The following is a 144,179-nucleotide window of genomic DNA, read 5'->3' on the forward strand; positions in this document are numbered from 1 at the left end:
GCAACCCCGGATTAATAAAGGGAGTTAGTCGACAAGAAAATGATGAATATTACAATTGTCATATCTTTTAAAGCAAAAGCTAAATAAAATTTAATTAATTCAAGATATATATTTTTCTTCAATCCAACTTGGAACATTAAAGCTCATGTAGAACCCTCAAGTAATCATTTAGTACATCACAAAAAAAGAAAATGAGTATGTGGGAATTTCTTGGCGAATACTAAAAATACCTTTATCGCTACATCTCTTTTTCTGTTCTTCTTATAATATTTCATCCTTGAGATATAATAGTACCTGTCCTGAGGATCCTTCATGTGTGGGTGTTCATTTTCCTTCTTTATAATTCACTGAAGATTTCCTCCATCTCTCCTGTCAGTCACCAGTCTGAGTTCAGTGTGCCTTCTTGAGACTGTAATCAAAGGTATCATCATCTTAACATTCTTTTTTTTTTCTCTGTCCCTCCCATTATATAACTTGTAGTTCGTTATAATTATGACACACAACATATGCATGTATGAGAATGTCTTCAATAAGTTTACAGAGTGGTATAGAGCAGCTCTGTTTATAAGGAGTTTCACCAAAATATAATTCAGTTTTTGTTAAGCCTACTCATCCTTGACTTGTTTTAAATTAATAGAGTTTCTTCTATTAAAAGCAAACAAAAATATATTTATATTGAAGTATTTTTGCAAACTGATAACCACTGACTTTTAATTTTCCTTCCTAGATGTCAATGGCCTTCTTAAAAATGTTCTTTTGTATTCTTTGCTGGGAAAAAAAGAAACTCTTAATTGTTCAGAACTTAAATGCCCAGGCATCATTTGTTAATAAGCTAAAGTTTAATATGTTTGTAAAAAAGTGTCATTGATTTGATACGAAGCAGTTTTCCGGAAAGTTGTGCATTACAATATTGATACAAATAAAACAGGTCTTTATGGTCGGTGCAATAGCCTAGTGGTTAGCGCGCCGACATATGGTGCAATAGCACGTCAGGGCATCGCGAGTTCGAATCCTGGCTCGATGACATTTCCCTACCCTCTCTCTCTCTCCCACTTTGCTTCCTGTCTCAATACTGTCCTATCTAATAATAAAGGCAAAAAAAGGCCAAAAATAAATCATTAAAAAAAAAAGGTCTTTATGGATATTTTATGGACAGTGCACCAAAGGCTGCTGATATTTCCATTGTTTTTTTGTTTGTTTTTTTGCTCGAGAAATTAAAAATCTCCCCAACAAGAATTTATTTTTATTCTATTTGATGTTATTTTCTGTTAAAAAATATTATTAATCCAATTATTATTTTTCACAAATTTTCTCTGCATTGTTTACAGCTAGAGGACTGTAAGACCTCATGAATAAGTTCACAAAAATAAAGTCTGTTGTGAGAAAATTACTTGAATACTATAATTTATTGTGAAGAAAGTTATTGTATATAAAGATAATATTCATTCCCTCAACTCAATACAAAACAGTGATTAATCCTTAATGATAAAAAAAAACAATAAATGACCGAAAATATTAAAGTATCTGAACAATACTGCATCACCGCTTCATCCTTATAACTGTTACCACCAATAAAAAAAAAAATCAAACATACGATTTTGTTGCACTAATCATAGAATAATCATGTATTTGTAGTAAAGATGTGTTCATACAAATGGTGAACAATGTATAGATGTGCTAATAATGGTAAATGTTCATAATGGGAACAGAGATCCAAAATGTAAACCACAGTTCACATTCAAATGAATGTGTTTTATTTCTCAGTATAATCATTAAAAATTTCTAGAGGATTTTGATTTCATTAGGCTGCTCATAACTGTGCAAATATTAATAATCTCTTGGGATACATTTTCTTTTTGTTCACTTTTATAGGTCTCCAGAGGTTTAGCTCTTTTTCTGGACCTTCTGAGTGAACGCCACCATTGAGTGTGATGTGCCTCACTGATCACAACCACCCTCTGTATCCAGATTGTGTCCATTTGACCCCGTCGGACCCTCTCTCTCTCCCAGGAGCACCCCCACCCACTGGGATAAGCCTATGAAATGTGATCGAAGGGATTGTGTGGAGCAGAGACGTGAGGTGTACCTGAGAGCCTTCCGTGCCCATGCAGGGAAAGATTATCCTGAAGGAATGAGCGAAGCTGCCCACAGCCTATAATCCCTTACCTGAGCAGGTGCCATATTATTCACTGCACATGCATAGAGAATCACTCAAGTCTTTGTGCTTATTTGGTTAAGAGCAACAAACAAGGACATGGTGTTTAATTTTAAATGGCGTTGCTTCATTTTAAATCAAAAATTGTAGATTTAAAACTTCTGCTTTATAATGTTGTTTATTTTTTACTTATGAATGTATTTCACACTACACCTGCCATATTTTTACCATCTTGTGACCAGTGATGGGAATAAATAAATAAATGCTGTTACTATCAGAGTTACTTTTTATCAGTATGCCAGGGTGTCTGCAGGGTCTTACAGTTTTTTACAGACACTGTATAGGACAAATTTCTCAACACTTAGGTCACAAAACTGTTCACACAATTCTCCTAACCGATTTTCAGCTTGGCAAAGCAGTTCATTTCACATTCAAAATGCACTACAACTACCAAAACACTTCATTCAGGTCTCAAATAAATTCATTCTTCCAGAACACTAGCAAAGGTTGACAGCTGACAAACACACTGTCACCCACAAAACAATGACCTAAAAAAACACTAACATGTAGCATTACACAGTGTTGTCTTGTGTAAAACAAGGACACATCTCTGTTTATAATTGCAATATATATTGTTTATAACTGAAATATGTTACTGGAATGAATCAGACATGATGCAGAATTCATCAATATTTTAAGTTGTTTATTTATTTTTATTTTTTGCACTAAGTAATTCCAAAATACATGAATTTGTATACACACCATCGACTGATACAGAAACAATAGTAATGCTAATCTGGCTGGTTAAACTACATTTTTAGATTTAAAATATGTTTCAATAAAATATTGCTATAGAATTTTGCTGTCTTATTCAGTTTTGCATTATCCCTAGTAGCAAAGAATTCTGGCCCAGATTTGGCATTAAGCTGGGACAGCAGGCATTTATCCGGCACTGGCATACAGCATGTGGGCCAACCATGGTTTGGGTTTGGCAGAGGTGGCACCGTCTATAATGCGGCACACAAGATTTGGGCCAGATGTAAAACGTAGTATTTGGCCAAGATTTAAAAAATTGATTGTGGGCCATGTGAGTTTGGCCAGTCTTGACCCACATTTAAAATACATTAAAATAATTTTTGATTAAATAAATCAATTCTACCAATCAGGTCACTGAGAAAAAACAAGGCCCATAGTGTGCCTAAAGCGCAATGCTTCATGGGTTTATCAATTTCATTGCAATCGTGACACACCAACCTTACTGGCCCAGTTCAGGCCCAGTTATGAGTTATTAACTTGAATGAGACTTGGCCCAGATATGGTCTGTGTTTGGCCCTTGTCTAGAAGCCAGATTTGGTCCAGTCATGTACCGTAATTCACTGCGGCATGTGGGCCAAGCAAAACCTGATTGTGTGGGCCAGAGCTGGGCCAGAGAAATTTTGCTATGTGGGATGTTATTGTTTTGAACATAAGTTTAACTGTTTTGAAAACAGTATGTAAGCACGTGCAAAATGTCCTGTACGTACAAAGACTTTTGACAGTTGTTGTGTCTAAGTAAGAAAAGGACTCAAGAAATTTGAGAGATGTAGTCATTGAATGCATTTTGTGCCAAAACAATGAAAGTTGATCCTCAGTTTAGCCCACATAGACTACTGTTGTGCTCACTGTGTGAAGAGTTTTGCAAAAGTGACCTATGTATTCAGAAATGTGTCCTAGTATAAAACTGTAAAAAGTCTTTAAAAATTTTAAAAAACAGAATTTTAGGCCTTAAAAAGTCTTAAATTTACTGATATATTGTATTGTAGGTCTTAAATCGTTTTAAACAGGTCTTAATTTGCCTATGTCCAAGTAAAGTTACCAATTCTGGCTGACACCCAATCATCTATTGTCCATCTCCAAACTTATTTATTTTATGAAGTCAAGTTTTTTATTGCAAAGAGATACAATTTACAACAGCTGTTACAACAGCTATTCCTTTACATCAGTGTTTCTCAACCACATTTGTGGAGGACCACCAGCTCTGCACATTATCTATGTCTCCAAACACAGCGTTATCAGGTCATTTACAAATACTGAAAGACCTGTAATGTGTGAGACAGACAAAGGAGACGTCCAGAACATACAGTTTCTTTGATCCTATATAGGAACATGGTTGGCAAACATTGCTTTACATGAAATTCATTTACTCCAAAAAACTATTTACGGGCCATTAGAAAAAAAAATCCTTAGTGTTTAGCCCTAAGTCTAAAATTTTATTCACAATGGTCTTAACAAGTCTTAAATTTGATTTGAAGAAAAATGCAGAAATGATGTAATTACTGTAATTACAGCACCATTACTGCTACTGACAATAAAATGCAGCACTATATAATAAATTATATATTATTTAATATACTGTATAAATTGTTGACTGATGCAGTTTTGAGGTTAACTAGGCAGGTTAGGGTAATTAGGCAAGTCATTGTATAACGATGGTTTATTCTGTAGACTATCGAAAAAATCTAGTTTAAAGGGGCTAATATTACTGACCTTAAAATGGTGTTTTAAAATTAATAACTGCTTTTATTCTAGCCGAAATAAAACAAATAAGACTTTCTCTAGAAGAAAAAAATATTATCTGACATACTGTGAAAATGTCCTTGCTCTGTTACACATCATTTATAAAAAAATAAATAAATATATAAATAAAAAAGTCAAATGGGGTTATTAATCTGACTTCAACTGTATATAGTGCCTTTCTGAGCACTCAAAGAGCTTTACAGATTTACTTATTTTTTTGAAGGTGGTGGTGGTTTATATACCAAATATTTATTTAAATATAGCACATTTTATAAGAATTCATTTTTAATGATTTTGTATGTCACAAACGTTTGAGCTTATCAAGTGCTAATGATAATACAATCTCTAACTGCCCTGACCATAAGGTAAAGTAGCAGCAACTCGCACTAAATACTAGGCTTATGCTAGTTTTGTGGAATAAAATAAGCAAAGAATGTAATTTAAATGTGACAAGATGTTGCGATGCTAGAAACTTTATTCTAGTTTCTAGAATTTATTCACAAACGAATCGCTCCCTCTGTTAGACTGAGAAGTCAAAGCAAGAGAGGGGGTGTGCTTCAGTACATGGATTAGATCCAATTTAACAGGGAGGGAGGATAATACGTTTCCATGCACACAAACACACTCTATCTGTCAAATATGGCCACACAGTCACTTATCCATCAATGTAGAAAAGTGATGTAAAATGATCATTTTTATAATTTAAAAAAATATTTGCACACTGGCCACCGGGGGAACCGCCGATCATAGACATACACTGTAAAAAAAATCTGTAATTTTACGGTTTATTTTCGGCAGCTGGGGCTGTTATAACAGCTGCTAAATTACAGAAATTTACTGTAAAATAACAGAGGTTGAATTACAGAAATTTACCAGAAATTTAAATTGGAGGAAATTTCTGTCATTTTTTTTGTCCGTTATTTTATGGTAAATTTCTGTAATTTAACGGCTGTTATTTTTACGTTTTTTTTCCCGGCAACCCAGCTGCTGGAAATAAACCGTAAAACTACACATTTTTTTACAGTTTATCTATGTATGTATATATATCTCTGGCTCTGGATGGACAGTCCTCTGCACCTTGATCCCACATTCATTTCAAAGGAGTGCTACCCTGTACAAAAATGGCAGCTCTATTGCCGCGTTCCATCCAATAGGCAACAATAGCATAGGCATCATCTAATGTAAATATCTATAGGGAAAAATAAGCAACTCCCTTTAAAAATAGGAGTTATGTCAGTGTAAATGTTTTAGCAGTTGTGAATGATTTAGCCTGAATGATTCAATTTTACTGTATTTCTAAACTGTTTTGTATTTATGTCTTTTTTGTGCAAAGAATTAAGTTTTAAAGGTGCTATATAAGTATAAACAATTATTATTATTATTAAATGCCCATTTAGGCCAAGATTTCCCAGCCTTGTTCTTGGAGGCACACCAACAGTATATATTTTAAATGTCTTCCTCATCTGACCATTCATTTCAGGTTTAAGAGTCTCCTCTAATGTTGTAATGAGTTGATTCAGCCGTTTCTGATTAGGGCGAGTATGAATATGTGCATGTTGTTGTGCCTTCAGAAAACACTGCTTTAGGCTTCATCGAGTCATTGACAGTAAGCAAAGTTCTGACACAAGTATTGAAAGTCTGTGGTGATGTATAGAGGACGTACACTTGCAGAAAGCAGCACAGAAACGGATTAAAGGGCTTCAGACTTCATTAACTTGTGTCTGTGTTAATGACACACGCTGCAGTCCCAGCAGTGTAGACTGGTTCATCTCGCCGTCTACATCCAGATTAATGAAGCCTGTGTTTATAAACAGACACTCAGTGTTGGAGCCATCTGGTACCAACTTCCTATTCTGAAGCATACAAACACTTTCCCTCTGAATAGTTTCATCGCTCTATAATTGTTTTCTTATGCGTGACGAAAGAAAACAGCTCACGTCAGTTTTCCACCTGGACGTTTTTACGGATGTACTAATGACTAAATCGAAGGCTCTGTATTGCTGGAGAAAATGAGAGAGAAGGATACTTCAACTTGGATTTAGCATAAATAAATGATAAGACACCCACTGAAAATGCAGGCAATAACGTTAGAAAAAAAAAAACACTTTTCTAATGAACACTTTCAAGGACACATGGCACAAAATCCTCAATTAACCAGCAATTAACATTATCTATGTTCATTAGTGATGTCAGGATGTCATAGACGGCTCATTATGAATTCATACGAGGCGTTATTGTCATTAATAATACATTAGCATTCACACACTAGTGTATACGCATCTAGCTGAATCAAATAAAAGAGGATTGCAAATGTTTGTCAACATTGATTTTTATTAGTAAGAGAAGGGTCTATAAATCTAAAAAGGATGTCACTATTTACATAGTAGTTCAAGTTGGTATTTGTTATCCTGAACGGTCAGGAAACAGCACCTTTAAAGCACCTGTTATGTAACAATCATAAGTCTGTCTGCCTTTAAATTTTTATTGCTTTGTTACTTTGATTATTCGTGTGTGTTATTGAGTTAATTGTATCCTCCCGTTTAAACGTTTATCAAGCTTTAGTCAAAAACATGCTATGCACAAGTACGCAAACTCAGATGTGAATGTATTAATACACTGACAATTTTTTTTCTAATGTTGCAACAGAAAACTGTGAGATTTAAGTGTGTAAATTACAAGATAGAAGCTCAAAACTTTTTCCCCTCAAAATTGTGATTAATGTTTTGAGAAAAGGGGTCAGAATTGCAAGAAAGCAAGCAGCTGAGACGAATGAAGTTGTGATTCTGAGAAAAGAAAATACAGAAGTGCAATATTTTAACCCTTATGTGCTGTTGGGGATGTTTTCATCCATTCGGAGGTGATTTTGAGTCTTAATTTGGCCACAACTTGTTCTCTCTTTCAGCTAGCAGAAGGAATTTTGGTCACAAATCTTAATTTTGACACAAATTTTAGGAGATTTTTTAAAAACTCAATAACACACTCAGGCAAATTTACTACCCTTTCATTATGTTCAGGATGAAAATATCCACTAAATTAACCTGCTGTAAAAAATGCATCAGATAAATGTAATTTTGCATAAATATGTTAATTGTGCACAAAACATTGTCTTTGTTTTTATTTACTCCATGTAGTTCTGAGAGCTGAGAAACAAATTTCAATTTTCTCAGATGCATCAAGGTAAGTGCGCCAAGGTCACTATCACATTCTCACACACTTACAGACACAAATACACACTTTAATTTGCTATTATACGCCATATAAAATCCAGAAACTACGCTTTTTTTTTTTTTGCACAGGTCTATCTAAAGGGTTAATGGTGCCAACTGATGATCAACAATAAAAATGACAAATTTTACCTCATCCCAACAGGGAAAACCACCAACAATTAAAAAATGCATGATCATATGGTGTCATGGTTTTGTAATCAAAAACATTTGGTTATAATGGAAGTCAATGGGGCAAATACAGTTACCAACAGTAAATTAGTCTAAAAATCTAAAACAAAAATCTAACAATGCATAAAAGGCATTGTTGTTACTAATCATTCACATATCCAAGACTGTGATAAAAGGGGGGAAAAATCCAGTCCACAACTAGTTTTTATATTGAAAATATCATTTTGTGTGTTCCTTTAACTAAATCAATGAAATAACTTGTGAACTTAATTAATTAAAAAGTTAAATCCTGTAATTTTAAAAAACATTTAGCAGTTTTGCTTGATTAACAGAATAATGCAAAAAAAAATTTATATATATATATATATATATACATATATATATATATATATATATATATATATATATATATATATATATATATATATATATATATATATATATATATAAAATGTAATAATAAAATTATAATATAATAATATTATAATAATAATTTTATTTATAATAAATTGTAAATAAAATGATGAATTTTTACAGCTGTTTAATTTAGTGGATGTTTTCATCCCGGACATAACGAAAGGGTAGTAAATTTAAACAGTGCACAAGGGTTAAATTCAGAACTTTTGACATAAAATCTGCTTTTTATTTCACATTAAAAGTCTGAATTCTGTTTCACATTTCTGATCCATTTTTAAGAATCATGACCTAATACATTACTATAAAAAGCTTGAGCCAATCCCAAGTTTTTTTGTTTTTTTTTAATAACTAAATGGAATATATTCAATGGAAATAAAGATAAAGTTGCAAGAAAGCTTGCAACAGCAAGTATGAAAATTATAAAATACAAATTCAGAAGTCCTGGGTTAAAAAGCCTGATTCAAACTCAGAATTTAAACATACACTGTAAAACCCAACAGTCAACTTTATCAAAAGAAATGAGTGTAGTTGACTCAAAATTGACAAAGTTAATTCTACTCATTTGAATAGAGATTTGAACTCACTGTTGAAGGTAATGAGTTATTTTATCTTGCATGGAGTACGTTTACAATACTCGTATAGATTAGTTTTAGCTCAAATGGTTAGCTGCAATCGGTTTCCTCAAATGGTTTGAGTTACCTTAACTTATTGAGTTTTACAGTACTCAGTTGGTTTGTGTTCTCTTCATTTATTTGGTTTTACTGTGCTCAAATTGCTTCGTTTACTCAAATGGATTAAGTTCACAGTACACATTAGGATTCATTTTTGAACTTAAATGATTTGTTGCAATCGGTTTCCTAAAATGGTTTGAGTTACCTTAACTTTTTGGGTTTTACAGTGTATGAAATTGGAATAAATTAAAAGAAGTTGTGAAATCCTGACCTTTTTTCTTAAAGTGTTCAATTAACATTTTGCAATTAAGACTTTTGTTTTTATTTAGCTAAAAATGAATCTGAATTGTGAGAAATACACTCAGTCAGTAGTACTATAAAATGTTAGCATGACCTCTTTTTTATTTTTAATCATGTGGCAGAAATGAATTATGTACAATAATAAATGATTTGAAAGAACAAACTATCTGTAAAATATGCTATTTTCAGCTATGTGTTGAAAAAACAACACAGTTTTTGTCTGACATACTTATAATAGTCTACGACAAATAACACAAAATAAATCTATTTTAACTGTAAAAAGCATTTGCGTTCATGTACTTGTATAAAGTATGCTTTGTGCCTTAAAGCAGGTCAAAACAAGAACTGCTGTTTGTGCCCAGAAACATTTACATCCCTTGAATGAACTGTAATGAATTGGCAACAAAGTCAAGGCAGAATCCTTTCATGGTTTGTGGTGTGTTCCCCTGCAGTGCTTTTCTGCATAGAAGTTTCCATCTTTTTGCATTTATTTTGTATTTTTTTTTACATGACAGGAACTTGGCTTTAGCGGCAGAGACCAGAGAAGTGAAGTAAATGAGATATATGAAGCCATACAAAGACTGTGAAAACAGAAGAGTAATAGCAGTACTATAAAGCACAGGCGAGAGGTGGTGTTCAGCCCATATACGAGAGTAACACACTGCACACAGAGTGCTTTAGGGTCTGTGTGAGAGCGATGGAGGCCAGGTCTATAGTTTCCCCTTTCCTCATCAGATCAACACAAACCTGTAATGAATAGGAGACAGAGAGAAGACATTTTTATAATAATATTGGTTGGAAATATTAGGGAAACAAAAAAAAAAAACTTTTTAAAATGATAACTTGCTTGCAATAACTTTTAGTATTTAATTAATTGAAGTATGTATTGTAAAAACATCCAATCTTTTTTTTTAGTATTATTTTTTTTCAGTGTTTTCAATACATCCATATTTATACTACAAATATGTGCTTCAAAATGTTCCCACATAATGGGTGGGGTAATGATGGCAATAATGATGTAAGAATGGGTCACACTTTAATTTGATGGTCCATTTGTTGAATTTAGTTAGATTGCATCAACATGCCAACTAATTCTCTTTAGATTATAAGTTGACTGTTAGGTTGGGGTTGAGGTTAGGGTTAGTGTAAGTTGACATTTACTTGTTTCTTATAGTCCGTTAAATGTCTGTTGAAAGAGACAGTCTATTAATACTCAAATGGACCATCAAAATAAAGTGTTACCTAAAGTTATTCTGTCTCTTGCAATTCCTTAACTTCATAATACTTCGATGTATCCTTAGTAGCCAAAGACAATAGGTTTGTTTTGAAACTACACGTTTTTGTTTTGTTTTTTCTGAATCTGAGGCTATGTTTACACTACAATGATGGAATTAAAAACAGAAATGTTTTCCCCTTGTATTTCTTTTAGTTTTCATATTCACACATCAACGTTTTCGAAACCATCTGTGTTTACACATATCGATAAAATGTGCAAAAAAATATGAATTATATAGTCTGGGGTCCAAGAACATAAAGCCAGATAAGCTGGCTAGCCAGTTAAGTTTTCACAAATTCTGGGATTTAGGTATCATGAAAGTAGCTCAGCTCAGCTGCTCTATAATACCATGGCAATAAATAGTGATTAAAGTTGAGCTGCCATCATGTTGCCCAAAACGCAAGATTAGTGCAAACTAAACTGAAACTTAACTGGCTAGCCAGCTAATCCAGCTTCATGATACAGGGCATAGGTTAAGATTGGTGATTTCACCTTGTTAATAAACAAAACCTGTAAAAAAAAAGTGACGACATAACTGTAGCAGCATAGTGCCGCTGATGTTTATTTATAATTTGTTGTGTGTGTATGATGTTTCATTGCTGTTAAAAATCCACACTTTACTAACAAAGAGTTTGCAAACACTATAGCAACAACAACAGATCGACACATCCCTAACACGTACTATACACACGCATGATCTCACTGTTTTTAAAGATTCAAAAATTTGACAAGAGAGGCGTTCTAAAGACTGAGGCTACGTCTACACTAATCCAGGAAAAATTCATGTACTCCGCATGCACACAGTAGGACGCTTTAACCTCATATCCGCCTTCTCTTCATTTACTTTCTGTTTCTTTGAAATGTCGCACTAAACTGTCAAAGAAAATCACAGATTTCTTTAAATGAACTGACACTGAAATGGAGTTGTTGTTGAGAGCAAGAACATAAAGTTGCAAAGGAATGTCGATTGCAAGATGTGCCAAAACAAATGCGCTGAAATATCGGACTGCTTCAAAGATCAGTACCCTGCTGACGATGACGCTTACCCTTACAGTATGGATGAGCTCAAAGAGTTAAGTAAACATTCCCTGTCCATTGAAGAGAGGCAATATAAAGCATGTACAAACTGACATTAATCTTTTATAAAGCTGTCAAAATGGACAGATTTTAAAACATCTGCTTTACAATGTTGTCACATGACTAAAATGCTTCATAGTTTTTGAAAGCCTCCAGTTTCACAGTTCATTCTGCAACTTAAAAACAGGGTTTTCAAATTTATCCACTTTAGACAGCGTTTTCAAAAAGATATGTTTTTATGACCTTAAAACGCTGTCTCAGTGTGAACAAAAGCCTGAAAAACGTATTAGTGTGGACATGGTGTGTAAAAAAAGTGTTTACGATTCCTAAAATACTTCTGTCATGTACACTAATAGGCAAAACACACACACAAAAACTGTGTTTTGGATAAAAACAATGTGTAAATGGCCCCTGAAAGTGATGGTAGCCATCAACTTGCATTTTTTCAATGTAAAAAAGACCACGGTTTCAGCTAATAATCAAATATACTGAAGGGGTAAATTTCACCCCATTTTGGAAGATGAATAAATTAACAGCATATCTTTTTTTTTAAGTGAACTATCCCTTGATTCCACAATTGAAAGATAAATATAATACATGCAATTACAGCCATGCTCCCTCCACTTTACCTTCACACTCAAAAGCCCTCAGTATGGTGGTATAACTGGGTCCCAGCCAGGAAGTGTAGGTCCCCATGACGCGGAGCAACTTTTTGGTGGAATCGCTGAACAGCACATCAGGCTGCCCATAATTCACTGAGCTGAACAGAGAAAATCCTTCAGTGGTGTTACCAAATGCGTTCTAGAGAAACGAGAACAAGCAAAATAAGAAAAAGAGAAAGTGCAATCAAGCAGAATTTCTCAAATCCTTGTAGAAAAGCAAACAAAAGAGAGAGTGGGTGTAAGTTTGACATATAAATATGCATATTTTGTTTCATTTGCAAATACTGGAGCTTCTCTACACTCTTTGCTCACATCTTGCACTGTGCTTTGTTCGGTATGTGTGCTAGTTCTTCTCTGTAGTGTCATCCTCCCTTAATGACACACTGTAATGTAAGACGGTGTCTTGTGAAAATCAATGATCACCACAGGGCTCAGGCTGGATGTATTGAACGCATAAGTCAGCCCGATGTAATCTGTGTAATACCCGAGATGTTCAGAGATACCATTGTTAATATAGGTTTAGCCAGGGTTCGTTTAATCATAGCGTTGGCCGCTAATGTGCAGGAACAACACTTCCAATGAGGATTTCATGCTCTGCATTCTACAAAAGGGATTTCTCTTTTTTAACCTTTTACTCCTTTTATATTATTTCACGGATAATGCAATAAAAAAATGAATCAAACCTGATATCCTGAGACTGTGTGACCGCCCGGCACTATAAATGTCATTATGTAATCCGTGGCATTTCTGTGTGTGTGTGTGTGTGTGTGTGTAGTGCTATACAGTCCAAAAGTCTAAGAAGACTGAGAAAACATTATGTATATCCTTCAATTTCCATATTTTGTGTTGAATTTAGATTATTTGATATAAGTTCAAAGGCGCAGCATTATTTATTTGAAATAGAAATAGTTTGTAACAATGTATGTATTTATATTTTTTAATGCGGAAATTTAATGTGTGCTTACTGGCCCAAAAACAAATACATTTTATTTAAAATCTGAATTTGAAATAAATATATATTAACCTAGAAATAATGTTATTTATACTGGTTTTGTTGGTACCTTTTAGACAGTCTGTCAAATGTAATTAGACTAGTATAAGTTAGCAACTGCATGTTATCTAATTCCTATCAGTGTTATTGCTACCATGTCAACTAACTTATAGTATTAGTACACTAGAAAAAAAATCATTGGATGAACTCAATTTAATTGGGGGCAGGATTTCCATCCAATAAATTTGTTTAGCACCAACTAAAAAAAAACTATTTACGCAATTATATGCAATTGAGTTGGTTCAACGTAATTTTATTAAATAAAAGTTTAAATACTTTTGTACTTTTATTTAACTTAAACTCAAAGGTCTCATAATTTCATGTATGTCTATTATGTGTTGTACATTTCGAAATCTCTTACTTTTATTTGAAGTTATCCTAAGATTATCCTAAAAACTTATTTTAGGACCATTATTGCTCACTGAGCAAAGCAACACACTGCATTTTTTCTAATTCAGCTGCCAACACCTAAAGCATAGGTGCTTCTGCAAGGTGGTAATCTCTAAACTCAAAGCATTACATACAAATTTTCTAAATCCTGAAGATTAAACTCTAACAAGTCTTTAACTTTAAACACCTAAGATTACTTTTATTGTCAACATTTCCCCCTCTTAATTCAATCCCAAAAAAAAAGCAAGCTGGGAACTACAAATCCCCTAACCAGGTAGTTGGACCAGCACAATTCCTTCATGTTGTCTCAACACAAAACGCTTAAGTTAATTTAATGGTTTACAAATTTAAGTGAACTGAACATAAAACATGCAAATATCCTAAAGAAATGACAAGAATTGTGTCGTTTCAGCTCATTTTAAAATGGTAGTTTGAAAAAGCAGCAGTAATATTTTTTGTGTGTGTAACATGTCAGTTACATCAACTAATCTCAAGTGTAACATAACACTGCAACATCAACTAGCTCTTTTTATAGAATTTGAAACTTTTCAAAAACATCAACCGTCTCAGTGTTAGTTACTTTTGACTGCCAACTAAATCTTACTAAAGTAGGGCTAAAGTATTGCTATGTGCGCACCTACAATAGTCGCATCGCAAGATCTGTAATGTTGAATTATAGTTGACAAGGAGCTACAGATCACGTGATTTGTAGAGTCACTGCAGTTTAACAATAATAGAGTAAAGGTTTAGCATATGCATGTGTTTTTGAGGCCTGTGACTGAGCATTTCAAAAGTTTAAAACATTTGGTCATAAAAAATTATGATGTTTGGAGGTTTAATAATGATTAATTGTATTTAATTATTTATACAAAATGTATACAATTTATGCAAAAACAAAAAAGTTTGATATATTTACATTTAAAGCAAAAACAAGATTATTTTATGTATCATAATGGCAGATCATTTGGCTTGTTTTAATGAAAAACTCCTAGTTTTGAGTTATTTCTTCTATAGAAGAATACAATATTTATAAAAAATACAATTTTGCATAAAAATATTTTTACTTGATCTAAGAATTTATCAATAATTGGACAAGAAACGAGACAATGCAGTATAACACAATGCAAAGTAAGAATATATTTTTTTGCATTGTTATTACTGTACCTAAATAACGTCATGGTAAATAAAGCTGGCCATCTTATGAAATTCATACGGTAATATTTATCACAGAAAAATAAAACATCGCAATATCAGGTTTTTCCAATATCGTGCAGTAACACCTAGACTAACAAATTAGTATCTTTGCATTTATACCATGTCTAGTGTGCTAGAGAGATGTGATTTTGCCTAGTATAATGCCATCCTGCATTAACATTTACGTTGATTCTGGAATGTCATTTTTGCTCGAAAATGTAATCCATACCTATTCCCTACCCCTAAACCCAACAACAACAGTAAATTATTCCCAAAATCAGAGGGGAATAACAGTTAGATAACAATCATGTTTAAAACATCACATAACCCTAACCGTAAGCCTAAACTTAACAGAAGCTGTATGTATCCCTTAATTCTGATTGGCTGTCTGGAATGTTGTTTCAGGATCAACATAGATGTTGATGCAAGAACATGTCCTACTTAGTGAAATCACGCTAACCAGCATGCTAGATGCCCTTACAGTGTTGGTACTATGTCAATTAACTCTCATTTTAGTATTACTTCAATTCACATTAAATAGTGCTACGTTTTCCAAAGTGTATGACTAAGACTGCAACTTTCACCTAACTCTCTGGGTATTATTTACTTTGCCTCTTTGTAAACTAATCCAAAAAATAATTTCTTTCACAACAGAATTAGTAAGGTATTATTAGTGTGTTTTTTGGTTAGTAGAATAAGTACCTTATCTGTAGTTACTTATAGTCACTATAAGACACAATGAAATAAAGTAGCATAATGGAGTGTTTCTTAACTTATATCGCAATTTAGTCAGTTATGCACATATACACGGCCATTACGGAGTTGCTCAGATGTAAAAAAAAAAAAAAAAAAAAAAAAAACAGCATGGATTAAATGACAATTTACAACTAAATAAGTTGTTCTGGTTTTTTTGCTGTCTAAACCATGGAAAAACGGGCTGGTTCAAGACCTGGCTGGGTCAGTTGGCATTTCTGTGTGTTATAAAAGACCAACACGGTGTGGCCAAATAACAACTTTAATATAAACAGCCCTGGGAGTAAGTAAACTATAGAAAACCTCGTGTAAGCTGCTAAATCATATAGAGAGGGACTATGTAAACAGGAAAAGCTGTTATCTTTTGACCAATAAATTTAATAGGCTCTCTTCTGCTTGATTTGTTATAGCTTTTGGTCTGTAGTACTGAAAATGTTTTTTACCAGTTCGAACAATTAGTATTTTTCAAAAAATGACAATGAGTGATCAATTTTAAATGCAGTAATCTGCACAAAATAAGAATTTCCTTTGGTTAAGTGGCATTGTTTATGCTCTGCACTCCAATATGGGCAACTGATGATGCACTATATTAAATGGTTAGTTCACCCAAAAATGTAAATTAAATCATCATTTATTCTCCCTCATGTGGTTTTAAGCTTTTATAAGTTCCTTTCTTCTGTTGAACACAAAACAAAATATGTTTTAAAAATGCTGGTTGCTTGGACCCATCGACCTCCACAGCATGAAAAAAATTACAGAGGAAGTCACAAGCATTTTTCAGAAATATCTTCTTTTGTGTTTTACAGAAGAAAGAAACTCAAAAAGCTTTGAACGAATAAAGGGTTGAGTGAATAATGGCAGAACTTTCATATTTGGTTTTAAGCATTTTTGGGTTTATATATATATATATATAGAAAATATATATAAATATAAATTTTATATATATATATATATATATATATATATATATATATATATATATATATATATATATTTTTTTTTTTTTTTTTTTTTTTTCCCCATAGTTTCCATATTTTGTGATTGTCTGTGTTTTCCGTTTTTATTATGTCATGTTGATCCCAACTCTGTCGACTTTTGATGTTGAAAATTCAACTCTACAGTTTAACAAAGTGACTTTTTTTTATATTTTAGTAGTTTCAAATAGGAAATGTACTTGCAGTTTATTAAAAGGTTTTTGTACCTTAATATACAACTAAGACCCAGATAATATATCACTTTACACATTTAAATATGTTAATAAAAGTCACCTTTTCCAACATTTCAAGATTTAAAGTTGTTGGAAGAAAGATCAAGGTCCCATTTATATTCAAAATCCTAAATAAACAGGGGAAAATGTTAAGGAAAACTGTGGAATACCACTAAAAACAGGCCTACTTCTTTTCTATAGTAGGTGTAAGTGTAAAAGAGCCCAGTATTTTCTAAGTGTTCTCAGATTTTTTGGACTGTAATGTGTGACTGTGTGGCTGTCTCTCCTGACCTGCACACGTTCCAAGAACTTGTAAACGCGGCATTTGTCCTCCAAACGCACTACCACGGCATTGGTTGGCACTACAGCCAGGTGGCAGCTCTCATGCTGGAACAGGTTCGCTTCACTCCCGTCAGGACACAAGAGCTTCAAGTCTTCCAGCTCCAAGTCCAGCGCCCAAGACTCCTGGTTCTTACCTTACATCAATAAAAAAGGTTGTTTGCATGCAGTGAAAATTTCGGCGTGATATGTAACATTTGCATTCTTTTTGTAAAGTTTAAAAGCTTGAAAGTTGTGCAGGCTTTGGTAAACAAATCTATATCTCTATAAAACTAGAATCTATAATCCCTGAACTTGGCTAACGGGGTTTACTGATTCTAAATACAAGGGTTTCACAGATCCCAGCAGGCACACAAAGAGACGCATTGTTGTGAAATACTGCCCTCCTGTGTCTGTCAGCCAGTGAAACATGATCCAGATCATCAAGTGAAGGCTACAATTGTCCTCCTTCAGTCCCTTAAAAATTCCATTTAATAAGAAACCAACTTGAAAAATCTTACTGCATCGGGACGTTTTTGACCTCTCATGTTCTTATAGCCTGCACTACTTACCCTGCATGTTGTCAAAGACTGTAGTGTGCTTAACAAAAGCAACATCGCCAAGATTCTCTGCCACACACCTGCATTTTAAAAATAATAATGCATATAAATCATACTTATAAAATATAAGCACTGTTTTTACATATTTTGTTTTTCAAAGATACAAGAAATGGAGCATAAAGGACAGTAATGACCAGGGGCGGACTGGGACAAAAATTCAGCCCTGGCACTGTTGCCACACCAGCCCACATTACCACACCGACACAGCCCCACCCACGGACACGCACATTAACTATTTATTTTGGTGTAAAGATGGTGAAATAATATGACATTCTTGCCAGATTTTGATTATGTCCGGGTAACCTTGGATTGGGTCGGCCCATCTTGAAACCAGGTGGCAGTTGCCGATTGGGCCAAATGATAAACATTTATTATTATTATTTTTATTATCATCATCATAATATCACATCTAGCAAGAGATAAAAGCTGTCTGCACTTAAAAACAATACATACCAAAAAAAAAAAAAAAAAACTGACCGGCCCACATTTAAAAATTGGTCCGGCCCTTCTGGCATTTGCCAGAATTGCCAGATGGCCAGTCCGCCCCTGGTAATGACAATTATATTACAGAATTCTTTTAATAAGGCTATGTTCATTATGCAGCCAAACTGCTGTCAAAAATTACAATGCTTTCTGAAGGATTATGTGATCTTTGAAATGTAATTAATATTAAAATACGTTTGATGATCTATTTTTATTGCTAAAATCAGAAAACAAAAATAATTGGTAAGAGGTAATATTGACTCAACGCGAACTTTTCAAAAACATTTTATTTTATTTCCCTTTTTTACTTTTTTATTGTAAACTTGCTCAATTACTGTTTTTTAAACTATTACTATTTTTATTTATTATTATTATTATTATTTTCTCTCAGAGAATATGTTTAAAGATTTGAGCCGAAATTTATACATTTGAAAGAAAGAAATCCCTTTAAAGTGAATTTCTGTGCTCTGCATTTGAGTTTAATAGCTATGTTTTAAGTAAATGATATGTTTGTGTTTATGTCTTCAACATTTCATATAAGAATATTATAATTTTGAGCATTCATTGCAGTAAACATGTCTGATTAATAGGTCAATATAAATATTTCCTTGACCTTAAATAATGTAAGACATATTTCCACAATATCTAAGAAGAACATGGGTTATTTAATTTACTTTATTTAATATAATTAATTTTAAATGCCCTAAATCATAGGTCTCAAACTGGATTCCAGGAGGGCCGCAGCTCTGCACATTTTTGCTTCAACCCTAATCAAACACAGCTGATCCAACTAATCAAGGTGTTCAAGACTACTAGAGACTATTAAGCAGGTGTGATGGGGTGGTGGGAACTGAGCTGTGGCCCTCCAGGAGTTGAGTTTGAGACCATTGCCCTAAATGATAATCATCTTATTTTGAAGTAACAATAATTAGCCACAACTAAGCATTTTACTCAAAACATGTACATATTAATAGCAAATCCAGAGAAAATGGTATTTTAATTAATTTCAAAAGTTTCATATACACATCAACATTTAGATTAACAAGCCCATCAAGCATTTCAATATTCTTGGCCACACACAAAAATCCTATTTTAAATAATGATTCCACTAGGAAACATGCATTATTTCACATCTTTACTGCACCTCAGAGCTCCAGCCTCTCCAAAGTGCCGTTCTCGAGGGTTGTTGGCACAAATGTGGCGGTCATTCTCGTCCCCGATGCAGGCCTCACACAGGTTCCTTGGGTTGTTTCCTTTGGGATCGTGTTCTGGGTCCTTCACGCCAGGGACGCAGCTGTAGCCAAAGAAATCTCCGACCGCTATGAATCACAAGGAGAAGCAGATGACTATTTAAGCGGCTTCCAAAAGTTGCAATTACAATCTCGATTTGCATTTCAGCCAGGTGTAAGCACTGCAAATATTATATCTGAGAGCATTACTTTGTGTGCATATGCAGCTCACCAGACGTTAAACCAGATGTTAGGTGCTTTTGTAAAACAACAGCTGTTCTATCTAATGACAATACCTTTAAGATACAAGCCAAAAAAGGAATGTAAATAAATTATGGTAATATAACATGGGAACACTTGGAGGAATCATATTTTTCACCTTTGTTTTAATTTCAACAGGAGTAAAATGGAAAGTTATAAAATGATAGTTCCTAAAATTGCAATTGTAAAAGTTTTAAAACTACATACATCAATAATAATTATAAATTAAGATTAATTGTAAAAAAAAAATCCAAGCTTTAAATTTAGACATACAGTATGTTTTGTTTATAAAACTCAACTGTATTTCAAGATATGTATGTTTGTTGCAAAGCACCAGCCAAAGGTAGCTTACACTAATGTTTTATACACTGTATAATTAAAGTAAAGCTACTTGAAAAGTATAAGAACCACAGCCTACACAATGCAAAAAATACCAAAAAATAAATTAACTTTAAAAAAATAAATAATCAAATAGTATTATATATTAAGAGGTAAATATTAGCTATAATAAATAAATATATTAGCAAAAGTGTAAAATTAAATAAAAAACTAAAAACATGATTAGAATAAAAGTATGTTAGTATATTTTAATCTTTATATCCAATCATCTCGATCATTATTATTCAGAAACAGTTCTTGAGCACCAAATTAGCATATTACTATGATTCAATCTTGATTTGCATTTTAACCAGGTGAAACACAGTTAATCAGGGGTGTCAAACTCACAGTCAAACCGCACAGTTTAGTTCCAACCCTGCTCCAACAAACTTACCTGTAGGATTCAAACAAGCCTGAAGGACTTAATTAGTTTGGTTTGGATTAATTAGTATGGTTGGAACTAAACTGTACAGAGCTGTGGCCCTCCAGAAACAAAAGAGTTTGGCCCCTGTGCTGTAAGTATTATATTTAAGAGCATTCATTTTGTGCATCTGCAACTCAGGCTTAGTTAAACCAGATGTAAAAAATGGAAATAAAATATAGAGCTCTTAAAATTGCAATTCTATAAACTGTACAACAGAATAATTGTATATTAAACGTTATGTATAGAAATGTTTTACACATATATAAAATGTTAAATTGCAAATTGTTTTAATTAAAATAAAAAAAGCATTAACATGAAGCATTAAAAACATTAAAAAGGAGCTCAGAATACTTCAAATGGAAAATAAAATGGAAAATGGAACAAAGTAATGTAAAATTCATCAGAAATAAATGCTAAAATTAAATGAAAGTAAAATTCAGACAAAACAGCATCTCACCGTGGGGAAAGTTGCATTGCACATCCACACTAATCTGTGATGTGTTGACCAGGAAGCCGATGGGGACGGTCCAGCCCACTGTAGTCCTCATCCCTGGGTGACAAGAGCTGCGCTCGTGCATCTCCAGCAGTGACAGATCACTGGATGACGTCCGTGCCAGAGCAACTACATAATAATTAATGCCGTCTGCGGCAGACACATAAACACATGCTGACGTCAGGCTCTTTTATTCCAGTCTAAAACATCTTTAGTCATTGTTTTGAATGTTCGAACATACTCACCCACACCGTTATAAGATTCTCCAACCGCCACATCTAAGCCATAGCAAAATCCAGCTGTGTAGATTTCATCGGCATACATAGTAGAGGCATCTGCAGTGCCATTCTGTGCCATTTTTTGCCATTTAACCAGTTGAGAATTTTATTGAGTGCAAGAAAATCAAAAAGGAGGAGCAAAAATTAGTACAATAGTGTTATTTTAAATCAGAAAGCCTTGCAATATTACAATGATTTTAATCTAATTAAAGAGACAGTTCACCCAAAAATCTAAATATACTTAATATTTACAAGTGGGGTTTTTTTTGTTCAAAATAAGTTACTTTGAAAAACCTGTAACCACTAAATTACATAGTGGAAAACAAATACTATAAAAAGTCAATGGTTAGAGTTTTTTTAGTATTTTTCAAAATGTTTTTTTTTTTTTGTGTTTAATGAATGAAAAGAAACTAAAACAAGTTTGTGATAAGTAAATGATGAGTAAATAGCTGAATTTTTAGGTTTGGGTGAACTACACCTTTAAATATGCTTCTTGGTAAGTACATTTTTTACAACCTTAATTTGCTTCATGCAGTCGGTGGGACTTTGGCCCCTCACACACACTAGTTGTCCGCGAAGGTTCCTGGCTGTGGCATTTCCAGCTAAATCCAAACACTTCTGATCTTCAGCATCAGACACTGTGCACCACCTGACTGCAAAAAGGAAACACTTTGTATATTTTTCAAAGAATGGCAAGTATCAACTGTTATTCAAGATATGCATGTTCACTGCAAAGCTACCAGCCAAAAGTAACTCATAACACACTAATATTTTACAAAATGTTTTATAAAAGTGAAGCTTTTTGGAAAAAGTATGGGAAAGTAGGGACCACAAAACTGTATACATTTAAAAAAAAAAATAATAATAACAAATAAAAAATTATTACATTTGTATTTGATTATATTTATTAATTTTAATTATATATTTATATATACACACACAGTTGAAATCAGAATTATTAAACCCAATTTGTATTTTTTTCTTTTTTAAATATTTCTCAAATGATCTTAAAAAGAGCAAGGGAATTTACACAGAATGTCTGATAATATTTTTTCTTCTGGAGAAAGACTTATTTGTTTTATTTCAGCTAGAAAAAAAGTAGTTTTTAATTAAAAATAAAAATATTTTCTGGTTCAAGTTATCAAATTATTTTCCATTTTCTACAGAACAAACCATCATTATACAATAACTTGCCTAATTACCCTAACCTGCCTAGTTAACCTAATTAACCTAGTTAAGCCTTTAAATGTCACTTTAAGCTGAATAGAAGTGTCTTGAAAAATATCTAGTCAAATATTATTTACTGTCATCATGGCAAAAATGAAATAAATCAGTTATTAAAAAATTGTTATTAAACTATTATGTTTAGAAATGTGTTGAAAAACACGTCTCTCCGTTAAAAAGAAATAAGGGGAAAATAATAAGCGGGGATAATAATTCTGACTTCAACTGTATATATGTAAGCATCTTTAAAGCATATGTATTTAGAAACAAAATTAAATATTCAAAATAAAATTAAATAAAATTAATTGATTAGATTGAATTTTGAAACCATTTGAATATTTTTTATTTGCAACATTATAAATGTATTTGCACTTTTAATAATTCCCATTAATAATAATCAAAAATGTTTCTTGAGCACCAAATATACATATTAGTATGATTTCTGAAAGGTTATGTGCTAACAAAAACTGCAATAATTATTCCAAAAAAAAAAAAACAGATCAAAATCAAATCAAGAGAAAAATATTTATATTTTAAAACATATTTACATAGAATTAATAAACATCTATTTTTATTGAAAACACTATTTTAGAATATTAATTTTTTTACTGACGTTTTTAGCAAATAAATGCACCACCTACAAGAATAAGAGACTTTTTTTAAAAGCATGAATGCTCCCAAACTAATGACTAACATTTAAAGTCATTTTATATTTACCTTCTTTTTTACTAGTTCAAAAACTAATTACTACATGAAGCAACCCAAGCAATGTGCATCCAGTATTCATTCAGATCCCAGATGGCTCAAATACAAAAAGCAAAAGAAAAATGTTTCATGTCACATATCATAAAACATTTATAAAACTGAGAACATGTAAACACAATACTTACTAATGTTGTTTTCAGTGGACATGGAAACCAGAACAAACAGGAACAGCACCACAGCAAGATGTCCTCCTGGAAGATCCATGTTGTCTTTGAACAGTAACCTTTCAAATGGGCTCAAACTCACAGAGGAGGTGTGGGAAGTAATGATGAAAAAAAGAGGTCTGGGGCTCATATTGCTCCCTTTTTAGGGTACCCATCAGTCTCAGAAACCAAAATGGGAGGGAACAACTTTCCATTAGTTCTTTAGCAAAGTTAGCTTTTTTTCAGATCTAACATTGTTAGGTTATTTTCCACTTATCCGATCACGATGGCCATCTAGTGTTTCTTTCCTTATCCAATGGGACCTCATGGCATGTAAGCTTTTGCACACTTCACTGCACCTGGCACCGGCCAGGTCAGATCATTTCTGAGGTTATAATTAAGTAAAATACAATAGCTTTTTGTGGACAGCTTCTAAAGCTCCCCGAGATTAAACCGAAGGTCCGAATAAAGCCAAGTTTGATTGGAGATCTGGACGGAGGGGCAACAGGAGGTTCTTTTGTGCCCCTACGTAGCCGAGGAAGCATATAGGCCACTTGATACCTCACCTGCATCCTAATTCTCATGTCAATATCCCCATAATCAATGCTTTATTCAAAGAGACAAGAGTCAACTATGAGATACAACACAGCATTTCAGAGCCAAAAACAAGCCTATAAGAGTAAACTGATGTCTAAATGTGGCCAAAAAAAATTACATAATTCTTAACTTTTGAGTACTATTCAAATTTTTTACCTTTTTATTATGTTTGAGGCTGTTTTTGCCCCATTGACTTCCATTGTATTGACATTTTATAATTGCAAAGCCATGACATCATGCATTCTTGATTGTTGGTGGCTTTCCCCATTGGGAAGAGGTAAAATTTCTTCTTTTTACTGTTGATCATCAGTTGTCATCACTAACCCTTCAGATAGGCCTCTGCAAAAAAAAAAATGTTTCTGGCTTTATATGGAGTGCTATGGTATAAAACAGCAAATTATACTATGCACGCATAATCACACTTACCATGTTTACTATGTTCTAAGAGCTGAGGTACTTTTTTTGATCTTCTTGTTGATCAACAGTAAAAATTGCTTATTTTATTTCTTCTCAACAGGAAAAACCATCAACAATGAAGAATGCATGATAATATGGAGTCATGGCTTTGCAATCAAAAAATGTTGCTTTAATGAAAGTCAATGGGGGAAAAAAACAGCCACAAACATAACAAAAGGATAGTAAATTTGCCCAGAGTGTATGGTTGAGTTTTTGAAAACTTTCAAAGAAAAATGTGTCAAAATAAGATTTGTCACCAAAAATTAGTCCATTTGCTGAAACAGAGAAAGTTGTGGCCAAATTAAGACTTAAAATCAGCCCAGAGTGGATGAAAATACTTATCAGTGAAGAGCGCTAAATCGTTAGAGCCAATCCCAGCCCTGTCTGTTGAACGCGTGACCAATCGTAGGTGTGTAAGAACTTGATAGACAATGCTCTAAAAGCAAGCAAGATATTTACATTTCTTTATTTGCTATGAATGCTCATGTCGTTCTGCGCATGTACTTGAGTTTTTAAAGGTACAGTTCATTTATCTGACTGTTTGCATTAAAGTTACATTAAAATTGTATTACAAATAATACATATTTATAAATTTTAATACAAAAATTGTTGCGTTGTTAAAATTGTGTGTGGAAAGCATCGTTAATGCATCGTGATATCAAAGTGAACTCAATCGATAGCATGATAATTGTAACCGATCTGAACCATGAGACCAGTTTAGGTTCACACCTCTATCGAAAAAACTAAGCTAGCTAAAAAAATAAAATAAATAAATAAAAGATAACAATAATAAAAAAAAAACAAGGGGAAATTCTTATTTTTTTCTCAGGAATTAGTGGATTAAAAATGGCAATTGGTTCAATAATTTAACAGTAAAGTAATTTTTTAAAGTGCTTTAAATTTCCTCCATTTGATTTTCCATGTGGCTGCAAACAAAAGAAGACAAAAAGCAAAGAATGTATTTCCCTGAGTTGCAATTGCTTTCACACAACGCTGACCCCAGTGCCATAAACGCCCACAAATATTGCACTGCATTGATTATACATGAAAAATCTATGATATTGAGTGGAGCAGAATTGTGGCTAGTCACTTGAGGGCCATCAGACGGCTTATCTCTCTGCCCTTCAGTGCCCCTGACTCCCTATCCTTTTTTCCCCATATAGAAAATGACATGGCCATTAATCAACAAGCTATTTTAGAACAAAAAAAACTGTCAGGCCACTGGCTCCTTGACTCCTATCATGGCAAGGACATTTTGCTTTCTTTAAGCACCTATATGTCCATGTAAACGGTGAAGTAAATGATCAGATTCATTTAAAGAACTACATTCAGATGTAAAACAGCCTATAGGAATTTAGAAAATCACAAAATTGCAGGAAACATTGCAACATTACAAACTTTTATTGAAAGCAATGAAGAAGTTAAAAGGTTAGTTCGTCCCAAACAAATATTTGCTCACATTCAAGTGGTTCTAACTGGTTTTCATGAATATTTTCTTCTGCTGAACACAAAACAAGAGATTCTTAAGAATGTTGGAGAAAAGTAGCTACAGACGTCCACAATAGTGACCATGGGCCCTATTATACACCCGGCGCAGCGTGGCGCAAGGCGTGGCGCAATAGTCTTTAGGTAGTTTCAGCTTGACGCAAGAGTTGTTTTGAGGCGTTGCGCTACGGTGTTTAAATAGCAAATGCATTAGCGCTCATTTGTGCGCCCATAGGCGTTCTGGTCTAAAAAAGAAGGCGTTCTGAGGCGGACCACTGGCGCGTCGCTATTTTGAGGAACTACAATAGCTTTTTCATTAGACCAAAACTAACCCGGTCTAAACTCCAGCGCAGAGTTGCGCCTCGCTTACGCACTGCTTAAAACGCACAAGAGAGCAATAGGCAAATATCTTTACATATGAAAAAATGTTAATATTAAGGATATATAAAGGATATAATAAGAATAGATATAGGATATAAATATAAAGGATTAAAATATTACAAAACATATTATTTTCTAGCCTACATAAATATGAAAAACCACTGCTTTTATGTCTTCTTAATCTCGGGAGGCTTTTTCAGTTCATTCATAACAATTTGCTTTTGTATAATGTTATTATTATTAGCAGTATTATTTATTATTTCCTTATTTATATTTGTTTTATTAAAAACAAGCTTAGATTTGCCCACCTGTCAGGTTTTAGACCATAAGGGCCACGTCATGTGTTTTAGGATATAACTTAGGTTTTTGAGCATACTTTGTTAATATTATTCATTTATTCGTTTGTTGGAAATTAGAACTGAATTTAGAAATAGTTTTGAAACGAATATTTGCGCTTAACAAACAAAAGTGTTTATTTATAGACTAATTAATGTCTGTGCGTAAAGGTTTCCCTATCCAAGAGCGAAAGTGAAAGTAGTTTCATTATCTCTCATTCTCACGCAGTAGATGCTCTGTTTAACAGTTTTCTGTTAAAAAACTGTTAACTGTTTGCTTGTGAAATGCTCATTTTTTCCACTTAGACTTACTTTGCGTCCTGTAAATAGCGAATGCGCTCTTGGCGCGACGCAGCTGACTTTTAAAGGGAATGGGAGATGAGACTCTAATTGGTTTATTCTCAAAACACACCTATAACTCATTAAGAAAATAAACTCAACCCTTTTAGAACATGCGCCACGGCGCAAGGCAGATTTCCCGTCCTTAAATTAGCTAAAACGCGTCCTGACACGCCCTGAAAACGTTTGCGCCCTGCGTTCTATGCATGGACCGTCAAAATAGAGCCCCATAGGAGTGTAGGTGTAGGAGGAGAGTGGATCGCAAGCTCACAAATGCATTCAAATCCATAAACAAAGGGGCACGTGCCATGTTTTCAACATGGTTTTAGAATATAGAGTAAACCAGATTCAGTACAAGTGGTAACAAGTAACAAAACACAATTAAATACATAATTTGCAAGCTAGAGATAACAAGGAGGCAACCTACTGCACTTACTTAACTTACACTTGTGAAATGGAGGAAGAAACTGATCCATGAACTGTGTACTGAAAGGTTCCTGTCTATAGTCTTTTCTGATCCTTCCTTTAACAAACAGCTGATGAATCATGTGTTGTAAGCATGTAGATTGCTGAAGCACTCATCAGAAAAATGACGGGAACACAGCACAAGGCTGGTGCTTTAATGCTGAGGTATTTTTGCACAACTAAAATTCAACCACTGACTCTTCACAGTCTCATCTTTGGGTAGGGAAAATAACACTAACTTTCCCTCACACTTTAGAGCACAGCGTCTATGCGACTTGATTCAACCGGGATCTGCTACAGTGTTTGTCTTTTTCTTTTTCTTTCTAAAGTATGTGTGGACTTGACCGGGGGGTTTCAATTTTCCCGGGTCTGCGCATTCTACAATTGTACGGGCTTGAGTTTCATATCGACGTCACGCCGACACGGCAAAAGACTCGCTACAGCGGCAGTTCATTCGAACCAAGATGAGCCGACTCTTTTATAGATGAATCAATAGTTTTAAACATGGTGCACTTTCAGATTTAAGCCTTAGCAGGATATTTCACTTCACTTAGAGCTGTGTTACCCACTGTATGAAAGGTCATTTTCAAAAACAATCTTTAACATTAATTATGAAATATGGATATTTATATGAACATATATGGGAGCTAATGATAGGTGGGTTCAACTTGAGGATGCAAGTGTTGGGTAGATTACTTAGAAATTGCATAATGTAATCTAGATTACACATTTAAAGTAATGCAATCTGACTACATTTGTATTCCTTATCACATCAATTTTATTATTGTGTGCCAAACTGATTTAAAACTAACAAAGAAACAGCCCATTAGCCTGAGCTTTCGTGTCTGCATTCCTGTTTTATTACAACAAAGGCATGAAAAAAGACTAAATATATTCACAAAACAATAAACAAACAGCCAGATAAATAATAACCATGCAGTGGGTGAGTGTTTTAGAGTTATGGGCAGGTATGCACTGATAAATGTGTCGGCTACTGGCAGTTCAGTCTGCATGAGGTTAGGTGGTCACAACTGCACAAATGATAAATGATGACAGTGGCCATTTCGGGTATGCTTTGGCTTCAATTTCTACACAGCAATAAAATTGAGATCTTTTTTATTGCCAAACCTTTTGAAAATGAACCATGGTTTAATTGTAATGAAAGTTCATCAACCTTTTTTGTGTGCATTTGATCATAACTTGTATAACCACTTTATATAATCACATTCTAAAAATACCATTATAAAATGATGGTTAGTTATTTTTTATTGTAGTAAAACCATGGATAACAAATTATGGATTATGGATAACAAAATTTCGTTGCATAATTCAATTATTAATTTGTGATATTATTTGAAATTATATTTACCATCACAATCCTTTAAAAACTCTTTTAGAAAAAAATAATTTTCTGTAAATATATAAATGTAATATGTAAATATTGTAATTAAAGTCTAGACCTAAGATGCAGTAGCTCAAAGTCAAATCAATGGGGCTCCATAACTGCATTTTTTCAAATAAATTGTCACTCTGAACACTAAATATGATACTAGTGTATCGTGCAGTATCTTGTAATGTTAAATTCTAACATATTTCTAAAAGTAAACTCATTTGTGTATAATTAGTCTAAATTTACTAATTATCTTTCACTCTAATCTCAAAGTGACTGTGGCAGCTAAAGTTAGCTATGGCTAGTGAGTCTAAAGTAGCAGATTTTGTCTACAAAACGTGCTTGTATACAGATATTTTCGTGCTTCTTGTAACTGAAGCCAAAGGTATTTGTTTATGTAGGTTGACTAAAGACGAAATGTTCCGTAAAATAATCCAGCAGGTACTCACTTTCGGCGGACCGTGGTATCCCACAATGCTCTCGCGCGTCACTTGTTTATGGTGACGTCACGGCGCAGTCTTTTCAGTCTCTCTGGGTGGCGGCAGACAGTCTGTCAGCGCTGAAAACACGACTTCGAATAAAAGAGTGATATTACGGAAATTGAACACAAACATGAATCTGCATTGCAGCTAAAGGTAAACGCGATCTCCGTTTTGACTTTGATTGCTGGAAGTGTATGCGGCGAGTAAAGTATGGTCGTTGTTAGCACTGTTAGCACAGCTGCTGCAAACAGGCCGATTATTAAATAGTTATATTGCAAACATTACCCTGGTATTTCCACTGCGTCGATTTTTGCGAGTTATTTTGTGTTTCTGATGTTGTTTTGTGATGTTTGCGCATGGATCGAGCTTGCTAAGAGATCTGCTATGTAACGTAACTAGTGGCTTGTGTTTGTTGAAGCTGATCATCTGTAACGTTAGTGTTATTGTCGTCCACCTACTTGAATACAAGAGCCCCGTGTTAATAATCTGCAGCTTTAAAATGTTTACACTTACAATTCATCAATGTAATTTCATTACATCTCAGTTATCTTGATTGTTTTGTTGACTGTGTGACTCATTTAGATCGTGACGATAAGAGCTTTCTTTTATCTGTGCCCAGTCTCCCACAGTCACACACATACTGGAAATTAATGTCGGCGGATTTTATAAATTATTATTGGCAGTTCACAAAAGCGTTTTTTTCTGTTATTTAAATTATTAATTAAATCCTTTTTAATTACCATTTATATTATCATTGGTATGCAGTTCAAAGCTATTTTACTGGCTAAATCACATCTTGTATATGTATCTTACGATTGAGTTAAAGTTGGTTTTATATTCGCACATTCAAACTTTCTCTTTAATAATATCATTTCAGAAAAAGTATTATTTACAAATTCTAAACAGGGAAATCATATTAGCAGCCAATGGCTATCAAAGTACATTATTGTTGAAGTCATACATAATTGCGATTTCAGACTAAATATTTAAAGTAACGTTACCATGGTACAAAAAATAAAGGGAGCATATCAGAAATTGTCGCTAAACGAATGTACGAATATAAAACTAACTATACTTCATTCACTATGATTGGCAGTTCTGGAATAGTCACAAAAGCGTTTTTCTGTTAATAAAGTTATTAAATGAACCCCATTTAATTACGCTTTATATTATTATTGGTATGCAGTTCAACGCTAACCTTATTTCATTGGCTAAAGCGTATCTTGTACATGTATCTTACGATTGAGGTAAGGTGGTAATATATTTGCACATTCAGACTTTCTTCTTAATAACATTTCAGAAAAGTATTATTTACAAATTCAAAACAAGGAAATTATGTTAGCAGTAAATGACTATCAAAGTACAATATTGTTGAAGTCAATTAAAAAGTGCTAATGTTGTTTTGAAGTCATACTTAAATGTGATTTCAGACCCAATATTTAAAGTACCATTTTACAAAAAATAAAGATGTCAGAAGTTGTCTCTGAAAGAATCTACGAATATAAAACCAACTTAACCTCAATAAACTTGCGATATGTAATGTGTCTAATACTTCTGAAAAATGTTTAGTTTCTAATAAGTTTTATTCTTTCATTCATTTCCTTTTTCGGCTTAGTCCCTTTATTAATCCGGGGTCGCCATAGCAGAATGAACCGCCAACTTATCTAGCATATGTTTAATGCAGCGGATGCCCTTCCAGCTGCAAGCCTTCACTGGGAAACATCCATACACTCTCATTTACACACAGTCACTATGGGCAATTTAACTTACCCAATTCACCTGTACCACTTGTCTTTGGACTGCGGGTGAAGCCTACTTGAACAGAAAAAGTACATGCAAACTCCACACAGAAATGCCAGCTGACCCAGCCGAGGCTCGAACCAGCGACCTTCTTGCTGTGAGGAGATTGTGCTATCCACTGCGCTATCGTGAAGCCCTTATTTTTATTTGATAATTATTATTATTCAGTGCATTTATTGCATTTTTGAGTTTTTTTTAATGCTTTTTGTAAGAACATTTCTGTGGGGCCCCTGGAGATTGAAAACCACTGCTGATTGTAATTGCATCCAGACTATGTTTATCAAATTCTTATTTCTCAAATTCTAATGTATTATTATTTATTAATGTTGATACTATTTATTTATTATGGGATGTAAGTGGTATTTATGAAACATAATTAAACCTTGACAATGGGGAAACATTTAAAATAAATGTTACTATATAAAGTTTGTTTATTTGTTTTCTTGTTCAGATGTCATTTATTCATTTTTATGAATTTTATTTATTTCAGTGTTAAGTTTTTACATTTCTCATGCCAACTATTTTGTACAGTCAGATGTTCTTAATTCCACAAGCACAAGATGCTGCTCTCATTAAAGCAAAGACAAGCGAGTTAGATCATCTGAATTTCTGAAAATAAAAAATAAAGCACAACCATAATTTGTGGGACTTTTTTGTGTTTCTATAACCCTAACTTTAATATAAAGAGCAGCAGAACGGAATAAAGGCGTTAAGTCTGTCCAGCTCTCAGACTATCAGTGTTTAGAGACTTCCAGGCACCATTCTTATCCTGTCACTCGCTGTCCTGAAGAAATGACCATGAGGAAAGCGTGTCTGTGGAAACGGCTTAAGATGCATCTTTGCTTCTGGACTTTTTAGGATCCAATGGGAAGACAGAGTCTGGCTGTGCGAATACTGAAAGGCAGTGCTGAGAGTCACTTGAGGAGTTGTACAAGTAAGACTGTTAACTTTATTGTTTTTCGGATAAAATAATGCCACACATTTTCGAGAATTTAATCTACAATTAGTCATAGTGTCCTCCTGAGTTGTGTTCTTGAATTTTACACCACAATGGTGAGTTTGACACTCCCAAAATGTGTTTCTTTCTGCCTCTCCGAAAGTGCTCCTCTCCTTGTGTTTGATGTTGCTCCATAATGGGCATCTCTCTCTCTCCTCGGTTGCCACAGAAACGGCCCCCTCTCAAACACACACACACACAGACACACTCATGCTGTGTGTGCGGAAGTATTTGTGGCAGGAGTGAGAAAGAAAGAGGCAGAGCACAGCTGCACTCTCTAAAAATGTAATTAAGTTGTCATTTTTGCTGTCCTGTTTTTTTTCTTCGGGGGATTGATCCTGTCCTACTGTTTTGCACAACTTTTATGTAATCTAGGCAGGTGATGCGTGTATCTTGGCTAAAATTTGAGTTTTGTAACACCTCAATTTCTTTTCAGTGCATTGAACCAAATGGGGCATTGCAGCACCCAAATCATCATCCTGTTCCTGCTTCAGTTCTTACAGACATCAGCTAAAGGTAAAGATTTTATTATTATTAATTAAGGCTATTTATTTTTATTTCATATTACATATGTAATGTTATACACGTATTTCAAATGAATTCTGTTATTTAGAACTTATCAAAGCATCTTGAAAATAAAATCTACAAACTACCACGTTTAGAAAAATTGACATTGATAATAAAAATATTTCCTGAGCACCAAACGACTTCTTAATTCCTGAAATGTAATGAATCAGAAGGCTCTTGATTGAAATTCAGATTTATATATATAGTTTATTTATTTATTTATTTTTTGAACATGATTTTTCCTAAAATAATTGTAGCTTTGATGAACATAAAAAATTGTTTTGTCAGCAGTTCTCAATCCTTGAACCATTAAACATTATTTATTTAGCATCACTCATGTTTAACACACCTGATATATATATTCAGCTGCAAGAAGTTTTCCAATCAACATGTTCATAAATAGTGTTCACTACTCTCTACACCCTGCACAGGGGAAGCAAGAGTAAACTTGAAGTTTAATAATTAAGTATATTTGTGCTACGCTGTTTGCAGTTAATAAAGAATGTGGGAGGTTTTTTAAAGGTGCAGCATGTAAGTTTGACACCCAGTGGTTAAACTAGGTATTGCACTTCTGGATCAAAACGAACGGAAGTGCAGGTTGCTAGATTGAGGACAGGAGCGAGTGATTTAAACCGTTTTCTAAATAAAAGCAACAGCACCTAAATGATGGAATATTTTCCGTATTAAAATGAGTTTTTCTCTTTACCAACACCTCGAATTGATATATTAGAAACAGCTTTAATTTCTCACAGGTGAACAACAGAACCTAAAAATGATCACCTCAGGTAAACCTCACATGCTTTATTCAGTGTTAAATGCTACCAATGTGAGTTTGAATGCCGATTTGCATGACATTTATTGCCATACAACTGAAATCAGCAGTAGATAGTTCACCTCAGATCTTAAAAATAAAATAAACGGTTAGAAATTCATTGTTAGAACTAAACACACATCAGTGATTCAGAAACTACATTTAATAATGTTAAAGAGGTTTAATATGTATTAATTAGATTATAAACCTTACCATTTCGTGAGTGACTGCATATTCTGTGCTTCTGAATGGCTGTATTTAAATTCCTGTGTGTTTAGTCTGGTGCAAACAGCCAAGTTGTTTATTACTGCAAATCTTGTCACATAGCGTGTTGTTTGGACATGAGGTTACAATGTACACCCAATGTTGATGTTCATAATATTTATGTTATTTGCTAATTAATAACCTCATGTGGAATCTGCATTTCGGAGTCTGCTACTGTCCACCTGAGGTCACATTTCGGTTACGGGAGCATTCTTTCAGAGCCTTTCTGGACGAGCGAATGAATGAATGAAATACAAGGTTTTCCACCAAGGCAACCCGAGGTGCTGAAATATAGTTTGCTAAACTGGCATTGGGCAGGTTAAAATTACCAAAACAAACACATTTTCAAAGCAGAATATCTTGTTACTAAATTTCTCAAACTGAGCTTGTGCTTTAAAGATGTACTATCTTGTTAACCTTGGTTCATTAAAGTTACACTGTATTTTTTTTAAAAGTAGACTTATTTTGCAACTCTTCCCTGGAATTAAACCGATGAGTTTTAACATTTTTCAATCTATTCAGCTGATCTTTGGTTTGGCAGAGCGTTTTTAACTTAGCTTAGCGTTGTTCATTGAATCAAATTCGACCATGTGTTTATCAGTCAAAAAATACTTGTGATATTATGCAGCACTTGAAAATTGTTTCAAGCGAGGTAACTGGCAAGCAGATGGTCACGTTGGTTATATTGAAAGAATTCAGCAGATTTCCTTTGTAATATTATTGTGCTTACTGACGCCATGGTACGGCAGCTAAGTTCCTTGGTTATTATGCAGGAAAGAGTGTATAGTTCCTAGCCACATCAGTCCAAAAAATGGCAACTTTTTCGTTTTAAGTCGGTCTTTCAAGGCAAGGCAAGTTTATTTATATTTAGCATATTTAATACACAATTGGCAATTCAAGTCTTAGCACATAATATAACTACAGAAGAGTCAAGCCTTAAATTGGAGAACTATCGAATTTCTTTTTGAGCGAGATGCTAATGGTCGAATCCGATTCAGGGAATGATGCTAAGCTAAAAGTGCTCCCGTCGAACTGGAAGATGGGCTAAATGGATTTTTTTTTTAAATGGTAAAAATCAACCGTTCAGGAGAGATGTAAAAAAAAAATTAGAGCAAAAAAAAAAAAGTACCCCGTAACATTTAAACACTGCATAGTTCACAAACTTCCCACATTTGGTTCCTTAATATTTTACTCATCTTTTGGACAAAATTCCTTTATTACTGAACTGTTAATTGTTTGTGCACATTGGTGCCAATGTAAATGCCTATTCTATGCAGGCCAGCCACTAAGATGCAGCTAAAAAAACTTTCAGTGCAGTAGGATTGGTGTAGCTAGTTTTGGTTGTGCTTTTCTCTCAGGCTCTGTTAGCGTGTCTCATAGAGAGCATAAAACATGAATGCCGGGTTAATTGATCTGTGTCACTGATGCTCCCTGGCTCTTATCCTGTGTAGTCAATTTGTAAAGCTGACAGAGTTCAGTGTCACAGGAAATGAAGGCAGGGAGAAGGGAAGAAAACAGCCTGAGTTATCAGGCTTAGAAAGAGTCTCGTCTGCAAGGACTGGCGTCACGCTGGTCTTCCTTAATTAATTTCATTGTTCCCAGAGATTTTTTAGCTGGTGACAACTGACAAATGGCTACAGACGAGTTCCTCTTTCTTTAATTCATGATTTAACTCTCTGGTTTTCTGTCTCTCTCCAGATGTCTCCATTGACTGCATGTGTGTCGGCAGTGACTGTAATGAGCAGCAGTGTACTGGTGACCAGTGTTACACCTCCGTTATCATTAGCAATGATGTGACGACGTTCAAGCGGGGCTGCTTGATCGGGCCGGCGAGCAAGCGCATGACCTGCTCCGCAACAGCTTCTGCTAGTCATGTGGTAGAATGCTGTTCTCAACACATGTGCAACGCCAACGTCTCCAAAGAGACCCTACTTCGACTGCTGCTCACAAGTAAGACTTTTAATCTGTAACTGGCAGGAGAATCGACATCTGGAGCTTTCCAGAAGTACTGTTGTGTAAACGGAGATCAAGATTAAGGATATCCAGACAAAATTCTTTCCAAAAAAAAGTCTTTGCAGCTTTTCAAATTGATATTGATTTTAAATATTATTGTTCATTGCAGATGTGATTTTTCAAACATTTAACATTTACAAGACTTGATACATTTAAAAAAATAATAATTATAATATTTTTTATTAATTTATCTGCTTTAATGTCAGGTTTTTTATTTATATTTCTTTTATCTATATAATTTCAAAAAAACTTACCAGTTGAATAAAAGTAACTTTAATTCAGAGGGAATTAATAATTTTAAGCTTGACCATGTGTATTTGTATATAAGTTTTTGTATAGTAATTTGTATTTTTGTATGGTAAATGTTTTGTAAAGTTAAAACAATAATTTAAACAATACTTAAACTTAAAACCATAATTTCAAACCATTGTTTTTTCTTTTTATTATTTATATTGGTTGCATTTTATTTTACAGTATGTGTATTTAGAGCTTATATTGTACTTGATTTGGAGTTCTGGGCTATATTAGGTAATTACCTTTAGGTTCAGGACTAGGTTTAGAGAGATTACCTTATTATAACCAAAGTCCCTTTAAAGCCTGGTTTATACTTCTGCGTCAAGTGACCGGCGTAACTCACGGCGCAGGCAACGCGCGCAGCTGTGCATTTATACTTCTACGCGCTGTCTCTGTAGGTCTGCAATAACTCTTCCGAAACGCTAGTTGGCAGTGATGTGTAAATGTTCCTCTGTGTCGAGTTTCTTCGCTTCTGTTTTGCGTTTCCTGAACACTTCCTGGTTATACAAGTGACTCAAACTCGCTCATTTTGAGGCAGGAACCGGCGGATGTGCAACAACTTTAACTATGAGGTTAACACAAAACAAAACTTTCTATCCAGAGCTCCTTCACGGGACTCCACACTTGTAAACAATCGCTCGCGCCATTCGCGCGGCTCTCGGTCCCGCCCAGACTCGTCAGCGCTACCAAGCCGACCAATCACAGAGCTTACGCTACGCGTCTTTGCGACGTGTAGTTACAATTTTTGAGAGGTGCATGTCAGTGACGGCGATGGCCACGGCGAAGGGCTATGCATCAGCGCCGTAGCATACGCCGGTGTTTGACGCAGAAGTATAAATCAGCCTGAAGACAAGTCATTTCACTCGACGGCCATCTTTGAAACGCCAGAGCATTCTGTCTGACTGGGGAAACATCAAATTCTCCAAAACAAGCTTACGAATGAGATTACATATTTGGAATCACCAATAAAATTAAATGACTCTCATAAGTTTCAAAATCAGTTTTTTTTTTTTTTGTTGATATAATGTGCAAGTGCACCCCAAAGCAACGAGATCACAACAGCAACTTCATTTATGGTCGTGTTACACATTATCATCCTCTGAATAATGCTTCATCAGATCACTCTGGTCTTCAGCAGTAATTCACAACTTGGTCCTTATGGTGAATGTTCTCCAGAAATGACAGCGTTTTTTTTTTTTGTTTTTTTTTTGGGTATTTGAGTAGTTGCTGTCGTGTGATGTATGCTTGAAAGGACAAAACCAGAAAACTTTTGTTTTCAAGTGCAGTTGATTCATTAAAAGGTACAGATTTCAAGCTCTATGGGAATATACTTATGTCTGTGAAGCAAGTATTCACTGAGATTCCAGTGTTTGTTTCCTGTCATAAAAGCACAGGTCTGGTTCGAGGTTATCCCCTGGAGGATTGTCAGTCTATAGCTAACGATAATTGGCTGCTGTACTAGTAGGCGAGGTTCATTGGCCAAATTGACCATTACACTTTTCCCCATTCAAACTATACGAGTGACATGTCTTGTGTATTCTACAGTCTTCGTTATTACCCTGTTTATGCAATGACCATAATAATAAGTACATGCTATACATGTGAAACTGTTTCTAAAATGCTGTGCTACCATTATAGAATTATCAGTTATGTCTTTTATATTTTTTGCTTTTTGTTTGGTTACATTTAGAATTCTAAAACACAAATTATTTATACCCCTTTTTGTCTGTTGCTATCATTTTGTGAATGTTTTTGATTTGTACTGTGTTTCTGAAAAGGTCCAGAAGAAAAGAAGACTGTTCATTACCGCGTGGAAATGTTGGTTCTGTTTGTGTTGGGGCCGTTTGTGGTTCTGGGTCTGCTGTCTTTTCTGGCTTTGCTGGTGTGCCGTCGACTCCATCATGGGCGTCTGGAGAGACTGCACGAGTTTGACACTGAACAGGGGGCCATCGATGGGCTTATCGCGTCTAATGTCGGAGACAGCACACTTGCGGTATTGTATTTCTATAGACTACATGAATTGTTTAGTATTTCATAATTTCATTTTATAATCTTTTGTTTTGTATGTTTTATCACTTTTATATATTATTATTATTATTATTATATGAACTTATTTTTTTAGCTCAAGTTATTCATTTATTGACGGTAGATTTCTATAAACTACATAATTTCTTTTATAATACAAATATCAGGTCTTATGGATGTTTTATCACATTTATATTATAATTAATATATGAAGTTATGGGGGGGTTGTTATTTTAGCTGAAGTTAGTCATTCATTGATGCTAAATTTCTATAGACTATGTTACATTAATTGTTTTTTATAATACTAATAATTGGGTATTTTGTGGACGTTTTACCACTTTTTGTGGTATAAATAACATTTTAAAAATGTTCTCCAGTGTCACCCATATATACAATTATTTGACAAAATATAATTCAAAATTGTAAAATTGTGAAATATCATTAAAATACATTTTTACATTTTATTACATTTTTTATGTGATTTTTTTTTTCATTAAATGGTAAATCTGTTTTTTTCAACGTCTTTTCTCCAGTCTTCAGTGTTATCATGATCTTTCAGAAATCATCTAAACCAGTGGTCCCCAACCGCAGAGTAATCAATTGGTGCAGGGCCTCACAAGAAATCTTTAATTATTTGCATCTGAACGATCTTTTATTTTGAAAAATCTTTTATTTTGAAAAATAATCTTATTCTCTTGCTTACATCTCGATCATTTGAGCGCCCAAATTGAACCCACAAGCTAGCAAAATGAGTAAGAAACAGACATCTTTGGAAAGTTTCTTTGCCAAGGGGAAAAGGCCAAGTGAAGGATCCACGAACTGCCAAGGATTAGATCCACAACTCGTTTGTCAACAAATCAGGCGAATTTACCATGACAATGCAAGAAGATCAACTGCTGAAGATCACAAATTATGGCGGCCTTTAAGGGGTCGTTCACATATTGCATTTTTTCCCGTCAAGATTTGTTATTTCCAGTGGCGGGACGCACTCATGCCTTCCATACGCACCCAGTTGAATGCAAACTGCGAGCACACCGCAAGTCACATAACAAGAACTGACCAATCAGCTTCAGCTTGTAGGGAATATACACATTTCGGTAGACTAATTGTCTAAGACAAACACAGAACACTGCAGTGTTTTTTAATTATCTCCATGAATAAAACTTGTATCAGAGTTACCTCTAAGAAAGTTTAGCAATATACGTAACCAGCCCCACACCAATTCTTTTTTTAACTGAAGTTATTTATTCATTGATGTTAGATGGTAACTAATATGTATGGTTTCCTAGGATCTGATGGATCACTCCTGCACTTCAGGCAGTGGTTCAGGACTGCCCTTCCTGGTTCAGAGAACGGTTGCGCGGCAGATCAGCCTGGTGGAGTGTGTTGGTAAGACAAACCGTAGGATTTACACGGAAGACTACACAAAACATGTCACTAGAGATATTTTAGGGTCTCATGGAACACTGCCTTGTTTCCGTTTAAAACATTTATGGGCACTATTTGTTCATATTACACATTTAAGCTAAACTTTTAAAAACTAGTGGTGTACACTTCATTCTTCATGTTCACAGCATCCTCCTGAGCACCAATATTTTCAGAATACCTAAAATATTAATCACCGTCTGGCTATCTGAGATTTTGGCATTGGAAGTACGTCAGACTCGACAAGTGGATAAACGGAAACCCTTTTTTTAGACCTTATGTAAGTGATGTCGACAAAAAATGTCTTTTTTGTATGTGTTCTCAGGTAAAGGACGGTACGGTGAAGTGTGGAGAGGTCAATGGCAAGGAGAAAATGTAGCCGTGAAGATCTTTTCCTCTAGAGATGAGAAGTCATGGTTTCGAGAAACAGAAATTTACAACACTGTTCTGCTACGACATGAAAATATATTAGGTAAATAAGCATCTTATTGGTTTCCACATCATAACAATAAAATGACATCTTAAAAGGATTATCCCACACCAAAATGCACATTTTGTTATTTTGTTTTGTATATATAAATATGTATATAATTACTCACTCTCATGTCGTTTCCAACCACTAAGACATTAATTCATCTTCAGAACAAACAATATTTTAGATTAAGGAAGCACTCTATATTAAGAAAATATTGTTATCGCGATATTAGCATATGCAGTATCTATATCACAGAAAAGTGCAATATTTAAAATGAATTTTATGTGCTTAGCATTTGTGTGCTGCATGCATATGTTGTTTATTTAAATCTAACCAATCAGATGGGACTTTTACTATCTTTATCCCTGCCTCTTCTGGTAGGTGAACCTAGAGCTGAAAATAAATGCTAATGCCAGAAGAAGAAAAAGACAACAGCCAATAAGAATCAGAATTTCCACCAAGGTTTTCTGTCATTCATAGTGTTTAATTAGCTCAGAAAAATATCTATTGCTTGTGTATTTTAGTATGATCCTTGCATAAATTATTTTTTTAACTGCTAATAAAATAGCCTTTTTAAAAAGTTACCTATTTTATAAGAATTATTGTTATCGAAAACCTCAACAATATCGGATTTCATATATTTCAAGTATCATGCAGCCCTTTTTAGATGAAATCCTAACGCTCTCTGACCCTTCATAGGAAGCAAGGGTTACGAGACAATCAAAGTCTAGAAGGGAACCACAAATATTAGCAATTTTCACACATACAGACCTTTACAGAAAATTACCCGCAATTTTCCGGAAAGGGATCACCTGTGAACAGGCCCTTTTTGAAAATACCGGTAAATTCGTCCCGGCAATTTTCCGGAAAGAGAAGTTGTAACATTATCGGTAATTTCACAGAATGCTCTCTGTTGGAACTCAGAAGGAAAATTGCCGGAAAGAGCGCGTTTACGATTAGAGCGCTGACGTGAGACGTCTACTCCAACCAATGAGAACATTTATATCATTCACATCCACGTGGTTTATGAAAATAAAAGCCTTTGAATATTTTTCCAGACACATTTAGCTGCTAGACGTTAGTCAGATTATGTTACTATGTTCCTTCTTCTTGCCAACTGTGAAAAAAATAATCGATAAAATGCTTATGATGAACCGCTGTTTGTTTACCTCTGATACTTGACGCGTGTGCACGTGAAGCAGCCGGTGAGCACCAACACACACACATATTATGTACTACAAAAGCCAAAACAAAAGCCCTTCTAGGTTTACAAATGAAAGTGCAGCCGTTTAGAGCTCATTTCTGGTTAATGATGTCAGAATGAACCGGTATTTTGGAATGGATGTGTGAATGGTCTTTTCCAGAAAAATTCCAGAACGATCTTGCGTGTGAACAGTGTTTTTTTTTTTCATTTACCGGTAAAGTCATTCTGGTAATTTTCCGGATATTTACCGCTATCACTGTGTGAAAGGAAAACAAAAATATTGGAGTGTAAACTAGCTTTTACAGTTTATTTTTTTTATTTTTTTATTTTTTTATTTTTTTTTTTTTTGGTGCACAAAGTGTTCATGGAGCTTTATATGATTACAGTTGTCACTTGGTAATTTTGGGTTTCTTTTCTGGACTCTGAACTCTTGCTGTCTCTGGAAAGTCAGGGAGCTCTTGGATTTCATCTAAAATATCTTGATTTGTGTTCTGAAAATTATTAAAGCTTTCATGTGATTCGAATGACATTAGGATGAGTAATTAATAACAGAATTGGGGTGACATGCTGGCTCATTGGTTAGCACTCACAGCAAGAAGGTCGCTGGTTTGTGTCCCGGCTGGGCCAGTTGGCATTTCTTTGTGGGGTTCGCATGTTCTCCGTGTTGCTGTGGGTTTTCTCTGGGTGCTTCGGTTTCCCCCCAGTCGAAAGACATGCGCTATAAAATTGAATAAACTAAATTGACCATTGTGTGTGTGTGTGTGTGTGTGTGTGTGTGTGTGTGTGTGTGTGTGTGTGTGTGTGTGTGTGTGCGTGTGTGCGTGCGTGCGTGCGTGCGTGCGTGCGTGCGTGCGTGCGTGCGTGCGTGCGTGTCTGTGTGTGTGTCTGTGTGTGTGTCTGTGTGTGTGTCTGTGTGTGTGTGTGTGTGTGTGTTCTAGTACTGGGTTGCAGCTGGAAGGGCATTAGTGCTGCAAAACATGCTGGATAATTCCGCTGTGGCGACCCCTGATTAATAAAGAGACTAAGCCAAAGAAAAATGAATGGATGAATGAATTAATAACAGAATTATCATTTTGGACTGAGCTAATTATTTAGGCCAAATAAATAGCCACTGCAAAGCATTGTGGCTAATGTTATTTTCAACTCTTTTTCTTTGCAGGCTTCATGGCTTCTGACATGACCTCCCGAAACTCTAGCACTCAGCTGTGGCTGATCACACACTATCACGAGAATGGCTCTCTGTATGACTACCTGCAGCGTGTGGCTGTGGAGATGGCAGATGGACTGCACATGGCGGCTTCGATTGCCAGCGGGCTGGTGCACCTGCACACGGAGATCTTTGGCACGGAGGGCAAACCGGCCATCGCTCACAGAGACCTGAAGAGCAAGAACATCCTTGTGAAGAAAGATTTGCAGTGCTGCATCGCTGACCTGGGTAAATTCTGTCATGCCCTGTTTTTTGTTTATCTAATATTGAAAGCTGCTTGTACAGGACAAAACCATTTGATCTAGCAATATGAAATTTTACAAATGGGTCAGTCCTAAACTGCTTTTTTGTTTAAAGCAAATTACAGGGAACCAGCGATTTAACAAGAAGAGGCAATACACACAAGTAGTTTTAAATGTACCAAGGAACTGTTTCATTAAGTGCTAGAGTAAAGAGAGGGGAGTGTTCTTTCATAGAGAAAAGAGTGTTTCTACAGGTGGTTTATCACGCCCACTCACCTGTGTAAAGCTTGCTTCATAAATGCACGTTTTTGTTTTTAGAGAGAAATGGAGTCATTGTAAGAACGGCTCTGGTGCAAAAACTGGTGCAAGTGTCAGTTGAAGAAACAGATGAAAGTGTGTTTTCTGTGTGTGGTTTGTCAAGCCCACTCACCTGTGTTGTCACGATACTGGAATTTAGTACCAATCGATACTGAAACTTTAAAACAAACATTTCCCGCTAACATTTGAGCACTCTTGAGAGTGTTCTTAAACAGCGCTGATTTCCAATTGTGTTCACATGCTCAACAAAAATGACTGTGATTGGCCGTGAAGGTCATCAGTTCACTGAACTCACCGCTGTGGTTACACTCAGTAAATAGCGGTGAGTTCTGTGATTCTGTCATTTCAGCGCTGTTTAAGAATGCGCTAAACAGAGCTCAAATATTAACAGGAAATGGACGTTTTTAAAATATCAGTATCGATTGGTGCCATCTGTATATTGCAGCAGAAATTGGGACACTAAATTGATAATTAGTGATTGAGAACTAAAAAAATCATATTTATATTATTATTTTTATTATAAAATAATAAAATAAATATATTTAGAAAAGTGGCACCAGTATGGCCTTCTGCTGCTGTAGCTCTTCTGCTTCAAGGTTTGGTGTGTTTCAAATTCAGAGATGCTCTTCTGCATTCAAGTTATTCAATTTAAAGTTGCCTTTCTGTCAGTTTGAACCAAGCTGGTCATTTTCCTCTTACCTTTAGCTTCAACAGTTTTAGTTCAACAGTTTTCCATTTAGATTTACTGCTTTCATCCACAGAATTGTTGTTTTTTCTGATCGTTCTCTGTAAACCAAAGAGATGTTTGTTTGTAAAAATCCCAGTAAATAAGCAATTTCTAAAATACTTTGATCAGCCTATATTGCACAAACCAACATGCCAATTGCTGCCAAATGATATCTATAATCTAATGTGCTCCAAAACAGTGGTAAAAATCACATTTAGAAAATGCAAACATCTCAAATTTGCAATTTGTTACTGCTGCCTTTTTTTTCCATGTCGCCTCATACTTCAGTGTCTCATCAAATCTTTACCAATCAAATGCTGTCTAGAATCTAACATGGCCCGCCCCCTTCAAGACGCTTCTCATTTGCTATTCATTTGATGTGCTTGATCTCAACCACTCTCACTGGCAGAGCTGTGATTTGGCAGAACTGTGGTCCAAAACACTGGATGTTTTTTTTAAGCTACTCTCCCACCCTCTCTTTTTTTTTTTTTTTTTTGAAATCATCAAACATCGAATAAAAAAAATCCCTTTTTTTTAAAGCACTTCACTGGACCTTTAATGAGATGAATGGCTGTAACATATAAAGTGATCAGTGGGTGTAGTTTTACATGATTTCATACATGTACTTTCCCTCCACCTTGTATCTCTGTAGGTCTGGCAGTAACACACACGCAGTCTGATAATCAGCTTGATGTGGGAAATAATCCTAAAGTGGGAACCAAACGCTACATGGCACCGGAGGTTCTAGATGAGACCATTCAGACGGACTGTTTTGACGCCTATAAGAGGGTGGATATCTGGGCCTTTGGGTTGGTGCTGTGGGAGATCGCACGCAGAACCATCAGCAATGGTCAGTTTGCTAGACTACATTTAGAAATGTTCCATTTTGATTGAAGTGCTGTGTCAGCATCTAATTATAATGTAGATCAGAGAGTTTTCCATCTTTGTTCACTGACTTTTTTCATTCTGGATCCTGTAGGAATTGTAGAGGAATACAAGCCGCCTTTCTATGACCTGGTTCCTAATGATCCCAGCTTTGACGACATGAGGAAAGTGGTTTGTGTGGAGCAGCAAAGGCCATTCATTCCCAACCGCTGGTTTTCAGATCCTGTAAGTACTGTTAAAAAATTAGTTGTTTTCTTGGTTGTTATCATCATGTGACCACAATGTAGATTGATAATGGCTGGCTTATAAGTTTAGCTTTTAACTTCCACTTACATGTGTTTAGGCTTCAAAGTCAATAAGGTCTAAGTTGATGAACAAATAGCACAAGAATTTTAAAGTTGTAATACTTACTCCTTTAATAATTTAACCAATAGAAAAAAAATCTGTTGTTTTTCTAAGGAACCAGTGTTATGCTAACTTCTGTTCCCCTACAGAAATGCTAAACAAATCTAGCTGATAGCAGACTGTAAAACAAAGGTTTTGCATGGTGGTGTATGACAGAAAGTTTCAGTTGATGCCATTCTTTTCAAGGAAAAGTCAAAGCAAAACTGTACGGTTCGTTTACAAATCATATGGGAATCACTTCTCACAACACAGATGCTTTATACAAACAAATACTTGCGTATAAATGTTCATTACCAACCTTTTTATGAACACGATTTGATTATAACTGCAGATCAATGACAGTGCGAAATAGCTTGCTGTAACGTCTGCAATTATATAATAAATAAATAAATGCAACATAAATGAACGCATACAGCCCCTTACAGTCTCCGATATGTTACTAATTACAGAAAAACTACACCCAGCATACATTTAGCCCTTATTTGAGTTCAAAAACAACATGCAACATATAACCCAGTCAGTGCAAACCTCGCCTCTGTATCTTTAATCTTTACCAGCATATGTAATCTCTTGTTAGAAAATTATTCCGTCACTTAATAATAGTGCAAAAGGTGATGATAATATTTAAACATGGCAGATTGTTCATGGATTAGGTTGCTGAAAAAAATCATTTGCTCCTTCTGCTGGGCTTCTCTTTTGTTTTTTCCATAGGTTTTTTTTCCCGCGGCACTCTTGCGTTTGTCTGTTTCTGAAAGGATTGGATGTCTGAAGCACTTCAATAATCACGTGCATGTTATTATCGTCAGCTCAAGAAGTTAGTTATTTCAAATATAGATTTGCGTTGAGCTCTCTCTCTCTCTCTCAAGAAAGTGAAACCGCTCATGCTTTTAGACACCCTCGTAAAACAACACGGCAGCTTTTGTTCTTCTTGGCTTGGCTTTGTAGCTGTTCATCAAAACAACGACAAGTTTTGTTTGATCCCGGGTCTACAATGGCTCATTATTATATGTATATATTATTACGATGTAATGTCTCGGCTGTGAATTTAAAAATACTTCATCCTTTGTTTTCATTTTCCTGGCTTGTGTACGCTAGTGTCCCTTCTCTGTGTTCAGCTGCGGGTCTAGCTCTGCCTTTTTGACTGATACCCTTTGGAAAGGGTACACAAAAACTGCTACAGTACGATTTAGGTATCTTTTGATAATGGAAACTACTAATATAGCGTACCGTACCTTACCACTCAGTGGAAACGGGCCAATATTGTGTCAGGGTTCCCACACTTCTTGAAAGTGCTTGAAAGTATTTGAATCTTAGGCATATGGATTCAATGCCTAGAAAAGATAAAAACAGACATGGGTCTTTAAAAGTACTTAAATTTAAGTTTGGGGAAAAACATTTGGATGCTATTTCAACAATTGTATTGTTGAAAAAAAATCTCAATTTAAAAATCTTACATTTAAATATTGTATAATAACAATGACAAATAATGCACAATTGATCAATTATTCACAAACCTTAAAATTGTCTAAATCTTTTGACAATTACTCATATTGTTACATTTATAATGTAAATATTAAATGTTGATTACAGTAAGGACTTTATTGACACTGCTTATGCTGGGATATGAATAACAGAGCTGCTTGATTTTAAATTAATGGTGCTTTAAAAAGTGCTTCAATCTTGTGTCCGTAAAAGTGGGAACCCTGTGTAATGTTACACATTTTCACATTGGCCATTTTAGATGGCTACCTACATCTCTGAAGTGAAAAATAACATGAGCCCCAGCTTGCAAGTTGACAATTGTAACACATTTCAAAGCACATCTTCAACAATGTATTTGTACACTGCAGTTTTAATTCTGTTGACCGATGAATTTGCCCATTTTCTTTTTAAGAATATTAAAAACCCCACACTGACATCTAATCTAATCATTTGCATATGGGCCAAAGATTCTCGATCTGCAAACAAATGGGTATGTTTGTGTGTGTTCACAGACCCTGTCTGCTCTGGTGAAGCTGATGAAAGAGTGCTGGTACCAGAACCCCTCGGCTCGTCTCACTGCCCTGCGCATCAAAAAGACTCTGGATAAAATCCACAGTTCACTGGAGAAGGGCAAAACCGACTGCTGAGGAGAGAGAGAGCTGCAGAACTACTGACCGCTCACCCGCTCATTATACAGACACTGTGTGTAACCAAACCATTGGATTCCATCGCTGGCATCTGTCCCAACTCTAACATGCTGTTTATTTGCTTTATTCTTCTTGTTCATTGGCCTAAAAACTTTTTTATAGAGAATTACGCTCTCTTTTATGGATTTTATTTTTCCCCCCGCTGAACCCGGTGGAACTCACATTTACCCTCAAGAAGCAACAAAAAGGACAGAGACGCCATCAAATATGTGGACGCACACTGACAGGCCTTGAAGAAACCCTCTGTCATGGATTTTTTTAACAGCATCACGTTGTCTATTTAACCATTGGCAGACTTTAAAGATTTGTACTTTTCAGAAAAATGAAAAGGACGGATACACACATGCTGAAATGCAATCAGTCTCATAATGTGTGTGTGTGCACATGATTCTTGTTATAACCAGAAAAACTTCATAGCTGTAACATCACCTGCTTTTAGACATATGGTGGGTTTTGAGCTTTTTAAAGGTCCTGATAGTTCTTGTAGATAGGTTAGGCAAAGTTAGTCACAGTTTTGCTATAGTGGACTTATCATAAAACCGGTTGGTTGCTTAATGCCACTATGTACAGTAGGAATCAACAGGCTTCTTTCTTTAATTAGGCCTGTTTAGTGACCAGACCTGGGTTTTGAACTAGTGGTAAAAAAAAAATAAATTCTGTCATCATGTAATTCCAAAAATAAATAACTTTTTCAGTGGGAAAAACACAGAAAAAGATGTTTTAAAGAATGCTCACGCTGCTCTTTTTCCATACAGTGAGCACATATTGTGGCATGCTCTCTAAAAATTAACGAAAACCGTTCATATATTGTTTGGAATGACATGAATGATGAGTAAATAATGAGAGAATCATTTTTTTTTAATATATATATTTTTTTGTTTGGGTGAACTCGCAGTCTGGTCATTCTCATAGCACCCTATGAGGGCTTCCCTTTGACACAAGGCCTTTCTGACCTGTTGCCTCTATGCCTGCCTGACTAAAAGCCATTGTAGCACACCGTAGTGCTTTTTTGTTTTATTTTTTTGTAGCTGTTGTCTTTATTTTTGCCCTCACAGGCATGCGTACTTGATGTTTGTTCAATGACAATCAGCCGCTGTCCAGTAGGGCCTGAACTATTTGCTGTCATGTACAAAACCCTACTTATGAGCTTTTAAGGTGACGTCTCAGCACACTAACAGAGCTAGTCATGATCATAAATAGACTCTGGTTTTGTGAATTTGCGTATTTGTTTACCCTCATGCTTTTTTCACACTTTTTGTATCACAGTTTTCAACACGCACCATGAGCCGAGAGAATTCGGATGCTTTTAAAACTTTAAACGCTTTTTGACTATTTAAAAGTGACACTCTAATATAGGATGGAAGAGGTTTACAAAGGAAAATGCTATTGTTGTATACCGAATGGCTTGTGTATGTTGCTTATGGTTTGGGTTAAGTGAAATTGTTTGAATTTAATTTTTTTTATTTTGGAAAAATTGGTCATGATACACTACAACTTTCACTTCTGGTCGCTTTTGCTCTCCTATAAAACCAAACGTTTACATGTTTGTGTTGACCTGGGGAGCGATGTTAGGAATTAAGACTACAGCAGCTATTGCATTATGAACTGTGAATGTTATAATGAAGAAACCTTATGTATGATGTTACTGGAATACTGAATGCGCGGTTAAGAATTAAAAGGAAATCTGCTTTTTTTCATCGGTTACATCAATGGAATGTTTTTTTTTTCTGTCATGTCCTTGTGCTTTAAGCTAGTCCATGCTGTGGTGATGCTTTCTTTTTAACCGTAGAATTTCAAGAATCGTGTTGCGGATTGTCATGCATCTGTCTCGAGTTTTCCTGTACAGGGAGATGAGCTAAATCAAGCCTTAGTTAAGGTTCCACATTGTCTGACTCTGCTGGAAAATGACCTTCTTATCTGTGCTGATGTTTACAAGAGGTCTGCAGCCTCTCTCCGATACCCAGTGCTTTTATAGCTGGAAGTTCACCAGCTCAAGCTAATGAGAACGTAAATGCCAACTCTGCTACAGACGCAAGATCAATTGTAGACCCATTTTGTAATTGTCTTTTAAAAAATCAGCTTGGTAGTTCCATTGCTTTCTTCCAGTTTTGCAGATGCTCTGTATTGGAAAAGAATTCAATTTGTTTTCCATTTTGCACGATGGACAGATCATTTATTTGTATGTCATAGGGGAAGGGGGGTATAATTATGCCAGTAAAAAGGCATCAGCCATTGTTAACCAAAATATACTTTTATTGTCTAAATGGATTTAGCAACTTTTTTGTTGTTGATGATTTATTAGACACAATTCGGTGTATTTACATGATATGAAAATTAATAAAATCTCATGCTGGGCTTTTATTTAAAGAATGCTGGTTTTATTCTTGTCTAAAAAAAATATTTGTAGCATTTCAATTTATCCCACAGTCAATTATTTTATATGTATAAGCAAATAAAAAGCTTACAGTTCAATTTGGTACAGAAATTACACAATTTCCCTGATGAAAAAACTGCATATGTTGTGATGCTCATATGCTGGTCTAGCTGGTCAGGTCTATGCTGTTTTGTTTTCAGCAGGGTTACCATGAAAGATACACTATATGTAACTTAACACTATAAATTGAAATCATGAGAGAATGTTATAAAAACTCTCTCAGACTGTGTTTTGGACTAATCATGAAGTCACTTGAAGCAACAACTTGACCTCAAACCTAATAAGACTTGTGGGCAAAAACGGGGTAAGCGTCGCACCTGAAATAAATCACTCAGTTTGCGTACATCACAATTTTATTGTACTGGTTAACGTTATGCTAGATTCATAAAACGATTTTTTTACAGCAGCCAAACTATCCCATGCAGTATCCTAAATCGCCTCCAGCACTCATTCCCTAGTCTCAGTCATTACATTATGCCTGTTAATAAAACGTGTTCACTTAAAAGTGTGGGTGAAAACGTGAAGGGATGGTTGTTTGCTGGTTGATAAATCTCTCAGATTACAATTTCAACTTCTCATTCAGACTCTGAGACGGTTAACAGCGAGTACTTAAACAAATATTCTGATGTATGTCATGTATTTAAACGTTAATTTAACAAACATATTTTCAAAAACTTGCGATAAAATTCCGTTGCGGATGCCATCGTGTTATTTTTTACAGTCATTGGTTCAGACGCGGAAAACCGGAAATTAATTCGACGCCTGAACTCAAACCATTATAAGGAAACCCGTTCCCGCCACTGAATAAAATAATATCTCAGAATTCTGACTTTATAATTTTGTCTTCATTTGTTTAAGTCGCAATTCTGAGTTATTTAGTCAAAATTTAGTTATAAAGTCAGAAGTGCGAGTTGTCAGGATTGCGACTTTTTAACACGCAATTCTGACTTTATAACTCAGAATTCTTAATTAACTGGCCATTCTGATGTTTTTTAATCGGAATTCTGACTTTATTATTTTATTTTAATTCAGTGGCGGAAACGGGCTTCCATATCGTTGAGTGTATCAGCGTGTTTCAAACGGGAAATATTGCCCTCAGAAGGGCACTTAAGTGTGAAAAAACAATCATGGCCGCCATTTTAAAGTGTCGTTCTGGTCGTTCTAAAGTTAAATAAATAAAAACATTTAAAGTGCATGCACAATCATTCAGTGTATTTGTGAGAGTCAACCAGCAGATAAAAAGTGAGACAAGGCACACCTTGATGATCTTCTCGTTATGCAGAAGTGTGTTCCAAAAAATAACCCTTTTTGACCCCTGCACCCTTCATCCCTTCAAAGCTGTCACTCCAGAAGGTAGGCTATAGGGCAGTGAATTAAGCACAGTGTATATTGATTGTACATTTATTCTGTGCATTGTGGAATTGATTGAGGGCACTTCAGAACGTCCGCTATTGTTTTAGACAAATAAATGGCAGCTCCCTTAATTAGTGCATTACCTAAGGTATAGGGGTGATTTTGGATACAGCCCCAGTCTCAGCTACTTCGCTTTAGTTGCCCACAAACAGTATTGCAAAGTTTTAGTTTCACCATTTTACTTTAACAGATATAAATAGCAACCATTTTGTATGTTATGTATAAACTTTGTGTCATTTTAACATTAGCTAATATTGATTTGAAGCGAGTTTTGTATCATTAATCCCATTTATGATGATTAGATGATCATAAACAAACTATTCATAAAGTAACCAACCAACGGTTACATAGTGTCGCTTTAAAACACAATTGTGTACAAATTAAGTACTTGGAATCTATTATAGCCCATTTAATACATTAAACATACTACATCAATAATACTGTGGTAAATTGACATCCTTAATTTTCATAGAAATCCTGATCACCATGAAACCATTAGTTTATGTTGTCTGGCAGTGTTTTGTAAGGGTTGAGGATGCCTTTAGGATCCAGCATGGCTTTAATGCTGCCCATGAGAGCGACTGCCTCTGAGGGTTTACTGTAGTAGATGTAGTTTCTCTTCTTCAGACCGAGCCCATGCTCTGCACTGATGCTGCCTTTCCACTGAGACGTCCACTCATACACATATGGCTCAATGGCAGCCAGCAGAGCAAAGTCTTTAGAGGGGGAAGTGATGTTTAAATGAAGATTTCCATCCCCTGAAACAAAATAAGAAAGCCACATTTGATAACTGGATGGACTGAAACACAATATTCAACATCAATTTCAGCTCCCTACAATTTGACTTTGGATGACTAGTGTCAACTACTGTAGAAAACACACACTCTTACCTGACGTAGAAGAGAAGACTTTAGCAAAACAGAGTTACTTTTACTGTACACAAATTGTCCTTGGAGCTTTGATTACAGTTGGTTCTCATTTCAATTTCTTTTTGGCTTAGTCTCTTTATTAATCAGGGGTCGGCACAGCAGAATTAACTTATCCAGTCATATTATCCAGCTTATCCAGCATATGTTTTACGCAGGCGATGCCACTCCAGCCACAACCCAACAATGGGAAACATCCCTTGCATTCACACACATACACTACGGACAGTTTAGCTTACTCAATTCACCTATAGTGCATGTCTTTGAACTGTGGGGAAAACTGGAGCACTCAGAGGAAACCCACACGAACACCGGGAAAACATGCAAACTCCATACAGAAATGCAAACTGACCGAGCTGGGGCTCGAATCAGCAACCTGCTTACTGTGAGGCGATCGTGCTACCCACTGCTCCACCATGAGTCCAGCAGTTGGTTCTGATTCATGTTTTTGGTTCCTTTTCTGAACGTCTCATGACCGTTGCCATATATGGAGGGTCAGAGAGCTCTTGAATTTCATCTAAATTATCTTAATTTGTGTTCTTATGATGAACAAAGGTCTCAGGGTACTGGAATGAGTAAAAAAAAACTTAATTTAAATTTTTGATTGACTTTCTAACAACAGGTTGGCATAGAGAAGCTGGTTATTGTATATATATGAGCAATTCCATGCAAATGTCAACCTTGCCCTGAAAAAATTTAAGTTTTCACCAAAATACACAAAAGTTTTTGTGTAGGCTTGTATTTTTACTTTAGAAGTTTACTTACTTTTATTTACTTTATAAATACTTTAAAATGTCGCTGTCAATGTTTTTAATCAATAATATTTGATTTACCAAAGTCACACAAATGACAATTTCACATCCGTCACATCTATAACAGAAAGGATGTCACATCCATAACAAAGCATTTACCTCATAAATGCAGAAATATAAAAGAAAAGAAAATCAATCATGTTTGTTCTATAGCGAGTTAACTCTTATCTTTTTGATTAGCATTATTTTCTTTGGATTGTATAAGTTAATTCACAGAATTTTTACAAAGCATGTTGTATACTGCAAACTCACATATAGTCACATTCATAACGCATGCTTATTTTCCTCATTTAAAGTACAAAATATGTTTACATATTGATATTTTTCTGATCCCTTAACTCTGTGGTCATTTGTTTGGACAATATAAACAGATGTTTCATTATAATGTTAACATACTTTCTATGTGAATTTATGTTTTGAGTTTTTACTGCAAATGCATCGCCATCAAATAGTTAGAGCAACTGACTGTAGTATTGGTAACCTAGTAACGCCATAACGTGGTCTTAAAACCTTCAATGGGTTATTTTCACAATTTATGATGGCACAGCAGTCAAAATAGCATAAATGAGAAAATAGCGGCAAAAATTCTGAACCAATGGCAAATTCTGGACCTTTATCAATGGGGGATAGGTCTTTCGAACCACTCAAACCCCCTGGCTACAGGCCTGTTTATAAGTCTGCCATGAAGTCAAGTTAAAACCTAATCGATTCTAAATGAAGACTATCAATGATTTTATTGTTCGACATTTTAAAAACGAATCAGTGCAGACTTTATTATAATCTTAATAGAATAAGAATGCTCATGAAAACATAATAGCTATCATTACAGTTTTCATACCTAGTGTGAATTGCCCTTACAGAGCAGGTGTCAAACTGAGTTCCTGGAAGCCGAAGCTCTGCACAGTTTAGTTCCAACCCTAATTAACCTAATTAGGTGTTAACCTCTTTAAACACACCTGATCAAACTAATTGAGTCCTTCAGGCTTGTTTGAAACCTACAGGTAAGTGTGTTGGGGCAGGGTTGGAAGCGCTTCTGGTAAACTGTATGCTGTTACAAACGGTCTTGTTGCCTTGTTTAAGATCTGTTTTCTTTTTTTATTATTATTATTATCTTCACTACCTGATTGAGATACAATATAAAATAGGTCTCAGATTGTACAAGACGCACTGCATTAAATTTAAATTTTCTGTGTCATGTCTTTAAAATATGAACAATTATTTTACTCCAGTATTTTCATTGGAGTTTCTGCGCAAGCCTGTTGATCCTAATTGCGCATGTATGTAAACGACTTTTCATCTCGTTTCGCACTTGAACAACTAGATAAATGCTTGAGTTTATTCAACTGATTACATTACAAGATTGTTGCTGTAAAAGGAACAGTATAAAATTGAAAAAAAGTCACATTCAGTGTTCACTGAAAGTTTATTGGTGTGGGAAAAAAACACTTGCTGCATCTACTCTATCAAAATAAAATGAAATGAAATAAATAAATAAATAAATAATGCTGACAGCTGATTGGTCACGCGAGTGTAATGTTCCCTACGCCACTTTTTTTAAAAACTTTTGTCACTGTTTTTTTTTCTGAATGAAGGGACTTTTATTCAAAATTTGTCTATCTCTCTTTTTTAAGCAATACTTCAAAATCTGCATTAATCCTGGATGATATAAACCCTGCTACTGTAATGAAATATCTCTGAATACACTGACTAAATGTTTTAGAAAATTGGGAATGAAAGCCCTGCAGTGGCCAAACCTCTCATTAAAAGACTAGACTAACTTTTGCATGTTGCGTGAACAAGGATCTGCTCCAAAGTTCACTTCAGTGATGAAAGAAAGTCTCATTTATTTGGGTCCGATGGCAAACACATTCATCATCAACTCAAAATAGCCCAGCAATTATTAGATGAGAAAAAGCCAAGCATACCAACGTGTCCATAGCCGACGACATTCTTGGCCATGCCTCCAAGGTGCCTCCTCATATCTTGGACTAAATCATAGATCTTCTCCACAGGAAGGGAGATGTCATATTTGTAGGTGTATCCTTCATGCGTCAGAGCTTCTGTGACTCTCTCCCTCAAAGACCACAATGCCTGTGTGTGAGATGAGAACTTCAGTACCACACAGGAAAAATGGCTTGAATTTAGATCATCAACAAAAGGGAGCAGAGTGCCTTGATTTTTGTTGCCTCTGTCGCAACTGTCCCGTCAGTGACCAGAGATGATGTCATGACTTCTTCAAGGAATTGATGTAGCTTTTCTTCATCATGGGTGGCGTTGGATCCAGCAGTCTCAATGACAATGTAAAAGGGACATTCTGCAACACAAATAATTGTGCTTTGAACACAAATAAGAAATATTTATACATTTGGCAAATGCTTTTGTTCAAGTCAAAGTACACACTTGATAGTCTCCCTGTTTTAAACCTAAGGACCACACTTTAACTGTCTGCACTAAAATATATATATATTTTTAGCATTTTTCTTTATTGGGATAGCTCAATATTAAGGCAAGAAGTGAAGCTTGAGAGACACTGCAGGATTGAGGAAGGACTGTAAGCTGAAGCTTGAACACGGGACAAAGCGCAATGGAGCTACAATATTTAGTTATGTGTGTACTAAACGAGTTGTGTAATAACAATAAAATGACACAAGGAGAAAGTACTGAACTACTGAAGCGTTTTTAACACTTTATGTAAAAAGGCTTTTTTGGTGATGGCAGCTTAAAGATGCTTCTCATATGAAGAATAAAGTCACATGGATTGCTCAGGTGTGAGTTTTTCACAGACTTCAACAGTGTCGAAATCTTGATTGTTTAGTGGGTCTCTTCTATCAAATCTGATCTTTAATTTGTATTCTCTATTGGATTTAAATCAGGTGATTGGCTGGGCCATTCCACAACTTGATTTTCTTTCTCTGAAAGCACTTGAGAGTTTCCTCGGCTGTGTTTTGGATCATTGTCTTGCTGAAATGTCCACTCTGGTTTCATCATTCTGCTAATGTAGATGTTGGACTGAAGCAGCTAATATTAATTTACAATGACGAAGGGCAGAACTACTGAATAACTACTGAGAGATTTCAGCTGCTGTCTGGGCATTCACTGCCTTTCTACACCTCCCTTTTTTCATGTGATCAATGCTTTTTCCCTGTGTCATTTCATTTTATTACACATAACTTAATTTGTAAACTAATTAGATTTGCTGTCTTTGCTTATATAGATTTTTTTGGTTGTTACCAACATCAGAGGAAAATTTCAAGTCAATGGCACCTTTAGAAATATGTTAAAAAGAAAAAATGGTGATGTGTTCAATACTTATTTTCCCCACAATATATGTAAGCTACATGGAGATATACCGTAAATTTGTGCACAGCCCATGAGACAACTGGTACTAACCTCTTTTTTACGTAGTTTTTATTGATTTTTTTTATTCTGCCCTTTTTTGCCTTTATTAGATAGGACAGTATTTAGACAGGAAGTGAAGTTGGAGAAAGAGAGGGGTGTAGGGAATTGTCCCCGAGCCGGGATTCGAACACAGAAAACCCTGACATGCTACTGCACCATATATCGATGAGCTAACCACTAGGCTATTCCGCCAACGTTTTTACTGATTTTTTATGAACATAAAACCAGTGGGAACAAACAAACAAACAAACAAACAAAAAAAATACATATACACATAAATATACATATGTATACATACATATTTAGGCAAATACATCCATTCCACACATGTATATCTCTATAATAAACATGTATAAAAATATTAAAGTAACCTCATCTAAATAAATTAATAAATAAATAAGTATAAAATAAAATATAATAAAAGACTGACAAACATATTTTCACAATGATGCAAAACCTCTAGAATTATGTAAATGTCCAATTATAAATAATTATGTTGTCGTTGACGAGAAAGCCAGCCATTACTCCAATTCTTTTCAAAGGCATCTAATTGTAATTGAAGTACATGTGTCATTTTTTTCATTTCCTCAACTTCTGCTATAATTTTAAACCATTCATCTTTAGTTGGTGGTTCTTTTTTATACCATTTCTGGCTTATAGCTTTTTTTTCTTGTCGCCAAAAATATCTTAAATAGATATCTATCTTCCTATTTAAGATTAATAGGATTATCTCCTAGATAAAGTACTTTAGATGATCTAGGAATAAGGAGATCAAAAATATCATTGATGACGTAGTGCACAATCTCCTTAATATTATTCATTCTTGCCAAAATATATGTGCATGATGTGCCTTTTTTTTACCCACAACAAGGATGTGTAGTCCCTCTTTTTTTCCTCCAACAAGGATGAGTATTCCCCGATTGAAATGATTAGATTTTTTATCTCACCAAAAATCTAATTAAGTTTTTCCAGCAAAACTCATGCCACATTCTTGAGCTTGTGGAGGTGTGTGGGACAGCACATATTTTAACCCATTGGTCTTGATTCAAAATAATGCCTACTTAATTTTCCCATTTAAATCTTATATAGTCTGTTGAGAGTCCTCTAGAATTACTTACTGCTCTATATAATTTAGAAATAGTTTTAGTAATACTTTTCTTGTAGGTCTGTATGAAAATTTGAACAAGCTGATTGTTTCAATCCTCATCCTGTATTTCTTTTATATAATAGTGGTACTAACCTCTCTTATTTAAAAGAAATAATAAAAATAAACAACTAAAATGATCATAACTTGACCATTGGGCTGTTTTGATAATTTATCACTGTCAAATGCAAATTTAGTTTAATTAGATAAGAAAAAGAAACACTGTAAAATAGTACCAAAATATATCGTTAAACACATTTAAATCATTTTTTTTCTTTTTTCTTTATTCTCTAAAGCACTCGTTTACCAGTCATTCGTCAGCAAAATTATTTATAAAGGACTAAAAATCAATTATGTCAAATTTTTCCCACATTGTGATATTTTATTTTTTAACAATAAAGTTGACAGTTTACTTGCTTTGTTTTCATTTTGTCTATAAAACCCACCTTTGCTAATTTAACTTGATGTGGACACCAGAATGGGACGTCTTGGCTTAACAACATCACAAAAAAGTAAAAAAATAAAAAGATATGCTATTTCCATAATTCACAACTTTATCCCAAAAATCTACATATCAGTAGTAGTATTATGTTTACCTGTGATGGGGTTGGTGAGTTTCAGATGCTTCTCCAGAAGGTTCATACAGGAGGCATCTAAAAACTCAAAAGCAGACAGGATCTCTCCCAGCATCCCTCTACAACACTGAAATGTTTCCAGTAGTTGCTGGAAACTGGAGCACCCTGCAGGACACACGAGGAACTGCGGTGAGCTGATGTAGCCACACATTAAAGACAATTACAACAACATAACAACTTTGTTTATCAGCCTGGTGGGTGAAAAGGGCAGCCAAATGGGTGTGTTTTTTTTTTCTCAAAAATTAGACTGTTTTGCAGTTATTCGCTTCGTTTTCTATTTAATCATGAGCTTTAAATACTCCATTTAGTGACATTTTAAGCACTATTTTTAGCTGGATACGCTTATCGGAAAGTTATCAAAACCACAGTTTTTGATGTACCAAATATATTTCCTAAAGATTTATAATAAACAGATATGAAAACTTATTTTTTAAAACTTATTTTTAAAATGCAAATTTATAACATCATATACAGTTGAAATCAGAATTATTAGCCTCCCTTTAAATTTTTGTTTTTTAATATTTCCCAAACTATTTTTAACAGAGCAAGGAAATTTTCACAGTATGTCTGATAATGTTTTTCTTCTGAAGAAAGTCTCATTTGTTTTTAATTTTTTAAAAACTTTTTTAAGGCTAAAACTATTAGCCCCTTTATTTTTGATAATCTACAGAACAAACCATCATTTTACATTAACATGGTCTTTCGAACCACCCGAACCCCCCTGGCTACGGGCCTGTTTATAAGTCTTTAAACCTAAACGATTCTGAATGAAGACTATCGATGATTTTATTGTTTGACATTTTAAAAAACGAATCAGTGCAGACTTTATAATAATCATCACAGAATACGAATGCTTATGAAAGCTTAATAGCTATCATTACAGTTATCATACCTGATGTGAATTTTCCTTACAGCACAGGTGTCAAACTGAGTTCCTGGAGGGCCGCAGCTCTGAACAGTTTTATTCCAACCCTAATTAAACACACCTGATGAAACTAATTGAGTCCTTCAGGCTTGTTTGAAACCTACAGGTAAATGTATCGGGGCAGGGTTGGAACTAAACCTGCGGCACCCCAAGAACTGAGTTTGACAACCCTGCCTTACTATGAATATGCTGGTTTTTAAGAGCTATATTTAAGACTTTTTAAGACCATTTTAATACCACACAGAAAGAAATTCATGACCAAATGTAGAGTATAATTTTATAGTAGCGAATTTGCAAAAAAAAAGGACAACTAATGAATTACCATCCAAGCATTTCTTTTATTGGGTTTGGCCTATTTCGTTTTGGGTGACGAATAGCGATAGATTTCAAATCAGACAAAATCTTCTTTATGGGGTCGGTTAGATTGCAATTTTATCATCATTGGTATGCAGACTTCATAATTTGAAGACTAATTAATGCTAATTATCTTTATACTATGGCATTTAAGAAATTTTAAGGATCCACGGATACACTGTCTTAACATCTTAGCAAGTTTGAATTGTGCTTTATTTCTGATGTGTGTTTTACCTAAAAAGGCTACATTGACAGCTTTAGGCTTGCGGGGGCACAGGATGGAAACAGCAGTAATGACTCCTAATGTCCCTTCTGAGCCAATGAAAAGCTGCTTGAGGTCATAACCCGTGTTGTCCTTGCGAAGTGTGGCCAGACAGTTCAAAACACGTCCATCTGCCAAAACCTACACAAACAAGAAAGATAAGAAATATAACTCAGAGCCATTTAGGGACACTTGGATCCCTTTCATCAGACATGCTTTATTATCATTTCAGCTCAGTTCTGCCTGTACCCAGAGAAAAATATGTATAATTATAACAAGAAGGTGATTTCTGATGCTTAAAGATTACAGCCTACAAATGAAGCATGAATGTAGATGCAGCATCTAGACGAATCATGTATTTTTTTAGCATTATCATAATAATAGTGGCCAGTGCCAACTTTTAAAGATGACTTTAAATTATTTGAAATAAGACAAAATAAGATCCCAACCCAGAATATACAGCATGAGTTAGCTTTTCGTATACTTATAAAAATCGCTTTTTGGTAGTCCTAGTGAAGTGAAATGGCATACGAATTATGGAAGAACACCAAGGTTAATAAATTAAAAATGAATACATTTTTTGTGTAAACTATCCTTTTGAAGATTTGCTTAAATAACAGCAAACATAATTTTTGTATTGTCTTCTTTTTCAACAAACTAGACTTTTTCACATTCTATTTCTTTTTAAGTATTCCTTTAAAGATTTGCTAACATAACTAACAAGATTTTGTGTTGTCTTTTATTTATTTTTTTCATTTTCAAGTGAAAATCCCTTTAAAGATTTGCTAAAAAAAAAGCAAACAAGATTTTTCTATAGATTTTATTTATTTTTTTAAAGTAACTATTCATTTAAAGATTGCCTAAAAAGCAAACAATGTTTTTGTATTGTCTTTTTCTTTTTTTAAGTAATTATCCCTTTAAATATTAGCTAAAAAAATAGCAAACAAGATTTTTGTATTGTCTTTTATTTATTTATTTATTTAGTTTTTAAGTAACTATTCTTTTAAATATTTGCTAACATAACAACAAACAAGATTTTTGTATAGTCGTTTATTTATTTATTTTTCATTTTGAAATGTAACTATCCCATTAAAGGTTTGCAACATAATAACAAACAATGTATTTGTATTGTCTTTTTTAAGTAACTATCCCTTTAAATGTTTGCTACATAATAACAAACAATATATTTGTATTGCCTTTTTTTCAAGTAACTACACCTTTAAAGATTTGCTAAAATAATAACAAACAAGATTTTTGTATTGTCTTCTTTATTTCTATTCTTTTTTACATAACTATCCATTTAAAGATGAGCTAAAATAAGACAATTTATGTATTGTATTTTATTTATTTTTTCCTTTTTCAAGTAATTATGCCTTTAAAAATTGCTCAAATCATAACAAACAAGATTTTTGTATTTTATTTTTTATTTTTTCAAGTAATTATCCTTTTAAAAATTAGCTAAAATAATACCAAAATGTTTGTATTGTCTTTTTTTAAGCAACAATCCCTTTAAAGATTACCTAAATAACAACAAACAAGACTGTATTTTCTTAAATTTTTTTAATTTTCATGTAACTATACCTTTAAAGCAATGGTCTCAAACTCAATTCCTGGAGGGCGAAAGCTCTGCATAGTTTAGCTCCAACTCACACCAGTCTCTAGTAGTCTTGAACGCCTTGATTAGTTGCACCAGCTTTGTTTGATTAGGGTTGGACCAAAACTGTGCAAAGCTGTGGCCCTCCAGGTCTTGAGCTTGAGACCTGTGCTTTAAAGTTTTCCAACATAACAACAAACAAGACTTATTATTGTCCCTAAATTGTTTTCAATTAAAAGACAACAAAAGAAGAAAAAAAAACAAGATTAAGCAATGTAAATCCTAGCTGCATAAGTGAAAATGTCATGAAAATTATTAAAATCTCTAAATTCCATATACTTCAAGCTACATAGATTTTATAATCTAGACATTTTCAGTAAAAGCTATTTTTTTACAATCTTTCTCATGTAAAAAAATGGAGTATCCAAATATTGTTGCGGGTAATGGAATATGACAAGAAAACTGCTCATAAATAACATAGATAAATGTGTGTTCATTTACTCGCCATTTACTCAAGTTGGTCCAAGTCTGTATACATTTTTTTTCGGTTCAAGATATTTTAAAGAATGTTGCTAACTAAACAGTTGATGTTACCACTGACTTCTATAGTCGAAAAAAGCAATGACAGTCAATGCTTAACATCACTTTTCTGGCTATCAGCACTCTTCCAAATATCTTCTGTGTTTAACTGAAGAAAAAACTGAAGTAAATTTTTGTGTGAATCTCGTAGATGTAAATGTGCTCACCACTTCCAGGCCCAGAACCGTCCCTCTAAGTGAGCCATAGCGCAGAAGTCTGAGACCACCTGCATTAGTAGACACATTCCCTCCAATATGACAGCTTCCCTTTGCTCCGAGATCCAGCGGCATGATGAAGTCTCTCTCCTCTAGATAGTGAGACAGGTTTTCCAACACACAGCCTGCCTGACAAGTGAGGATACCTGAAAGTCAAAGCAACCTTAATAAGAAATGTATTAAGGTGACACATTACAGACAATAACACTTTCCTGATAGATTTTGGAGCTTTTCGTAAAGTCTTTTTTAGTAAAATGTACAGAAATCACTCAGTACACACTTTTAAGTATTTATTTACATGCACTTTTTTAAATATGTGTCAGTGCTTTTGCAGTCAACTTTAAAGTTTTCTTCATACCTGTATTCTGGAAAAAAAAAATCTTGCTTTCATTATTTTCTAAATTACAGACCGATAAAAATTCCCAAAATCCCCTTGGTAAAATTTTCATCCCCTCTAACAAGTCAAAAATTATTATTATCATTATTATTATTATTTGCTTTTTCTAATGTTAAGATAGGGCTGCACAGTAGCTCAGTGGTTAGCACTGATGCCTAACAGCAAGACGGTCACTGGTTCGAGTTCTGGCTGAGCCAGTTGGCATTTCTGTGTGGAGTTTGCATGTTCTCCCTATGTTCACATGGGTTTCCTCTGGGTGCTCCGGTCTCCCCCAACGTCCAAAGACATGTGCTATAAGTGAATTGGATTAACTAAATTGGCCGTAGTGTGTGTGAAATGAATGTGTGATTTTTTGGGTGTTTCCCAGTACTGGGTTGTGGCTGGAAGGGCATCCGCTACATAAAACATATGACGGAATAGTTGGCGGTTCATTCCTTTGTGGTGACTCCTGAAATAGAAACTAAGCAGAAGGAAAATTAATGAATAAATAAATGAATGGTGTTAAGATTTTTGTGCTTTAAATGTATGCAAATTATCCCAAATTTATGGTATTATAATACCTCCTTCGAATATTTGAGTATAACATTTTTAAAAACTTAGAAAATATAAACACAGAAAATAAAATCAGCTAATGAATTGAAGTATGGTGAAAACTATTCATTTTTTTACCTTAAAAATGTGCTTATTTTTATTTAAAGTGGCCATAAAATCAAAACTGACTACTTATTTTTATAGGCACACAGTAGTGCTTGTTATAAATAAAGTATGTGTACACGTCACTATTTCCTAAAAATTAATTTGCCATCACAATTTTTAAATATCATCAAATATCCTAACCTTCCCTCCCCCTCAAAACAACTTTTCTTCACTTCTGGTCACATGATATGCCTTTAGGTTGGGGCAATGAGGGTATGTCTTGTGTCCATTCATCAATCTTCCTTTGTTTTGTTAGCAGCGCCCATCTTTCAACAATCCAATCGGTTCTCAAAGAACAAAATCAAGCACCGCCCTACATTTTTTGTCATTTCTTTTCATGATATTTCTAGTGGATTTACATCCCAGCAGTGGATAAATGAACATCTTAACTTCCATGTCAAGGCAACTTAAATTTATTTCACAATGACTAATCTCACCTGCTTTACGCAAAGTCATGACAGATAATGAGGTGATCTAGCAAAACTAGGCTCTAGGTGTATATGCACACCTGAGATATTGTCGAAGGCGAAGACTTGGTTCATTAGAGAAGTGGAAAGGATGATTTCATCAAACACAGGCACACTTCCTCCCACCAGACCTGTGTTTCCTCCCTGCGGACACACTGCCAGATTTCGCTCATTACAGTACCTGAGGAGACACAACAGAAGAGCTGACAAAACAACCCAAATACAGCTGTAATGCAGCATCATCCTGGAAAACTGACCTGAGAATCTGAGAGACCTCTTCTGTTGTTTTGGGTCTCAGGAGAACATCACTACTACCTGACAGAAAAAAACATCACCATTCATAAAAATGTCACGACTTTTTAATCATTAATGTTTAATATAACACTCAAACATTATGCTTTTTTTCCTAAATAGAATTAAATAGCTTAAACTATTTACTTTATCTTATATATACAGTAGAGAGAGGTATATTTTTATATACATTTTTGTATTTCATTTTATTTGCTTTAGAAACTTTTTATTTAAGATTTTTTAATGTTTTGCGGAATAACCCCTTCCCCAACAATTTAACCCCTTACAAATGAGGGAATACATAAAAAGTTATAATGAAATTATTTAAAAAATCAATTAAAAGAAAATAATAAAAAATACCTAAATAAATAAAAGGTACAGCCATAATAATTACTTTTCAGGGGATACATTTGTACATCAAGTTACATTGTGTTACATTGTGGTTACCTCACATGACAGTGGTGATAGGTAAAGTAACCTCTAAATATACATATCTAAATATGTCGAAATACTTTTCACCTCTTCAGAAAAATATCAGTCTTCATTTTTAGACATGCAGTCATTTTTTCCATTATATAGACCTGTTTAAGTCTCTGAATCCACTGAGCCACCTTTGGAAAACCTTCTTCCATGCAATGTACTGTTATTATTTTTTTGCAACCAATAATAATATTCTTAGGACAAATCCTTTTTCTTCATTAAACATTTCTATGGACAGTTCTCCCAGTAAGCACATAACTGGATCAAGGGGTATTTCTATACCTAGTATCTTATCTATTACTTTTTTACCATTTTTCCAAAATTCTTGAATCTTAGGACAGTCCCATAAAATGTAAGTATGATCTTTAATTTTACCACATTTTCTCCAACACAAAGGAACAGATGGTCCCTTTACATATGTAGAAATCACAAAAGGAGTATAAAAGTAACTCATTTTACTTCCGAATCAAATTCTTTCCATAATTGACTGTTATTTTCAACTCAATCAAGACCTCATCCTCAATTAGGGTATTTAGTTCTAGTTCCTGTTTTCCTTTAACATGATCTGTATTTTCTATAGTTACCAATCTTTTGTATAAATGACAGGTGTTTTAGTTGGAATAATTTTTTCTGCAATATTCTTCTGAAGTATTCTTCTTTTTTATTTGGTTCTTGCATGACTAGAGCTTTTTCTTTATGGGTTGTAATGAAGAACCTGTTTATCTATAGATGAAAAAAATAATTGTTCTTGGATTTGTGAGGATGATTTAATTCCTTTTCCGATAAATAACTGATTTATTGTTATAAGACCTTTATCTGACCATATTTGAAATCCACCATCCCATACAGATGGGAGAAACTCAATGTTTCCTACTGTAAGCATAGCCCTGGATAAAGATTCTGGACCTCCGAACATTTCTTTAATTTTATTCCAAATTTTTTAAATATGTTTTATCCACTGGTTATCAATTTTATTTTTGGGGCCTGTTTTACAGTTATAAAAGGTAGAACAGACAATGATTTCTCTTTTATTGTGCTTTTTTCTATTTCAACCCATCCTGATTCTTTATTATTTCTAATCAAAGCTACTATAGGGTATATGCCGAGCTAGTGCTGCTCCCAACTTCCCATGCTGATACACTTCCGGTGACCTGTTATTGTGAACTTTTTTCCATTTTATACGGTTCCTTATACAGCATCGATGTTGTAATGTCATTAAAATACATTCAGTTAAATAAACTTTAGCATTTATTTAGTTGCTCAAGCGTAAAACGAGACAAAAAGCTGTTTACTTGCACGCGCCCGTCAGAATCGGCAGGCTAATGCAGAAGCTACATTGAATATACTGGGGTAAAAATAAATGCTCAAATAATAAAGATATGGCGGGGGAAATGTAATTTACTGCAGTGCTTCTTGTACAATCCGAGACCCACTTTAAATCGGATATTACTCAGCTAGTGGAGATCGCTGATTTTTAAAGAAAACAGACCTTAAACGCACTGTATTTTGCATTGGCATTCAATTCGCCGGAAACGCTTAACCCAGGTTACTGGCAAATTAAAAGTCCTAATAGCATGCTTCGGCATATACCCCATTGCAGTTAATTAAGCTGCCCAGTAGTAATATTTTAGATTTGGTAAGCCTAAACCTTCTTTATCCTTTGATAAAAATCAATGACTTATAATTTATCCTAGCTTACTTTTTCTGCCTTACGAATTTTCCAAATATTTTATCTAACAAATTAAATTGTGAGACAGGCACATTTACTGGGAGAGACAAGTCTGGATATGTTCATTCTTATTACCTCAATTCTAGCCAGTAATGAGAAAGGAAGAAGCTTCCATCTTTTAAATCATTTTTATTTGTTTTATTAGATTTGAATAATTTGCCCCAAAAAGCTGGTTTGGTTTGGGAGTAAGAATAATACCCAGGTATCTAAATCCTTTTTTTGATCAATAAACAAAACCTGTTCATTCAGCTAAGGAGGCCAAACCCCAGAAACCAGCATTGTTTCAGATTTATTATCATTTTAGTATTTCAAATAAAATTATATATGTAGAAAGCACATTAAACGCAAATAATTTTAACTTTGCCAACTATAATGTTTCAAATCACTTGTGAAAATGTGGATAAATCAATATTACATTTTTTTTTCAGCAAAAAGCATATACATATTTACAAAAAAAAAAATAAACAATGTAATTGTAATCTGACCTCTTGTCCACTTCTACTTGAAGTGAAAATATATAAAGACACTTTTTTGTAATACTTATTGGTGGCAAATAAGTAGTATTAAAAAAAATAAATAAACAAACAGTATAAAGTTTTAAAATAAAAAAATAGCATTTTGGGGCTTTATTGTGATCCTTAAAGTTTTTTTTATTTATTATGGTTTCAATCTATTATTGCTCTTATAATAGTATATAAATAATTTATATAAATATATAAATTACTGTTACACTGAATGTTTAGTGTCTTCTATTAACTATGTTACTGTAGTCATTACTGTAGTCATTAATTTTTGCTCAGAAAAAAATATATATAAATATAATAATTTTATATATAACACTTATTTAGACTGGTAAAACATATAAATCTTTAATATTCCTCTTTAGCGAATGGAAATCTAGTTTACCTTGTACAGTCTTAAGCCAGTCTACATTACTGGACTTCAGCAGGTCTGGATCAGTGATGGTTCTTCCAGGCAGTAGCGCTCTGAAGAAGGACAGATCCTCCTGTGTGACCCTGGAGAAGGGTAAGCGTGGAGGAGCAGCACTGGGGTTGGCTGGATTGGCTCCCAGCCGTCTGCTGTTGTGCACATCACGATGCTGAGTCCAGTGCACTATCAGAGCCCTGTCTGGGGTCTCTCGGGCAGTGACTGCAATGCTGTACTGAGGACAGACTGACCACATATAGCTGGACCTCAGAGAGAGTCGTGAGCACTTCTGAAACAGCCCCATATCTGTGCTGGAGAGAGTAAAGTACTTACTTTCCTAATGGACAATACTGTGCTTACTTGTACTGTAGTCATTAATTTTTGCTCAGAAAAAAAATATATATAAATATAATAATTTTATATATAACACTTATTTAGACTGGTAAAACATATAAATCTTTAATATTCCTCTGTTATATTACTGTGCATAATATAACAGAAATAGACAGATAATATTATGATTTACATTAACTTGAGTATTATTTAGTCAGGGATGGTAAGAAATGACAGACCTTTAAATATATCACAACGATAGACAGACAGATATTAACTTTAATTTTCAGTCAGGGTGCTAATGAATCTTTTTACAGCATTTAGTGATGTAGGTTAATGTCAACAAAACATTAGACAGACATACAGGCAGATAGATAGATAGATAGATAGATAGATAGATAGATAGATAGATAGATAGATAGATAGATAGATAGATAGATAGATAGATAGATAGATAGATAGATAGATAGATAGATAGATAGATAGAGACAGACAAGTTATACTGCTGAAGTGATTTGACTTACTAACAACAAATGTTTGTAACATTTGTCGACAATTTACTGCCGACATTATATGATTTTATATCGACATTTTGCATCATATGATTAACGTGAACAGTTTAGAAACATCCAGCTTTAGTCATTCGCATTTGACATTCGCTACAATTCAAAATGTTAACGTGCATATCAGGTAGGAGACCTACTGTGTCCGATGTGAAGAGAGCTTCAGCTGATATCACATTATATTATAAAAGTACTGGTTCTTCTTACTGTCCACCCTCCACATTAGATATTTCAAATGTTATGATTAACTTCCTCGTGACCTTTTGAGTTTTTTTCATTAGGCTTGCGGAATGAAACAGCGCTCCCTACCTGCCAGGAGCTCTTTTTAGGCGTATTCATGCATTACTATTTTATATTGACTTCTACCACCAGTATAATAAAACTCTAGTAATTCATAAAAGGCAACGTCTTGACTCACTTAAAAAAAAGACAAAAACAACAAGTGATTGACTGCTTATTTTATTGACAATGTACTGTTACAATTCAGAAAAAGGTGTTATATGATATTTATGCCTTTTACAAGCCGTAATTAAACTATAATTGGTAGTAAAGGTCATTCTGAATGATTACAAAACCTAAAGTAGCAATATTATGTTCATAGTGGATCAGCACACGATTCAGATCCCCAGGTACCAGAAAAACAATGTTTTATCAGATTTACTCAATCATTAATGATTCAACTTACAATCTGGACATCAGTTTTATTTGCAAGTAACTCCTAAAGGGTTCAAATTAAAATGTAATCACCTTTAAGTGGTTCCAAACATTTCTGAGTTTCTTTCTTTAAATACCAAAAGAAAATATTTTGAAGAAACCTGAAAACCCGTAACCATTGATTTCTATAAATACTATGGAAGTCAATGGTTACAGGTTTCCAGCTTTCTTCAAAACATATTCTTTTTTTGTTAAGCCGAAGAAAGAAACTCAGAAACATTCAAAATAAGTAAAGAGTGACTAAATGATGACTGAATTTAGATTTTTAAACGAACGGTCCCTCAGTTCTCAGCTGAATCAACACACATATATGATTCTTATTTCAGTCTCTTGTGCTGATTTTATGTCAGAGTAGTTGGTGTTTACTGATGATGAAGAATTGACTAGAACATGACTTGAGCTCTGAAATGGGTCTGTTTGGTGGCATTATTGCCCATGCCCGTCCTCAGCATCCACTTGGACTTCATCCTCTGTACATACTGCATGTCCTTCTGCTGCTGGCTCACGAAACCCTTACCTAAAAAAGATACATTTTAAACAGTCAGTGGTGCGCAAAGATAAACACTTGAATGACCTACATAACATCTACAACAACAAATGTTGGATACATCTTTTCTGTAAAATAACTTACCGAAGTCTCCTGTCCACCCGAGGGCTTTGTACTGTTTGAGGACTCGACCAACAGCCTTCTGGTTATGTGCTGGAACCAATGCCCTCTGAACACCAAACCTCTGCTTGTAGTATCTCATTAGAGAACGATGGCCAATTTTAGCCCCTGTAACAAAGCAAAGGCTTTAATCAGATGAGTTCTTCAGCAATACTTCTCACGTGTTTATTTTGTTATATAATATTATCATATTCATCTACATTCACTCTCAGCAGCATGGACGGCGTCTGAGTTTATTATCAACGTAACATTGCAGTTATTTCTAATATTTGTTTTTTACTTTGAAGCAAAGAACATGTTCAGTCTGCTGTGCGATGTGTGCATAATAACATGTAAATTAAATAACATAAGGATCACAGAGTAATGTGTTAAATACCAGAGGGCAAAGTGAGCTCCAGCGTCTCATCGTCAAACTCTACAGTCTTGTCATCAGGCAGTTCACCATCCTTCATCTCCACATCAACTCCATCTTTAGCATCAGGATAACTGCTCCTGTTTATTTATAGGGAAAATCATTTTTACTCACATTCAAAATAAAACATTCTATAAAACTTAATTTTATTCTTAATCATAAAACAAAACGTCTTTTAAAAAAATTAAAAGTTAAATTTTACAATGCAATGGAGTTCGTGACTGTCTCAGAAAATATACAGTGCATCCGTAAAGTATTCATAGTGCTTCACTTTTCCCACATTTTTTATGTTAGAGCCTTTTTCCAAAATGGATTAAATTCATTTATTTCCTCAAAATTCTACACACAATACCCCATAATGACAATATGGAAAAAGAGTTTTAAATTGTTGCAAATTTATTAAAAATAAAAACCTGAAAAAAATCAGATGTACATAAGTATTCACAGCCTTTGCTCAATACTTTGTTGATGCACCTTTTGCAGCGATTACAGCCTCAAGTCTTTTTGAATATGATGCCACAAGCTTGGCTCACCTGTCTTTGGGAATTTTTGCTCATTCCTCTTTGCAGTACCTCTCAAGCTCTATCAGGTTGGACGGAAAGCGACAGTGTAGAGCCCTTTTCAGATCTCTCCAGAGATGTTCAATAGGATTTAGGTCTGGGCTCTGGCTGGGCCACACAAGGACATTCACCGAGTTGTTGTAAAGCCACTCCATTGATATTTTGGTGGTATGTATGTATCATGTATACATTGATATTCCATCCTGACTAGTCTTCCAGTTCCTGCTGCTCAACAACATCCCCACAGCATGATGCTGCCACCACCATGCTTCACTATAGGGATGGTATTAGCCTGCTGATGAGCGATGCCTAGTTTTCCACATACGTAATGCCTGGCATTCACTCCGAATAGTTAAATTTTAGTCTCATCAGACCAGAGAATATTGTTTCTTATGGTCTGAGAGTCCTTCAGATGCCTTTTGGCAAATTCCAGGCGGGGAGTGGCTTGCGTCTGGCCACTCTACCATACAGGCCTGATTGGTAGATATCTGCACAGATGGTTGTCCTTCTTTAAGGTTCATAGGGGTGTATGCCTATTCAAATCATGTCCAGTCAACTGAATTTACCACAGGTGAATTCCAATTAATCTGCTGAAACATCTCAAAACCATCAGTGGAAACAGAATGTACCTGAGCTCAATTTAGAGCTTCACGGCAAAGGCTGTGAATACTTCTCTACATGTGGTTTTTCAGGTTTTTTATTTTTAATAAATTTGCAACCATTAAAAAAACTTGTTTTTCACATTGTCATTATGGGGTCTTGTCTGTAGAATTTGGAGGAAATAAATGAATTTAATCAATTTTGGAATAAGGCTGGAACATAACAATTTATGGAAAAAGTGAAGCGCAATGAATACTTTCTGGATACACTGTAAATAAATGATCCACTGGTTGTTTGTTCTATTCTAATGTTTGTTTGTTTTTTGAAGCCAGAAGTTATGACATTTTAATAATAGTAAAAATATAAAATAAAACAAATAGATAAATCATTTGCAATTAAAAATTAGACTGGGTGAATTTCCATTTCCACACAAACTATGAGTAATTAATAAATACGATACATTAATTTTGTACAACATTTCTTAATATTGATTCATTCCAATTTATTTATATTTGTTAATAAAAGCTTGTTAAAATCAGTGTCTAAGCTTAATTTACACAACTTGAAATAATAAAAAGGCATTTAACATACATACAAGTAATGGTAAGCAAAATTATTATTGAAGTAAATGCCTTCCTTACTGCAATGTCTTCTTTGTGATTGAATAAACATTAAAAAATATAACTTTTTAGTTACCATACTTATTTTGATGTGTAGTTTATCAGAAATTATATAATACTCAACAACAGTCCCAAAACAAAATATGTAAAAAAAAAATTTAACAATTGTTTGTGTACCTGAAATCATAGAAATCGGCAAACTCAAGTGCAGCGTCTCCATCTGTGAAGAGTTTGCAGTGACTCTTGTCGGTCATGTGTGCTTGAACCGCTTCTGTAGAGTAGAATGACTTCCCTTTTTCATTGCACCATAAGCACACCTTACCAACGCCGACTTTTTCTCCTACAGAAAAAAAAACACAGATTAATGACAGAAACATTTATAAAAAACAAATTCTAACAAACAAAGATAAAAACTCAGTTCTCACTTACCCAGGTATGACATCAGTCCTCTCAGGTCCACCAGATACTCAATGTCTGGGATGAAGAAGCTGTGTGTTTTGGTCATGTGTGTTACGTTTCGACTGAGTGAGTGTGAATGATGTCCGCAGAACAGACAGTCTGTCACTGTGATTGAACCGGGGGCAAGAGCTGCCCCAGATGTAGAGTCCTGCTCCATCTCCTCTTCCTCTTCATCGTCATCATCCATTTCCTCATCCTCATCAACATCTTCCCAATCTGAGAAGAAAAACAATGGTTTTCAATTACATATTTGACAGCTATGAAACAAATTTAATAAACTATAGAACTGCTCCAAAAAAAACAATTTAGTTTAATGTTGAATAATTAGTTCAGTTTAATAAAATGCTTCGTTTTAGTTCAGGTCTAAGTTTTCCTCAAAAAAAATGATTCTTTGCAGTGGGCACATTTGTTAATATATTGCTTTATATACCACAGAATATTACAAAATGGTTTCTCATTATTTAACTATAAAATTAGCTAATGTTTTAGTTAAATTTTTGAATTTTGTTTTGCACAATTAATTTTAATGTTGATTCAGGTCAGATTATTAACTGTCGGAGTTGCAAATAGCAATAAAAGCTATAAAAAAATAACTTTATAGCAGACAACCGTGTCAATATTCAACAAAATTCAGTTTGACATTCATTCAATTCAATTTGATTAATGTGAATAATGCAATTATTTCACTCGTCAAACATCATCAGGGAAATGGTTTGAATTTGTGCTTAGTAAAATAACCATTAGAGTTCAATTTGGGACAACACTACATACATATACAATGCTGTTGAGTGAGTAAGTGCATAGTGTGCCATTTAAGACACAGCTTATGAGTTAAATTTGTTCCATTAAACACAGAAAAAAATTCTTTAAAGAATTTTAGAAAGCAGTAGCTACTGACATCCACCGTAGAAAATACAACATTAGTCAGTTGGCTACCTTGTTCCAACATTCCTCAAAATCTATTTTTTTATGTGTGTTCAACTCAAACAGGTTTGAAACAGTGACTAAAAGTACAAGTTTAGGGTGAACTATATTTTTAAATGACAATAATACAAAATATCTGTTTTCTTTCGTTTTAAACCCAACCAATGAGACCAAAAAAACAACAACAGTAGCACTTAGTATTTTATTGTAATCACCAGGCCTATCACGATAAAGATTTTCAATTGTGTGATATATTGTCACAGAAATTATTGCAAGGATAAGCAATCAAAGTGAGATTATTATATGCCACTGATTATACAACCCCATAAAAAAGCAAGTAAAACACTTTCAAGCGACAAAAAACTTTTAACCTAAAGGTTTCCTAAGATTCGGTAATCTGATGTTTAAAAGGAGATGTCCTTTTATATATAGGCATGGGACGATGACCGTTTTCAAGGTATACCGCAGTTTGAAAAAGTCAATGTTTTAAAAACCGCCAAAATTTTCTGCTATACCGTTCCTAAGGTATGTGTCAGATTTTTTATTCATACACATCTAAAGTCATCTTAATGTGAGCGCTTTAATGGTCAAATAAATGCAAATGTGTGACAAAACACGGTGTTCAGTGATTATTCATATTAACCCTCATTTATGTAATAAACGAGATGAGAATATAAAAAGACATGTGAAAGTGAAACCATAAATCAGAAGTGTACTGCTCTTAAAAGTGACAGCGCACAATATTCCTGCTAACGACCGTTTTTATCATTATTACTTAAACAACAAAAGGACAAAATCCCTCACTGCTCTTGACTGAAGGACTTTGAGCTAAAGTTTTTCTTACAGTAAAGATGCTTAAAGCAGTTTGTTTCATTTTTTTATTCCATTGTATTTAATCCCCTTTCCTTATATACAGGGAGGAAAACAACTGTATATATACAGTTGAAGAATTATTAGCGGCCCTTTATAATTTTCCCCAATCTCTGTTTAACGGAAAGGTAGTTTTTTTAACCCATTTCTAAATATAACAGATTTAATAACTCATTTATAATAACTGATTTCTTTTATCTTTGCAATGATGACAGTACATAATATTTCATTATCAAGCATTCAGCTTAAAGTGCAATTTAAAGACTTAATTAGGCAAGTCATTGTAAAACAGTGGCTTCTTCTGTAGACAATCAAAAAATATATTGCTTATGGGGGCTAATAATATTGACCTTAAAATAGGTTTTAAAATATTTAAACCTGCTTTTTTTAAGTCTTTCTCCAGAAGAAAAAAATCTTAGTGGAAATATTGCGAAAAATTCCTGAATCTGTTGAACATTATTTGGAAAATATATGTAAAAATAATTCACAGGAGGGCTAATATTTTTGACTTCAACAATATATCGTTTTGAATAATCGTGATTATGATTTTTCCCATAATCGAGCAGCCCTAATATTGACACACCAAAAGTTATTGAGGTCATATCAAAGTATTGCACAAGAAGTCGATAAATTGATTATTGTGACAAGCCTAGTAATTACTCATACCCTCCTCCTCCTCTTCTTCTTCTTCACCCTCCTCTTTTGCGATCTTCTTGGCCTGTTGCTCAAACCACTGCAGCCGAGGTGGTTTGTCTGGCCGCTCTCTGACCTGCTTTTCTGTGGGTGTGGCTTTGGAAGGGGTGTGTCTTTGCTGCTCTTTAACTGCTTTTTGAATCGCCTCATTCTGTGCATCTTTATCTAGTCCCGCCCCTTTCTCCAGATTCTTCTCGTTCATTCGCTGCACAGTCTCCTGGGCGGTGGCCAGGGCTTTCTTCTCCGCCTGCTGGTGCTTGTTGGACTGGATGTGGTTTGTGTAGGCATTGTCGGTGGAGAACTTTTTGTTGCAGGTGGCGCAGTAGGCCACGTCATGTCCCCCACCCTGACTCTGTTGCTCGGCCGCTGCCCGCTGCGCCAGCACTCGCTCCTGAAAGTTTTCTGCAGTGACCGGAGGCATGTCAGCAACCTTCCTCTTCAGATTGTAGCGATGCCAGTCGGTTTTATAATGCGCCCGCTGGACCTCCCCATCAGAAAACTGCACACGGCAGCTTATGCAAGTGTATGACATGACTGCAGGAAGAAAATAAAATCAGTGACAAATTCATTTTAAACATTATGATCATTTAAAATGAAAGGTCAAACTTGTGTTTTTATCTATGGGTGCATTTTAAGCTTGGATAATTGTTCTCTTAGTAAAATTAAAAAATCTTGGAAAATGAGTTAGGGCTATGTTTTGAGAAAGAATGGTGGCTTGGTTTGCTACAGAGAATAAGTTCTAGTACAATTTGTGCTCGCCTTAGCCTGATATAATTTAAGGTATTTCATAGGATCCATTTCTCAAAAACCAGGCTATCTGAAATTTTTCTTAATACTGACAACAGATGTGACAGATGTCATGCACCAAGATGTAATTTTACAAGTTGTATGTTCTTTATGTGCCCTCTGTTACAGAATTATTGGAAAAAATATTTTATGTCCAAGGTGAGATGTAGTTATTTTAAAAATAAAAGTGTGTGGTGCAGAGAGCCACATTTTAGTCAATGTGCGTTTTAATTTCAGTTGTTCAGCGCTGATGTTCAATAAATAATCATAGGTAGTATATAGTGTGTGTTTACTTCAAGTATTTTTTATATAAGCAAACCCTACATTCAAAAATTTCTCACTTGTAATATGTGAACATATTTACTGTACAAAACCTGTAAGTGAACTATGAGGGCAAAAACAAGATAATAAATAAAACAATCATTCATTAATCGTAATAGAGTTAAAAAATTAAATTAATTGAGATTTTGATTTTAGGCCAAATCACCCAGCCTTACTAATTACTCACTTCTAAACAATGGTTTATTTAATATAAAGTATGTATACTTTGTTTTTAATGTCAAAGCACATTTTAGATTTAGATTTTTTTAAAAGGTTAAGTGAAAAATAAAGAGAGTTTCTGTTTCAAATTTAACAACTGTCTGAGAGCCCATTTTTGTGTTCTTTTGCTGATATTTTGTTTGCCGCTCAGTCGCACCTGTTGTTCTTAATAATTTCATACATGAGTGTGTTTTCTACACTAAAACACAGTTACTATAATTACTCTGCATGGAAAAAAACAGAAAGAAGGTTTTGACAATTTGATGTTAAATTTAATAATTAAAAATTTTAACAAAATGTGACTTGTAACCAAACCGCTGACTGCTTCAGTAACATCAAATATTATTTGCACAATTAAACTTCATGGTCAATTCGAGGTAAAACTTCTTTGCAAATCTGTAAAATTGGTGAATGATTAAAAAAAGCCCTTAAGCTCATGTCTTTTTTGGACTTTTAGAAGCTAATTTAATTTTCAAAGCCCCTTAATTATTTTTATTTTTTATTTTATTTACAAATTATTTAAAAACTGTTCTTTTTTTATTACTCCACCCTGAGATTACAGTATGTAATATTGGAAGTATGTACCATTTTGTTTCTACGTTCAGATTGATACAATTTAAAACGTCATGGTCAATTCACCACATTGACATTGCCTTGTTTTAACTAACCGTCGTGAGAACTTTTTCCATTCTATTCTACTTTAAATGAGAGACTAAAACGACAAATAAAAGCATGGCGTTTACGCTTGTAAAATTATATAGCGACAGTCAAGCGGTGTGTCGTCAGATCTGTCATTTTGTGCACTAACGTTACAGAACAATGTAACAACCGAACCAGGTAAGACGTCAAGAAAAATAAGTGTTAAATATAATTTTCACATATTAGAAAGTGCCATCTTACTTTGATTATTCGATTTCCTGTAGAGGAAGTTTACAGGTCCACAACAGCGATGAAAACACGAGGATAGTGAAACAACCTTTGAACCCGAACACACAAAATCTCACAGATGCAGCGCCACCCTGAGGGGTGGAGAACAAAAGACGTCATGATAACTGCTGTTCTGTTTGTGACCAAAACACAAATAACTGGCGAGCTTTAACGTTACTGAAGCCAAGAGTCTGAGGTAAATTGGTGTAATAGCTAAATATTTATTGTTTGACAACTGTTTTGAGATTAAAATGCAAAAATACAAACAGTAGTAATGTCCATTAATGCAAATTATTGTACTTAAAAAAACAATCTCGCTGTTTTAAATAGTAAATAAATTATTTAACTCAAGTAATTCTTATCGTAATGGGACCAGACCAAATGGGATTTCGACATATAATATATTGAATCTATTTTTAATGTGGAAAATTGACATAGAAGTTGTACTTTTATTTACATATTATATTTTAGCATTTTGTTAATGTTATGTTGCATTTTTTGTTTGTTTTTTATTTTTTATAATTAATTTATCATTTACAACAGAACAGTTTTACAATCTAATTTTCAAATTAAAGTCTTTATCTGAAATAAAAGGGTAACTTTATATACTTTTTTGTCTTTTGCTTCATTGTAAATAAATGTTCAAATTTAATTGCAATGGTAGTACAATATAGGTCACCATAATAAGGTTTGTTTAACATTATTAATGCATATTACAACATCAACACTGAGAAATAGCTTGTTACAGAAGTTATGATGTTGATATATACATCTGAACTTCATTACTCATTCATTTGCTTTTTTGGCTTAGTACCTTTATTAATCTGGGGTCGCCACAGCGGAATGAACCGCCAACTTCTCCAGCATATGTTTTATGCAGTGGATGCCCTTCCAGCTGCAACCAATCACCATACACACTCATTCACACACACTCATACACTAAGGACAATTTAGCCTAATTCACCTATACCACATGTTTTTGGACTGTGGGGGAAACCGGAGCATCCATAGGAAACCCATGCAAACATGGGGAGAACATGCAAACTCCACACAGAAATGCCAACTGACCCAGCCGAGGCTTGAACCAGTGAACTTCTTGCTGTGAGGCGATCATGCCACCCACTGCGCCAGCGTGATGCCCACTTTATTTCATTAAACAAAACAGTTACAACTTGTCATTGTAAAACATTCACTAAGAAATGACCACCAACTAGAATTAATTACAGTTTGGATCCTTATTATAAAGTGTTAATAAACAAATGGGCCTATAAAGAAAGATTTTCAGTCAGTATCACGGGCCTGGAAGGGCATTTAAATTTCCAAAATTTTGAATTTCAGATTAATTAAAAAGTCTGTTAAATAAATAAATAGTGTATTATGTCTTTAAGCATTAGATGTGTGATGATATTCCACTGTGAATACATCAAATTTGAAAATATTTTACAGTATTTTAAAGTGTTCACAAAATAATGCATGTTCATTATCAATATATTGCACTATTGAATATCAGTACATGTCTACAACGCGAATGATGCTACACCATCTAAAAAATGCTGGGTTCCACTCTACTCCTATTGTCCCAACACAAATCAATGAAGTTAACTTATTCATTTTTAAAAATTTTAGTCGATTGCACACAAAATATTTTAGTTAACACAAAACCCCGAAAAGAATAGTGATGTTTCAACTCATTTTAAATAAGTAGTTTGAACACACAGCAAAAGTTTTTAGTTTTTTTTTTGTTTTGTTTTAGTAAATACCCCAATTTGATCACTTTATACAAATATATGAATGTCAAACGTTCTGTGACAGTGATGTACTGTGGTTTAGGTTTAAGAGTTTTTAAATAAAAGACCATTAGAACATAATTACCATATCAGAGGAAACAGAATACCTACACTGTAAAAAAAATGCTGAGTTCCACATAATTTCGTCATGCTGTCTCAACACAAATCATTTAAGCTAACCTAATAGTTTTTACAAATTTAAGTGGTCTGAACATGAAAAAATACATAAATTAATAAAATAGGGCGAACCAGTGGCGCAGTAGGTAGTGCTGTTGCCTGACAGCAAGAAAGTCTCTGGTTCGATCCTTCGCTCAGTTGGCCTTTCTGTGTGGAGTTTGCATGTTCCTGCGTTCGCGTGGGTTTCTCTGGTTTCCCCCGCAGTCCAAAGATGAATTGGGGGAATTGGGTAAGCTAAATTGTCCGTAGTGTATGAGTGTGTGTGAGTGAGTGTTTGTGGATGTTTCCCAGAGATGGTTTGCGGCTGGAAGGGCATCCGCTGCGTAAAAACTCAATGGATAAGTTGGATAAGACCCCATATTAATAAAGGGACTAAGCCGATAAGAAAATTTATGAATGAATGAATGAACATGAAGAATTTTAGTTGTCCCAACAAAAAGTCAATAATTGTGTTGTTTCAACTTGCTTAGCTTGAACAAGCAGCAAGGCATTTTTTGATTGTAAAAAATTGAGTTTACAGTTATATCCAAACGTATTTCCTATATATATATTTTTATAATATACCCCTTTTTTGCCTTAACACCATTATTTTTTATTGTGAATGACAAGGTCCATAATATCAATGCTACATGCATTTCATTGAAGTGGATGAACCATAATGAGCTTTAGGATATAAATTAAAAACAAATCGAACACACTGATAATAATCAGAACACAGTTTATGATGAAGTCAATTTAATGTTTTTATTGAAACTGGCAGAGTCGCTATATGATTCCTGAAAGTTGATGCTTTTATTCTCTCCCACAGCACAAAAGGCCATTTACGAGATAATGAGCATTTGTGTAAAATTATTGTGGACAAACACTATGACCTTGCGCAGCCCATTTTAAACCCGAACCAGAGCTCACAGACATCCGAGGAAATAATTTAAAGGCAAATTCAAATAGTTAATAGTTTATAGTAACAGTGTGTTTCCCGTATGCCTGACACAGGTAAATCTGCATGGAGGCGACATTTCAATCAGCACTTCCTTTTTTTTATCCGTGAATCACCTTTTAAGCTGGCAGTCGGAGGGTTTCTATACCTCAGGGACATCGCAACCTTGGAGACTTAATAGCATTGTTGCTGTTTGTATGACTTCTCGCTGGCATAGTTCAATTGAAATTAATTGCTGCCCAAGGGTCAGTGTTTCACCATAGTAATTAATATTCACAGGCTTCCCTATAGGAGAAAAGCAGCAGCGATTTCTGCACTCGTCTTCATCCACATGAGAGGGGAGGAGAGAGAGAGAGACCACAGAAGAACAGCCTGGTAAATGACCACATAACACTCACCATCACAATGTTTCCGCCCACAGAAGAATGGATCAAATAATTACAACTTTATAATAAGAAATATAATTGTTTTTAATCAACTTTCAAATATATTTCTTAAGCTCACCAATGACTTCTAGTTGTTTCATGTTTATAATGTGAACTAAGTCGCTGGTATGAGTAAGGTGTGGGGTTTCTTTTATTTTAAAATTCTTTTCTGTTTTGGTGGGTAGGCAGGGAGAAAGGGAAGTAATATGTATTTGTTTTTGTTTTTTTGAGATTGTTTATTTTGTTAGGTAAGTTAGTTTGTCTTAAATGAGTTATTGGTTGTTTTGTTTGTTATTTTGGACCCCCTTATCCTGAGGTATTATTTTTGTTTTGTATTGTTTCTTAAAAATGTAAGATATATTATTTCATTTGATCACACAATAAATCAATGGTTGCCAGATGGTGATCAGAATATTAAGAAGGTGTTGACTGTTGATTCTGGGTCTGGAAGCGGTACTCTCCCCTCTTCCTTCATTTGTTTGTTCCTAGCTGTGTTTTGCCTCTAGATTAAAGTGGGAACGTAACAAACGGTTAACATATAAGGGGTTTCTTCAAATCGAAGATGCTGGGAGTAAAACAAACTGGGCTATTTATTAAAGGCTAGGATTTACCTGATTGGTTTAACGTTGGTTTGTGATGCGGAACCAACCGCGGTCAATCATAGCATGTGATCCTCTCGAAATTAGTTTGTCAAACTTCACTTAAAAACCCCTAAAAAATTATAAAAAAATAAAATAAAACATATATCACTAAATAAAATGCACTCTGTAACAACGTAAACATTGTACTTTAAAGATTGCAACTTTCTCAAGATGCTGGTATTTGTTTCTGTCTGCATATCCATAATGACGTGTAATATTGTGCTCTCCTACTCTATATTACCATATTACCATATATCATTAACTATCTTTCCATCTATAATACCTAATATCTTATGTTTATTATCCTATACAGTGTATTCTGCGACACCACAAAATATACCAGAGGGTATGATTATTATTATATTGCACCCTAATTAATCATTTATTCATGCAATTAATATTACATAATCATGTGTTGTTGTCGTTGTTTTAAACTTAATTTACCTTTTCAAATTTGATAGTGAAGACATTTTTATCGTATCAAACGAAGAATCGTAATCAAATTAAGTTGACAAAAATTTTCAGCATAACGTTCTAATACTGGGGAAAAAAAATCAAAAGCAGCATATCATCAGCAATCAGCATATCGGGAACATAGGAGTCATTTCTGCTGAACACATTACATTTGAAAATAAATTAAAACTAATTTCTTTATTTTTTTGTTTAAGAAAAAAAGTCTCTTTTTCTGCATTTAGCTGATCAAAAATTTTTATTTTATTTTTGATTAACTAAATGCAGAACAAGCAGAAATAAATATAATTAAAAATCATAAAATTGTTGAATGCTATTACAAAATTTACCAGTATTACTATTTTACTTTTTTTCATCAACTAAATGCAGAATAAGCATAAATATGAACAACAAAAGAAAGAATAAATAATACAATTGTTAAATGTTATTACAACATTTAACAATACTATTTTTACTTTATTTTTGATCAACTAAATGCAGAATAAGCATAAATAAGAATAACATTTAACAATAAGTCTCATTTATTATTTCTTTTGTTATTACAACATTTAAGAATATTACTATTTTTACTTTATTTTTGATCAACTAAATGCAGAATAAGCATAAATAAGAATAACATTTAACAATAAGTCTCATTTTTTTTTCTTTGTTATTACAGCATTTAACAATATTACTATTTTACTTTGTTTTGATCAACTAAATGCAGAGTAAGCATAAATATTAATAACATTTACCAATATTATCATTTATTTGTTCTTTTGTTACTACAACATTTAACAATATTACTGTGTTTACTTTATTGTGATCAACTAAATGCAGAGTAAGCATAAATAAATATGAATAATAAATAATAATATTGTTAAATGTTACTACAGCATTTAATAATATTACTGTGTTTACTTTATTTTTGATCAACTAAATGCAGAATAAGTGACTTCTTTCATAGACATGCACAAGAAAAATAATAAAATATGAAAACAGTGAACCACAGAAGGTGACGTGAACAGTACTCACAGGAGGAGCACAGGCATGTTCAAAATGGATAATTTTAATAATAAATTAAGAGCTGGGAGAGCAGGAAGTCTTGGTAAAAGGGGTTATGTTATTTTATTAGTCTTAAATTTGTATCTACAACAAAGGGACAAGCAAAATAAAATATGCAACAACTTCATGAAAAAGAAACCAAAGAGAAAGAGAGAGAAAAAAATACATTATCGAAGCACTTTTTGTTTTTTCATTTTTTAAGCAACTTTGAAATCTAAAAGAAACTTTACAATATAAAGAAACATACAAAGAACATCTTAATTTACTACACAAGACAGAAAGAGTCCCTAAGACAAGGATCCAAACTACCCTAAACATGAAATACAAAGCAAACCCAGGAGACAGACTGCTTTATACTCAATACTGTATTTCGTTCGGCAGAAAGAACATCGGTGAAGGAGTTTTTTTTTCTTTCTTGTTCCGCACCTCATCTCCACGCTAATATTACAGTATCGTACAGCGTCACAATAGAATTACAGAAATGGCCAACAACGTGAGTGGTTTACATACAGAGGACTGGCCGAGGAGAAGAGACCGCAACCTATAAAACACTATCTCAAGAGAACAGGAAGGACACAACCCTCCGTTATTTATTTATTTTTTTAAACATCCTTCCTCCAAGCTTTTTTTTTTTTGTTTGTTTGTTTGTTTTTTAAAATTTAAATAGATAAAAATCCTTCATAGTAAAGTCTGCGATGCGTGGTCCCTTTAGCACACGAAGAGACGACTTGCTGTGTTCTTGTATGTCCATATACATTAAAATGCGGGCTGCTGTTTGGAAAGTGCAAAGTGAGGAAAGCATCGTGAGGCTTTCGCCCTCCGCATAAACATCCTCCTGTGGAGCGAACGGTACCGCTTACTTTCCTGTTCTCCGAAAACATGACGTCATTTTACTAAGTAGAGGCTGACAAAAATCTTTACATTTGCATGATTTAGTACATCTGTACAGTGGAACAGAGTCAAGGACAGAGAATGGCGACTCTTTTAACTACAAACACGGGTTCTTTTGCTTTACATATATATTTTTTGCCTTTTTTTTTCGCGTAACCCCAATATCTCGTAGTATTCATTGGTAGTGACTGAAATATCAAAACATGTCAATGATATCAAAATGCATTTTACAGTATTTACAAACAAACAAAGTAATAAAATAAGATAGACGCTGTATAAATGTGTGACTCTGTGTACATCGTGTCGTCGAGATGTGGAGAACTTAAAAATAGGTGCTGTGTGTGTGTGTGTGTGTGTGTGTGTGTGTGTGTGTGTGTTTATGTAATCAGCAGGAGGATTTTAGCAATTAGCTCTGATATTTACCGGTTCCTTTTGACCCTCTAATAACCATTTCATGGAGATTTCCAAAAACACATTTTGTTTAAAGGGATAGTGCACTGAAAAACAAAAATGCTGTCATCTTTTAATGCATTTTTTTTTTTTTGTTTAGAACATAAAATAAGATACTTTGAAACATGTTGATGTCCATAGTTTTGGTTACCATTGACTTTCAACATTTTATAAAATATCTTGTTTACTAGTATGGTCCACCCAAAAATAAAAATTCTGTCATGGTTTAATCTCCAAATCTGGATGAAATTTTCTTCTTTAGAACATAAAGTAAGATGCTTTGAAGAATGTTGATGTCCAGAGTTTTGGTTCCCATTGACTTTCAACATTTTATAAAATATCTTGTTTACAAGGATATTCCACTCAAAATAAAAAGTTCTGCCATCGTTTATTCTTCCTTGTGTAATTCCACATTTGCACGACTTTTTTCCCGCTAGAACATAAAATAAGATATTTTGAAGCATGTTGATGTTCATAGTTTTGGTTTCTTCTGACTTTTAATATTCTATAAAATACCTTGTTTAATAAGATAGTCCACTGAAAAAGAAAAACTCTGTCATCGTTTAATCTCCAAATCTGTATGACACTTTTTTTCTTTAGAACAAAATAAGACACTTTGAAGAATGTTGATATACAAAGTTTTGGTTCCCATTGACTTTCAACATTCAATACAATATATTGTTTACTAGGATAGCCCACTGAAAAATAAAAATTCTGCCATTGTTTAATCTTCCTTGTGTAATTCCAAAATTGACTTTTTTTTTTCTTCTCTAGAACATATGATAAGATACTTTGAAGAATGTAAATATACAAAGTTTTGGTTCCCACTGTCATTCAACACTATAAAATACCTTGTTTAATAAGATAATCCAATGAAAGAAAAAGATTGGTCATTGTTTAATCTTCCTTTTGTAATTTTAAATTTGCATGCATTTTGTCCTCAAAAACATAAAATAAGATACTTTGAAGAATGTTGATGTACAAAGTTTTGGTTCTCACTGGCTTTCAAAATTCTATAAAATATCTTGTTTATAAGATAGTCCACAGACAAAAAAAAAAAAAAAATTCTGTCATCATTTAATCTCCAAATCTGTATGACTTTTTTTAAAACATAAAATAAGATACTTTGAAGAATGTTGATGTCCATAGTTTTGGTTCCCACTGACTTTCAACATTCTATAAAATATCTTATTAAACAAGATCATCAAGAATGTGTCTGGAATTTGCTTAATTTCATTAGATTTAGCATCATAACATCGTGTCCTAACAACATGTGAAGTGACAAGATTCCAGCGACAAAAAGTTTGTCACGAAACAACAGAAACATTTAAATACCAGCCATTCAGAAGCACAGAATAGTGCACTGCCATTAAAAAAGGACAGGTTTATAATAGAATTAATACATATTAAACCTCATGAACATTATTAAAGTGCATGCTGAGCGATTGATGTTGTTGGCTTGCACTAAGTTAGAGCTCTAACGTTTAAGTTTATGAGTTTGCTAGTTATTTTATTTTAAAATCGGAGGTAAACTGTCTGTTGTCGCATTTAGACTCATACTGGTGTTATTTAACATTGAATAAAGCCCATAACCTGCACCTGAGGTGATCATTTTCATAGTAGTTTATGCTGTTGTTCCTGTGGCGACGTCACAGAAATAGAAACTACTATACATAGAAATAAATTTGCCTTCGCAGATGGTTAGGACAAAAACTCATTTTAACATGGTAAAAATAGCTTTTATCACATGTTGTTAGGACATGCTGTAAAGTCATCATCAATATCTTCCATTCCCACTGTATAAACAAAAATTGCAATGGAAAATAATGATGACGGAATTTTCATTTTTGCACACTCCATACGTTTAGAATACGCAACACATAGTCATATGAAATGCATATTATAAAACACTGGTTGTCAGGAATATGCAGCTCTCAAACAGTACTCCACATTACTGACCCATCACCATTTAAAAAGCGCTGCTATCTATTGTTTTTGGTGTAATATAGAACACGTAATTAACAAAATGTGCTTTAGGAGGTGGACTCCATTTCAACACCTGAAACTATATCCAGTATGATGAGCACCGGGTCAACAGGAACCTCAGTTGAAATGTCATGTGACTAGAAGCGCCCCTGTTCAGATTCATGCAGAAGGAATAGCATGAGGAACAGAACGATACAAATCTTTCAAGAGGTATCTCAGACTGGCATATTTACATGTGTACAGTATGTCCTGATGGGTCGCATGCGAGACGTTGTGCACAAGAAATCCATTCATGAATAAAAACAACGAATAAATAAGTTGCGATCGCGGCAAGTCTGTGTTTGAGTCAAGTTTAGGACTAGTTCAATGTATAACAGCATGTTCTCATCTGTCTGCGAATAGCTATTCAGGGGCGTAACATGAAGGGGCGTATTTTGTAGTAAGATAGAGGCCTAACTTGCAGTTATCGAGATCCAGTTGAACCATGCAAGATGTCACAACGAGTTGTTGGCAAGATGGCGGAAATGCTTATAAGAGAACCTTTTCTCCAAATATTTTCATGAGTTTTCTGCAAATTCATCCACAACCAAGTCATTTAATATTTATTTTCATATTCAGTCATTTAGCAACTCCACCATGCAACTCACTGACTTCTTCATCCGTTTTGTCATGACAGTTAGCCTACTCGGCGTCGCCCCCTGTTGTTGCAAATAACAGTACAATGGCGAGTGATTCAAGTATGAAAGTCTCTTAACTCGCTATGATGGTTGGGTTTAGGTTTGGGGAGGTGTAGACTTTAATAACCATGATGGTTGGGTTTTGGTTTGCGGAAGGTGTAGACATTAATAACGATGACAGTTTGATTTAGGGTTGGGGAGGTAGAGACGTTAATAACGATGATGGCTGGGTTTAGGTTTGGGAGAGGTGTAGACATGAATAATGATGATGGTTGGGTTTAAGTTTTTGAAAGGTGTAAACATTAATAGCTGTGATGGTTGGGTTAAGTGTTGGGGTAGGTGTAGATGTTAATAACTTGATGGTTGGGTTTAGGTTTGGGGAGGGGTAGACGTTAATATTGATGATGGTTGGGTTTAGAGTTGGGGATGGTGTAGACGTCAATAACAATGATGGTTGGGTTATGGGTTGGGCTAGGTGTAGATGTTAATAATGATGATGGTTGGGTTTAGGTTTGGGAGAGGTGTAGACATGAATAATGATGATGGTTGGGTTTAAGTTTTTGAAAGGTGTAAACATTAATAGCTGTGATGGTTGGGTTAAGTGTTGGGGTAGGTGTAGACGTTAATAACTTGATGGTTGGGTTTAGGTTTGGGGAGGGGTAGACGTTAATATTGATGATGGTTGGGTTTAGAGTTGGGGATGGTGTAGACGTCAATAACAATGATGGTTGGGTTATGGGTTGGGCTAGGTGTAGATGTTAATAATGATGATGGTTGGGTTTAGGTTTGGGAGAGGTGTAGACATGAATAATGATGATGGTTGGGTTTAAGTTTTTGAAAGGTGTAAACATTAATAGCTGTGATGGTTGGGTTAAGTGTTGGGGTAGGTGTAGACGTTAATAACTGATGGTTGGGTTTAGGTTTGGGGAGGGGTAGACGTTAATATTGATGATGGTTGGGTTTAGAGTTGGGGATGGTGTAGACGTCAATAACAATGATGGTTGGGTTATGGGTTGGGCTAGGTGTAGATGTTAATAATCATGATGGTTGGGTTTAGGTTTGGGGAGGGTGTAGACGTTAATAACTCTGATTGTTGGGTTTAGGTGGGGAGTAGGTGTAGACATTAATAACTGATGTAAAGCGCCATCTGGCCGATAACAGTTTTGACATTTGGGTCTTAATAACTTCAAGTTACACCTTTAACTTACTACAAGTTATGCCCCTTCATGTTATGCTTCCACTTTGCAGTCCGCAGACAAGATCTACTCCACGTTTTCGACTCTAGTATGACATCACTTCCTGTCGACAGATTGTTTTAGACTGGAAAACGTGTTTGTTTGTTTTTTTGAGACGCAGGCTGGTCTGAAGAGGTTAAAGTCACTGCTGGTTTTTACTCAACAGCGACAATAAAACTACTGTACATTTCCTGTACACAGACATAGAATAAAAGATACCTTTTTAATCAGCGGGAGGTAAGATTTCACAGCAAACACAAAACGTAGCGCAGACTTCCAGCAGAAGCCATGACACGTTTTTGTGCATTATGGATGTGTGCTTTTTCTGTCAAATTTATGGTTTACATACAATGTGCCCCTTTCAGAAAAAAACAATCAAAACCTAACCAATAATCATCATTACAATATTATTCAAATAAAAATTAAATCATCAATTGATAATAATACAATACATACACAGAATAATGAAAAAGTTCATTGCCGAACCCAACGTGACGAGCTTCCTCTTGCATTTACACGATAAAATGGAGGAAAAAAAGGTGCAGATATTTCCCACTGTAAAAACGACTGCATCCGCTCAAGATTTAAAAAAAAATGAATCAAAAAAAGTGGAGTGAGTTCGTAAAGATCATACAGCGAGCAGCCCGGTGAAACTGCTCAAACATACACACACATATACACACACACACACATACACACACACATACACCTGCCTTCCTGTGTGTGTTCAGCCCTGTTAGTGTCCTGAACTAGGGAGGAAGTCCGGGAGGCAGGGAGATTCAGTCAACAAGCTCTTCCTGTGGCTCTGGGGCTGTTTCCTGTTGCCGCTGGCCATTTTGCACAAGCCGGGATGGGCCACTTTCATGTGAGTCCTCTGCTCATGGGACGTCCCAGAAGGCTGTGCAGAAAAGGCCAGAGATCCGATGGGCAGAGGGTGCCGGGGGTCGGGTGGCGAGAGGGGGCGAGGTTAAAAAGGAATGGGGGCAGTCGGAGGAGGTTTGAAAACGAAACGAAAAAGAAAAGCCCAAATAAAATGATATCAGACGAAATCACACACTCATCGTCATGTTGGGTGAATACTGGAAAGAGAGAAAGGGAGGGTATATAGAGGGAGGTGAGAACTCCACACAGAGCAAATACAAGATGGTTGTGTCATCACTGAGTATGTTGACATGGACACCAATAATCCCATTTACTATGATTAAGACAATACTCTGATCAAGATTCTACCATGTAAACAGCGATTTTTTTTATTCATTTAATGCCATTAAGATCATAATCGATAGTCGACAGGATAGACTATTCACACACGGCTGATTGACACTATTCTTTGACCTAAAGAGTCAATGAAGGACAACAGACACGTGCATCCTGACATGCAGAGTTTTTTTCTCCCATACGGCGTGCCAATATCAAATTACAATAAAACTACACATTTCCAGCAGTTCAAACTCGCTTTTTCTGCATAAAATAATCATGAATGAAAGTGAACGTGCCAAACTGCAATTAAAGTCGACAAATTAAAAATTAAACACCCAAAATTACATGAAACTCCAGAGGAAATGTGGAAAGCGCAGTGACGCAATGACATTAATCTATGTAAAACGGGATCATGAAAGGAACATTCAAAAAGTAACTCATATAAACTTATTGTCTTATTTAAATTAAGACAATTAATTTGATTACTGATGTCCATGTAAAATCTCAAAATACAGCAAGATGCATGATTTTGTCGACAAAGCAGTAAACCAAGACAGACAACTTCAAGATAAAAGACCTAAGTGTCTTTCCGGAAAACTGCTGGTCTTTTATAATAAAAGCCATTCCAGCACTCACTCTTGGACTGAATCATTAACACTTACAAATCAAATGTTTTTCAATCTCTCTCTTTTTTTATATACTGTACATATTTGATGTTCTGGTCTGTTATACATTTTATGTCCACTAGATGGGGCCTTCTGAGTGCCTGCTGGGCAGATCTACACCACTGCTCAAAGATTTGGGGTCTGTAGGAGATGTACTATTTATATTTAATATATATATATATATATATATATATATATATATATATATATATATATATTTTTTTTTTTTTTTTTTTTTTTAGTGGAAGCCAAGATTAAAAACACAGAAAGTTGAACGTGATTGTTACATAATTTTTATTACAAAATAATTGTAACCAAAATTTGCTACAGTTACTGCAAGAAAAATGTAATTAGGGCCCTCTCCCGGGACAGCATGCCAAACAAGCTTTTTGTAAATCATGAGTCTTGAATTTCCTGTTGGGGTTTTTGCATATGCTTTATTTTTTTTAACATAACTTTTTTGATGAATTTTATTAATGAATAGTCCCTTATTTATCAGGGGTCGCCACAGCAGAATGAACTGCCAACTATTCCAGCATAAGTTTTATGCAGCGAATGCCCTTCCAGCCGCAACTCAGTACTGGGAAATACTCATACAATCTCACATTCACATTTGCACTCAAACACTGCGGCCAATTTTGTTTACCCAATTCACCAGTACCGCATGCCTTTGGACTGAAGGGGAAACTGGAGCACCCGGAGGAAACTCACACGAACATGGGGAGAACATGCAAACTCCACACAGAAATGCCAACTGGTCCGGCTGGGACTCCAGTGACCAGAGACCTTTTTGCTGTGGGGCGACAGAGCTAATCTGATCTCAAAAGTGTTAATAACTATTTCCTCTTTTGATTAAAAACCCATGTTTAATCTAAAAACTTTTGATGAAAAGTACACAGAATTAATATTTATCTGCTTAGCTTCAAATAAACAAGTATAAAGTAATGTGGAGAAAGGCAATAAAAGTTTTTACTTCTAATGCTGATCAATTTACGTGTCCTTTCCTGATTAAAGTTCCCGTGAAGTGCATTGAAATACGCATTTTTGATTCAATGTTTGATGTAATCTCTACTGAAAAATGACAAGAGGGCGGGACATAGAGTAGCTCCTCCCCTTTAAAAAAAACAGCCAATGGCGTTTAATTTTTATCACAGCTCTGCCAGTGAGAGTGTTTGAGCTCAAGTGCATCAAATGAAAAGTGTGTTGAAGGGGGCGGGGCATGCCAAATACTAGAGAGCTTTTGATAGGTCAAGAGTTGATGAGAAACTAAAGGGGTACCGTGAAAAAAAATCATTGATCTATTTTAGTCAGAAGTGACAAAACACAAGCTTTGCATGTTTAAAGCAGACTTATATTTTCGAAACGCAACTTTTGGTATTGTTTTGGAGCGCACTAGCTAATAGATATCCTAAAACTAACATCTAAAAAATGTATTTTATTTCCATGGGACGTTTAAGTATTCAAGCATGGAGTGACCCCAAATGTTTGAACAGTAGTGTATATGGTTGGAAGGTGAAGGGAACGGCAGGTCTCTGGGATCGGGTCAGAATTTACTCACACTTTCACTTTGGAATGGGTTGAGGAAGTTGCCTCCCATTTCTCCGTCATCCCGCGGTGTGCCGGGTGGGTTGTTCATGCCTGCCATGTTGTTGGGCGAGTTCTGCAGCAAAAGCAATGTGAGGATAAGACAATTGAGGATAAAATGTGAAAACATACATAAATTAATGCTGACTATGTAAACCTTTCTTACCTTTGGCAACCCATCCATGTCACCAGAGCCTGAAATAGATCAAATAAATTCAGTATATAGGTGTATGATTATATAAAGTATTATTATGATGTAGCGAAATGTGGATTTAACGCTTACCTAACGATCCGTTCATATGATGAGGTTCCATGCCACCCATGCCGCCCATTGGGCCATCTGGACCAGGACCCATAGGGAACTAAGAAACATAAAAACAATCTTATTCAACCAACCACGCCACATCTAGTCATTTCAGACCATTATGCAATACAATTTAAAAGAGTAAAAAGTCCCCTTTGATTCATCCAAGGGCATTTGTTTATATGAAAACAATGATCATAATGTGACATCTAGGATTAATACAAGTAAAGCATAATGTACAATCAGGCATCACTTTATTACAAACAAATCCAGACAGGTCTTAAATCACACTAAGGGGGGTTCTTTTGTATCCCAGGGTTTTATCTCTGACGGAACATTATGAAACTTACTATATGACTCCTTGGCAGATAAATAAATAACTGGACATTAAATATTGATTCGAGTTCAAATTGCAGCATTATGTAAGGAGAAAGAGACCATGATGTGATGTGAGAGCTAGCACTACAGAAAAGAGCACAGCTAGAGATAATACACAAATGTTTGACTGCTAAATGTTACAATTAACCAGAATCAAGTAGTCAAAAGAGTTGTATAATAAATCATACATAACATGTCTGGAAATCAAACTTTAGCTGTGAATTTGCAAATACATTAGATGTGTCAAAAACAGTCAGTGATATATATGTGACTGTATGACTGACAGTTTTTTGCTCATTAAAAACATTCAATAATATTAATAATATATACTGTTGGGCATGTTCCTTTAAAATAGTAATTAGTTATAGTTAACTTCAGAGTTAGTAACTGAGTTACATAATTATGATAATATAATATAATATAATATAATATAATATAATATAATATAATTAATATAATATAATTAATATAATATAATGATTATAAAACTACCATGGAAAGTAACTATTGTGTTACTTAAAAAAAACTTAAATATGAAATATTGTACACTAATCTACACTATTTTAATGTTGTTGTGAAACAATGTGAAAGACAACTATCAAATTCAACATATTATAAATAGTATCATTACTATAGTTAAGCACAATAAAAGACAATAGATGGTTTAGAACTTAAAGACATTATTTTGTTTAATTTTGTCTGAGTAATAAGTGATGGAGAGCAGTGGAGAAAAGTCAAGTTTTAGTTAATTTAATGACGTGGCTTTGTCTCATCCTTTCGTAGCAGTTATCACCTGTGTAGCCACTAATGTAACGACGTGAGGTGCTTAATTTGAATAGAATTCTTGTCACCGACACACAAGTTGCACCATACATAAAAATTCTTGCCTTTCACCTCAACTATGGAAAAGTAGTGCTTATATTTACCATTTGAAAACACTACCATTGAATTTGTTGGATTTTCCATTATTCTGACTCCTGGTCACTGGTGTGTGTGTGTTAATGCCCATCCTACTCTGTCTCCGATTGGCAAATGATGGAAATGTATTCTATTTAAACCAATCATCATCTTCTCAGTTACACTACATCAACAGATACACCAATCATTATCACCGGTTGGTTATGTTTCCCACCCCAGCCCCAGAAAGAGAGGTCCTATGGCTGGAGAGAGACGCTGCTCTTATGAAAACCGCTTTAGTGTTCTCGATTATAGTAATGTGCATTTTATTGTCAGTAACAGCAGTGGCACTGTAACGGGGAAAAGAGTAATTCAATTGATTACTTGTTACTGAAAAAAGTAACACCGTTAGTAAAACCATCTATTTATATATACAGTTAAAGTCAGAATTATTAGCCCTCCTCTTTATTTTTTCCCCCAATTTCAGTTTAACGGAGAGAAGATTTTTTCAACACATTTCTGAACATAATCGTTTTAAAAACTTAAAAAACTAATTTTTAATGTGACAGTAAATAATATTTGACTAGATATTTTTAAGACACTTCTATAAATCTTAAAATGACATTTAAAGGCTTAACTAGGTTAATTAGGTTAACTACGCAGGTTAGGGTAATTAGGCAAATTATTGTATAATGATGGTTTGTTCTGTAGGAAAAAAATTTAGCTTAAAGGGGATAATAATTTTGTCCGTAAAATGGTATTTAAAAAATTTAAAACTGCTTTTATTCTAGCCAAAATACAATAAATAAGACTTTCTCCAGAAGAAACAATATTATCAGACATACTGAAAATTCAAAAAATTATTAAATCTGACTTCAATTGGATGTAGATTTAATTTTGTAGTCAAGCTTTAGCTCAATAATCTGTAAGCCGTGGCAACAATTCTGCGACAGCTCTTACAAATGACCTGTTTTTGTGACTTTGAAAGCAAAATATTCCCATATTACCGACATGCTGTTTTTCTTTGATATTAATTTGTTTATTAATGCTTCTAAAGCAGCAGACACCATCATCCAATCTGTCCGCACTTTCCTGTTTGTTTTCTTCTCTTTTTATTGTGGGTCTTCCGCATAGTTCGGTCACAAATCTATCTGGGCAGAATGCTCACTCAATTGGCTAGTAAGACTATGATAGCTCTGGGCGGGGGAAATTAAATAATACATATATATTTCATATCACTCGCAGCTTCTTGCAATTAACCTATTGCAACGTTTTATATATAGATATAGTATAAAGTATACATTAAACAAAATTCACAGTCAAAACAAAATACTTATATTTTAAATTAATGCTCTGTAGTGACTTTTTTTTACATTTTCAACAGTGATAAAAAATGTTTGTTGAGATGACATGACACTGAAGACTTTTCAGCCATTATAATAATAAATTATATTAATTAAAACAGAAAACAACTATTAAATAGTAAAAAAGAAAAATCTTTCACAATATTACTGTTTTTACTGCATTTCCGAACAAATAAATCCAAACACAGGACACTTTGTTTCCCCCTCAGAAACATCTTACCACTTCCAAATAGTATTTTCAGAACACCTGAAAAATTAAACATAGCAAAGCTCAAGGTAAAACATACATTGGGTCTGTTCCCTCCCGGTCCAATAGGGTTCATCATAGTGTAGATATTTTCACTGGAGTTTGTGGAGTCTACAAAAGAACAGAAAGCCACTGTTAACTCCAAAGAAAAAAACGTATCTCAAATAATAGACCACAGCATATTGGAATAGCCAAGCGCACTACAACACCACACTAGATCAATACAGAACATGGCTGGCCAGGATTAATCACCATAATAAATGTACCGCTTCAATGATTTATAGCTTGTGTGTGCGAGAGAAACGAGAAGGGAGACGCTCATAATCTGCTCTCCCGCATCACAAACAGTGGAGTGGAATTACATTAACATAGTGGGAGGGATGGCGATGATGTCACATGTTTTTGTTTTCCTGCCAGAGAAAGAGGCACAGGTAACCTTGCGGTGATATTGGCTTCGGTTTAGGGTGTTAAATAGGGTGCGCTATACATGGACATGCTCTATAGGTGAATTAAATTAACTAAATTTGCCTTAGAATATGAGTGTGTGTGTAAATGCAAGAATGTATAGGTGTTTCCCAGTACTGGGTTGCAGCTGGAAGGGCATCCGTTGTGTAAAACAGGGCTGGCCAACCCTCTTCCTGGAGATCTACCTTCCTGCAGATTTCAGTTGCAACCCATATTAAACACACCTGCCTGTAATTATCAAGCGGCTTTCAGGTCCTAATTAATTAGTTCAGGTGTGTTTGATCAGGGTAGGAGCTAAACTCTGCAGGAAGGGAGATCTCCAGGAACAGGGTTGAGCACCCCTGGTGTAAAACATATGCTGGAATAATTGACGGTTCATTCCACTGTGGTGACCCCTGATGAATAAAGAACTAAGATAAAGGAAAATGAATGACTGAATGGAGCAAGAAAACGTTACTTTACCTCCTGGGCTTGGCATTATGGGAGTTCCTGGTGGACCGCCTCCTCCTGGTGGACCCTGAGGGAATGAAAAACACACACAAAGCCATTCTTAGCTTGTTCTGTGTGTATAAAAGTACCTGCCGCACTCTCAGAGAACTATCCGATTTAAACAAAGACACACACACAAGGCACAGGGGAGCCATTAAGCCGCTTTGACTAATGTGCAGATATTTTACTTTTAAGAGAGGCGATGCTTGAGGCAAAACTAGGCTGAATGGTAATTGCTCAAGTAAAATCAATACATTTAGAAACTTTAATATGTGCTTAGTTATGCTTTTAGTTTACAAAGGGAAACTGAATCATGCAGTTTTCCTTTGAGCTAAAGGCAGCCCAGAAAAAAGCAGGAAAAATAAATCTGTAAAATGCTTTGTGAATTGGCGGTATTAAAGTATGTTCGCCTGAAACATTGCTGCCGGCTGCTTTTGAGGAGTTATTTTCGATTAGCGTGTTGATGATGAAGGTCAGCGTCACCTTCCAGAGCAAGCTGACATGCCCTCTTGTGCACTAAAGAGTACATTCGTGCTAAGATTAATATTCTGTCATCATTTATTCCTCGTGTCATACACAAACGCTTGTCTAAAGTTTTAAAACATTCGTGAAGAGTTCAAAATAAATTTGTTTGTTTAACAGAGACAACACAATTCACATCATTATACAAACACAACCGATGTTGTGTACATACTGTAGGGCATATAGCATGAAGCTAATTTCCAGTCCTCGTCCCTGCATAGGCTTTACATAAAAATAAATTCAAATTTAATTTAAAAACATTACAACATACATAATGTGTGAGTCAATCTGCAAACTAAAGGAAAATGTAGACTTGAAGACATCTGAAGAGACATGGTCAATTTATGATGAACAGATTTAAAGGGGTAGTTCACCTAAAAATGAAAATTGACTCACGTTTTACTCTCCCTCGAGTGGTTCCAGAATTTATTATACACCCGACGCAATGTGGAGCTAGGTGTGACGCAATTGTTGTTTGTTAGTTTCAGCTTGGCGCAAGAGTCGTTTTGACGTTTTGCGCCATGCTGTTTAAATAGTAAATGCATTTGTGCTCATATGTGCGTTTTGGTCTAAAAAAAGAAAGCGTTTTGAGGCACATTGCTGGCACGTTGCTATTTTGAGAAACTATAATAGTCTGTTCTATAGACCAAAACAAAACCGGTTTAAAGTCCAGCGCAGATCGTGTTAGGCATTATAATATTATATAATAATTAATTATTATATTATTAGTAATGTTTTTTTATTTGCAAAATTTGTATTAATAAGTTGCATGTCACTCTTAGAAAATAGAAATAGGTGCTTGAGAAAGTGCTTAAAAGTCCTTGATTTTCATCGAGTTGTGGCTTTATGAACCCTGCTTCCACCACTAGAGGGCATGTATTCACAACAATCAAAGACAAACACAAGACAAGAGTGTGAAATCTCATTGGATCTCACTTTTCATGCAAGCATGATTTTGTTAATAATCGAATTTAAATACTGCCAAAAAAAAGTTTGTTGGTTTAATATGAATAAAAAATAGGTTCAGAAGATTTGCATTTAACCTCACATTTCTTTTTTTTCTTTCTTTTATATAAATCTCCTTACAAACGCTTTGAAAGGACAAAATGGTAGTTCAGAAGATGAGTTCTCAGGTTTCTTGTGGATTTGAAATGACATGAGGGTAAGTGAATGATGATTTTATTTTCATTTTGGAGTAAACAAACCTTTCAAAAACAAATGATTGTGCTACATTATGATGTTAACCATTGGCAATATTTTAAGGAGACTGCATTACCTATAACAGAAGCTCAAAATAATTCTTAAATTGCTATTTTTTTAACCTTAAAGCCACTTAATATGCTATTATAAAATGTCCTAATTTTGTTTTATGTCTCCTATAATAGGTTTACATCCATTCAAGATCAAAAACCACTATAATTCTCCCACAATAAGCATTTCAGAATCACCTCACCACGTCACACTTCTATGTTACGCATTACATCATGGCTCACTTTAAACAAAAACCTACATCTCATCATCCCAAAATGAAAGTTATTATATTTTAATGAAAATTACAATGGTAGCTATGAAGTGGTTACTTTTTTATGCATTAAAACATTTCATATATGCTATGAGAAGTTAATTTTGATGTAATGTTTGGTACTTACCACATAGTTGCCTGGAGACGAGGAGGAGTATGCTATCTGTCAATCCAAAAAAAAATAAGAAAAAAAAAACTAAGAGGAAAGGCAACCATATCAATAGTTATGTCTATAGCAGATAACCCTGAGTTCCTACTATCCAAATGGGATGCCACTTTTAAAACATAGTGCGATAAGGGTCTTATGATAATTGATTAGTTATTTAATGAAAACACTATGCACTCATTTTTTTATCTTAAAGACAAATTTATGTTTTCATCAAGTGACTTCTTTCGATACTTACAATTAAGAAGCTATATTACAAATCATAAAGAAAAGAAAATATTTAAAAAAAAAAAAGTCCCAACTAATGTGGAACAGTATTTTATTGATATAAAAAAACAAAAATGACTACATGAAAGACACATATCACAGATATTTAATAGACTAATTATGGATTCAACAGATAACACCCTTCATATTAAGGCAAAATAGGAATCCGAACTTAATGAAAAAATTGAGGATGATATTTGGGAAAACATATGTTCAGAATCTCATAAGGGGATCAATGGCCATAATTGGAAAGAGTTAGACTGGAAAACAAAAATTAGGTTTTTTAGAACACCGCTGATGGTCTCAAAATATGTTAACCGTCCACAGTCAGAAGAATACTGGAGGGGTTGCGGGAATGTGGGTAATCACGCACATATATTTTGGGAATGTCCAAAAATACTTGCATTTCGGCAAGGGGTAAAGATTGAGATAATGAAAATTATGCAGTTAGATATACCTTTTACTCCCCTGTTTTTCTTGCTTGAAGGGATACCCCAGGATATATATATATATATAATAAAAAACAGATATATAGACTACATATACTTGTACTAAGTGCAAGAAAGACTATAACAATAAATTGGATAAAGCCGCACCCTCCAACAATAGTACAGTGGATAGAAAAACTTGAATCTATATATAGAATAGAGTATATGACTGCTCAACTTCAATTGAAAAATGTATGTTTTCTTTTTTTTTTGTAATTTGTTTTTATTTACATCTAGGGTTACTTTTTCTGTTGTTTTTTTTATTAATAATCGCTGCTGTCACTGAATTTTCTGATCTGTAAAATGTTTTAATGTATAAAAATATGTAAAAAAAAATGTAATGTGAATAAAAAAAAAAAAACTGAAGTAGGTAGTATAAATAAATAAATATACCACTTAACGGTGATATCACAATGTGCCGATATAATAATCTTTGGTATTGTATATAAAAACGCATCACAGAGCAGCCACAGGACATTTGTGAAGTCTTTTTTTGCAGCTCTAATGCACATCACATCTTGCAGACACCAGCGTATACATGAACTCACAGAGTTAGCGTTGGGGTTCGGCCACGGGCCACGTCCTCCAGGACCCCTGTGAGGAGAAGGGGGACAAAAAGAACAAAAAAAACAAGAGAAGGTTAACAAACATGATTGAATGGGATTAGATAGAGAATGTTTCTCATGTTGAAGGACTCACATGTTCATTCCTGGCATGCCTGGTCCACCTAGAGAGTTAGGAGGAGGCCTCATGCCACCATAGTTCTACAATGAGCAAATAAAAAAAAAAACAATCACATAACTCTAATAAGTGTAATCATTTATAACAAGTGTCCTGAATTAATAAATGAATAGATTTAATCGTATTCTATATAATTGCGTATAAGAATAATTACATACTAGGTAATTCAAATTTTTTTAATATCATTAGTATTTTTATATGTTTGTATATACATTTTATTTTATAAAATTCATATATTTACTATTTATATAATTTAATTTATTTACATAAATTTTATATAAAGCAAGGAAATTTTCACAGTATGTCTGATAATATTTTTTCTTCTGGAGCATTTCTTTTATTTCGGCTAGAATAAAAGCAGTTTTTAATTAAAAAAAAAAACATTTTAAGGTCAATATTATTAGCAAAAGGTAACGGATGGACTCTACATGCCTGGTTCCAACAGGGAAGCATGGAGGAGGAGGTGTGATGGTGAGGGGGAACTTTGTTGTTGACGCTGTTGGGGATTTATTCAAAATTAAAGGCATAATGAACCAGCATGGCTACCACAGCATCTTGCAGCGGCATGCTATTCCATGCGGTTTGCGTTTAGTTGGACCATCATTTATTTTTCAACGGGGCAATGACCCCATACACACCTCCAGGCTGTGTAAGGGCTATTTGAACAAGAGGGAGAGTGATGGGGTGCTGCGCCAGATGACCTGGTCCCCACAGTCACCGGACTTGAACCCAATCAAGATGGTTTGGGGTAAGCTGGACCGCAGAGTGAAGGCAAAAGGGCCAACAAGTGCTAAGCATCTCTGGGAACTGCTTCAAGACTGTTGGAAGACCATTTCAGGTGACTACCTCTTGAAGCTCATCAAGAGAATGCCAAGAGTGTGCAAAGCAGTAATCAAAGCAAAAGGTGGCTACTTTAAAAAAAAAACCTAGAATATGAGATATTTTCAGTTGTTTTACACTTTTTTTTTGTTATGTATTTAATTCCACATGTTAATTATGTGTATATTCAATCATAATGATTAATGATTGGATATACAAAATAATTACAAAGTAATTATAAATCAATAATAAATGCAAATGCAAATTATATAATTTAATAAAATAAATAAATGATTTATAAATGAAAATTGTTATAATTTTTTTGAGGTACATCATTTTCAATTCAGAGTTGAATCTTCACAATTTAGGGCAAAGTTATCAATATTATTTTGAAATTGATATGCTGTGGTGCAGAAGATCCAGCAATGGCGCAGCACAGGAATCTCTGTCCTTTATCGCCTGTCGTCCGCAGCGGTTGGGGATTCAACCAAACAGGTTGCTCCTCGTTCGCCACTCTGCTAACGAAGCTGTGCTCGGGCAGACGGAGGCCCACCTGTCAGCCTGCCTGCGGGTGGAGGCCAAAGTGTGACAGAGGCTTTCAGGCCTGAGGCTGCTTCTTTCTAACCCGAGCCTTTGTTCAGCGCTCTACCCAATTTGTCGAACAGATGCTGCACCAGCTGCCGATTTGTGCAGCACCTCGCTTGCCAAGAACCAAAAGGACAGAGAAAGAGACGAATAGAAAGAGAAGTGTAGAGGTTTCTTTCCGCCTTCTGCACAGGTGAATAAACAGGGCTTCAGAGCATCTCAGTCTTGTGTTGTTTGACTAGACGCTGGGTGAGTAGAAAGAGTGCACAAATATATGCCTACCTGAGGGCCCATGCCACCCATTCCTCTGGGGGGGTTCATTCTCATCGGGCCACCCATGTTAGGATGTCCTGGAAAATATTAAGGAGAATTGTGTTTATCACACAGGCAAAAACAATATATTATTGTTCAGAAGTTTGGAATGAGTAAAATTTTTATAGGATTTTAAAAATAGGATCACCAAGGCTGCTTTTATTTGTTTATAAATACAGGACAACATGTAAAATTGTGAAAAATTATTGTCATTTAAAATAACTATCTTTTTTTATTGGATGTTGTTTAAAATGTAATTTAGTTCTGTAAATAAAAGCTGATTTTTTTGCGTCATTAAATCAGTCTTCAGTGTTAAACGAGCCTTCAGAAATCATTTTAGTCGTTCTGTTTTGATAGACTATTGAGGCTCAATACTTAAAGCCTGATACTGAACTGAAATTCACTGAATTCTAGGCTAAATTCTGAATATACTAGGGAAAAAAAACAAAAAAACAAAGACGAAACCGAAAATGCTTTGTAATAAATATCAAACTAAAATTAAGTAATTTTGTAACTTGTATTTTAACTCATTTAAATACAAAAACATTTAAAAAACATAAGCCAATAAAATAAACACATTTTATTGACAGTAGAATATTATTGACTAAACCAGTCGAGAGGTATCTTTTTACCAGTGTTGCCAATGACAGCACAGTAGCGCTATTTCAAGCAGCAAGAGCAAGTACAACACATGGAAATGTTCTGTCTGCAAATATGAGCAGACTTTGCTTTTTTCTGTGAACGTATGTGATTCATGCATATACAAGTATACATCCTTATTAGCTAAAAATACAAAGAGTGGAATATTAAACTATTTTAAACTTTGACTGTGATGCATGCAAGTTGACCAACAAAACAACTTTGCTTGGTGCAACCCATTGAAATGAATGAGTTTCATTATGAAGCGCTTTCCGCATACTGTGTGAAAGCCAATTCAGGCCACACAGCTTCTAAGGCTGAGTATTTTTGTCCTTTTTGTCATGTTTGTTTTTATTTATTTTATTTTTTGTTGTGTATCCCTAGAAATTACATAATTACAAACTTAAATAAACTTTTTTTGGGGATTTTGTTTTGGCTCCTAAACATATTTGAACTACCATTGGTCCATGGCGATTATGTAGGTGTGTTCTGAAATGATTTTCCCTGATTTGTTTCTTATTCCACTGACATCAGACAGAAAAACATCCAAAACAACAACACTAGTCACATGAATACACTGGAGTGTGGACTACAGTATCTGCTGTACCAGAAATAATATCAATAATTTAATATAATAATTCAATATGTTCTTTTAAAAATTATTTTAAGTGGTTTTGTATCACAGCTTCCAAAAAAATGTGCCCAAAAAGTTTTTTTTACGTTGATGATAATAATACATGTTTGATAAGTAGCAGCTCAGTAATAATACTTACAATTCTTCAATCAAAGGAATAAATACATATTCCATATTATCTTCAATTTATTCATTTTCCTTCTGCTTAGTACCTTATTTATCAGGGGTCACCACAGCAGAATGAACTGCATTCCAGCATATATTTTACGCAGCAGATGCCCTTCTAGCCATAAGCCAGTACTGGGAAATTATGTTAAATTGTAGTAATATTTATAACTTACAAGTGAAGATAACTGTATTCATATAATATGCATTTTATCCTTTAATAGCTGAACTTTCAGCAGTATTACTGAGCTTCGTTAAAATTGGAAATATTATTACAGTTTAGGGAAACAGTTATCTTTAATTGTAAATTAGTTTTCCCTGTGTTTTTGGATAAAAAATGCAGTCTTGGTGTACAGAATATGTGTCTTTTAAAAATTGCGCTGATCACAAACGATTGACTAGCAGTGTACTGCATATTCTAAAGCCTATGTGGTTCTGAGTATTGGAAAAGCTCTCTGGATGTTACCTTGTGGTCTGGTAGGGTCCAAACTGTTTGGCAGGAGTGGTTGTGAACCTGGAACTCCTACGGGAGGCTGAGAAGCACAGAAATCAAGGAAGGTCAATGAAATGCATGGAAAACCACAGAATTCAGGATCTCAATAACTTTCATAGTCTACAATGCAAAATGTATATAAAAGAAAGCATTTGTTTGACTGTAAATTAAACTCTGTGCAGAAAAGTAATTGAACTGGGCTCCTACAAAAAAAAAAGAAATGAGAGCTTTACATGTAGTGTTAGTATTGCTGTAGTAAGAAACATCATTTTACATTAACAACACAAACTAGAAATACTGTTGGCTTCCTTCAGGTATTCCTTCAGTCAGAATTAATCTGCATTTATATGTAAAAAATAATGCCTGTAAAATTCCCAAAGCTAATTTTGACACTAAATTTAACTGGTCTTTAAAATAAGTAAATAAAAGACATATTGTAATTGCATAAACTGTATAGGAGTAATTGATATAAATCGAATTAATTATAAAGCAGAAATTAATAATGACAATTCTTATATTCATTTTTAAAAGATAACCAGAAACATATATACAAGTCTTAAAATAAATAGGCTTGATAAAAATATAAATACGATTTAATAAAAAAATTCTAAAGCTATTGTGTGTGCGCGTGTGTGTGTGTGTATGCATATGTATGGATTATTGAACAAACATTTTGATTGATTGATTGCTTGATTGATTTATTTGTTTATTTATATATTTATTTGTTTATTTGTTGCCACATCAGCAACTTTGGGCTATTTCATGACAAGATAAAGATCCATAAAAACATTACATAAGAACAACTTCATATTTTATTAAGAAATGATACACAAACAAATATAAATAGTAATAATAAATAAATTAAATTCATAAAAACTGTATATTAAAATTTAAATATAATTTTTCAATTCATTATCTACATTATCTGTCTCTGAAATAAAAACATAAATACAGTGAATAAAAAAATACTTCATCCCAAAACTGTCTATAATAAGACCCTGTCACATTTTATAAGTGTAAATGTACGTTTCTGGTAGAATTTCCCAAATAAAAATGAGTCAACCAATCCGGCATGTAGTATAAAGAATGTGTTCGTGCCTGGTCTCAAAAATAAATTTTCAAAAGTGTCTTACATGTATTTTCAGGTTGATTTCTGAACAAACATTTAAACAAATCCAAAAAAGTGATATAAATTATAGCTTACATAATTAAATATTCATAAATTAATTTAATATTTAATTGCAACTTTATAATGAAATGAAATGTATATTTTTGACACATGTATAAACGAATCTTATGCTATTTTAAGTAAATGTTTTTAAGTGCCTGTTATTTTAGTATTATTATACACTATTATATAGTGTCAATTAATGTTCTAATTAGACTAAAATAGATAGAATTTTCCATTTAATTTATTCAGTTTTATTGAATTTTTCAGAATGAGTTGTATTATATATATATATATAACAACAGTGTGGTATAATTCAAAATAGTATTACAATATTGCGGTGTGCACAGTTAAAGATAAATAGTAGACTTATAATCAATGCCAAGACAGGTCAAAGGAATTTACTGAAGCTTCTGAAATGACTTGGATTTTCCTTTTAATATATGTCCATTCTTTTCCATCATTATGGTTTCTTTAATCAGGATTATCCAGTCCCTGACAAGAGAGAGTTCTGTGCCAACCTATTTATTTATAATTAATATCCTCCCCTAATCATTATTTATTTTATATTTTGTTTAGCCAATTAATATTCTAATTAGACTGTTATAATATAGATTTTAATTAGACTTTTATTTTGCTTTGTGCTTTAGTCATATTCAATCATTATTTATTGTATATTCTGTTTATCTTTACCTTCATTTTTAAATACTTTAAGTACTTCCACTTATTTTATTGTAATTAGCTGCCACATTTCTAATTCTAATTTAGCTTTATCGTAAAATTTTTGTATTTTATTCCTGATTCATTTTAATTTACGAATACAATTTATACAGATTTAAAGCACCACAGATTAACACTCACAATTGACAAATTCTACTCATAGGTTATTTTATAGCCATGAACTTTCCATGACATTTTATTGACCTTTTTTCATTTTACATTGCAAAATTTGCCACTTGTGACTCTTTACCTGATTTGGCATGCGAAGAGACGGCCGTGGTCCGCCAGGATATCGCGGAGACATAAAAGGCTAAACCAAGAACAGAAAAAATACATCATTACATCAACACACCGTCTTATTTAAGAAGAACCCCAGAGCATTGCATCGACCAGAATGAATGAGTTTGCAGCAGGCCACGCTATAGCAGATGGAATGGACAGACAGATGCATGGACAGCAGAAGCGAAATATGCACATCTGACATCTCTCCTTCTGTCCGTCGACACAACCTGCTCCCGGTTCAGCCTTTGAAAACGTCCACACACAAAAACACTCAAGACACTTCTCGAGTGAACGTCTGGGCAGGAAGGAAAGTGACCACAACAACCCAAGCGAGGGCAGTATCGTGCCTGCATCCCCACGTACAAACCATTAGAGACGAAACCCGATGCCACTTCTGTGGTCAAGGCCTGTGGGAAGCTCCTCCAGAGACCCGCGTCAACTTTTAGGGCTCTGTTGAAACAAGTCGGCGCTGTACTGATGTGTGTGTGTGTGTTCGTGTTTAAAGCTAATTGGAGTGTTTTCACCATTGTGGAAAGATGTTGTACAACCATTGTGCTCTAATATGCAGTGTTGGTTATTACCATTAATTCACAGCCTCACAAAACAGTCCAGAGTGCATTTTACAACATGCGCCGATATGGAGATTTTACCAATAAACAAGCTGATAACTTATATGTCAATACCTATAAATCTGTATGTGAATTTTACTGAACAACACTGTAAAAGAGTCATTAATTTACGCCTGGGGTGTTCCAGCTGGGGTGCTGGAAATAAAAGTAAATTAATGGCCGTTAAAATCACAAAAATTTTGCATAAAATAACACGTTAAATTACAGAAATTTAGTGTAAAATAACAAATGTTAAATTACAAAAGTTTACAGTAAAATAACAGATGTTAAATCACAGAAATTTAACGTAAAATAATGGCCGTTAAATTACAGAAATGTACAGTAAAATAACACAGTTAATTACAGGAATATAGCATAAAATAACAGACGTTAAATTACAGAAATGTACTGTCAAATTCGGCCTTTACATTACAGAAATTGATCAAAAATGTTAATTGAAGGAAATCTGTAATTTTCTGTAATTTAAAGTCCGTTACTTTACGGTAAATTTCTGTAATTTAGCAGCCATTATTTTACACTCTATTTCCGGCACCCCAGCTATTGGGGAAGAAAAGTAAAATAACGGAACTTTTTTACAGTGAAGTTTACAAAAACAAAGTAAACTGAAACAATGGATAACCTTGACTACTGAAAGCAAGAAACTGCAAGGAAACATTTAGATCCTTTTTTCTGAAACTTTTCTCAAAATCTCAGCAGTTGACTTTTTTTTTGTACTTTTTCACCACAATTCAGCCATTTGTGAGTAAATTAACCAGACTTTTTTTTATTTTTGCTTGGAATATGTGTTTTTACGTGTCGCAAAGTGCTTTGAAACAAAGACCTGGCAGGACACAGAGTAGCTCCTCCCCTAAGCCATATGTTTTTAGTTTTTAGCAAAGCTTTGCCAGTGAGAGTGGAGCATCAAATGAAAAGCAAATGGGAAGGGAGGCGGGACATGTCAGATACTAAAGGGCATTTGATTGGTCAGAATATTTGATGAAAAACTTCTTTGATCCATTTAGCCAGAAGTGAAAATCTCCAAACTATGGATATTTATATCTTTCAAATGTGAATTTTGTCATCGTTTTGGGGCATACTAGCTTATAGATGTTCTTAAAGTCTGACTAATACTTTCACCTGGAGCCGCATCGGGCACCTACGCTAAGAGAGATTGGACGGGGTATTTATAATTGACGCATTTGCGATTAAGAAATTCTTTAAAACAACAGGGGCCGAAAAAGGTAACTGACCTTAAAAAGAGATGGATAAACAAAGAAGTAAGGAGTTTCTAAAAACTATGTGATATCATTAATACTAAGATTTTTGTAATCACTTGCTTACAATCACTTGCTTTTATTCATATCTCAGACAGTTCAACTTATTGAAGTTTATAAACATATTAATAACAACAAAAGAAGGTTACTCTACAAATATATTTTTATTATGGCAAGAATAAATAATAATAGTACATGCACCAAATAATTCATAAAATGTTACCCTTAGTGTAAAACCTATGAAAACATTTCTGTGATCATGTATTAAAACTACCTGGGTCTCCACTTTTGCCATGGCCTCTCTGTTTGGCTTTAACAAACTTATCCCTCAAGTTTTTCCAAACTTATTTACAAAAACATTCTCCTTTTTCCCAGGAATTATTGGTCATTTGGTTATCCCTATGATCACGCATGGACGGATCATAAAAATGTCTGTACAGTCATAACTGTTTTAGACAAAATCTCTTCAAAGTGATTCATATTCAACTCAAATGAAATGCAGCGTTGCGCAAATTTGCTGGAGTCTCAAAAAAATTTTGTCCACTCCGCCTGACAAAAATCATGTCACTTGCACCAAAAGCAAACCTCCGCAAACACTATGACTGTCACATTCGCCTTACGCACACTCAAGCGAACTAGCGGATGCGACGAAATCAGCCTTAAGACTAACATACAGATAATAACATCTAAAATAATTATTTTGATTTCACAGGGACTTTAATGTTATGTCTGAATGTGAGACAAAACAACACATCCCACTGAACTGACCTTCAACATGCAGTGTTTGAGACTGTGTGTTTACCAGAAGAAAAGAAGCGGAAGAGCATTTATAATGGCCGTTTTTGTGGTGTTTTGTGTGTATGCGCGTCCGCACGCAGTCGTTCTGGCTTCTGCGCAGTCGGTGTGTGTTTGTGTGGCGGGAGCCTCTACAATATTAATGTGGTATTGATGGTGGGGGAGAGGGCCAGGAGTTGGAGGCCCATCTCCAAGAACAAGGAGGAGACTGAATTATTTATCCTGTTCGCAGGGAGTCGACTCTGTGGAGGGAGGGTGAGGGGTGTACAGGATACTCCACACTCCCAGCATTGAGAAACAGAGGGAGGAAGAAGGAAAGAAGAAAGGACAAAGGAGGAATAAAAACCAGGATGTACTGTAAGGGATGTTTATAGGCATAGTATAGGTAAAAAGGACATTTCACTTTTAATTAAGTTCACCTTAATGCCATTCAAAATGCAGGTGACTTTTTATTAAGTAGAACAATGAAGAAGATATTTAGCTGAACATTGGTGATTCTTATAATAAAAGTCAACAGATACCAGCACTTTAAGAGTCAAAAAGCATATATAGACAAAACAAAATTAATACTTTTGATTCCTGATGATAAATCTTGACAACTAAAAAATTGTACATTAATAAATCATTATTACCTTTTATTTACCCTCAGCAAACTGTCCAGAGTGCATTCCTGAATGTACACTAAAATATCTATACAAAAAGATGATTCCTTTGATTTACTAAATTATTTTACGTTAAGTGGTTGTAAACAATTTATTTGGGCTGAATTTAAACAAACAAATTGGACTTTACTTAATTGAATTTGTTTGTTTAGATTCAAACCATATAAATTGTTTGCAACAGTTTTGCAGATGTTATTTTTCTCAGTGTAGTTCCTCACAAGATCTCAATCTATCATCAGGAGCCACTGGCATTCATTTGGTTTTAGGATCTCAAAGTGCTGTCAGCCATTGATTTGTGTTTAGTGATAGAATAATTAAAAAACATAAGAATCAGCAAAGAATCTTTTTTTAATGTTCTGCTGAAGAAAAATAGCAGATTTTCATTTTTGGGTAAACTTTGCCTTTAATATAATCTTCACAAACACACTTCTCAGGTTGTTTTGTCCAATTTTGATGGCTGAATGACTTCTATTTCTCAAAGCCTTGCTTTCAGCGTCTATTTAAATTTAAAAGATGGCTATCCTGTGATTTTTCATTTGTGTATGTTGCTCCAAATCTGTATGATTTTTATTTTCCATAAAACACGAAAGAAGATATTCTGAAAACTGCTCTCTTTTCCATTAACCGTTTAGGGAATGAAGATTTTGACTGAATTGTTAGCACTAGGTGGTGATGTGTCCACAAAACAAAACAGAATAATACTTCAGTTTTTGTTTTTCCCTTATAATTCAATAGCCTGGAGTCAGTTATTACACATATAATATGGCTACCACACCTATGCTTTAGTTTAAGATATTTTTTTGAGTAAAACATGTAAAAAGTTTACGGTTTTTGTACTATCATTTAATATATTTATTTGGTTAGTCAGTGTCCTTGCTTGTTATGTTTATTATGCTGGGAATTTTTTTCCTGTGAATTGATTTGGGACTGTGATTCGGTCGAGAAAAGCCTGATACTACCTCAGCTGTGTGTTTCCAGGAAAACAATTTGACCCATTTGATCATTCAAAAGCCAATTAACATAAAAATAAAACGATTTTGCACCAGGTAGTTAAAGGAATTTGGTTACTGCAACTAGCCCCCAAAAACTAATAGTATCCCTTTGAACCATTTTTTGGTAGTTTTAACAGCCCTATATATTAAATAGGACATGACTCACTATACAGGCAGCAAAGCAAGTTAGGGGTCATTAAGATTATAAGATATATATTTTTTCAAAGCAATTAACACGCTTATGCAGCAAGGACACTTTATATTGATCCAAAGTCCCATTTAAGACATTCATAGAGGTTTTAAAAAAGATTCCTGAAATAAAGTCTCAAAAGTCAAACCGGTCTAATTCATTTACTCCAGCTTTGTGAACTGGATCCAACTAAGATCAGATTCAAAAGAAGCATTTGCTCACAGACCTGCACTTGGCTTTTTTATTCCTCATGAACACTAGAGTGAATTATCAAGACCTTGAGTAAAAGACAAGTAATTACTAAATTTTTTCTGAAATCTTCAGAAGAAGTAAATGTTTTACAGAAGTGATTATTTAACTGGAATATATCTGATTTATTTTTTTCTCCGTCTCCATTTTTTGAAATACTGGGCAATAAAGTTTTTAACATTTTTTCTGGTGTGATCCAAAGAAAGTCAGTCAGTCATACTCTTTTAAAACAACTTGAAAAATTCAATATGAATTTTGTGTGTGTGTTATCCATTTAAATTGACCACTCTCTTTGTAAAACTGCAACTTTAGTTCGAGGAAATGTGTGCACGAGAAAAAAAACAAACAAACTCGAATTATAAAAAAAGCATGTCATTTACACCACTCATCTTGCCCGAGTGAGTCAATGCCAACTTCACCAACAGTTCTTGTGTGCAAGTGTGTATAGCGAGTGTGCAAGTAAAGAGACGGGGTGGGTGTATTTGTGAGATGGTTGCTGTGTGTCTTACCTGGCCGTGTGGTCCCATCATGGGGTTGCTGGTATTGTGTGGGGGAGGCTGTGCGTGTGGTGACGGCTGCGAGCCGGGAGGCCCCTTTAAGAGAGAAGAGGGAGATGAGAGATGCACAGACGGCCCTCCAGTGAGGCCTGCTGCTGCCGGACCCCCAACACACACATACACTCACACAACTCTCACTCACCGCGTATTAAATACTGGTTGGAAACCCAAAGCTTTTGTGTGGGGGGAGTTCGATGAAAAATGGCAGTTTATGAGAATCGAACAACTAGCTGGTGATTGAAACTGAACGTTCTCAACATTGGCAGGGCTTTGTTAAGTCAGTACAAAAATTTTTTAAAAAGTAAGAATTATTAGCCCCCCTTTAAATATTGTTTTACATTTATATATATATATATTTGCTAAATGATGTATAACAGAGCAAGGAAATTTTCACAGTATGTCTGATAATATTTTTTCTTCTGGAGAAAGTCTCATTTGTTTTATTCCGGCTAGAACAAAAGCAATTTAAAATTTTTTAAAATCCATTTTAAGGTCAAAATTATTAGCCCCTTTAAGCTATTTTTTTTCTTTCGATAGTCTACAGAACAAACCATCGTTACCCTAATTTGCCTAGTTAACCTAATTAACCCAGTTAATCCTTTAAATGTCACTTTAAGCTGTATAGAAGTGTATTGAAAAATATCTAGAAAAATATTATCTACTGTCATCATGGCAAAGATAAAATAATTTAGTTATTAGAGATGAGTTATTAAAACTATTTTGTTTAGAAATGTGTTGAAAAAAATCTTCTCTCCGTTAAACAGAAATTGGGGAAAAATAAACAGGGAGGCGAAACATTTTGAGGGGCTAATAATTCTGACTTCAACTGCATGTTTTAGATACTTAAGCAGGGCTAGCGAAATTGTTTTTTTTTCTGTCGGGCTACCAAAATTTATCAACAGTTTGCCTGGCGGGCTATCTACTGTAGATGACCCGCTGGGCACAGTGTAGATAGATTTTAGTAGCCTGACTGAAAAAACAATATCCTCAGGACTTCGAGCAACTATTTAGCGAGTTAAGCAAAAGGCCTTTAAATTAATTTTTTAGTTTCACACAGCAATCAAACAAGTTTAAATCATACAAATCACAGCATCCTGAGGAACTGAGCACTGTTGTTTTAATTAAAATGTGTGTTTTATTTTGTACAGGATAATAAAATAAAATAAACAAAAAGCCAATTCATTTGAAATAAATAAAAGGGCTGCACAATATTGGAAAAAAAACTGCAATTTATATTGCGATATATATGCAATTTTACCAGATGATTTGAATAGCTTGTAAAGAATTCATCATTTTAGATCGATTTAGATGAATCTGTAGCGTATCTGCATAAAATATCATTCAAAAGCAATGTTTATAGATACAAATAAACAATGACTTTGTTTACATGAACACCAGTGACTGAACTAATCTGAATAAGACAATAATATGATTTAGGTGTTTACATGATTTCTCTTTTTGAACGTTTCTTTCATGATCTCGTTTTACATGTTATAGCACATCATTTGATTGCGTCACCACACTATCCACATTTCCTCCTGAGTTTCATGTAATTTCACGTGTTTCATTTTGAATTTGTCGACTTTAACTGCAGTTTGACACTTTAACTTTCATTCAGGAACATTTCATGCATGCCACCCGTGACAAACGAGATACTAGATGCGAATATGAACTACTAGAAGAGTGTAGTTTTAATGTAATTTGATATTGCACACCGTATACAAAAAACCTCCACATTTGATGCAGGTGTCTGTGGTCTTTCACTGAATCTTTAGGTGCAGAGAATAGTGTAAAGCTGTTTGTGTATAGACTCTCCTGTCACAAAATGCAGCGAAAATCCTACACGATGGTAATAGTTTGATTGCGGTGTTTACATGTGTGTACTGCACTTCAATAATGCGACTAAAATCGGCATACTCCACATGCTTTAATTCGATTTCTGTTTAGTTCGATTATGACCTTAATCTGATTAAATTAATTTTAAAAATCCCTGTTTATACAGTCGGCTACTTATCAGAGTATTGTCTTGATCGCAATTGAATCGTATTAATGATGTTCATGTAAACGTACACAATAATTGATGATTTTCTGGGCCGTTAAACAATATTTAGCAACACAAATTAAATTACCACCATATAATAATAAAAATAACAATAATAACACTATCATGAGTAAATAATTATAAAATGTACAATTAATCTTTAAGCTACAAAAATTAGATTTGCTTAAAATGCAAATAATACACACACTGTAAAAAACTATATGATCAGTTAGTCCTGACAGCATTTAAGGTCACTGTAACTTATTAAACCAAGTTAATCCTGTTTTAACTTAATTGTATAAGTTACACAAGCTGTTTTAAGTCAGTTTAACATAAGTTTGATGGACACATAAGGTTAATTTGATTCAGCTTTAAAATTTAAAGCAACCAGGATTTTTTTGCAGTGCAGTCGCAGGCCTTAAAAACACATGAAATTAATCAAGTTTCACTCTAAAAAGTTTAAATGACTCCAATATGTTGTTAACTGTAATGTGTGGTCTACTATAATATAATCCCAACTGCACTGCAGATCCTTGCGATGTGACTATTGTGGACTCGCACATTGCGATATCAATAATGAAACGGTATATTGTGCAGCCCTAATGTCCATTTGTCAATATAATAGTATACGTATGAATTTAATGTAATAGTGACCAATACCAAAAACATATTATTTAAAAATATAATAAATATAAAATATCATAAAAAGATCATATTGCTCAAACACACACACAGTTTAAATTTTTAGCCCTCACGTGTAAAATATATATATTTTTTAATATATTTCTCAAATGTTTTCATTTTCAACAACATTTTATACAACAGTTTTAATAACTCATTTCTAATAACTCATTTCTTTTGTCTTTGCCATTAGGCAATTAAAATATTTAATCATGTATTTTGCAGGATACTAGTTTTCAGGTTAAAGTGTGATTCAAAGACTAGGTTGAGATAAGTTAATTAAGCAAGTCAAGAAATAATATTGACCTTAAAAAATATATAAAAATGCTTTTATTCCAGCCAAACTAAGAAAAAAGGCTTTCTCCAGAAAAACAAAAAAATATATAGAGGAAATACTGTGAGAATTCCCTTGTTCCATTAAACATCACTTGGGTAATAATTAAAAAAGAAAGAAAAAAAAAGAAAAGAAAACAGAGGATATATTGTTGTGTAGTTGTATTATACATTTATGCAAATACCAAACACATTTTCTTCATAAATTGCAAAGAAAAAATAGCATACAGACCAGCATTGCTCAGTATGCTGTACAGTATGCTCAGTATGTGTACAGTATGTACTGTGAAGAAATTCCCCGAAATGTGTCGCATAAAACCTATGAAACCCCTTTGCTCTCTAGAACTGTTGCACGGAGCTTCCATTAGTGTTGATTAATGATCAACAGGCCATTAAGCTCAAGTCTAAAACAGTTCTGTAAGGAACCTGAGACTATATGACTAATAGCAAACACGCAGCAAAGGAGCTTAGCTTCATTTCTTCCCCCTCCCTAAACAACAAGCCTGCCCTGAATGAGAAGCATATGCCATAACGGGTCCTGTGCACCCATTCCAGCCAATCACGCTCGCTCTGCAGTCCTGCCTCAAAACAGCCATATATAAAAATCACTTCCGACACCTTTGAGAAGATAATAACCTGCCACTTACGGCATGGCCGGCCTTCAATCTCTATTCTCAGGCCCTAAAGGGGGCAGTTAGCTTGACAGTATTCATACACTCTGAATGACGACCGCTGGACAGCTGCAATAGCGCTTATTGACCACACGGGGGCAGTGTTAACAAAGCATTCACGTACTTGTCTGAGCATTGAACGTCCCCACGTTTTGAAGAAATAAGATGCGTACATTAAACTAATCAATTCAAGTTATGCCGGAAGTTTAGTAACAAAACAAAAAACATGCTCCTCAGATGGTTTCATTGGAGTTTTGGCCGCCCTGTTGAGTCTGTGTATGTGGTTGTGACCCATGCTTATTACCGCCTCTTGACCTCTGTCCAGTGTTCAGACCTCAGACAAGGCCTCCCGCTGGTTGGAGAGCGGCTAAGGAAACCATCCATCCAACACCAGCGGAAATCTCCACGCTGACCACCACAGCCGCAGAACAACACATCTGCCCGGGGTACAACAATGACCCTTCCATGCCAATCCAAATAACACCACTCTTTTCAGATTCACTACTAAAAGATAATAATGGGTAAAGACTAGTTGGTATACAGCTGTGGATACTCACAATATAGCATATATGCAATATAGCATTAGTTTTGTAACATTGTACAACAATAATTCATATTTTTACATTACTGTGAGGGTTAGGTTTAAGTTGATGTTAATTTAATGGGTAATTTAATAAATAACATGGCTAAAACTTGGTTTAATATTGTTCTTTTTTACATAACAGTGATGTTTGGGTTTAGAGTTGGGATCGGGTTATGAGTTAATAGAATAGAATCAGTGAATAATTAAATCATTAATATTAATAATACTTAGTAGAATTACTATTATTACATCGCTGTGATGGTTGGGATAGGAGTAGATGTTAATAAAATACAATTAATGGATAATATAATGAATAATTCTTGTTAACTTCTGGGTTGCAGCTGTATCCCGTCTAGCAAATATAGCAATATAGTCTAGTACAGGGGTGGCCAACCCTGTTCCTGGAGAGCCACCTTCCTGCAGATTTCAGTTGCTACCCATATCAAACACACCTGAACCCATTAATTAGGACCTGAACACCACGTGATAATTACAGGCAGGTGTGTTTGATATGGGTTGCAACTGAAATCTGTAGGAAGGTGGCTCTCCAGGAACAGGGTTGGCCACCCCTGGTCTAGCTATACTGGGGCGTTAGGACCCATACAGACTGCAGGTTGAGCATGATGTATATATATATATATATATATATATATATATATATATATATATATATATATATATATATATATATATATATATACATACATATATATCATCGATTATGCAATATATCACAAGAAAACCATCCACGATATAGCACAATTTTTGGCGGACTTAAATACTGATATCAATTTACACAATATATCGGCATAACGATATTTTGTTTGCATTTTAATATTTTGCGAGTGGATTTTTAAACAAATAAATTTGTGGAGGCATGGCGTTGTCGGCTTTACATTTGGTATTTTGGGTTAGGATTTTATTTATTTTTATTTTTTGTCAGTCACCCAACTGAGATCGAATGCTTTTGGCTGCATTTTTAAGAGATTTAGTTTTTAATTTAAATCATGACTATACTGATACTGAAATCCAACCGGCCAAATTTTTAAATACAGTTTCAAATTTATTTATTTATTTATTTATTTATTTATTTATTTATTTATTTATTTATTTATTTATTTATTTATTTATTTTTCACAAACTGTTTTTGTTTAGAAATAAATGTGACCAAAAAATATAAGATTAGGTCTCAATCCACTAATTCAAAGTATTTATTTATATCTAGAAATTTCACATTTTGTTTTAAATAATTAATTTTATTTTTATTTCCAAATAACGTCACCTCCAAAGACCTCAATGACATTTCAAACATGATGTGATCAATGGCACGCAAAGTCATTAAACTTTACATTTTGGCAAGAAACGTGATCATGTGACACAGTGGCTCAGTGGTTAGTACTGTCGCTTCACAGTAAGAAGGTGGCTGGTTCGAGTCGGGTCAGTTGGCATTTCTATGTAGAGTTCATATGTTCTCCGAGTGCTTTGGTTACCCCACAGTCAAAAGACATGCACTACAGGTGAATTGAATAAAATAAATTGACCGTAGTGTATGTGTGTAAATGAGTGTCTATGGTTGTTTCCCTGTACTGGGTTGCAGCTGTGTAAAACATATGCTGGATAAGTTGGCGGTTCATCCCACTGTGGTGACCCCTGATAAAAAAAAGGGACTAAACCAAAGGAAAATGAATGAATGAAAATGTGATCATTTCATGCCATCTTTAATTAACGCAAGACAACATCCCAATGGAAGTGATGCATTTATAGTGGCTTTTTAAACGCGTACATGACTCACATGCTCTGATAAATGTTTCTGATTCAGGTAGGGGCTGTTTTTTTGTGAGATTGTGGTCTGTGATTTATCCGTGGCCCGTCTCTGACCTCCCTGTGAGAGTGGATGGCTGCGGGGTCTGGCATGAGAGCTGCTCTACTGGCTGTCCCAGAAACCAACAGCAACACATGAGCGAGTGTGTGTGAGTGTATATTTGTGTACGTGTGTGTGTGTGTGCCTGTGTGTATTTTCGCTGGCCGCCTGCATCTTAGCGAGTGTGTCTGAGGGAGGGATTAGAGGGGTCTCGGGATGCTCAAGGCCTCTTTAGCTCAGAGTATCGCTGAGGTCACGACTGTTCATTACACCTCATCACACACAGCAGTGGTGGAGCTCGCTGTCTCTGTCGGTCTCTGCTAAACAATCTTGGTTACCTTCAGCAACACCCGTTCACTTCTCTTTCATTACATCTGACACCCTGCATTGTGAAAACCAGGATGTATGTTTGCTTTGTGTTCAGTCATAATCATTGAAATATACTGTAAATGATTTTTGAAACATGGTTTATAATGACACTCTGGATTTTAAAATAAAATGTATACCTAGGATTTACAATAGAGCAAAATTGGCAATCATTTTCAAAGAATATTTTTTAATAATAATAATAATTTTATTTTGAGGTATTTGATTTAACACAGCAAAAAGTGAAATATTGTGCAATATTTTTACAATTTTAAATAACCATTAAATGTAAATGTAATAATATCAAATGCCATTTATTCTTTTGATTATTTTTCAGCATTCTTGAATACATTATCATTACCTTTGAGGGATTTATGTGAATAAGAAATATTTTGTTACATTTAGTGCTGGGCGATAAATAGTAACAAAATCGTAATCGCGTTTAGCAAAAGCTGCGATTTTGTGTATCTCGTCCATGATGCACGGTTCCGTGAGGAGTAGTAAATCTCCTTTAAAGGCCAGAGGGTGCTCCAACACAGAAAATCCCTATAGTTGCTGAATAAACAGATTTAACCGATTTCACTGATTCAGTGAGATCAATAATCACACGGCTATGCATTCATCTACAGCAGGATTTAATTCAAGCATTCCACTAAAGTTAGGAAGTGAGTTTGGAGTAAAACTGTCATTAAATGTAGTATTTTGGCGTGCTTTCAGATGGAACATTATTTCTGATTTATAATTTACGCAGACAGCTATCAATACTCTACAACTTTTTTTTTTATTTCTTTATGATGCAATCAAATCGTCTGCAATTATGAACACAATATTGCGTAGCTTGTCAGAGAACTATGACTCTGTGTAGTGAAAAAAGCTGGAGATTTACAACTAGGGCTGTGCTATTTGGGAAAAAATATATATATATTTTTTTTTTACAGATATTGCGATTGTGATTTGATTTACGATTTAATTCAAGCTTCAAGCTGATTTTAATTTGTTCGAACAATTCTGTCACAGCTCCTAAAAATTTACTTGATGTAGGGTGTCGTAAGGGAGTCGCAAGCGACAATTGGGCGTCATGACACAAGATTCAACCGTTTCTTCTCGTTTAATGGCATAATTCACGACAAACGATACCATGTCTGCGAATCCTCACAACACCATTGCAGAAAGTCTAGCATGTTTAATTTTCTGAGGCATTGCAGATTGGTTTTGAAGCACTTCACCTCAAATGTTATTCGTTATTTTTGTTTATATACATATATATAATTTATATTGCGGCTAACTAATTGCAACATTTCAAATTGTGATTGTGATACAATTTCTATTAATTGCACAGCCCTATTTACTACTGATTACACAACCGGCTTTACTGACAAAATGTGCATGAAAAATCATCTTCAATTAATCGCCCAGCCCTAACAACATTACAAATCTCTTTACTGTCACATTTAATAATGAATAATTGATTTTATAAATAATTTAACTATTTTTAATCTGACCCCAATGTTTTGAAGAAACTAGCTTAAAGGATTAAATTTTTAAAACCTTCAACGTTCACCATGTGATACTGAAACAATGCTGTATGAATTAAACAACAAGGTGACTATGGTAAATGTCTCAAATAAACATGATAAGCTACATTTCTACTGCGCGTGACACTGTTTCAATGAATAACTTGACTATTTGTACTCAAAAATCACTAATTAGTGTTCGGTGGAGCCCTATATTTACTGAATGAAACAGTTCACCACAGATACTATCCAAAGCTACTGTATTTTTTTTAAATATGCCATAAAAAAAAACAAATATCCACATCATTAGCCAAAATATCTACTTTGTGTGTCCCCAGTAAACAGATGAATGAACCCAAAACCACACAGTCCTGTTCTCTCAAAGAAACAGGTCTTATAAACAGCACACACACACACACACACACACACACACACACACACCAGAGCACCTCACACCTCCTCTCTCCCTTAGTGCTGATCTGATATAAATAGCACTTCTCTGCTTCTCCAAAAACCTTCTTCTCCTCAAACCTTTCCCGACCGGCGTCAGAAAGCGCCTCCTCCCTCGGCTCTGCTTTATCGCTAACACTGCCAAATGCCAGGTCTGTCCATCACTGAGCGAGCGCTGCATCATGGGAAGGGCTGCGGATGTGTACATGCATGTTTGATTATGAGGCTCTGTGTGTGTGTGTGTGCGTGTGCGTGTGTGTGTGTGTGCGTGTGTGTGTGTGTGTGCATGTGTCAATGCTTCTACGTGTGGTTTTGTGGATCTGATGCTTCATGTAAACAGGTGCAATGGGGAAATAATAGACATGGAAAAAAGAGCTCTTCTGAGACGTTCACATCTCTACCTAAGGACAAATGAAGAATATTTTCATGCAAATAAATAGAATTTTCCTACAATTTAGGTGAACTTGCTCATACACATTAGTAGGGATGCTCTGATATTCAAATGCTGTCCATTTATAAAAGGCTAAACTTACTAATTGTTTTCTTTTTCATCCTGCAAATGACAAGTGGCCAATATACAAATTCTATATACAGTTGAAGTCATAATTATTAGCCCCCCTGAATTATTCGCCCCCCTGTTTATTTTTTCCCCAATTTCTGCTTAACGAAGAGCAGATTTTTTTTCAATACATTTCTAAACATAATATTTTTAATAACTCTATAATAACGATTTATGTCATCTTTGTCATGATGACAGTAAATAATATTTTACTAGATATTCTTCAAGACACTTCTATACAGCTTAAAGTGCAATTTAAAAGATTAACTAGGTTAATTAGGCAGGTTAGGGTAATTAGGCAAGTTATTGCATAACGATGGTTTGTTCTGAAGACTATCAAAAAATATATATATATATATAGTTTAAAGGGGCTAATAATATTGACCTTAAAATGTGTTTTTAAAAAAACTGCTTTTATTCTAGCCAAAATAAAGCAAATAAGACTTTTTTCCAGAAGAAAAAAATATTACTGTGAAAATATCCTTGCACTGTTTACACATTATTTAAGAAATATTAAAAAAAAAAGAAAAAAAAGGGTGGGGGGGTGGCTAATCTGACTTCAACTGTATATTTATGTATATTTGTATATTTATTTATGCATTACTGCATATTTGTAACATTTGTTTAATTTATATTTATTTTTCTGTTGTGGTTCACGAGTAATGTGAAATTTAAAAAGAAAATCTTCATTTAATGAACAGTATAGGGCTCCACTGAACACCAATTATTGATTTTTTTGTACAAATAGTCAAGTTATTTATCAAAGCCGTGTGACAGACAGTAGAAATGTAGCTTATCATGTTTATTTTGGACATTTACCACAGTTACGTTGTTGTTTAATTCATACAGCATTGTTTTAATATCACATGGTGTACGTTGAAGATTTTAAAAATATAATCCTTTAAGTTAATTTCTTCAAAATATTAGGGTCAGATTAAAAATAATCAGTTAAATTATTTATAAAATCAATTATTTTTTATTAAATGTGACAGTAAAGAGATTTGTAATGTCGTTGGGGCTGGGCGATTAATTGAAGATGATTTTTTTTAATGTACATTTTGTCAGTAAAGCCGGTTGTGTAATCAGTAGTAAATCTAAAGTGTTTTTTTTTACTACACAGAGTCATAGTTCACTGACAAGCTACGCAATATTGTGTTCATAATTGTAGTCGATTTAATTGTATCCTAATGAAATTGAAAATAGCTTTCTAGAGTATTGATAGCTGTCTGCATAAATTATAAATCAGAAATAATGTTCCATTTGAAAGCAGGCCAAAATACTACATTTAATGACAGTTTTACTCCAAACTCACTTTTTAACTTTAGTGGATTTCTTGAATTAAATCCTGCTGTAGATGATTGCATAGTCGTGTGATTATTGGTCTGACCAAATCAGTAAAAGCAGTTAAATTTTCAGTTTATTCAGCAACTATAGGGATTTTCTGTGTTAGAGCACCCTCTGTCCTTTGAGGGAGATTTACTACTCATCACAGTACCATGCTTCATGAACAAGATGTAGCTTTTGCTAAAAACTTGATTGGGATTTTGTTACTATTTGCTGAAAATTCAACACAAGAATAAATGGCATTTGACATTATTACATTTACATTTAATGGTTATTTTAAATTGTAACAATATTGCACATTATTTCACTTTTTGCAGTGTTAAATCAAACTTCACATAAATTTCACATTCACTCATTAATGAAAAGTTTCAGAACAGAAACAATATGGTTTTAACTGAAAAATATCACAAAATGTATTTTAAGAAAATAATGCATAATTTGGATGTCTTACAAAGATTAAGCATCAAAACATTATAATATACAATACAAGAACTGGATATAAAATTAGGTTTTCTAAAAAAAAATACATTTAACACCTGTAACTTTTCTAAAGATTAACTTAAAGTGCAGCCGTTGATCAAAATACAATACATTCCAAATACAATCCCTCCCTTGCCTTCCAAAGCCACACCTCCTGAAATCACGAACGTGCACAGTAAAGATGACAGAGACCCATTAGATCATGTCATTTGCCAGTTAGAAAACTAGTACTTTGTAATACTACAATTCTGAACGAAAAACTTTATTATATCTAGCAGGTTTTCAGTTATGTAATTAGCAAGCAAAACTTATCATAATGTGCAATTTTTCACGAGCTTTGTCCTAAAGCAACTACTGTATGCTTAGTGGTTGGCCGGTGGGGTGCAGGAATTACACTTATTACTAAGCCATACTTACATGCTATTTCAGAGCAAATAATCAGAGTAGCATGGTAAACAATATAAGGAGCGCGTCACAGGTTGTCATTGTTCAAAAATGAACCAATGTGAATAAAAAACCCACTTCAGCTCAGTAAAGCAGGCTAGGTGGAATAGTGCTGTTTACTCATGTTTTGTTGTAAATAAAACATGAGAATAAAAATCTTCATTATCGATGCTGTAAAAGGTCCCTTATTAAACTGAAAATAGTCATATATACAGTAGCTCATTAGTAAAACAACAGAATCTACATAAGATTTGTGTGACTAAAATACTTTAATAACATGACATTACCCGTCTAAAAGCAATACTTTAGTCATGGTGTCATCCTTACTCCAGCATGCAAAAGTAACTTCAATACTGATTCAGGATTTTAAAAAGTTTTGATTCAGCATTTGTTTTTACTGCCCTCACTCGTGTCTACATAACCGTGACGCATGTGTACGCGCATCGGTGGATCTGCATGAACAGAGGTGCACAGTTGTACAAATCTACATTTGCTGACAAACAGTTTAGGTTTATCAGAATTAACGGCCATTTATTAGTGTTATACCTTATACCCAGAATATAAAAATACATATAAATACAATTAGATCATTTTCTTCAATCATTACTTTTGGAATGTGAAGAGACTTTAAACCAGCACAACAAAAAATGTTTCCAAAGACAATCACCTACTGCACCTTTAAAGTTGAATCTTTTCTAAAAATAAGAATATATTAATTTTAATGTGTGTTACATGACAGCATAGTTAAAATAACGGGGGAAAAGTTTTTAATATTAGCCAATTATGTAGTACCAATACTGTATGTCATGCATCTTTACTAACACTTTAAACTTTTTACACATGAATAATGTTTCGGAAGAATTCAATTCAATTCAATTCAGCTTTATTTGTATAGCGCTTTTACAATGTAGATTGTGTCAAAGCAGCTTCACATAAATGGTCATAGTAACTGGAACAGTGTGGTTCAGGTTTTAGTGTTTAAGTTCAGTTCAGTTCAGTTTAGCTCAGTTCAGTGTGATTTAATCATTACTGAGAGTTCAAACACTAAAGAGCAAATTCATCGATGCGTAGCTCTACCAATCCTGAACCATGTGAGGCAGTGGCGACAGTTTTCAAAGTGACTTTTCACTTGCAGGACGATACATGAGTGAAAAACAATACAACAGAGAAGGGGAACAGAATATCATAAAGACTTACAGTAAAGGTTATTTTAACTTGTGCCAGCAGGAAACCACCTAGCCACTGCTAAAAACACTCTGAAATCCTTAGCAACCTCAAAAAAACAACAAAAAAAAGAGAATCTAATAGCATAATAGCATCAATGTTTCCAAGGGCGAACACCACTCAGAACAAGCAAAACGTCTTCATAAAGTTGCCGTAGAGTCATCACTGATCTGTTTTCACAGGCCGTCCGTTCATAACAGACTGATCACTGAGAGTAAACTCAACTGTCAAAACACACACACACACACACGCATGCATCGCATAAAACACATAGAGCATCTTAATGAACACAACACAGCCTGCAGTATGGAATGAATAAAGCTGCAAGCAGATGGACGGAAGAATGATGAAGAAAGACAATGAAAAAGCTTTGAAAGTAGAAATGAACGAGATTATGCAAGATGTTCAAGAGGAAATCCCATTCACTCTCTCTCTCTCTCTCTCTCTGTTTCCAAGTAATATGCTTTGTTATACAGTTAACTGACCATCAGTTAACAACTGTTTCCATTGATTTGTCATAGGAGCTGTATTAAGGCAAGTGCAGCAGGTGAACAGGGTAAAAATAATAATAATTTTTGTTATTCTTTCAGAGTTTGTTGATTAAATTAAAAATTGCTTAAAAAAAGTTTTCAAAGAATGCATGTTTAAAAATGCAAAAGATATATTTTTATTTATGCACTAATTTGCATACATTATAGACAAAGTGTTTTGATTTTTTAACAGAGCCAAACGTTTTTACGCAGGAGATTTTGAGAATATCTTTTTATTTGTCTGTCACTCAGACAAATAAGTCAGTGTGTGTGTGTGTGTGTGTGCAGAATAAAACATTGTTTATTATCAGACAAATTATGCATGAACAAATTCCTCAGTAAAAAAACAAAAAAACGTTATAATACAGATATGAAGTTTGGTGTATATAAGTGCTGCTGAAGTGGAGATTTATGGCTAAAAAGCTCATTTTGAGAAAACAGAGTTTAAAACCACGTTTTGTGATTGAAATCTAGAGACACTGATTCATTTTCTCTTAAACTGTAACAAATAAAACACTTAAAAGTGCAATTTTATTACATTGAAAAAATGAGTCATCGGATTTACTATTTTTAAGGTAAATATAGGGCTGGGCGATACAGCAAAAAATTATCACAATATCATGTTTCATGTCATAATTATTAACTATTTTTTAACTAATAACAATATTAGGATTTTTTTTTATTTAACCACTTTATTTTAATTTATCAGCTATCAACCATTTGACACTACAAATAGTTTTAATCGTTAAAAACACAAATATTTAAACAAAAATATCTGCTCTCTTTATAATAAAATAAACATAGGTGTTAAAAAGACTCTTAAACTTGATCAATAAAAGACATCAAAGTGTATGCAATGGTAAAGCGTAAATACTGAACAACCAAAGCAAACTTTAAGGTGTGAATAATAATGATACAGTAAACCTTAAGCTCTGTAAACAACACAAATGAAGATAATCAAATCTGAGCTTTCAAGTAAAGGAACCAGCCATCATTATTCAAATACATATTGCAACATTACAAATTGTGAAGTTGGATAACTACATTACCCCCTATGCTAAAAAAATGTTTCTGATGGGGAGGTAGTGGCTGGGATGCACAAGAAAAGAAACCAAAAAGCCACTCTGGCGACATCGTTTTTTATTTACAATCTCCTCACTGCTGCTATACGGCACTAATTTTTGCGTGTGTTGTTATTCTGACCTGAAGTGGCGATGACGCAACACAAAACTCACACGCAAAAAGAGCTCGCACTCCCCTGCCATCTTTATGCACTAGGCAACCATCAACCACTTTCTCAGAGGATGGCAAACGGACAAACAATTGCTGCAGCTCCGATATTAATTTAATGAAGAAAATGAAAAAGCACTGCAGTGTTCAAGTGTGCTGTGTTTGTCTGAGGTAATTGGTCAACAATTATTACTAAATTGTGTATATTCCATACAAAGTGTGAAGCAGATTAGTTGGTTCTACTTACATTAACTGCGATGCACTCGCGGCATTCTTAAAGGTTCAGATGTTTTTCAACTAGGTGTGCCTGGAAAATGTACACCATGTGTGCATCGCTCAATATTTGCACTGCTCCATTAGAAATGCCTTACTTACACCCTAAGCTTATTGGCATTCCTTTCAAGGCGCACGTTAATCATCCAAATTTTAATAAAAACTACAGCAATTTATACTGAAACTTCACACCTAACTTTTTTTTTATTGTTAATGACAATGGTGTTCGGTCAGTAAATACTGATACTGATTTTATCACCCAGCCCTAGATAAATAGTTTCATTTATACAAACTAAATAAGTTACATCACCAAGAACATTAACAAATTTTATTTGTTTTAAGTCAGCCCATATAATCTGTTTGCAACCACATTACAACACCTTGCAACACCTTAAAACAATTTTCAGTGTAGACTTGGAAAAAAAAAAAAAATCTAAATTCGCAAATGCATGAAAAACTGTTTAAAAACCTCCAAACTCTGGATCTTAGCTCTTAAACCATGGGCGATTTCCTTTTGGGATGTCCAAGACTTTGAGATAGGAAGTGTAACCCGGCTCCAAAAAAAAAAATAAAATAAAATAAAAAAATATATAATTTTACTACTTTCCACTAACACTTAACACTGTGTGCCTTCATCTTACCTGTACTGGAATATAGTGTAGGTTAAAATAAATGGTCAGAATGATCTCACATAGACAGCAGAGCTTCAGGCTGCTGTCAAGCCACCCACAGCCACAGAGAGACCCACCGGTAGCAAACACTCACACACACAGAATCAATGAAAGGATGAATGAAGCGCAGTCGTGACTGGGTGAGGAATGGAGAAAAAGAGGGAAAGCAAGAGAAAGAAACCAGCTCATCTTACCTGAAAGAAACCAGGGGGCATGGGTCCGCCTGGCATGCCGTCGTTGGGGGGCATGTTGCCCATTACAGGGCTGGGGGCAGCTGCTGCACTCTGGAGGAAAAAAAACAGATGATGAGGACAAGTTAGGTGTTGAGGACAATTAGTCAAATCTGATATAATACACACATAACACTAATATTGCTTTAATAATAATAGTGCATTGGCCGGTCCATCAATGACAAAATAGCACCAAAGCAAGTCAGTGTTATGAATGCATCTATTACATTACTTTTTTTTCTTTTAGCTTTCTTTAGGCAAAATTGTACACAAACTAAATGATAAGTTGTCCCAAAAATGCAAACAAGTGGAGAAAGAAGCCACAAAAGCAAAACTTTCTCCCTCAGAGTGCACTCCGATACAGCTCATAAACACAACAGACATAGTTTTGATGATTTAGAGTACAACCAACAAACCAACCAACCAACCCTTTTTCATTTGGAGAATTACAGTTATTGAAAGTTCTAAATATCATTGTCAGTGAACTATGAGGGCAAAAGAATAAAATAAATAAATAAAATAATCATTTATTAATCGTAATCGAGTTCAAATGTTCAATTAATCAAAATTTTGATTTTAGGCCAAAACCCGGCTCAATTCTATTTTTTTTTTTTGCCATATAAACAATAATAGATGCATGTAAAGTAATGATCTACTAGGCTATATGTAAGAAACCAAAATTATTACATGCTATAGAAGCATATAGCTGATGAAAACAACACTTAAAATGAATGACAAATGAAACACTTAAATATGGATTTTAGACTAACTTTTTCCATTACACTGAAAAAAATGACTCAAAGTATAAATGACTTTATTAACTTTATAAAGTAATGCTATAGGTCACAGGTGTCAAACTCAGTTCAAAAAGGGCCGCAGCTCTGCACAGTTTAGTTCCAACCCTAATTAAACACACCTGATCAAACTAATTGAGTCCTTCAGGCTTGTTTGAAACCTACAGGTAAGTGTGTTGGAGCAGGGTTGGAACTAAACTGTGCAGGGCTTCGGCCCACCAGGAATTGAGTTTGACACCCCTGCTCTAGGTTATATGTAAGAAAAACAAAATTATTATATGCTATAGTAGCCTATAGCTGATGAAAACAGCTTAAAATGAATGACAAATGAAACACTTAAAAGTGCATTGTAGATGTTTTTTTCCACTACACTGAAAAAATGACTAAATAAACTATAAATGACTATATAAACACTTAAAAGTGCATTTTAGAAACTTTTTTAAATTTTATAAAGTAAGGTTTTACTAGTTTATAAGTAAGAAAAACTAAATTATTATATGCTATAATATAGCTAATAAAAAAAACAGCTTAAACCTGTTTTTAAAGCTGTTTTTTTATATTAATTTATGTCCCGAAATGAAGGAGATGGGGGTGGCATGGTGGCTCAGTGGTAAGCACTGTCACAGCAAGAAGGTTGCTGGTTCAATTCTCAGCTGGGTCATTTGGCATTTCTGTGTGGAGTTTGCATGTTCTTCCCGTGTTCATGTGGGTTTCCTCCGGATGCTCCGGTTTCCCCCACAGTCCAAAGACATGCAGTGTAGGTGAAGTAAATAAACTAAATTGCCCCATAGTGTGTGTGTATGAGTGTCTATAAGTGTTTCTCAGAACAGAGTTGCGAATGGAAGGGCATTCTCTGTGTAAAACATATACTGGAGTAGTTGGCGGTTCATTCCACTGTGTTCGAAGAGAAATTAATGAATGAAGGAAATTGGAACATTTTTGGTAATACTGCATTTAAAGAAATATTTTAAGGAAATATTCCATTTCCATTCACAAACCATTTTCCATTCACAATATTACCAACAATCCAAACTTGACATGTCAAATCAGTTGATCTGTTGATTAAACATGTCAGAATAAGAACCAAAGCCTCTTCGCCCTCCTCGATTAACAACCATCTTACAAGACAAATGCTTTTAAAACCACGCTGATCCACTATAATACGTCGCAGACCACAAGGAAACATAATAAGCAGGATTTCCAATGCTGGAAGTTGGTCTAATTACTGCAAACAAAGCCTTTAGCTGTACAGCCTCACTACGCGAGTATAATACTAAAGCATCAGCATGTAGTTCCACAAGACAGATCACTCGAAGTAAAACCCGCTCATTCAACACGCAGAGTGTTAACATGAGACGTTTATTTGCATCAGAAAAAAACAAAACAAAAAAAAAACCCGGCTCTTGTGTACATACTTCCCCTCGTAAAAGGGGCATAAAACAAGCAAACAGAGCGAGAGGAGCCTGAAGTGGATTCTCCTGAGCCAGAGGAACACTTAGAGACCGGGGCCCCTTTTTTTCCTCCTCTGGCCCCGTTCCCTCTCTCTCTCGAAACCTCTTTAACGCAGTCTGATGCCGGGAGCTTGTGTGTTTGCCAGACGGAGAGAGGAGATGGAAGGAGACGAGGCGCATTGTGTGTGGAAACGAGAGCGAAAGAGACCAAACGAGGAGGGAGATAAAGGAGAAGGTAGAGTAAGAGAAAGAGAGGGAGGATTAAAGAGTAGGAGCTGGCATCCGCCTCGCACGCTCCCTCCTTCTGCTGAAACTCAAAGCTCTGTGCAGCCGCCGTACAAACAGCCACGCCACCCCTGACCTCTTACACACACACAGCGTCTCATAAATGCATGACATCTGAGCTCGAGGGGAGGGGCTTGTTGAATGTGACTCCACCCACATGCTGCAGAAATACACATATTAGAGCAGGCTGCTGTATTAATGATTTTGTGATGGCAATGATTCAATTAGGGTGGCACGGTGGCTTAGTGGTTAGCGCTGTCGCCTCACAGCAAGAAGGTCGCTAATTCTCGTCCCGGCTGGGTCAGTTGGCATTTCTGTTTGGAGTTTGCATGTTCTCCCTTTGTTAGCATGCGTTCCGCAGTATTGTGTTGTAGCTGGAAGGGCATCCGCATATGCTGGATAAGTTGGTGATTCATTCCACTGTGGCAACCCCGGATGAATAAAGGGACTAACCCAAAGGAAAATGAATGAATAAATGATTCAATTAGCTTTTTAGTGGATTGAAAAATAAATATTTAACTTTTTTTGTTTGTTTTGTGGATAAATAAGTTTAATACTAAAATTGTCAGTTAGTTCTGGCAGATCCTGCCTCTGCCTTAAAGAATGATTCATGGAATCATTGATTCAAATAATTCAAAAAGGCTGATTCATTTAAAAAGTAATCAAATAGCAAAAATTACAAGTGAATGATTCATTCAAAAACAAATTTATTCAGGAACAAAATGCTGCTGTTTTACTCTCAAGAGGCAGAAATGTTCTGCTCTGACCTTTTTCAATCTATTTTGATTAGCAAGAACAGACAGTATTGTGTTCAAATTTTTATTTTCGCAATGTAGCCTAAATGCTGTCTTCTTGTGTATTTGCCAATGTGTTGATTTTTGTAAAAACAGCACTCATGCTTGAGTGATAGTACCTACCTAACAAATACAAGGCTATTTTTGCTTTCATAATTTGAATTAGAGGATCTTTCTACACTCACATGTAGTCATAAAGCAACACTTTTTTAAAATAAAGCAACAAAATTTCTTCCAAATCATCGTAAGTGTGCTTCATTTATTTGAGGCAGTTCAAATATTTGAAATTCAATCCATTATTTAAATGAATCTCATTTGAATCGCATTCAAATTTGCAGAATCGCTCAAATGTTAACAAAAAACCCTCAATTGATTAAACATTCACAATGATTCTGCCGGTAATTCAAAATTAAGGAACACTGCGAGGATTTTAATGTGCTTTTTATTAGGTCATTATGCTTTATAAAGTGTCATTATATTAGTTTTACAATTCTTCTTTGTCTTGTTTCTCACTGTGACAGCATTAAGATATAAAGAGGGCCTATTATGCCCCTTTTCATAAGATGTTAAATTAGGGATGTAACGGTATCAGAATTTCACGGTACGGTAATACCTCGGTATGAATGTCACGGTACGGTATTTATTGAATCATTTACAGGAAAAAAAAAACTTTTGAAAATACTCCCAAAAAAGTGCCAAAAGTGTCAGTGACATACAAATTAGCCATCTATCTGTTAGCTTTGAAACAGGAACTTCAATTTTAATAACAAAAAATTATTAAACCATGTAAAAAAATAAAGTTTCAATTTAGTATTGTTAAAAACTCATCACATTTAACATTTAATCACTCACTTAGATAGAGATGGGTTTAAAGGAAAATTATCATATAACTATAATCTGGTAAAAACTGGTATCTCTGAGTATTTACAATGTCCCCTGCAACAGAAAAAACCCCTCTCATTTGGGACTGAGGATTCTGGGACAAGAGAGATATGACTTGGCCCATGTTGACAGCAGTGGGGTAACGTTGTGCATTGTCTTTCCCCCACTTGAGAGGACAAACCATGAGTGAGATAGAGATCTCTTTGCGGTACAAGTCAATGTCTGCATCAATCTGAACAGTGTGCTGTGTTTCTGCAGTCCCCATGACTGTTATTAGTCGTATTCCCCAACTTGCAGGCACGTGCACACATAGGGCTCAACCTGTGCAGTGCACATGCCCTTTTTAGTCTTGGATAGAAAATGCCCTTCCAAAACGATCAAAAGTGCCCCCGCGACGCGACACAACCTCCGTCCAGTCCAGCCCTTCAGTAGGCGCGCGACAACACCTCTCGAGTATGCGCGCTCAACCCCCCCTCGGCGCTTTACAATACGCGCGCCACAACACAGCTGATCAGAACGCGCGCGACAGCACCGCTATTCAGCACGCGCGCGGCGACAACACCCGCTTTAGGTTCGATCATTTCCATCTTTTTTTCATCTCCGCTACTAGCAGCACACTCCATTTCCGCATTACTGGATCTGTAGCGACAACAGACCGCAAAGGATTATGGCCACGCCGGGGCTGATGGGAAATGAAGTTCCAGCTACCTCCCGTTCGCTTCATTCGCCTGAGCAAATTTTCTCTGAAGACCTATAGTTTTACCGAGTCATGCGACTTCGGTAATATCGAAAAAATTTAATATTGCGGTATGACGGTATTTACAATACCGTTACATCCCTATGTTAAATAGTTATCTGATGCCCCTAGAGTATGCATGTGAAGTTTCAGCTTGAAATACCACACAAATGTTTAACAACTTTTTGAAACTGCCCCTATTAGGCTTTGATCCAAATTGAGTCGTACTGTGGACTGTTGCTTTAACTTCAAATGAGATTGTGCTCCCAGCCCCATTTTCAAAATTATCTTCAGCATATATGCTGTGAAAACTCTAATAGCCGTCGGCTGCTTCTAATTCAGGGCTATTTATGCTAATGAGGGAGAGATTGTCACCAATGGGCGGGGCTTTCCTCCTCTGGTGATACAAACATAGAGAGAATGTCAATTAATGTGTTTCTCCAGAAAGTTTTAATCAAATGTGACAACAAATAAATATAATTACTTTTGACCATTAGAGGCTGGCTATATTCACACTATGCTGCCATACAACAATAACTATAGTTGTATGGCAGCATAACTATAACTATAACTATAAACCCCTTATTAAAGTGATTTCTGCACATTAGGTCCCTTTTAAACTTCAGTAGTAATGTGCCATTAGATTTGGCAGGTTTGATTCATTTTTTTGAATTAGGTTAAACTTTCAGTGAATGTATTCATCACCATGATTCACTGATTTTCACTAATCTATTTTAATAAATTGATAAGGTTAGTTCTAGGGGTTGGCCATTTTACACATGTTAAAACCCATTTTGCGAGTCTCAATTGGCTTCCTATAGAAAGTAGATAGGAAGACATCAAAATTAAAGTAATATATTAGGGCTGAGCGATTTGGTCAAAAACTCAATTAATCAGCAAAAATCAGACCAAGGCAAAAAAATAAAAAATAAATAAATAAAAAAATAATAAATAAATAAATAAATAAATAAATATATATATATAAATATATATATATATATATATATATATATATATATATATATATATACATATATATATATATATATATATATACATATATATATATATATATATATATATATACATATATATATATATATATACATATATATATATATATATATATATACACACACAAATTTACACACAATTTTACAACAATTTTATAAACAATTTTATATACAATTTTTTTAAACATTTGTTTCACATTTTTCAAGTGCCTTGAATTAATTTTTGTTGATTATTCTGATGAATGCCTTGCCCAAAGAGCACCGACACATTAATTAAGCTACCCCTATGTACTGTTCATTTGATTTTGGATTAAAATGCTAGATTATTGAAAAATTAAACTCGATTACAATTAATGAACGATTATTTTATTTATTCATTTATTTAATTTTTTGCCATCATAGATTACTGACAGGTTTTGTACAGCAAATATGGTCACATATTACATGAGAGATTTCTGAATGAAGGGTGCATTACTTAATTTTAAAATAATTGAAGGAATCACACACCATCTACCATTTATTTATTGAACATTAGCGTTGAACAACTGAAATTAACACACACACTGCCTAAAACCAAGTCAAAATAAATAACATTTTTTTATTTTAAAAGTAGAAAATAAGCAGCATCTCTTTTAAATAAAATAATAATAATAACAATAATAATATGTAATTAATAATTATTTACATATCCTGTAAATAATATTTTAAACTTCTGTCAACAAATATTTTAATGTAAATAATAATTGTAATGGAATGGAAAATATGCCTTCTCAAGGCATCTCTGGCGCAGCTACCAACCATCGACGATGTAGTGTAAAGTAAGGCTCAAGATTGGGTCCATTGTCCTACTTGATCAGAGATCAGATGTAGCTGCAAAGTGGCCTCAGAAGAATAAATCAGCAACAGCCTTTAACAGAGCAGGATCACGTGACTTCACACACGGTAGGGAAAGTGATTTATTAAATTGTCCTGGAAAAATTAGATCAAATATAGGTTCTGAATATTGATTTCGATTACTTTTCGATTAATCACCCAGTCCATTGATATATAACATTATTAATAATAAAGCACCCTCTTATTTAAATGCATTTTACCAAGGGTAAACAATCAACGTTGTTATAAAAATAGGCAAAGTCTTTACATTACGGCATTTTAAAACTGCTCACAGCCGTCTGTCTTTTAAATATTCTGGGCCATTGCTTCAGAATAAACTTCCAGTGAGTATTAAAAGTATTACGAATATGGCTAGTTTTAATTTAAAAGTAATTAGCACAGTCGCCTCACAGCAAGAAAATCACTGGTTCGAGCCTCGGCTGGGTCAGCTGGCATTTCTGTGTGGAGTTTGCATGTTCTCTCTGTGTTCGTGTGGGTTTCATCCGGATGCTCCGGTTTCTCCGACTAGTCCAAAGACATGCAGTATAGGCGAACTGAATAAACTTAATTGTCTGTAGTGTATGTGTGTGAATGAGTGTGTATGGGTGTTTCCCTGTACTGGGTTGCAGCTGAAAGGGTATCCTCTGCATAAAACATATGCTGGATAAGTTAGCGGTTCATTTTGTTGTGGAGACCCCTGATTAATATGTTTTATTGGTTTTCTGTATTTGTATTTACTAACTATAGAAGGCAGGAAAAAGGATTGTGGCAGAGATTGCTCAAGACACACACACACATTGTGATACTGGCGGGTGGTACTGATCCAATACTCATGGGAGGAGAGTGTCTGTGAACAGGGTCTGGTTCCCTGTTCCGCCTGAGATCTGAGGCTCTTATAGAGCTGTTATACAGCATCACCCCCTGTGCCACACACACACACACACACACACACACCAACCCAGCCAATCCCAGCTCACACAGCAGTGCAGGGGGCGTGTGGTGAACCGTAACCCGGGGCGACCAGAGAGTATTAGCGCTCGGGCTCCAGCTCTTTTACAAGCAAAGAGAGAGAGAGACTGCGGTGGCTAGATATGGCTTCACACACACATACACACATTTAAACACACAAAGCACTGTGTACACTGCGGACATTGAGAAGGGACGCCACAACTGCAGTCTGCGTTAGTGTGTGCATGTGTGTGTGTGTGTGAAGAATCCAGTCACATAAACAGAATTAGCTTAACAACATGTAATGGATTTTTTTGTTGTTGTTGTTTGGGGGGGGGGGGGGGGGGTTAGGATAAAAATAAATCAAAGCTACATTGTTTAAACTGCAATATCAGTGAGTCTCTGTGATTATCAAATCGCTGGAAACTATTTTAATTTGAAGTGTCCAACTGCTCGTTAACACAAATTTCTAATCAGCCAATCACATGGCAGCAGCTCAATGCATTTATGCATGTAGACATGGTCAAGAGGATCTGCTGTAGTTCAAATCGAGCATCACAATGAAGAAGAAAGGGGATTTAAGTGACTGAATGTGGCATAGTTGTTGGTGCCAGACAGGCTGGTCTGACTATTTCAGAAAATGCTAATCTACTGGGATTTTTACGCATAACCATCTCTAGGGTTTACAGAGAATGGTCCAAAAAAGAGAAATATCCCGTGAGCAGCAGTTCTGTGGGCGCAAATGCCTTGTTGATGCCAGAGGTCAGAGGAGAATGGCCAGACCAGTTCGAGCTTATAAAAAGACAACAGTAACTCAAATAACCACTCGATACAACCGAGGTGTGCAGAAGAGCATCTCTGAACACACAACATGTCGAACCTTGAGGCGGATGGGCTACAGCAGCAGAACAGGCTCACCAAAATTAGACAACAGATCATTGGAAAAACATTGCCTAGTCTGATGATTCTCCGTTTCTGCGGCCACATTCAGATGGTAGGGTCAGAATTTAGCATCAACAACATAAAAGCTTGGATCCATCCTGCCTTGTATCAACAGTCCAGGCTGCTGGTGGTGTAATGGTGTGGGGGATATTTTCTTGGCACACTTTGGGCCCATTAGTACCAATTGAGCATCATGTAAATGCCACAGCCTACCTGAGTATTGTTGCTGACCATGTCCATCCCTTTATGACCACAGTGTACTCATCTTCTGATGACTACTTCCAGCAGGATAATGTGCCATGTCATTAAGCGCAAATCATCTCAGTCTGGTTTCTAAAACATGACAATGAGTTCACTGTACTCAAATGGCCTGCACAGTCACCAGATCTTAATCCAATAGAGCACCTTTGGGATGTGGTGGAATGGGAGAATCACATCATGAATGTGCAGCAACTGCGTGGTGCTATCCTGTCAATATGGACCAAAATCTCTGAGGAATATTTCCAGTACCTTGTTGAATCTATGCCACAAAGGATTAAGGCAGTTCTGAAGGCAAAAGGGGTCAAACCCGGAACTAGTAGGGTGTACCTAATAAAGTGGCCGGTGATTGTATTTTAGAAATAAATGTTTTACAATAAGTAAGATGTTTATTACTAATTATTCCAAGCCCTTTCCCTGATACTCATCACTTAACCGTCAGTCTGTCACACATTTTTGGAGTTTTTAAACAATTTTTACCCTCCTTGTAGTCCTAATAGAATCCGTAGCTAATTTGCAATCAATGTGGCGTGTGTATGAGCCTATATTACCTTTGCAATACTCATTTCAACATGGTGTGATTTTGGAAACATTTTTGGAATGCCATTTTGAACTGATAGTATGCGATTTTAATGGCAGCAATTAACCTGACTTTCAAGGCTGGTCCGAAAGCTTCTACTGCTTTACGCAAGAAACATTAGTGCAATATCATGTACACATCAGAACTCACAGTGTCTTCAAGTAAACCAGTCAAAACAAAAATCTGATTTTAGTTTTCAGTTTAATTTAAGAAAAATATTAAACATTTTGGTTTAATTAATGATTTAATACATTTAACAATTTAGTATATTTTCTTTTTCAGAAATCAAATACGTTCCATGATCTTAATTGTTTGTTATTATTAAAATCGAGTCCAGACAAAAAAAACTGAATGCAAAAAAATAAAACCGAAAAGGGGATTCAGGCAAAAAAATAAAGCAGATTTCATTGGGCCCTATGTGTGTGTGTGTGTGTGTGTGTGTGTGTGTGTGTGTGTGTGTGTGTGTGTGTGTGTGTGTGTGTGTGTGTGTGTGTGTGCGTGCGTGCGTGCGTGCGTGTGTGTGTGTGTGTGTGTGTGTGTGAGTCAGATGCAGCTCTGTTCAGGTGCATAAAGAGAGAGTGAGGAAGAGGGGGAGAAAGAGGCCTCCTTCGTCTTGTTGCTATGACAACTCCGACCTCAGCTCTCCCTCTACAGTGCCATTAAAACCCTCAGGCCGTCAATCATCCGCCAGTAGGGAGATGTGTGTGTGTGTGTGTGTGTGTGTGTGTGTGTGTGTGTGTGTGTGTGTGTGTGTGTGTGTGTGTGTGTGTGTGTGCGTGTGCATATGTATGTGTGTGCAATGCATGTGAGAAGGGAGGGACCAAGCTTTTGAGCGTTCGTCTGGTTGCTCACTGATTACTGTCATCATCTCATCAAGCCATTAAACAGCAGCTCATTTCGGTATACACACCTCTACAGCAGCCACTAAATAACAGTACTCATGTAAACATAAACATACACACACAACACGCTCTCTTGGGTATTACGCTTCGGCACGGTACTCAATACCCGCTGCACAAGTAAACAAACACTCAAGCATGCTCGCATAAACACTCGGGGTTTACATCTCAACGGCAGTTGCAAAAACTAATACTCGACACCCAGCGCGCAGAGCTACTGAATATACACACCAGCGCGCAGAGCTAGTGAATATACACACGTGGTACTATGTAAAAAAAACAGTAAAACTAAATAAATAAATTGTCACATTCACATAATAAAATTAATACATTTAAAATGGTATAAATCATAGATATGGGGGGCATATTATTATAATGCATATTATACATCATAATTACATCATAATTATATAGTGTGTAATTGGTGAGGGCAGCTTAAAGATGACTCATATAGAGAATGAAGTCACATCAGGTGTATAATCTTGATGGTTCTGTGGGTCTCGTCAATCAAATCTGGTCCTTATTTTGTATCTTCTATTGGATTCAAGTCAGGTGATTGGCTGGGCCATTCTACAGCTTGATTTTCTTTCTCTGAAAGCATTTGAGAGTAGTGCTGGCCGATATGGCAATTCGATAATTATTTTCCTTATTGAACGGTATTGATGTATATTTCGATCAGAGGTCGCGTTAACCAGGCATTTTCCGTCATTGACTGATTTTTTTCAGCAGTGACGGAAAAATCTGAAGGTGATCCGTCATTTTGACGGACTGTGCTGAGGCGAGGGGGATCTATTGTAATTTGTTGCTAACTGTAATTCCCACTCCTGTCCAGCTGATGGCAATTGTTCTTGCTTTGTCTCCTCTTGTCACCGCTGCGTAGTTGCAAAAACAGACAAACCTGCCTACACTCCCGTATTTCCCGGGAGTCTCCCGTATTTCAGACCCATTTCCCGCCCATCTCCCGTATCGTTCTATCTCCCGGAAAACTCCCGGAATCCCCGGAATTCCCCCCAGACTTCAACTGTAACATTTGACAACAATTTATTTTTATGGTCCATTTGAGTATTAGTAGACTGTCTGCTTAATATTTGCTTAAACTGCTCTGACATTTAACTGACTATAAGAAACTTTGCAAGTACATGTCAACTTACACTAACCCTAACCCCAAGTTTAACCCCAACCTAACAGTCTACTCATAATCTAATGAGAATAAGTTGGCATGTGGACGCAATGCAACTTAAATTCAACAAACGGACCATCAAAAAAAAAGTGTGACCTAACATTTTCATCCAATAAATTTTCTAATATAACACACTTTTAGATTCCCATTGTTACACATTTATGCTGTGCGATTGACCCTTAGATCAATATAGAGTAAAAAAGTCCAGAGCTTATCATTGTTGTTGACATAAATTGTATCATGATTCAATATAATAGTTTATTGGTCCAGCCCTATTTGAGAGTTTCATTGGTTGAAGAGCGAGAAGAGCAAAGAGGTTGCTGAGGGTTGCTGAATAACTATTGAGAGACTTTAGCTGCTGTCTGGGCGTTCACTGTCTTAATGCACCTTCCTTTCTTCATGTGTTCAATACTTTTCCCTGCGTCATTTCATTTTATTACACACAACTTAATTTGTAAGTAACTAATTAAATTAGCTTTCTTCTCTAATTTCCTTGCTCTGTTAGACATCATTTGAGAAATATTTAAAAAAGAAAAAAAATTAAAAGCGGGGCTAATAATTCTGACTTCAACTGTATGCATTTCTTTGGTTGTAACTAACATCCGGGCAAAAGTAATAATATATATTTATTCTTATATATTTATAACTTATTTTTATATATAATGTCAATCCAAAACATTAAAAAAGGTATCAAAAATCCTTTCTTTTGTTTATAAATTTTTTATTCCATGGGTTTCTTTGCAAACCAGTTTTAACACAGCACACTCTCACTCAAAAACAAACAAATAAACAAACAAATAAACAAACAAACAAACAAACAAACAAACAAACAAACAGCTCTGAAGAAAAGATGCCTGATGAAAACACCAAGGCTGCCTTACTCATTCATTTACATTTCGAGCTGCAGTTCAGTCAATTAAATCTTCAAATATCTAAATGTTATCAGGCCGAGTTGCGAGACCTGCAGCATCCCTGAAAGACTGGCTCCTGTAAATACGCTCTTCTTTGAGAATGGACCTCCGAGCGGCTGTGCAGGTTATTAAAAATGATTCAGCGAGCAGAGTGTGAAGCAAGAGGCGAAGATCGGACCCTTCAGCTTGGTCCAGTGTCCTTAACCTTTCCACATCTCCTCCTCTCCAACTCTCTCCTGACGGCGTTCTCTACGGTGGCTTCCACATCCCTGCTTTACTCTCATTCACTCGGCTTCATTCCCATCACTCTCATACTCTCTGGTAGAGTTGGAGTTGAGTCTATAAAGATTAGCCGGAGAGACCTGCATGCATAATCAAGCTGCAGACAGATGTGTCGTTAACTGAATGGGAGATGTGCGTGTGTAAGAAGGTGTGAAGGAAAGTGAAGTGAAAGTCGGTCGTGAGGTGACGCTAGTCAACTAACTTAAAGCTTATTGGACCACATAGCAACCAGAAACTCAAAATCAGAACTATGAATCTGAACTTATGTGGGTCTACATTAGGTTCTGCTAGGTTGCTTGGTGTGGGTGCTAACACTTCAACTAGAGATGTTCAGAGCTCTTTTTGAACATCAGTATGAAACATCAGAACATCATACAGTGCATCTGGAAAGTATTCATAGCCCTTCACTTTTTATGTTACAGCCTAATTTGAAATGGATTAAGTTAATTTATTTCCTCAAAATTCTACACACAATACCCCATAATGACAATGTGAAAAAAAGATTTTTTTAAATTGTTGCAAATGTATTAAAGATAAAAAAGCTGAAAAATCTCATATACATAAGTATTCACAGCCTTTGCTCAATACTTTGTTGATGCACCTTTGGCAGCAATTACAGCCTCAAGTCTTTTTGAATATGATGCCACAAGCTTGGCTCACCTGTCTTTGGGAACTTTTGGTCATTCCTCTTTGCAGTACTTCTCAATCTCTATCAGGTTGGATGGGAAGTGACGGTGTACAGCCATTTTCAGATCTCTCCACAGATGTTCAATAGGATTTAGGTCTGGGCTCTGGCTGGGCCACTTAAGGACATTCACCAAGTTGTTGTGAAGCCACTCTATTGATATTTTGCTGGTGTGCTTTGGGTTATTGTTCTGCTGGGAGATAAACCGTCGCCCCAGTCTGAGGTCCAGAGCACTCTGAAGCAAGTTTTCATTAAGGATGTCTCTGTACATCGCTGCACTCATCTTTCCCTCTATCCTGACTAGTATTCCAGTTACTGCTGCTGAAAAACATCCCCACAGCATGATGCTGCCACCACTATGCTTTACTGTAGGGATGGTATTAGCCTGGTGATGAACGGTGCCTGGTTTTCTCCAAACGTAACGCCTGGCATACACTTCAGAGAGGTCAGTTTTAGTCTCATCAAACAAGAGAATTTTGTTTCCTATGATCTGAGAGTCCTTCAGATGCCTTTTGACAAATTCCATGTGGAGAGTGACTTCCGTCTGGCCACTCTACCATACAGACCTGATTGGTGGATTGCTGCACAGATGGTTGTCCTTTTTTAAGGTTCTCCTATCTTCACAGAAGAATGCTGGAGCTCAGACAGAGTGACCATCGGGTTATTGATCACCTCCCTGACTAAGGCCCTTCTCCCCGATCACTTAGCTTAGATGGCCGGCAAGCTCTAGGAAGAGTCCTGGTGGTTCCAAACATCTTCCACTAACGGATGAGGAAGGCCACTGTGCTCATTGGAACTTTCAGAGCAGCAAAAATGTTTCTGTAATCTTCCACAGTCTTGTGCCTCGAGACAATCCTGTCTCAGAGGTCTACAGACAATTCCTTTGTCTTCATGCTTGGTTTGTGCTGTGACATGCACTGTCAACCCTTGGACCTTATATGGACAGGTGTATGCCTTTTCAAATCATGTCCAATCAACTGAATTGATCACAGGTGAACTCTAATGAAGCTGCTGAAGCATCTCAAGAATGATCAGTGGAAACAGAATGTAGCTGAGCTCAATTTAGAGCTTCACGGCAAAGGCTGTGAATACTTATGTACAAGTGGTTTTTCAGCTTTTTTATTTTTAATAAATTTGCAACCAATTGTTTTTCACATTGTCATTATGGGGTATTGTGTGTAGAAATTTAAGGAAATAAATGAATTTAATCCATTTTGGAATACGGCTGTAACATAAAAAAAAATGTGGAAAAAGTGAAGCGCAATGAATACTTTCCGGATGCACTGTATAAACTATGTACATGTAGGGAGAGCTCCATTAGATTTTAGATTAACAAAATAGTCCAGGTCTATGGGTTGTTGCATAAATGGTCCATTTTCCTCAGAATGAAATAAATTGTTCCATTTTCTGAGTTACAAATGCACTCATTTGCTCCATTTTATCATTACTACTTTCCTATTACCCTCCTCACCAAGAAAATCACACGCATCTCATACAGATCTCCAGAGCAACTGCTAATAATCTATTACTTTAGAACCAGAACAAGTGACAGCAGCTTAACCAAGTGTCTTTCAGAGCCAAAGCATGTTGATGACCCCGACATTATGTCCTGCTCAGACCTGCAGCCTGGAAAGGACTTTAACGCAAACACAGCGATACCCCTGGAGCGTGTCCGTTCACATGAGCCTCATGCAGGTGAGCGCTGACCCACTCGCTCTCACCTTCCGCAGATAAACACCTGTGAGGGAAAACACAGCTGACTCCAGCTCCGCAAACTTAACTCCAGCACTCTGAACTACTGCTAATGAGACTAACGCCACACTCAAATACTCTGAACAAGAGAGAGAGAGAGAGAGAGAGAGAGAGGGAGAGGGAGAGGTGAAAGCCAGGCCTTGTAGCCTTTCATTAGGCCGCTGACAGCCCCACAGGGAGAATACTGTGTCACAGACCTCGGTGAAACAAAAGAAATGAGGGGACAGAAACGGCTGCCAAGACCACACTGCTAATTGGAGATAATTAATGCCATTAATTAGGCACTGAGAGGGAGGGAGGGAGGTGGTTATGCAAAGGAGAAACAGGAGAAGAGTTCAGGGAGAGCACTGAGGAGTTTCTGCTTTTCTCTTTACAGTGTCTGGTTCCTCTGTGACCTGGGTAAAGCGGGGGTCGACGACACCTCAGAGCGCACCTTTTGGCCCGCGATGCAAAATAAGGTAGTGCACTTTTAAACTTAGAGCTGTGGGGAAAGTAATGTTAAATGATACTAGGTTGATTCTATAGTTTATGGATGTAATATGAATAGCATGATAGTTATGTATTGGTTTGGGACATTATATATACATACATATACAGGGATTGACATTAACTGTTTTTGATCATCAGCCACTGTGGCTAGTACTTTTCCAATGTTACAAGCCACTCTGCATTTTCACTAGCCACAATTTTGGTGCTGCGGAAATATATTTTATATGCATAAAATTGAGTTTGGCATGCTAAAATTACTTAATTTAGCTTTTGTGTTGTGTCCACATGTGTCCTCGTTATTGAAGTTTTTTGTGTGTTGTGACCTTGCTCAATGAGCATGAGCAAATGGGCTGTGGTTTCATAGTGTCGCATTGCAATCAGCTTTAGTTTATATTCTCTTTTTAGGGCTCAACACTAAGGATTTACCTTTTTTTTCTCTGGCCACATCAAACTAATTATTTCCTTGCCACACATTTGAAATAATTTGTCAAAACAAGCAAAATATAACTTTTTATTCAACAAAAATATTCTTAAAAATACCATTAAAAAATTATTCTCACGTATCTAAAACTATACACAGCAGTCTGTCCAGGCTAAAGGTCCCAGATCACTAGTTAACTATAAATAAATGCAGAGTTAATCTCCTATTAAACCACATTAACAGAAATAACTGTCAGCAAAAAAGCAGGTGAAAAACATTCCATGTATAATCTGTTCAAATAATGACTAAAGTGAAAGCAGCAACCTCAAGAAAAATTGTGAAATCAACAGGAGTACAGATGTGCACTACCACTTTTTTCCAGTCTATTTCAAAGAGAAATGATCGCACCAGCTGCGTTTCCAGCCACAGTTGTTTCGCACAAGAAAACGGGACATGGGAGCTTTTAAACACTCATCATCAGTGAGCGAGGATCGCCCGTTTCCAACTGTGTGCCTGATCGTCCCTTTATTGGGTGTTCACCTGCTTTTTTTTGCTCACGTGAACACTTATCAGTCATGCTGCTTCTCAATACTAAGATCACATTTGTGCGCATATTGACAAACAATCTTAAACTATAATTATAATCTTTAGAGACAAGGCAGAACTGGCAATTTAAAAAATCTTTTTAACCAGCCAAAGTGGCTAGTGAGGGTGTCTGTTTAAGCCACCACAAGTGAAATCTACCCGCATTTGGCATGTGTTAATGTCAAGCCCCATATATATATATATATATATATATATATATATATATATATATATACATATATACATATATACATATATATATATATATATATATATATATATATATATATATATATATATATATATGTATATATATATATATATATATATATATATATATATATATATATATATATATATATATATATATATATATATATATATAAAATTTGAATAATTTAAAGGTTTGCAGTTAATATGAATAATAATAAATTGATACTTTTATTCACAGATTGTTAAAGTTTTCAAATTGAATTAAAACCATTTTCAACATTAATAATAGCGGCTGCTGAAAATTCAGTTTTGGCATCACAGGAATCAACTATATTTTACAATGTAGTAAAACAGATATTTTTACAGTTTAATATAATAATGTTTTTTTAAAACTGTTGATTATTTTTGAATAAATAAATTTAAGTAAAATTAATTTTAAGTAAATTAAATTTGCATAATATTAGTACTAGTACTTTTTACCAAGACTAAATACTAAAAGCTTATTTAATTATTAATAAATAAAAATGAATGCTAACAAACTAGACGCACAGATATAAATATATCAGATTTATAACATCAAATAAATATTAAAAAAAAACATTGGATTTTTAACATTTTGCTTATTAAATCAAACTAAAGTGCTACAAAAGATTAAATTACTGATCCTCTCTTGATATATTTTACTTGACTAATTGAAATATGTGCTGAAATATGTACTGTACTTAACTGAAAGTGTTTGAAGGCCTCTTGCCACGGTTTTGATTAAATCTTTTAACATTTTTCATCAATATTTAACATCCAAAATGAATTAAAGGAGCATATTCAACAGCTATTTAAATTGAATATTGATGTTTGGATTGAGTGACACTCTATGCCATAAAAAATGGTGCTCAGAAAACTGTTCAAATGAGCCAGCTAAACTCAATCAACTCATACTGTCGCCTCTTTTTTTATAACAGTCTAAAACTAAAACTCTCTATATAAACCCTCCACATTGAGCAAGGCCTTTGGCAGACACACTCACCAATATACAAATGTGCTACAAAATGTGCTTTCATGCTATATTTGATTGCCTTGACCAAAGTTTAATTTAATTGGACTCTGCAGTCTGTCGAAGTCACATGTGTGCGAGTAAAAACATAACTATATATAAATTTAAGAGTAATTCTACTTGAAAGCAACACTGACACTGTTCCTCACTGTAAAGCTGCTTGCTTTAAAGCAGTCTACTGCATAAAGTGCTATAGAAATGAATGTGATGACACTCAAATTTCATAACTCTTTATATTCATCTAAATGGCGCTCTTAGCAGCTCGAACACCACTGGGAGGTCTGAAAAAACATACCAATGATCAGGTGATTTGAACTTACTTTCACTCGTGAATATGGGAATGAAAATAAGATTTCACTTCAAGGAATTCTTGACTTTCAAAACAAGTAAAGATATTTCAATAGTAAATTTTAGAAACCTGCTGATAATTCCGATACCGATGATTCTTTATATTACCAATAATTCTTTATATTTGAAACCTGACAACAGACATGAAGACAGATAGGGGTCTGATTACATTTAAGGATGCACTTATATGGAAATATAGGCAATAGTGCTAACCATTAACTCTTTACATTTGGGAACCGATATCCCTTCAACTGTCCCACCAAGAAAAGGGATTGCATTTCTTAACTCCTTAAGTCCTAGTTAACTCCTTAAC

General features: G+C 34.8%; 5 protein-coding genes across 25 annotated transcripts in view; 1 reads left to right on the forward strand and 4 right to left on the reverse strand.

Moving 5' to 3' along the window:
• Window positions 1–7,022: 7,022 nt before the first annotated feature.
• Window positions 7,023–23,813, reverse strand: otomp (otolith matrix protein). 3 transcript variants are annotated; one of them, XM_087239810.1, is made up of 10 exons: window positions 23,703–23,813; window positions 22,105–22,241; window positions 21,556–21,658; window positions 21,275–21,460; window positions 19,670–19,844; window positions 17,995–18,062; window positions 17,396–17,580; window positions 12,477–12,648; window positions 8,824–10,241; window positions 7,023–7,704 (listed from the first exon to the last, which is right to left on the reverse strand). In XM_087239810.1, the coding sequence occupies exons 1-9, from the start codon at window positions 23,779–23,781 to the stop codon at window positions 10,231–10,233; spliced, it is 1,116 nt and encodes a 371-aa protein (XP_087095936.1). In that variant the 5' UTR covers window positions 23,782–23,813; the 3' UTR covers window positions 7,023–7,704; window positions 8,824–10,230.
• Window positions 23,814–29,681: 5,868 nt separating this feature from the next.
• On the forward strand, window positions 29,682–49,865 carry acvr1l (activin A receptor, type 1 like). 2 transcript variants are annotated; one of them, NM_131345.1, is given in 11 exon segments: window positions 29,708–29,803; window positions 32,309–32,384; window positions 32,884–32,963; window positions 35,788–36,039; window positions 38,175–38,389; window positions 39,711–39,810; window positions 40,172–40,318; window positions 42,685–42,960; window positions 44,672–44,869; window positions 44,999–45,129; window positions 47,304–49,195. In NM_131345.1, coding segments are annotated over 9 exon segments (1,521 nt in total). In that variant the 5' UTR covers window positions 29,708–29,803; window positions 32,309–32,384; window positions 32,884–32,896; the 3' UTR covers window positions 47,439–49,195.
• Window positions 49,866–50,267: 402 nt separating this feature from the next.
• d2hgdh (D-2-hydroxyglutarate dehydrogenase) lies at window positions 50,268–68,315 on the reverse strand. Of its 8 annotated transcripts, none has more exons than XM_087239814.1 (10): window positions 68,214–68,315; window positions 67,157–67,423; window positions 64,008–64,065; window positions 63,792–63,931; window positions 62,143–62,336; window positions 59,775–59,943; window positions 58,223–58,366; window positions 55,255–55,397; window positions 55,009–55,174; window positions 50,268–52,103 (listed from the first exon to the last, which is right to left on the reverse strand). In XM_087239814.1, the coding sequence occupies exons 4-10, from the start codon at window positions 63,823–63,825 to the stop codon at window positions 51,841–51,843; spliced, it is 1,113 nt and encodes a 370-aa protein (XP_087095940.1). In that variant the 5' UTR covers window positions 63,826–63,931; window positions 64,008–64,065; window positions 67,157–67,423; window positions 68,214–68,315; the 3' UTR covers window positions 50,268–51,840.
• A 201-nt stretch (window positions 68,316–68,516) lies between these two features.
• On the reverse strand, window positions 68,517–76,898 carry znf622 (zinc finger protein 622). The gene is made up of 7 exons (XM_087241215.1): window positions 76,819–76,898; window positions 74,566–75,126; window positions 72,076–72,321; window positions 71,824–71,986; window positions 69,831–69,946; window positions 69,419–69,562; window positions 68,517–69,304 (listed from the first exon to the last, which is right to left on the reverse strand). The coding sequence occupies exons 2-7, from the start codon at window positions 75,122–75,124 to the stop codon at window positions 69,171–69,173; spliced, it is 1,362 nt and encodes a 453-aa protein (XP_087097341.1). The 5' UTR covers window positions 75,125–75,126; window positions 76,819–76,898; the 3' UTR covers window positions 68,517–69,170.
• Window positions 76,899–82,365: 5,467 nt separating this feature from the next.
• The window catches only part of zgc:110158, a 147,739-nt gene continuing 85,925 nt past the window's right edge, over window positions 82,366–144,179 (reverse strand). The window contains 16 exon segments of one of the 11 annotated variants that reach the window (NM_001362582.2): window positions 82,366–86,509; window positions 86,692–86,860; window positions 87,089–88,645; window positions 90,990–91,091; window positions 91,182–91,210; window positions 91,299–91,377; window positions 94,246–94,316; window positions 95,133–95,187; window positions 97,331–97,366; window positions 98,673–98,718; window positions 98,824–98,888; window positions 100,552–100,619; window positions 102,486–102,552; window positions 104,651–104,710; window positions 109,962–110,045; window positions 125,459–125,548. In NM_001362582.2, coding sequence (NP_001349511.1) covers window positions 88,616–88,645; window positions 90,990–91,091; window positions 91,182–91,210; window positions 91,299–91,377; window positions 94,246–94,316; window positions 95,133–95,187; window positions 97,331–97,366; window positions 98,673–98,718; window positions 98,824–98,888; window positions 100,552–100,619; window positions 102,486–102,552; window positions 104,651–104,710; window positions 109,962–110,045; window positions 125,459–125,548 — 882 coding nt within the window. In that variant the 3' untranslated portion in view covers window positions 82,366–86,509; window positions 86,692–86,860; window positions 87,089–88,615. 11 annotated transcript variants of the gene reach the window in all.

Source organism: Danio rerio, chromosome 2 (assembly GCF_052040795.2).
Source record: "Danio rerio strain M-AB ecotype USA chromosome 2, GRCz13ab, whole genome shotgun sequence".
Lineage (NCBI taxonomy): Eukaryota > Metazoa > Chordata > Actinopteri > Cypriniformes > Danionidae > Danio > Danio rerio.

Bases quoted from the DNA above. Each gene is read 5' to 3' on its own strand.
- otomp (XM_087239810.1), bottom strand. From the start codon at position 23,781: ATGGATCTTCCAGGAGGACATCTTGCTGTGGTGCTGTTCCTGTTTGTT. The intron at 17,581-17,994 runs GTAAGTAGTGCA...TATTGATGTAAG, and splicing joins AGTCTTTGACAACATGCAGG to GTAAGAACCAGGAGTCTTGG. The intron at 12,649-17,395 runs GTCAGGAGAGAC...TCGTTTCTCTAG, and splicing joins AGTTCTTGGAACGTGTGCAG to AACGCATTTGGTAACACCAC.
- acvr1l (XM_087238786.1), top strand. From the start codon at position 32,897: ATGGGGCATTGCAGCACCCAAATCATCATCCTGTTCCTGCTTCAGTTC. The intron at 39,811-40,171 runs GTAAGACAAACC...ATGTGTTCTCAG, and splicing joins CAGCCTGGTGGAGTGTGTTG to GTAAAGGACGGTACGGTGAA. The intron at 42,961-44,671 runs GTAAATTCTGTC...GTATCTCTGTAG, and splicing joins GTGCTGCATCGCTGACCTGG to GTCTGGCAGTAACACACACG.
- d2hgdh (XM_087239812.1), bottom strand. From the start codon at position 67,481: ATGGGGCTGTTTCAGAAGTGCTCACGACTCTCTCTGAGGTCCAGCTAT. The intron at 64,066-67,156 runs GTAAACTAGATT...TTTTTCTGTCAG, and splicing joins CTGGCTTAAGACTGTACAAG to GTAGTAGTGATGTTCTCCTG. The intron at 52,104-55,008 runs GTATGCTTGGCT...ATTTTGTTTCAG, and splicing joins CGTCGGCTATGGACACGTTG to GGGATGGAAATCTTCATTTA.
- znf622 (XM_087241215.1), bottom strand. From the start codon at position 75,124: ATGTCATACACTTGCATAAGCTGCCGTGTGCAGTTTTCTGATGGGGAG. The intron at 71,987-72,075 runs GTAAGTGAGAAC...TTTTTTCTGTAG, and splicing joins AGGACTGATGTCATACCTGG to GAGAAAAAGTCGGCGTTGGT. The intron at 69,563-69,830 runs GTATTTAACACA...GCTTTGTTACAG, and splicing joins GGAGCTCACTTTGCCCTCTG to GGGCTAAAATTGGCCATCGT.